This window comes from Thunnus albacares, chromosome 18 (genome assembly GCF_914725855.1).
Source record: "Thunnus albacares chromosome 18, fThuAlb1.1, whole genome shotgun sequence".
Classification (NCBI taxonomy): domain Eukaryota; kingdom Metazoa; phylum Chordata; class Actinopteri; order Scombriformes; family Scombridae; genus Thunnus; species Thunnus albacares.
The window spans coordinates 4667804-4811982 of NC_058123.1; the positions used below are offsets into that span (position 1 = coordinate 4667804).

Sequence of the window (144179 nt, forward strand, 5' to 3'; positions counted from 1 at the left end):
ACCACTTGCAAGATCTACAAAAACTGCCCACAGCTACTGAAGAGGCTATTGAAGCTTTTAAGGACTGTCTGGAAGAAGAAGCAGAAACCCTGGCTCTGGACACTCACTGAGGGTTGAATTGTCTCTAAAGAACTGAGTTCATCAGGACAACAGTTTCAAGAGATCTCCCTGCTAGACATTGAAGGGAAAATATTTTGCTCTATCAGTACTAAAAGACTAACATCTACTTACCAGTGAGTACGTTGACACAAGTGTCCAAAAAGGAGGAGTCCCGGGGTACTCTGGATGTCTCAAGCACACATCAGTTATCAGGCAGGTCATCAAAGAAGCAAAGAGAAACAAAAATACGCCCTCAGTCGTATGGTTCCTGCTATATGACTTCCCCTAGTGAAAGCAGTGGAGAGACTGTGCATTTGTGCAAAGATGGCTGGGTATTCCCCCAACTTTCAGCTCAGTCAACCTGTACAGCAAGACCTCCAAGCTCCGCTTACTAGTCTCATCAGTGGTGGAAGAATTCAAAGCCACTAAGGCAAGAGCAGTCAGCACACTACTACTGTCTGAGGATGAGAAAGTTAGAAACGCTAACAAGACCATCAAGTGTAGCAGGAAGTGGGAGTCTCAGGAAGTAGTGAAGAAAGCAGAAGCCTACTGGAAAATTCAGGAGATTGTTGGGGTGGTCTGTCAAGGATGGTTATGACTTGGAAACTACAATGCCAAGAGGTGGAACAAGACTAATGCCAAAGTAAAGACATGACTTGTGGTGCAGAGGGTCCAAGAGGCAGCAGAAGAAGACCACTGCATAAAAGCAGTAGGGCTCGCCTGCCAGGGACAGTGGATGCAGTGGGACCAGGCACTCGAACGATTGCTGTCCTGGAAGGAGCTCTGGAGTACCGACCAGGGCAAGTTGTTATTCCTCCTGTCTGCTAAGGCTGACCTTTTGGCCAAGGCCAATACAGGTGGAGGAACATCAAGGTCCTTACAGAAATTGCCAAATTGAAGGACCTGCATAGGGTCAAAGCCAACAAACACCAGGCATCATCACCTGAAATTGTCAATTTCCAAAGGGAAGGGGATAAGGCTCCTAGGATAAGAACCCGCTTTCCATTCTGCATCAAGCTTTTGACTGGGAGATACACATGGGCCATAAGAAGAGACTTGTCTTTCCAGAAGAGTGGCAGTAACCTCACTCCGACCAGACATGGTTCCTCTATCAAGGAGCACAAAAACCATCTTAGTAGTCAAACTCACAGTGCCCTGGGAGGCCAGGCTAGCCATCTCTCTCCAACTGAAAAAAGCCAAGTACTAGGATTTGATTGATGAGGCTCTTGTCAAAGGATGGAAAGCAGCCTTAATCCCCATTTAAGTTGGTTGCCGCTGCTTCTCAGCAACATCAGTGTGCTATGTCTTACAAAAGATAGGTTTGGAACCCAAACAACTGAAGAAAGCCTCAGGGGAGATAGCCATGGTAGCTGAGACTAGCTCAAGATGGTTGTGGTTGACGAGAGCCTGCAGTTGGACCACTTCTGCAGGTGAAGGCTAATTTAGTCTTTGCTGCCCCACTCAGGTGAGGCATACAGGCTACGGGGCAAAATGCTTGTGACTCTGACATACCTGCTGAAGATGCAGAAGGGTTCCCAACAATGTGAATGCTCTGACCACCCTGCCACCGAGGAATACCATGAAGAGGAGTAAGAAGATGTTCAGTTGCCTGTGTTTTGTCTCCTTGTATGTGTTTTCATAGGTTGCAGTGTGTTGAGCTCTTAAGGCCATCATATCTCCATCTCTACTCACCAAAAAAAGGATTTACAACTACTTTATAATTTTCTTTTTTGCTTTTATTTTTAAGCCTGGAGTGTGTAAATATATGTAAATTACACTGTGAAATGCATGGAAAAATACAACAGCAAAACTGGAATTTCAAAAGTATACAGCAATGTAGGAAAGCAAGGGTATTGTACGCTAATGCATTTAAGTTTTAAAAGATTCCTGACATCAGGAATGAGCCAAAATAAATGAATAAACCTAATAAAACTCAGTAACAGTCAACTACAAGGACAGCAGTTATTTGAAGAGGGGAGATCATGCTATCTTCATGCTATGAACAAGTTTAGAGTCTATTGACATTCTTTACAAATGAATACTGCAAAGATATTACTATTTTACTAATACAGTCAACAAGGTTTAAAACATGAATATGATTAAATGACCACATTGACAAGGAACTTAAAATAATAGTGATAAATGTAAAAGAAAATAAAAGAAATGTAACTGTAGGACTTTGTAGCATGTAAGAAACCTTTTAGGCCCATTCTCTTTTTTAAAAAAGAGCACAAATGAAGAGGATTTAAAATTAGCAAGTTTTGTGTACAAAATTACTAATATTATAAAACTGAAAAGACGTGATTTTCAGCTGACATGCTTTTGATTGTCAAGAAAGATAACAATATCCTAAATCTGCCATGAGCATATATTCAGATTTGGAATGTGTGTAAACTACATTTTTTTTGCTGTAACATGCAAATGTAATACAATAACAACTGCAACAACATAAACCTTTAGTTTAACAGATGAGTAAAGATATAAAAATATTGGAGTGAAGCCTGACATCATGTGAGTATCAACAACACCAAGAAACAAACCAGTCAGTAAGTATTAAGGTAGATAAAATATTTGAACTGTACTACAGCTGTCGAGGAAACCCAGCATGTTTTGACACACACACATACAAGTCCATCATACACAAAGCTGGATTACCAACCGGGCAAAACAGGCAAATGTCCCAGGATTCCAGACCACCAGGGTCCCCCAAAACCCCGGGTTCTCTGTGTGGCAGTTGGTTTGTGGTAATTTCATGCAATTTGGGAATATTGGAATATCAGCTGAAATGAATGTCTTAAGGTGCTTTACAACCTAATCTCACAATCTAGTTGTAAGACCTTCATTATTTCTGCTCATACTGTGCTTCAAGCCCCCAGAACAGTGCTGAGCTGAGCTGTGAGGTAATTTTGGTGTAGCAATTCTGACCACAGTCAGAATTGCAGGTGCAAGTGACACCAAAAACACTTTTCCACTCATATCATTATAAAAGAAACTCTAAAACAATTAACACACTTTCTGAGTGTTGCAAATACCCTGAAATAATGGTTTGTATTATCACAATTCAAGCCATTTGGTCTAAGTAGAATATCTTCATGCCATTTAAAATCTAGTTTTAAGACCTAATTATTTCAGTGTATACTGTGCTTCAAGTCTGGAGCTGCAAGTAAAACTCAACTGACAACTCACACTGACAGCTCACATCTGAACATTTATGTGCATCAAAACCCCCCAAAAGCCCTCTTTGAAAACCACAGAGAATGATCAGCTGTTCCTGCATTTCCCCTCAGCTCTACGATGTATTTTAACACCTTTGAGCTAAATGTTGTGGTTTTATAGCCTGCAACTTTACTTCTTGGTGGGGCAGCCTGCTGGCATACAAGTTTAAAGCTTTTTTTTTTTAAAGAGGTGTTTTGGGGAATTTTTTTTGCCTTTATTGGACAGCTGATAGTATATACGCAGACAGGAAATAAGGGAAGGGGGGGGGCATGACATGCAACAAAGGTTGCTAGCAGGAGTCGAACCAGGTTATGTGGCATGCACTGTAACCATTCAGCTACTAGAGTGCTCCACAAGTTTGAAGCTTTGACCTTTGAGCTGCAACGTATCCAGTTCCAATCTGGCTGGTGACCTTTGTTGCATCTCTAGCTCTTTCCCTTCATTCCTCATCTCAAGACAAAGATGGCATATGAATGCTAATGTCACTGGATGTGTGTATAGACAACATCAACTTCATAAGATAAAAATATGTTGGTGCTGTGTATACAGCTCAATTATGCTGCTCCCAAATAGCCATAAAACATGTAGGCCTACTCTATAGGCCCAAAGACATGGAGGCCTGAAGGATATTTTTGGCTCTCAGTGAGTATGTTTACATGCACATTGGTATCCTGTTTTTGAGTCTTAGCCTGGTATTTATATGGTGTTTACATGGAACTTGAGAAACATGGTTATTAATATTCCTGTATACATGATTCTAAGAGTATCCAGGTTTCTGATCATCTGTGTCCAGTTGGGTCTTGATTCCTCAACATCTCAGCCTAATTTCACTTTCAGAAACCTGGACCAGCTGTTTACATGCTACACCATGTTGGTTTCTATGGGAATAGTCCAGGTACAGTAGCTTATCCAGGTGTCTGAAACCAGGATATGATGTTTACATGTGCAACACATAACTTTTGGATACTCAAAACTCATTATCATAACCAGGATAATAGTGCGCATATTAACATACTCAGTGGGCAACTTTTATTGGAATGACTGGGGTGCCATCTTGGAATACAGCATTCACTTCTCTGAATACATCCTATGCAAATGCTGTGCTTACACGGTGCATATTCCTAAAATTAATTTGTGTTTAATCAAACCACCACACTGCAAACCCAGGGTTTTGTAATATTCCAGCATAGAAATGCATACAATGCACAGAGAGGGGAAGGAAGAGGTTAATAGAGGCCCAGCAGCTCATTTTTGTCCCCCAAGCAGGTTAATCCGGACATGATAATACAAATAAAGTAAAAGTTATCTGACAATGTTTATGTGCAAGACTACAGAGGCAGATTGTTTGGTATTTACAGTATGATAGCAGCAACTGGTTACTTTCTAGTTCCATGTTTAGAAGCTAACATGGTTGTCTCTACAGTCATAACTGTACGATTGTATGGCAAAGAGTTGTGTGTGTTATACAGTCCATTCTGTTTACTAAATCCTACACATCAGGTATTCATACAACAAGGCACGTTTTCTCCTGAGTTTCCTAAGCACAATAAACTGGTGGTGTTTTATGTAACAACCCCTGCTTTATTAGGAATGAATCTCAAGTTCGGTTAATGCGTGTTGATACTGGTAGCTGGAAATTATGTATATTGTGTCTGTGTGAATATGTTTGTGCATGAAAGTTAGAATTAGCCAGGTGGTACTCGAGGTTCGATCTTCAGTGAGAGTTCATAGAGGGTGTCTTCATCCATCACCAGCGTCTTATCCAGGAGGAACTGAGTCACCTGGAAAAAGGTAAAAAGGAGAAGACGGAGAAGATATTTTATGTTAATAGGTAAATTCTACTCAACTCATATTGCACAAATAATGTAATGGTAAAGGGAGTTGCGAGTCATTTTATTAGACACACCTTTGGTTGATGCTCTATCCTATAAGGTGCTTGCTGGAACTGACGAATCTCACGGATAATATGAGAAATCTGAGAAAGCAGGGACAGAGAGAGAAAGAGTTAATGCTGCCATTTTGGCCAGGTCTCTATCGTAAAACAGATAATGTCCTGGAATATTAAAGGTTATAAAAAGTTAATAGTCAACTTAGTCATTTTACCATTTGCTAAGCCCTGCTGCCCTTCGTTGCATATTTACAACCAAAAGTTTTAGTATTTTTGAAACACTGAGTTGTAAATTTCAGATGGTGGAAGGAAAAAGCAGCTTTTGATTTGGCAACAATGCACGAATCTGACGGTTGAAATGACAACTGTTGCAGGCAGATTTTATCGCTATAGCTTGCTAGCTAATTAAGCTAACTTTAGCTCCACTGAGTTGATTGAAAACACAGTCTCACACTGACTTTTTGATGCTTCCCGCAGACTTGTTCTAAAAGAAAAATCTTGTAAAAAGTCTTAAATATTCACCCGATGGCTACATGATATCATGCTAAAAACTGAGGCTAAAGCTACATGTCCCAGGCTAAAAGTTAGCATCCTTGCTAGTTGATGATCCATGTTGAAGACTGCGCTATTCTTGTATTTCCAGATAGAGCTAGTCAGTCCTAGCATTGTAAGTAAAAATGTAAGATTTTATATATATAAGTATATATATATATATATGTATATACTTATTCATACTTTCAAACCGTGTGCTTTCATTTTTAAGGTTACGAAAATTATTTTAGGGTGAGGACGAACCTGTGTGATTGGCAAATGTAATGGTATAACATTAGCTAGGGTTGCTGTATAAAGCGACTTATATTAGCCTAAACTTTGGTAGTATCTAGGGCAGGCTGCTGATCATGAACTTTTTTTAACCCCACAAACTAATGTAATGATAATTAGTTAATGATGTGATCCATGGAAGTAAAATTCTGTTACTAATGTAGGTTGTATATTTAGCCAGACACAGTAACACTTACACTGGAGCAGATAAACGCACTGTTAAATCCACTTCTTTGCTCATGTGTTTTTGGTTTTGGAAAAGATAAACAAAGACACCACCCTTAAAACTCTCAAAATAGAGTTTTAAAAGTCAAAATAAAGTAGAAGTACTCTAAAAAGTACTGCTCATTCTACAGCCCCATGCTTCCACATGTGGAGGAATCCAAACCTTGGCTTGCAGTGCTCTGTCATGGTTGTAAAGTTATGATTGGATATTCACTGTTCAGGGGAGGAGTTTAGCAAACAGTCAATTTAGGTCTAAATTAGGATTATAAAAGAACAGGAGCAGGGAAAGTGTATATCTTTACCATCCTCATCTTGGAGAAGTTGACCAGGCCCTCCTCAGTGAAGTTGGGTGTTCCTTCTTCAATGAAAGCCAGGTCAGTGAGGTACATGCCCAGGTACGGGACACATGGAGGGTTACAGCTACACACATATAAACACAGCGCATTACACATAATATTAGACTGATTTTAAGAAACTGCATTTACACATTTATCACTCTACTTTTTACTGGGAATCAGAAGTATTTACTTTTTCAGCGTCTCTCGGAGATTCTTGAACCTCCCCTCTGAGGACACCGTCTTCTGCAGCCTGTCCATGAGCGACTTTGTCTAGAAAACAAGAAAATCTTGAGTTTGGTGCACAGAGAAAGTTTTATTTTTAACAACCTTTTTTGTGAATGGATTCCAACCTGTTTGCAGACTTTGGCCCAGGTCTTCTTCAGCCTGTAGATGGCGCTGCGGTTGAGAGCGGAGGTGATCTCCAGCACTCCGTTATAGTTGTTGAGGCAGCGACAGATATCGGCCACTGCCAGCCACTTTTCTATGGAGCTGGCCCTGGAGCCCACGTCAGTGTGGGTCATGATCTGAGACGCCACCAGGTTACTCATCTGTGGTGAGAAGATCAGAGGGAGACTTCAGTGTTACAAAGACCACAAAAAGAGATTTTTCTCCTCATCAGCAAATACTCTACTCTCAGCTGCCAGTTTATTAGGTACACCTACATAAAAATAATGCAGTCTAACAATGTTAAGTTTTTGTTAAAACAGTTTTAGAGATGTTGATTCAAGAGTAACACTTCAAATCCCCCTATTTAGCATTTATAAGTGGTATATAAAGAGTTAATAAATGGTTTGTAACACACCATAATGTAATTGTAAGCAGATATAAGTGTTTATTAATGTATTAGTCAACAACTGTAACTCCTCCTGTGGACACTCAGAAGTGTTTGCTGCTGTATAACAGATAATAACTGACAACATAGTAAAATACAGTTGTTATAATATAAATAGGAGAAGTTATAATAGTTGTTTCAAATAGTCAAACACTTACTTACAACTAGTGTGTAATAAATCATTAATTAAATGCTTATATACTGCTTATAAAGGCTAAATAGGCGGATACAAAGTCTTACCACCAGGTAGAACTAACTGTATGTCCGTGTGATTTTATTTTTACAGTATGTGAAGTCTCATTATGTCAGACTTTTGAAAAAAACTACATATGTTAAAGCCCTTGTGTGTAAGATTTAAAACTTTGGTGACAACTACGGATATAAATCTCAAAAGAGACTGTATGACAATATCAATATTCATCATGATGTGATAACTTTTCCAAAATTCAATTTTGTTTAGTTTATAGGTAAAATAACCAGATAGAAATGTCTAAGCTTGGCTGATCCAGTTAATAAAAAAAAACAGAAATCAAGGTACTTTATCACATTGACACATGATGGGGAGTCTTACATCATTAAAGTGCTGGCTGGTTTTCATGATGTATGGAGTTCTCTCCGTCTTGTCGACCTTCATCCAGCCTTGACCAAGGAATTCCCTGCAGGATACGAAACATCACCCAGTACAGTCAGACTCACTGTTTGGCCACATTACACCTGCAATAACTTTTTGTCCGCTTGTTTTCAGCAGAAACAAAGTTGCGAATCGCCACCTTTTAACTTGATATATTGAACTTGTTAGCAAACAGTTGCTTATTTCCACTTCCAGCAGTTAAGGAGCAACATTATCATTTGTTTACCATTCAACACATGATTATAAAGATATTGATTATAGCTGCTCTCCCTTCCTGAGAAGATATCACTCGTTTCCTGGGTTTCTCTAGATTTCTCATGATATACGAAGTATAATTAAAAAAACACAAATGTAGATTTTCAATTAATCATTAAGTAATCATAATATCATATTTATTCTAGTTTTCTGGTATTATTCTTTCATATTAGTTTGAATATGTGGTAATATTTTTAGTAGAACAACCATATGTGTACAGTTTAAAGTTCAGGTGTGTTGTAAAATATGTATTTTTAGATAAAGTGAACAAAGCAGAGTACAAAATCTGTAAATGTAAACTGCCATTTTAACATGAAAAATAATTTGAAGAAATAACATCAGCTGAAGTTGTTGTATTACTGCAATAAAGGCAGGATAAAGGTCAGAATACACAGTCGTGCAGAAGCCTCTATGTATGATCTACTTCAAAGTGTGAACATGCGGGTGTACACAGACAACACAAGCACACACACGTTAAAATTCCCCAGAAGCTGCGGGCATTTCTCCCAGAAAAAAACAACAAATTTTGGCGAGAATTCCCGGGAAATACCAAGATCTCAAGTCCTGTTATTCAACCCTGGTCCACGTGTCATGACCTGCATGGTAGCGGTTCACACATTAACCTGATGTACGCCAAGTCTTTCATCTATTTAACTTCAGTAACTCGGTGTGTTCGCCATATTCACTGTGACGGAATATGTCACCTGATGCAACAGAATGGCTCGTTTATGTGTTTAATAAAGTTTTTTGGATGACAGATAAGCTACAATATATCAGACTGTGACATGTTACAGTTTTATTTCTACCAATTTGCTCTAACCAAATGGTTTATCTTGTAATAGAGTTAATATTATTTACCACATCATCTGTGGGTGCGGGTTTCATAGTCGATAAATAAATAACAATCAAATTAATTAAATGAAATGTTTATCTTTAAGCTGCTGTAGTGGAAATGATCTGAAAACACAAAACACTGCTGGGTTGAAGATTAAAAAATATTATTGTACAATAAAGAGACAGAACACACAAAGATTTGCATCAGTTCGTCTGAGCGAGCAGAAAGCAACCCTATCCTGTTATAGTTAGAGAAGAAACAGAGAAATGATCTGTGATTGGTCAATGAATATTATCTTATGGATTACAGCCAATGGCAGAGAGCCACATGTGCATGTACATTTACATGCACATGTATGTTAACTAAGAGCCACATCACCTTAAGACACAAATCAAGGAAGAGTCTCAAGCCATATGTGGCCTTTGACCCCCCCAACTGTCCTGTTTACTGCAAGACACAGAGATTTACCTTCTTGGGGATGAAACAGGGTAGAGAAGACCAGTGGGGCCTCTCAACAATAACAAAAGAACATGAGAAAATGTAATAATCTCACTTCTCAATTGTATATTAAAATGATAAACCAATCCTTTGGTCTTTCATTACTTTTACATTGCCTATTGTGTCTTTTATAATATGGTGTTTCATGTTAGATGAGCTTTACCACATTTACAGTATCATTAACGCAATTCTGCATTTATTAGTATTTGCACATTTGCATATACTGTTTATATTGTGAACATTACATTCTCTCCATTTTAAACTCTTAGCAGCTCTTCAATTTGTAATATATTTTACATATTTTTATTGTAAATTACTATTTTATATTATTTATTACTTGACTCATGGTAGTTGTATTCTGTCTTACCTTGTATTTTTTGTTATGCACCACAACACCACGAGGCAAATTCCTTGTATGTGTAAACCTATTTGGCAATAAACCAGACTCAGACTGGGTTTGATGTACTCACTCGTAGGGAATACTCCTGAAAACAATGTGATCCAGTAGTGTGATCTGTTCTGCCAGCTCCATGGCTGAGAGAGTCTCAAAACACTCCGCTTTAGGACTCTCCGCCTGGGAACACACAAACACACACATAATTTTAATTTTTTTCATTTTTATAAGTACGAAATGTAAAAAAACTATTTCAAATAACTACAATACCACGTAGACACTAAGTTAACGTCACATATTTGGAATCCAGCTATGACTGTAGATGTTTTAATGAGGGTTGTGACACTACGTTTAATTACAGCTTCATTAAGGGAGGAACTTCTTCATAACATGAACGTTATTCTTACCACGATGAAGTGTAGGAGGGGACAGCTTTTCTGTTCCGTAATCAGGAGATAAATTGTTTTAACAATGGCTTAAAAGGTTTACTCGCTGCAAATACTGTGTGTTTTATGAGTGAAATTTTTATAACTGAATTCCTTTTGTTAAGTTGTGTGTGGTAATAAACGTGTGGCAATACTAACCATTTGTAATATGTCTTCTATCTTCAGCTGAGCGTCGTCTTGTTCTTCTTGAGAAAGGGCACTAAAGAGCAAAACAGATACTGTCAAGTGTCCACAGTACTACTGTAGTACTCATAATGGTACTCATGAACACTATAAAAAAAAATAACATACTGCACATTGTATTTTGTATTTATGTATTTATTGGGACCATGTAAAGTGTTAAACATAAATGTTAATATTTGATGTACTGCACCAGAGTTAGCTTAAAGCTAATTTTCATTTGCAGTCCTTTACAATTAAAACATATAACAGCACAATAACAAACAGCAAAAATCACATCATACAAAATGCAAAACTACACACAACAGCACAACACATACACCCGCAATGTCAACTAGAAATTAATAATGTAAGTTTGTCAAATTAAAAGCAAGATTATTTGCGTTCATGAGAAGACCATAAGATGAAGTTTAGAGTCAGTGGTTTACAGAGTTGAGTAGTTTTTAGAACTATGTGTGGTTTCTGTTTAAATGTACATTTTTCTATAGACAGTATCTACAGTACCGGTCAAAAGTTTGGACACAACTTCCCATTCACTTCAATGAGAAAGTGTGTCCAAACTTTTAGTACTGTAGATATATTTTGTATGTTTAAATTTACATCTTTTTATTATGATTTATGTAAAATCAGAACAAAAATAATTTATTAGAAATGTAAAATTTAAACTTAAAACAACTTTAAAACAAAACCAGATTAAAACAGCTTCTAGATGATAAGATTGAATAATTAAAATTGGCTATATGTGATGATGAAATACTACAAACAATTAAAACAACTATTAAATTGACAAAATCTTTTCATAAAAGTCACCAAAAGATTGAATCTGTTTAAAATGGCTCCAAAAGTTTATATTGTTATTACTTTTGTTCCATTTACTTTACCAAACACTACAGAGAGATGAATGGATGGATGGATGGATGGATGGATGGATGGATGGATGGATGGATGGATGGATGGATGGATGGGTGGATGGATAGACAGATGGATGGATAGATGGATGGATGGATGGATGGATGGATGGATGGATGGATGGATGGATGGATGAGGTTTTAGAGTGACGACTGTACCTTAATATGTTCGATGTAGCTTTCCTCTCTTGAGGCATCAGGTCTGGATCTCGTAGCACCTCTTCCAAGAGTCCGATCACCCCCATCTTCAGCTCACTGTTCATGTCAAAGTCCTGATAGATAAACACATTTATTAACTATTAAAGCAAGACGAGTTTATTTATATATCACATTTCATACATGAGGGTAATTCAAGGTGCTTTACATAATGCATTCAAACATTAATAAAGAAAAACAGCATAAAACGTTAAAATGCACATTTAAAAGATTAAAATTGTAAAAGAAATACAAAAAAGTTAGAAGAGAGACATAAACACAGGAGAGGTAAAGATGTAAGATGGTTATAGAGGAGTAGTATAGAATACTATACTAATAAGTTTAGAATATAAAAGTCTTTAAACTGGATTTAAAGATGGTCAAAGTCAGAACAATCAGTCTAATATCGACTGGATGTTTGTAAATGTAACAGCTGAGTGACATTTATAGATTATGATTATAGTTTCACACTTACAGAAACACTGACCTGAGCAGAATATCTAAGATTGTCCTATAAAAGTCTATATTCAGAGATATCTTGCTTGATTTAATACTGATAATAATTACACATATTTTAAAATATTTTTGATCTACAATATAATTGACATGAAAAATATACAGAGTATATTTCTAAAGGTTTATAAAAAAAGTCCCATCCCCCAAACTCCTAATCATTTACAGTCACAGTGACTGTCGTGGACGTGGAAAGGACGCCCTCTAAAGGACATTTAAACCAGTTGGTGTATTTTTACTACAATTACATCATCTTGTAGACAAAAACAGAGGTAAAGAAATGACACACAAAGCTTGAAACAGTCTCTGTATACAAACCGATATCTGGTATTTATTAAGTTTATTTAAGGCATTAATAATAAAGAATATGAGATGACGCACCTGGACAAAATTCTTAGACATGAACTTACTTCTCATAATATTTATAAATTGACTGTGATTGCTTGTTTAAAACTGGAAGAGCTCAGTTTGTTTATATGTGAAAAGCTCATTGACCTTAATTTAGTGTTGCTGGCATCCTCTGTTTGGCAGCTTTTATCTTAATGAACTGAAGGTCTGAGGGCCAAAATGTTGTTAATATAGTGAGTACAAGTGATGGACGGTGTGCAGGATTCTTTGTTTTCTTATCCTGTATGTATAAAATATTTAATGGTAATTTACAGGCTGTAAATAAAACGTTACCAAAGTAAGATATGATAAAAATGTGTGTCAGTGGCCAGAAAACGAGACTGGAACTGTAGGATCAATAACAAGAACACAGTGAAGAGTAATACAACCAAAACTCAGTTTACTGTTTTTATAGATAGTTTTAGAGCTGCAACTAAAGATTATTTTCATTATCTGTCAATTATTTTCTCAATTAATCGATTAGTTGTTTGGTCTATAAAATGAAACGTGTCGATCACTGTTACCCAAAGACCAAGATAACATCCTCAAACATCTGGTTTTGTCCACAAACCAGATGTTCAGTTTATTGTCATAAAGAACTAAAGAAACCAGAAAATATTCACATTTCAGACGCTGGAATCAGAGAATTTGAGCTTTTTTTTTCTTAAATAAATGACTCAAAACTGTTAATCGTTGATCAAAATAGTTGGCGATTTATTTAATAGTTGACAACTAATCAATTAATCAACTAATCACTGCAGCTCTAGACAGTTTTCCGAAGCTTTTTTCATTTTTTAAAAGAAACAAAATCAATGTTTTTGTCAAACTAACTGCTGTTTATATTAAAGGTTATTTACCCACTGAGGGTAAATAACTGCTCATCACAATCACTGCTTTCACTGTCTGCAGACCCGCACTGACCCAGAACTGTGTTTATCAATATGACAAAAGACTTAACATTCATTTTTAAAGCAACAACATCCAGGTATAAAAATAGCATCTTATATAATCTTCAATGAAAACGATAGTCCTTCAGGATCCCCGGGGAGGATGTTGACCTTTCTGCATGTGGGAGAAAAGACACGCAGAGCAAAGAGCACCTCCATCAGGGGGGGAAAGAGTGACAGGAGAGGCGACACGGCGGGTGGTGACACAAAGACAGACACCGAGAGGTCTGCTTAACGAGTTTCCTGTCCAGGTTTGGGTCAGATGCAGACTTTCAGGGCTAACGAACATGCGTAAAAAGTTGAAGATAGTCTTGTATATCGAGTTGGAATTTCAGGGATTATGGAGCTTCAGGCAGGAAGACTATCTTTAACCATTCATTCCTCTACAATCTCTAACTGCCAACCACGACTTAGCTGTCAAACTTTAAATCTGTTCCCTTCTCTGTCGCTGTCAGTTGTCGTCACGACCCTCCTCCGCCCCCCGTCCACCTCCACGGCCACGAAGCTCGCTCCTCTCCTCTTCATTCCTGATCACCACCTCATCCGCTGCCTTCACCATCAAGATCTTAGACTCCATCTGGACTCCATCGCCTTCACCTCCCCCTCACTTTCATATCTGATATCATTCACGATGAGGTCTAATCGCCAAAGACTCTCACTTTCATCTCTCGTGCATGCTCAATAAATAACATTCACCTGATTGAAACGCAGGTAGTTGACTCACCTGGGAGTGCTTGGAAACCCAGTGTCGCAGCACATTGAGAACTCTGTTGGTAGCAGCTCTGCGGATGATGAATTCTTTGTCACAGGATTTCTCCGAATTACTAAAACCTAAAGCAGGAAAAAAAAAAAAAAAAAAGAAAGATTAATCCAGGCAGCACCTTTAACTCTATCATGGCCAGTTCTTTTTAAACTGTGCTGCATTAACGGGGGCTCTGCTTCCTGACTCACGCGTGAAATATTCAGAATCATAACACTGCAGCTGCTGATTCATCTGACTTTTGACAAACAAAACAAAGACTCTGGTGCTGAAAAATAATTGCTCAAACTATTAAGATGATAACAAACTCTTTACTGCAGAAGATTTCGTGTTATTCCTGCTCCTTAACTGCCTCTTAAGAGCATTTAATTGTTATGTGATTGTAGAAGTTACAACAAAACAACAGTTCCTCCCTCAAACGTGTGTCTTTTGACCTTCATGGCTTGCCGTGCTCACCCTGAGAGCTGCTGTGTCCCGCGGCAGCAGTGGCGATGGCGAACGCTGAAGCCGGAGACATCGTACAGCGAGAGTTCTCCCCTGACGTGACTGACAAGGAGGCAAAGACGTTAAAAAACAGTATGAAACACACATGCACATGTCTGCTCAGTATGTTACTGTATGTATAAAGTGTGTATCTGTGTGTGTGTGTGTGTGTGTGTGTGTGTGTGTGTTTGTACCTCCTGACTGTCTGTAGCGTAGATGCCTCGGCGTTGACGGTGAGCGACAGGGAGACATGTCGCCCGGCTCGCTGCTGGCCGGAGCTTCAGGAATAAACTTGTCCAGAGACACTGACTCCAGAACAGCTGATAGGCGGGAAAAAAAGTCACATATTAAACATTTAAATTGATTATATTGAAGATCTGAGAGCAGTTTTAAACATACAATAAACTTTAAAAAGACCTCGTTAGCTTTTGATTTGAATGTTTTCATTTAATCATTTACTTTATTATATTCATTCAATGTTTTATTCCATCTTTTCTATTTTATTTGTCATTGTCTTTTATCTGTTTTATCAGGTTTCTATTTTATTTTGTTTTAAATTCATTTTATTGGTTTTATTACATGTTGATCTTTTTTTTAATTTCTTTTATTTTGTTAGTCTCATCTTTGTACCACTTTTAATTGCACTAACCTGTACGAAAAGTGCTATACAAATAAAGTTTGATTGATTGTGTTAATTGATGCAGCCATCTGAGCACCAATACAGGACAACTGATGATATGATGTAACCAGACAAGTCGATATAAGTTCTGTTTCAGCCAAAACAAACTGAAAACAAACAGGACTGTATCAAATATATCACAGATAATCAAAAGGAACGTTTTCCTGCTGTTCTAGATGTCCTGATGTGCACACAGAGGATTCTGCTTTAATCTTATCGTGGAGTTAAATCTGTATAAACAGGAGTTGGTTAGTTATCTATCTTATTATTTATTTATTCAGGAAATCTTCTCTTTATGAAAGAGAGACCCGAGAACAGTTTACATAGACACAAGATCATAATAAACAAACATTATGAGAAATATCAGTTGCTAGAACTTTAAAGAGGGATACTGTTGCAGAGGAAATGCACCAATAACAAAACTTGTTGTGATATAATACAGCTCATAAACATCATTAAACACGATTAAACTTTCCTTCAAAGCAACCTGGTAGTCTCCTCCATTCATTAATGCCGACGTTCCCCCACTCTGAACTAGATTAACTGGTACAAAGTAGAGCTGCAACTAATTATTTTAAAAAAATATATACAGTATTTACATAATTTGGGGTATTTTATGCCTTTATTAGATAGAAACAGTAGAGAGAGATGACAGGAAACGAGACGGAGAGATGAGGTTTGATTGAACTGCAGATATCTGTCTTAACCAGTAGGATGATGGTTAACGATTAATCTGTTGATTAACTTCTTGGTTAATGGTCTATAAAACATCATAAAACAGTAAAACATTTCCGTCCCAGTTTCCCAGAGTCCAAAGTTACATCATCAAATGTCTTATTTTGTCCGACCGACAGTCCAAAACCAGCAAGCAGCAACTCCTCACACTGGAGGAGCTGGAGGGAGAAAATTTTGGCTTTTTTTTTTCTTAAAAAATGACTCAAAACAATTATTGGATTATCAAAATAGTTGCCAATTAATTATCTGTCGACAAATCGCTGCAGCTCTATAAAGTTGTTTAGCAGTTTGTTAGGGACCTGATTCAGGGCTTAGAAAGCACTCAGGCACCCTTATTTGTGCACGTTGGGCCTCATGAAAGAACATTTTCATAATGTTATGAGTTTTCCAAGTCGGATTCTGCAAACTTTCAACTCTTATTTGCACAAACTTATCGTAAATCGCTTGTTTCTGTGTTGGATTATATTGATTTTTATAGTTTTTCTATCCCATTAAATGAAGGGTGGACTAAATATGAGAAACACCTCTCAGTATGACCCAATCAGCCTCCATAATTACCATTAAATAAATCGCTGCATCTCTAAAACAGATCATCATGAAAGTAGGACTGTTGTATTTTACTGCATTAGTTTTATTAGTGCACCTAATAAACTAGCAAGTGACCTTTGAGTTAGCTTTCATGCCAGACAGTGTGTTGTTCATGTGTATCTTTGGGTCATGAGCTGCTGTGTTTTGGGTGTTATTGGACGACTCTCCATTTCCCCCTTTCAATCTATCATTTTTCCATCTCGGGAGGCATTTGAGCCGCCGTGCAAGAGCTCGATTTATCACCCTTCATTTTCTTTCTTTCTCTCCTCTCCAATTTGCTGTCAGAGAATTCCCGACCCCTGTGCTCTGCCGCTGTTTTCATAGTGAACAAGCTGTCAGCTGTAGCCAGATGGTGATCTAAGAGCACGATTATTCCTCCGTTGGGTAACTGTGACCCATTTATGTCTCTTGTTCCCTCGTTTATTTGGGTTGGCAGGCCACTATCACTTATGTGTCAGACTCAAGAGTAATATTAATGGAGTTATTATTATAACAAAGTTCAGGAACAAGACCACGCCTCTTTCTCTCACTAAATTCAATCACCTGTGCCTCACTAATTCAATCATCTGTGCATACCTATATAAGCGTGCCTGACCCCTTTCTCTCCCGTACGTCTCAGTTCTCACGGCCCCCCCAAACCCCATTCTTCTCCTCTCTACCCTCACAATGGGCGTCACAGTGCCTCACAGTGGTTAACACTTATGCCTCACAGCAAGAAGGTCCTGGGTTCGAACACTGGCCGTCTCAGGTCCTTTCTGTGTGGAGTTTACATGTTCTCCCCGTGTTTGCGTGGGTTTCCGCCGGGTACTCCGGTTTCCTCCCACCATCAAAGACATGCTCGTTAGGGTTAATACTTCCACATAAGTGATTCTTCTCATCCTATTCTAGGAACCACAGGGGGACGACGAAGCAGAAAGCTCATCGAGACATGCCCGCCCACCCTGAGTCTCGACCCCCGGGTTCCTAGACGCTCCGGCCTCTTCGTGATTCCATTTGGCCATCGACCCCCTTCATCCCTCTCCTCGACCCCCATCATCCCACCGTACACGACCCGGACCAACCCTCAGCTCCCATTCATCCCCCGGCAATCAACCCCTTCATCCCTCTCCTCGATCCAGCCCACCATACACTCTCCTCATCAATCCTGAACCCGCTCAACAGTCCAAATAAATCTACTTTTATAACGTTCAAATGGCGTGGTCTTTGTTAGTGAAGTAATAAATAAATCACATTCCTACTAGTAGTTGCTTTGCCGTTTTGCAGTAGATGGCACTAATGTTCAAAATTCAGTGTTACGTGAAAGAAAAGCTCTAAACTCTAAAGCATTTACCTGTTTTTAAACCATAATCGACAGTAAGGCGTGCGCCCACTCATGTGCTGATGTTCATACGGGACCGACTGAGTGTGAATCATATGCTTCTGCGTTCCAGCTACGTACCCCTGCGGATGCTGCGCCTCAGCTTCCCACAGAAGGCGTCGATGCGAGGCAGCTCTCCGCTGACGTCCTCCGCCGCAGCTGGACTGAGCTCCGGGGAGCTGGGACCGCGGCTGAGGTCCAGGGGGGCTTTGGTGGAGGTGGGAGGAGGCGACGACACCCCCGAGGCCTGGGGGAGGCTGGGAGAGCGTGTGGCGGTGGGCGGAGGGGAGGAAAAGCCAGATGGGGGCCTGGTTGAACCGGGAGGCGGAGAGGAGATGGAGGGACTGTGACTGGAGGTGGGGGAGTTGGCGGCGGAGGAGGAAGGGGTGGTGGAAAGGTCCAACGCTCCTGCTTTGGAACTGATCGGGGAGCTGAGGGAGAGCTTGCGGCAGTGGACCGGGGAGGAGGTGCGAGAGGGGATGGAGAGGGGAGGAGGAGAGGAAAACTTGCGGCACAGCCTCGGGGATTTGTTGTTCAAGGGGTCGGTTCCCCACGTGCTCCCCTGGTTGGTCGCGAAGAAGAGCTCCAGAGACCTGAGAGACAGAGGAAGAGTTGATGTGTAGCTCTGTCTCTGACAAATGTTGGTGCAAGTGAATCACCAGTCCGCCGGATCGGTATTTACTTGGACTGGTCGAGTGCGAGCTGCGTGATCTTCAGACTGTAGTCGGGACAGAGGGACATGATGGACAGACGATCACATGAATGTTGTTCGATCCTGGAACAGTGACAGGAAGAGGAGGAAGAGCGGTGGAGGAAGGGTAGAGGAGAGGAAGAGGATGACAGGAGGTGAATAATGAGACGAGAATGTGAGAATGGAAAGATGGCGGCCATGCATGAGTCTGTTACATGAAGAGTGAAGGAAGAAGATGGACGAACTTTAAACAAACGATGATTGATGAAGGTGGAAGGTGGAAGTAGCGACATGTACCTGACGGGTATGGAGGTGAACGGCTTCTTGTAGATGTCAGCCAGCTTGTCGATGACCACGGCGGCTGTGGTGAAGATCCTGTACGTGTGGAGGAAGGTGTTGAGGAAGTCTATGGAGAGGAAGCGCAGGTCTGTCAGACGTTCCAGCAGCCGCTCCACGCTGGCGTAGCGGATCTGCGGGACTTTGCAGGAGTTGAGCGTCTTGCTGAAGCAAATGTCGACGTCGTCTTTATGCAGTCGGGCGTCGGACCTTAAAGGAGGAAAATAACACCACGTTTATGTTTGTTCGCCGTATTCAGCTGACTCTTCAGACTCTCAGAAATCCTCCTTTTCTTACTTGATCATATGCGGCACAGAAACTTTGGAGTTCTCCTCAAACACGCTGGTCATCAGGCCGTTACATCGGATATTATCGATGCACTGAAACACAGAGACTTGATCAGAAAACTGTTTTATTTGACAGTTCAAAACCATCATCACCATCCAGTCAGGCTCACCTGGCTGATGTCGCTGGTCCAGGCGGCCTTCTCTTGGCGGGACGGAGCCAAGAGGACAACGGAGAAGGACTGACCATCAGGAGGCTCCACCACTATTTTAAACTCCAGATGGTTGAAGCCTTGACCCGCTGCGTTGTCTGAAAAAAATATGGATAACACATAAGTTCAAAAACAAAAGGTGAAGTCACAGAAATTGGATTTGACAAAAGAAAAAAAAGATACTCACAGTCTTCATCGCTGGCGTCGAGCTCTTCAATCAGAGTGCACTCTATCAGAGACAAAGCTCCTCCTTGCTGTTGGGAGAGAAAACAAAAAAAGGAGGCTTTGTTTTTTAGGTTGGATGTAACAGAGCTGAAATACCACCTCAAGAGGAAATAGTTTCAGTTTTTTAAAGGAAAAGGTTTTGTCTGTGTGGTATTTTTGGGAGGATTTGAATGACATCGTCTTTGTTTTAAGACAGGAATATTGTGAACTTACCCTTTAATTTTCCTTATGGCTTTATTCAGATATGACAGGACGTTTATAATAAGAGCTCATGTGATATTTGGGGTGATCATGCTGCATCACTGATGGATTTTAAAACTTATTTTGCTCTTGAAGCCTTAATTAATGACCTTCCTGCACATCAGGAATGTTTTTATAGACTGATTTGATACGAGAAGACTTTAATGTTTCATAATGATCCAGATCTCATAATTATGAGATCTTTTCTTGTAATTATGAGCTACTTTGAGAAAAGGTTTGTTTTTGTTTGTTGTATTATTTTAAAGATGTTCATTTCTGAACTGCTTATAAGGCGACTAACAATTGTTTTATGTCAGTTAGTGATTAGGATGGTTATTATTTCCATTATTTGTTGTGTCATAAATATCTGTAGTCAGGTGAGACTGACCTTCAGCAGGTGAAGCTTTCCTCCAGATGTTCGGGTACAGATGAGGAAGTGTTTGGTGAACAGAAAACACTGCCTCTCTCCTTCCTTCCTCAGTGAGAGGGAACCCAGACGGACCTTACTGAGCATGCCCCGCTCGCTGCTGGACGGCAGCTGGATGAGAGATCCTGATGATGATGATGATGATGGAGAGAGAGAGAGTCAGGAGTGAGTGAAAAGTAGGGATGCGGGTTTCCAAGAGCTGGTTTGTTTTGGATCCACTTCCTTGTTGGTAAGATACTTGTAACAAATCTCTTGTCTTTTCATTCTTTGGAAAACTATTTTAACTTTTTCTTTTTGTCCTTACTTCATTGTCGAGGAGCTGAAACCTGAGATTTTCAGTCTCTTACACTTCTGTAACGAGATGTAACAGTACAGCCTGTTCTCACTCCCAACTCGTCACATATCGACACTTGGTCAGGGCCCCTTGGTGTCACTTTTTAATGCACTGGGTAGTCTGATAGACTTCTGTTGAGCTCCCACAACGTCTGAAATAGACGTTATGAGACTGATGACGTCTATATAAGGTGTCAAATTTTACCCTGGTCACCAGAATAAAACGTTGGCATTGTATGTTTCTGCAAACCACAGATATATGTACATTTCAACATCTGTAATACGGAGTAGGGATGTGCAGAGGGCCCAGTATTTGTATTTGTATTTGTATTTGTATTTGTTGAGGCAGCAAAATGATTTGTGTTTGTATTCGAATAAAAGTGGAAAGAGGCTTAAAAAAATCCTGTTTTTGTTTTTATGACACTGTTAATTTTAGAAAATTAAAGTGTTACAATAAGTGTTCATGAATAAACTACCTTACGAAGGAGGTCCACACACCAGATCTCGAACTGGAGTCTCCCAGATCATAGACGACTGTGCTGACGACTGAGCTAAAACTTTACTCATTGACTCATTGCAGACAGACTTCTACCTATTTATACACCCATAACACAAAGACAGCACAGCGTGTAACATGTAGAAGAACTTCAAAGGTGATTATTGCTTCGCACTTTTCATTTATTGACTATTTTTTACAACCTAACTTTGTGGAAAGGAGAAGGGGAACAACAAGTTATGGAGAGTCTCTGGAGACTTACCCCTGATGTTTTTTTTTCTTCCCAAAAACAAATAATTTTTGAAATATTTGCATAAAACAAATATTCATATAAAACCCACTATTTGTGCTTTGCCGAATAATGTATTTGTATTCGGGCACACCCCTAATATGGAACATATTAACATTTCGACACTGCTGAAGTGACGTAAGTTACTTCACATGATATTTATATAAGCTGACTTACTTTCTTATTAGGAGGTGGGGGGGTCGGTGCGTAGCTTGTAATGATGTTGGCAGAAACTTGTAAATCAGCACAGAGAACAGTGCAAGACCACCTCGCCGTTTTTATTTGATTTTTTATTTTAACCCAAACCATTATCTTTTCCTAACCCTAACCAGACCTTTACCACCGTAAACACCATAAAATATAATTATTTTTTAACAGTGACCGTGATACTGCGCGTAGGAGAATGACGCTAAAGGGGGTCCTGACCAAACGTCGATATGTGAGTGAGAACGTGTTGAACAGTGAAGAACTTGAACTTATAGAGAGGTTAGGTTTCTCATTTTCAGCTGACTGTCAGTGTCTCTGGTTAAAATGACAAACATCAGCAGCAGCAGCAGATTAGATCAGTTGTAGCTAAATGACGTTAATTCTGTAACGATTCAAATAAAAAGTGAGTGTGTTGTGTGGTTGATGTGCTTTCTGCAGCTACTGTCTGTTATTAAAAGACTGTTTGAATGAAAAGACACGTCGCTCTGTAACACTGCTGTATGACCGCATGTAGACTGTGTGTTTTTGTAGTTTTACAGAACGGAGACATAAGAATCTCTCAGTTAAACTTTGATTCATATCAGATCGACCTTTGAATCTGATCAGATTCATAGTTCTTGATGAGGATCTTCAGTATTTGGAGGAAGTAGCAGGTGAAGCACAAAAGGTTACAGTTGTTCACTAACTGTGTCAGATACACTTAATTTCATACATTATGCATCCCAGCTCATATTCAGGTTATGAACATTAACTAACTAAGCCAAAAAAGGTGGTTAAACATCTTTCAGCTGTAGTTATTTTAGCCTTTTTACTTACAAACTTTTAAAGGTAAACCTAATAAGATTTGATAAAATGCCATCGAATAGCATCCACAGTGAAAACTGAAAACTAAACTGATTTGTCTTTGAGTAACTGAGAGCCAGATGTTGCAGAGGAAGCTCACCTTGTCTGACAAACGTCTGACTGGTGTCCAGCAGGATGTCGCAGCCTTCGACGATCATCCTCTCTATGGCCAGATTCTTCCTGATGTTCTCCGTGTCGCTCACTTCATCGTGCATCATCCTGACAACATGACCGCTCATCAGTATCATTAACATCATCCTTCATCTATCCTCCTCATGAAACTCAAACACACACTTACTTTGACAGCTCCTCCAGTTTAGATTTGGCAAACTCCAGGCTCTTGCGCTCCACATGCTCATGAGGTGTGTGTGCCAGCAGCTCGTGGAGAGTGATGATGTATCGTGGGATCTAAAATATCAACGAAACACACGAGAGATTGATGACACAGGTTTGTCTGAATATACTTCATACGTTGGTTATTTTTTTGTGTGTTTGTGGAAGCGTGCGTCCTACCTGGAACATGGGATAAGTGAGGAACGTCTCCAACATCCGGCCCTCGCAAGCGGCGTTGGACTCGTATTGTTTCAGCAGCTTGTCAAAGTCTCTGTTCTGCTTACAGTTTGCCAGCACCTGCAGGCTGTACTGGTGGTTACGCACAAACTCCTGGTATATGTTCAGCATAGGCAGCAGGATGTCAAACAGGTCCGCTGAGGGTGAAAAATAACAAAAAAACCCCACACACAAACCTTTAAAATACAGTTTTTAGACTGATTTCTTACTGTCCAGACAGTCTTTGACTTATGTCATTCTGGCATGAACTGCAACCAGAGAATTGCCTTTGATAATTAATCAACCACTGACTTGTTATGTTTATGTTTTACGTTAAAGTAATGTTGTCTTGGTGTGGTGACAAAACAAACAAAAACAGGTGTGGCCTCAGCATCATGTTAGCAGAGCAGCATCAGTCCTGAGTCTGTTTCTACACATGATGCATTCAGGCTCCATGTCTGAGTGTAGGTCATCTGCATTTACATGCATAAAACAGAAGATAATAGACTTGAAGTGTCCTGAAAGTAAGGTGCAAGTTTCAGCTGTATTGATTAAAGTAGAAACGTATCTGTTCTGTCAGATGTGCTTAAGACGACGAAGATGCTAAAAACAAGCGGCTGAAATGCTTTCTGTGTAAACATCATACAAACTCTGCAGGACTCACCCAGAACCAGCGTGGGCCAGTTGGCGATCCGAGCTTTAAGACCTTGATGGAAGATTTCATGTAGAAACATGATGGTCTCACTAGAAAAACAGAAACCGGCTTGAATGAGTTTTTCTTAAACCGGAAGATAAAATATCTGCGAGAAGTTTCCCTCCATCGTACCTGTTGAGGAAAATGCTGCTGACGTCATCGTGGCTGATGGGAGGTTTCTTGGAGCTGGCAGCCATGCGGAGCGGCCTGAGGAAACAGTTGACCAGGATGGAGAGCTGGTGGACGTACTCCGTCTCCGCTTCCACCATGTTGAAGACAATCTGGTTCCTCTTCCTCATGCTCTCGGCGTGAGGGGAACAGATGTAGTCCTGGACGATGATCTTCCACTTCCTCCGGCAAAGCCAGCCACGCATGAAACTCTGCACCTGCACGGCCGAAGCACCAGGTGTCTCTCTTTGCTCTTATTTCTTTTTATGTGTTGATAAGTGACACCGACAACTTACCTTTTTGATCTTTTTAATATCAGGGTCTTCCTCTTCCTGGTTGTTCTGGTAAGGCAGCATCCTCTCCTTGGCTTTGTTCAACACTACAATCTGACACAACAACAGCCTCCATGTGAAAATACTGAACTGGCACCGAGGATAAAATATTCATGAAACTACTTTAGAGGATCAAAACAACGAATATGTCGTTGCATGATAAGGAAGTAATGGTCCAGGAATCGCTGGAGCCCTGCTGCGCTTTCATTTAAGAGAAACATGCGCTCTTGACTCAAGTGTTTTCCCATCATGCCAGATGCATTTGCATGCTTTGATCTGCAGTGTGCTCCATCTGAGAACGCCTGTGCACATGCATGTGTGTGTGTGTGTGTGTGCGTGCATGGATTTATGTATGCATGCACACGCAGATGTGGATGCACTCATGCATACCTCAGCTTTAAGCCTCTCGATCTCAGTGTCCTGGTCCTCCAGCTGAGTGCGGAGCTGATTGGCTGCGATCTTCTCGGTCTCCATGATCTGGACCAGGTGGATGTATTTCTGCATCAGGATCTCACGCTCGATGATGATGTCGGAGTAACTAAAGGGAGGACAGAGGAGGGGATTATTGTGTTTGAAGAGTTATACTGTAATTAAACATATACAGACATGATTTAACTGACTGCAGCTGCAACAATTAGTCAACTGACAGAAAGTTAATTAACAGTTTTCAAGGTTCATTTTAAATGTTTGCACAATGAAATTCAGTTGTAGCTCCCAACATGCTACATACATAGATATTCACAAATATTTAAATATTTTAAATTAGAATAGAATAAAATAATCAATTTGGCAATAAAATAGAGCAAAGTCTATAAAAGTAGTACTAAAGAAGAGATTAAAAAGGAAAAACTATATTATATATACTATACAAGGAATATACAGTTACATACACCCAATAGTTTTTACAATATATGCAAAATACATGTTTTTTTTATTTTATTTTGATATTTGAGTCATCGTTTTAGTCATTTTTTGAAGCAAAAATGCCAAAAACTTGAAAGATTTGATGCTTTTCTTTGTCATATATGATAGTAAACAGAATAATTTGGGGTTTTTAACTGTTGGTCAGACTGAACAGAACATTTAAAGACGTCAATTCAGGCTTTTGGAAATTATAACAGACACTTTTCACTATTTTCTGATATTTTATGGAAAAAAACAATGGATTCAGAAAACAATCAGCAGGTTAAATCGACGATAAAAATAATTATAAGTTGCAGTCCTCGTCACAGACAGGACCGTCATGTCACCCTGCAAAAATAAACAAAGGTGGTTTTTTGATGTGCATCAGATTTTCTACTGAATGTTGAGATAAAAATAGGAAACGCAGCCTCGGTGAGGGAGAGAGGAGAGAAATAGAGGTCGAGTGGCGAGATCAAGTCTGTGATGTAACCAGTGTAGCAATACAGCACCAGTGTGACCTAAATGTGAACTGCTGCGAGCAGAACACATCCATGTGTGCGCACACACACACACACACACACACACACACACACACTCAAATATGGAATAACACGTGGTAGTTATGTCAAATGTGTATCAGCACAAAGAGCGAGCAGAGAGTAGAGAACAGTTTGTTGTTATTTAACACCTCAACTCATAACAACTACTGCATGTTACTGATAGTATATAAAACACTTAATTACATGGTAGAAAGTATTCCTGCTGTACTTAATAAAGTACAGAAATATCAACAGCTAAATGTACTTACAGTATGAAAAGTAAAAGTAGTGGTTTGGTCCCTCTGACTGATATATTATTATATATGACATCATTAGATTATTAATAGTGAAGCATCAGTGTTAGAGCAGCATGTTACTGTTGTAGCTGCTGGAGGTGGAGCTAGTTTACACTACTTTATATACAGTTAGCTAGTTTAGTCCAGTGGTTCCCAACCTAGGGGTCGGGCCCCTCCAAAGGGTCAGCAGAGAAATCTTAGGGGTCGTGAGATGATTAATGGGAGAGGAAAGAAGAAAAAACAAAGTTCTGATACACAAATCTGTTTTCAGTTTGTTTTGGGGGGAATATTGGATCATTTTATCTCTTTGGCATTTGAGGTGCCCCGACTTTGACACCTCTAGACCTGATGAAGAGCTAATATGGCTTTGAAATGTTGTACTTTTTCTGAACGTACAAAGAAAAATATACTTTTAAAGGGATTATGAGTCCTTGAGAAGCAGAAATGAAGGAGCCAAAACTAGACACTTGTTTTTACACTCACTGTCCAGTTTATTATTATATACATGTGAAATCTAATACGATCCAATACAACAGCTCTGATGGGTTTCTATTATTTTGTTCATTAGAAACACCTTTGATAATGTCCAGTTCAGCACCACTACGACCTAAATAATGAACATGAAGTAGAATTATCTCCTTTTTGACAATGTCAACAAAAACTGTAAATGTAAGAGCTTTATAAAAGTAGAATTCGTGGCAGAGCTGTTGCATTAGATTTGCACAGGTGTTCCTAATAAAGAGTGTAAAAACTTATCATATATTTTATTGTAAAATCCTGATCTGAAGAGTAACCAGTAACTTCAGCCGCCAGATAAATGTAGTGGAGTAAAAAAGTACAGTATGTGAGTAAATGTGCTTTGCAAATCAAACATTAAAAACAGCAGTGAAGTTAGTGTTAGTATTAGAGTCGCGTCCTGTCTCACCTGGCCTGCTGGATGTACTCCACCCACTCGTTGCAGTCTGACTCTTCCTCTGTCCGCAGCTCCAGAGGTTTCTGTCCATCGTGGCCAAAAATCACCAGGAAGTAGTGCTGCGTTAGAGAGAAAACAGACACAAAAACACCAGATAAATAAATGACTTCCTGCTCAGGTACGAGATGACCTGAGAAACTACTGCGAAAAACTATGATTCACAGGAAACTTGTCCTGCTCTTCTTCTTCTTCTTCTTCTTCTCTTGTTATTCCCAGTACAACACATCATGACATGAGGTCAGAATGAGCAGAACAGCTGCTGGTTTACAGTACAGAAGCCAACATTTGTGATTTGTCTGTTACATTCTCTCACTCCGGTTTATGAAATGAGGCTGTTACAGTAAATTCTACAAATATCAGGAAGCCTTTATGTTATTTATTAAATCTGTAATACTGTTGTTCAGAAGTTCTGCAGTAAATTCACATGTTATTGTAAAATATGTCAGTGGGATTCATCATCAAGTTCATGTCCATCCATCCGGTCACGGTTAAAATGTTTCAGTCTGAACCAGAGTGGTTGACCGACTTATGTTGCCAACACAAAATCAATAAGAACACCCATTTTCAGCGGACTTCATCTCTTCTCTTATATAATTCCAAATCAAAATATGGCAACAACTGAACAGAAATTAAATGAATAATCATATAAAACCAATGATATGTGTTTATCTGAATATCAGATTCAGATCCTGACATCCTGTGAAAGCTTCACGTCCTCATTGAGTGTCCTGAAGCTTCGGGGGTTACAGATGACCAGCTTGTCTTTACGGCACCGCGTCCCGCCGCTCTGTCAGAACGCATTAAGAGCTGCGAGCCGTCATCGTGTGGCAGCAGGTTAGATCCCCTCCAGCGTCGCCGCACCACCACCAATGATCTAATTAAGTAACTTACAGGAGCGGCTCTGCCAAGTCTGAGGTTGGTACCAACAGATATATATATATATATAACAGATGATGTTGAGAAATTCTACCACTTTTTAATAATAAAAGGTCAAAACATTTTCACAAAAACATTAAAAACTTTAATATTTCAAGACAGAAAAATGTTTGCTTATATCACTTATTAAATTAATAGCAATGTTGTGTTTTGCTGTGCATTAGATAAGATAATCTGCCTGCTTTTCCTTTTTATTCAAGAGTTTTTAGTTCAGAAATGACGTTACATCATCACATCTAAAAATAGCAGACAGAGAAAGTTAATATTTCTAAATTTGTATCTGATAGTCATAATATATATTTTTACTCTAACAGCTGCCAGTTATTTATTTATTATATACACTTGTACACTGTAAATTCCTGATCTGTCGTAGTTTTTCTGTATTTATCTTTATTTTTTGTTTATATCTTTATTGTTTATCTTGTTGTCTCATCTTAAGCATTTCATGGTGCAGATGTTATTCTGTATAAATGACAAATGAAGTAGAACTTGGAATATATTGTATTTCATTATATACAGAGTTCAAATATGTTTTATATTTGATTATGAGCTGTTTGTAATTCTTTGCAATCAAACTTTAAATCATAAGCTCTCATAACATCAGGGCGGCTGTGACTCAGGAGGTAGAGCGGGTCGTCCACTAATCGGAAGATCGGCGGTTCGATTCCCGGCTCCTCCAGTCTGCATGTTGATGTGTCCTTCAGCAAGACACTTAAACCCAAATTGCTCCTGATGGCTGTACCATCAGTGTGTGAATGTGTGTGAATGATTAGTTTCCTCTGATGGGCAGGTTGGGACCTTGCACGGCAGCCCCTGTACCCATTCAGAGTATGAATGTGTGTGAATGTGATTTATAGTGTAAAAGCGCTTTGAGTGGTCAGAAGACTAGAAAGGCGCTTTACAAGTACAGTCCATTTACCATCACATGACGAAAATACAGAAACTGTTGTGGTAAAGATGAGTTTTGATTTCATATATTTATGCTCAGTTTGTTTAACCCTTTGAACCTTCAGGTGCTTTCATTTATAATTTATTTCATTTATAGGCTTATTGAATTGCTCTTCCTGATGTTTCTTCCATTTCTTTTTACAGTTAAAGGTTTGTTTTAGGGAGTTTTTCCTTATTTATATCGAGGGTCTGAGGATAGAAGATGTTGTCTTACCCACCGAGACAAATTTGTGATTTGTGATATTTGACTGTACAAATAAAAATTGACTTGACTTGGATTTGAAGATGTCACCTTTGTGCTGAGGCGTACTGTGAGGGATGCTTTTATACACCAAATAGATAGACAGATAAATCAATTAATCGAGAAAATAATCATCATATTAGTAGTAAATAGTCATTAATTGCAGCTACAGACACAGATGTAGCTGCGGTTTGTTTTACTGGAGAATAAAAAAGTCATAAATTTGATTATTATGAATTAAGAACCATAGTTATATGTTTTTTTTCTGTGATTTAAAAGTGGTTTTACTGACGAGTATCTTTATCAGACTTCTGTAAAGGTTCTGGTGATTTTTACAGTACGTGTCTGTTTGTGCATTTTGGTTTAACAGAGTTACAGTTTTGAGATTAAGGCGTATAAATGTTGACCTAAATTATGAGGACAAAGGGTTAAGTCACATTTTAATCATCCATGCATCCATATTCTACACCCACTTATCCTGTTCAGGGACGTTTTAATTCAGAGTATACATAATTTAGAAAGTACATGGATGCATATGTAAATCATCCGCTTGTGTGTTCATGCATGAATACATTCCTTAGGCCTGTATACATCACGGTGAAAAATTTAATTACGACAGTCGTATGAATAAGAACGAATTTCCAAGTCATGTGTAGTGACAACAATCGGCTCATCTGAATGTGGCGGTTTCAGATTTCTCAGTGTGATCGTTGGTCTACATTTATTAGTTTTATAGTTAAATCCATCACTATTATAACCTGATTATAATCCTCTACTATAAAATATTTGTGACATCAGAGACAGACAGAGGAATCATTTCATTATATAATTATTTTATCACAAGAAATTGACGAGAGGTAAACAATGCAGACATGATAAGTATGACAAAGGGCTACCACAAACGTATATTAGTTCTTAACAAAAAACAAACTGATCTACCCGACTGCAGACTGATGAGAATAGAAAGGAAGATCAAAAATTAATCTGTGTGATCCGTCATATTCATATAAATACTGTATATACCTTCAGTCTCATCAGTGTCAAAACTAGCACTAATGGAAAGTTATTATTAACCTTGACTGAGCTCTGCTGCTCTACCTTGTGTGACATCACGTCCAATATCTCATTTTGATGTGGATATTAATAATAATAATAATAATAATAAGCTTTATTTATAGAGCACCTTTCATGACATAAAATGCAGCTCAAAGTGCTTTACAAAAGAAATGTAAAACAGAGATACAGATATATACATATGCACAAGCACATAGATACACACACACACACACACACCTATATATGCGTATATATATACATACATACATACATAAACATATACATACATATACACACACACATACACATAAACGGGATAAATATCAGTTAAGACATAGTAAAGGAGTAAAAGACAAATTCTAGAGATAAAATCATAGAGGTAAAACAAAATCAATTAAAGGTCATAGAAGGAGGTTTTGAGTTGCTTCTTAAAACAACCGAGGTCGCCTCTCTGATATGAGGAGGGAGCATGTTCCAAATCATCGGTGCATAACATGAAACAATATTGAAATAATGAAAGTTGCTTTACAAAAAGAAATCCACACGTCACTGCAGTTTACATATAGTAACATATTTTGGTGAAAATCCTGTTTCTACATTATTTTCCTAAACACTTCTGTGTCGCACTGCAAGTTGCTCTTTAAACACTGAGCTCAAACCGGAAAAGCTACTTTTAAAAAGTGTACTATTTACTATTTAAAGATCCCCTTCAGACAAGTTTTCAGATGTATAGAAATATGCTTTTTTGAATAATAATTTGTGTCTAATAAGATTTTCTACAAAAAAAAGTTCAATTACCTTATTAAAATCTTCAAAATGACATCTCCTCCTTCTACCTCATTAAAAATCCAGAATCTGTGAATATGTAAATATTATTTATTTCTAAAGTTTTCCAACTGGACACCAGATGTTTCCTCCTTCACTGTAAAGTTCATTCTCAGTGTTTTTTCACTGGAGGCTTCATGTTTCCACATCACACTTGTGTAAGTTGCAAAACTGGACCATGACCGGCTCCAAACTGGTTGTGATGTCACAAATCCTGCTCGTAGGTGCACGTGTTAAACTGAGATTTGAGGTGAAAACAGAGAAACTTTTCTCTTTCAGCAGATGAATATGAAACCAAACTCTGCACAGAGAAGAAGAACAAACATCCAACTGAAGGAACAAGAAGACAAACATGTTTTTGAGTGGAGGAGAACTTGGAAGATACATATAATGTAAATATACATAAACCTGCATTAGCTGAGTTTTTTGTCCACTTGTTTTCAGTGGAAACAAGTAGTGAACACAACTCTGACACATCATCAGCTTTAAATTGATATGTTGAACTTGTTAGCAAACAGTTGTTTATTTCCACATCCAGCAGTTACGGAGCAACATTATCATTCATGTGGAGTCGTGTTTCTGTCCACCTGGTGAATATAAGTCCAATATTCACACTCTTTTAGCTCTGTTTTTGTTCTCCATCAACCCCTGAGGGAAATATCTGACTCTTTAGCTGCTAAATGCTCCACTATGTTCACCAGCTAGTCTACAGCTAACTGTGTCTGTTTGCTGTTTGGTGCTGAGCAGGTAGTGTACAGTGGCTTTTTACAAATAATTTTCTGAAAACAGCTGCCTGCTAAAGTTGCAGCTGGACAGATAAACAATGAGCTGAAACTCACTATAAAGCTCCGTAAAGACGAGAGGAGCTGCAGAGTCACTGATAATTCTCTGTAGGTTGATCACTACGAGCCAACACATTACACACTGACAGATCAGACATTATCATAGAAAATGTCAATTATAACCACATTAATTAGCGAGTTAGCATAAGGAATCTCCAAATGATACATCTAGACCTATTTTCCGCTGATAATGAGAAACTTTTTCCTGCATTTTTGTAGTTTTTACTTATTGAATATATTCTTTCCTCTGATGCTGCCACAGGGAGAAAGTAGGCCTGTGTAGTAATGATGTAACGATAAGCGGGTGAGAGACACTTGCTAGCGTGTGGCGGCTACGGACCAGAGAGAGGCTTAAGGGCTTGTTTATGTGTGTGTGTGTGTGTGTGTGTGTGTGTGTGTGTGTGTGTGTGTTCGGGGGGAGGGAGGGTTTACATAACCATCAAGGCTTGTACAGCTCCTTGCATTGCTAATGCGGCTTCCCCCGGCCACAAGCCTGCTTTAAGCTGGAGGATAACAATGAGAGAGAGACAGACAGACAGACAGTCAGACAGACAGGGGGAGCTTTAAGCCCTGCCCCGTGCCCCGCACCCAGTATCACTATGTCCAGTCACAAAAATCAGTTCATCTGTTGTGCCGTGCACGGACACAAATACGCGAGCAGCCGGCTCTTAGTGCTGGAGACTCAGCGTCACTTACAGAACATGACTTGCAGGACGACGGTACTAAGTTTGAATTATTCACTTCATCTTTCTTTCACTCACAGAGCACAGACGACACAAACTGGGATTCAATACACTCAGGCAACATGGAAACACTCAAACTATGCAACAAAGATTTCATTTTTGGGTAACATTTAACTTTAAGACCCCTTATTTATCATTTATAAGCAGTTTATAAACATTTAATAAATGTTCATAACACACTAATGTAGTTATAAGCAGAAATAAGGACAGTTTATGTGTTTATCAATGTTCAGTATTTGTCAGTAATTAACTTCTCCTATTAAGACAAATTTTTATATCATTACAACTGTGTTTTATTGTATTGTCATTCATTATCTGTTTATACAGCAGCAAACACTTATGAGTGTCCACAAGAGGAATTATAGTCGTTGACAAATACATTAATACACACATATATCTGCTTACAACTACATAATTGTGTGTTATAAACCATTTATTAACTGTTTATATGCTGCTTAAAAATGCTAAATAGGGGGACTTGAAGTATTACCAATTACCAACAGTCTACACCACAGTGTATTTATATTTTGTTAATATTAAAATTATACTTTTATGGATTCTTCGCCACTTTTGCCTTCAGTAACATCACAGTAGTTTAAGTTAGTTTAAGCCAGTTTCCTTCTGTCTACATCTAGTTCACATTTCCTCTTGTTGTTTTCCAACATACACTTTACAGACGTTAGCAGGAAAGCTAACGTGGGTTGTTGCTCAGAGTCTGTGGCTCTTGTGTTGTGTAGCCGGATGCAATCAGGCTCAGTGTGACCTTCTGCTCTGCCGATGATAGAACCACATGTTATCGCTTTATGCAAAGATTTGATTTGCTGTGTTATAAATAAGGACTCCAGCTGCGTAAGCAGGTGATGGAACTGTATTTAATCAAAATAATGTAAAACTTTTAATTTTAAATATTAACTTCCCCCTTTTGCTTTCTGATTTTTTCCTCGAAGGACGAGAGATTTACAGAGCAGATATGTAGCTGTAATAGACCAAACAGGCAGTTTAATATCAGTCAGACTTTAACCCTCAAACAGCCCTTTCAAGGTCTGTCCCAATGTGAGGAGCAGGTAAAATGTTCTCCCAAGGCCTAAAACTCAAAGTGGTCCTCACAAAGATAGACATACAAGTACACACACACACACACACTCACAGAGAGCAACTGCAGGATTTAAAATATCCACACAGCAGCTTTGAGACATTTCCACAGCTAAAGCATCACTCCTGACACACAGCGTTGGTTATATCTGAAGAGAAATCAAGTAATTTAGCTTGTTGTTAGGTAGTCTTTTGTATTGCAGTCAGAGAAAGACAGATCCACTCACAGTACAGTAAAAGGAAAGCTACAAATAGCTCAGGTAGCAGTAATGTGTGGTGGAGAGTGTGTGTGTGTGTGTGTGTGAGGTGCAGTTGTGTTGACTTGGTATTCAGACAGTGTCTGCAGGCAAAAGGACCAGTGAGGATGCTATTCTTAGTTGAGCACAGCAGCATCCCAGAGCACCGCCACCCTTACATACAAACTCACAAACACAAACACAGACAGCGTGAACATGTTCAGACTCAAAAATGACAGAATCCTGCTTTAATATTTGTGAACATTTTGTTTTTAAATGCATTAAACGTAAAACTGAACTCTCCTCATTCTCTATTTATTTCTGTCACAGAGAAAAGAAGTCAAGCATGTCCGTGTGTTTATATAAAACTGTCTCAAAATCTAATTTAATCATCATAATCTTCGTCTTGTTCTTCATCACTGACCGGCTCCCCTTGTATACCAACACTTTCAAATAACGTCTCCATAAATCTCCTCTCACCTCATATCTCTGTGTTTCTACCTCATCTAACTTGCTGTATGTGCTACAGCACATAAGCCACTTCAACTCTCAACTCTCATCACCATGGAAACACATCAGTCAGGTGGTCCGGCTGCTGCATGGGTTGGTATCCTATAGTGGGCAGCACCATTAGCATAAAGAAACGGTGGGCAGAGGAAGAATAAATAAGTAAATCACCACAGATTTCACATCTGGCATGACAATTAAAAATAAATGCAGAAATACTAGTTTTGATGTACTTTTAACTGACCTATTGCTCTCCATACTTTACCCCAGAACAGGCTGATTATGGCAGAAATTAACAGGTGAAACATTATGGATTAGTAATTTGGAGAAAGCATTTATCTAAAGTTGCTCTGATCAATATTCTTGCATTAAAAATGTGTCAGACGACTACGACCCAATTCCAGTGTCCACCCTAAACCTTAAACACTGAACCTTCACTGACCAAAGTAGTGATCCAAAGCCTGATATATATTATTCCTCTGTGCTGTAGACCTCCGTTGTTGTCCAAAAACTATTTAAAAACACATCAGTGAGCCACACCGCTGCACTGGGTGACATGTTCCTTCATTATGAAGAGTTTGGTCACGTTAGTTTGTTTAGAAACGGCTCTAAAGACTAATAACAGCGATCACATTTTCACTCTCTGGAGAGTAGTTCCTTGTAGGATCAGATATTAGTCTAGATGACTGTTTGCCAACACATTTTGCCATATCAACTGTGCAAGGTGAATTTATGGGCTTGTTATGCTGATCTCTAAATATCTGCAAATTGATTATAAAATAATTACTGGAACTATAACCTTAACTGCACTTAATTTGTGCACAGCAGTCTTGCATACTGTGTATGTCATACGATGCTACAGATAACTGCATTTGAGCATATTTAAACAGCAATTAAGCAACTGTCAGTGCCATAGCAACTAAATAAACAGGAAAAGACAGACCAATTATGTTTTAAGGCATCAAGGTAAGCAAAGTGTAGATTTGTGTACAATTAGTTCTTCTTGTAATCTACAAATTGCTCTCGGAAACAACCAGCTCAGCGTGATACAGGTGTAATAATAATCGCAGGCCTGTCCCTTCATTACTTACATGCGCTTAGCTAGCGAGCCTAGCTTACAAATGTTTCTAGTTCATTAAGCAGTAATCACAGCGGTAATTCACTGTTGTTCATATTTAATAGTCTGTTCACCTCATCTGAGACTAATCCAGTTTAGGGGGATGTTACAAATATTGTGTTCACTGGGTAAACACAACTGTTGTTACTGACTGAATTGAGAACAACAAAATAACTTCTCTAAAGTTATGACCTCTACGATTTCTATGACATGTGTGTGCACTGGTTTGTTAGTTAGTTTGGATATTTATTGTGATTGTCCAGCCCACACAGACTTATAGAGAGTCAAAGTAAAACCAGAATGTACCAGAATAAGAAAACCTCATTCAAAATCCTATTGAGATTTGTAGTAGTCTAAAAAACTAAAAATACACCTTTCTGAGCAGTTTGTCGTGTTTTCACTCTGTATGTTTGGACAGGGATGATCCTTTTACAGAAAACAATCTAATACTGTTTATTCTGGATTTCTGTTTGTTTGAGGCCTTTGATAAACAGCATTTCCCACAAACCCCAGACGTTCACGGGTTAAATGTCACAGCTCGACAGACACGCCGAGGCCATGAGAGAGTCGAGGGGTCACAGTTAGTTCAGAAATGTGTGTAATAGAGCTGCAATGATCAACAGAAAATGAATCAGCAACTATCTTAATAAATGATTCATCATTTTAGACATTTTTTAAGCAAAAATATGAAATATTTGCTGATTTCAGCTTCACAAATGTGATGATTTAATGCTTTTCTTTGTCATATATGACAGTAAACTGAATATATTTGGGTTTTGAACTGTTGGTCGGACAAAAAAAGATATTTGAAGATGTTGCCTTTGACTCTGCATAATATATAATAAAACATAATTTTTCACTTTTTAAAAAAATATATTTTATAGACCAATTAATCAGGAAATAATCGGCAGATTAATCAATACAGAAAATAGTCGTTAATTTCAGCCTTTGTCTGTAATAACAGCAGGACAGAGAGGAGCAGACAACAGAGATTACAGCTAAAAAAAAGTTTAAAAAATGACTTCAGAAGAAAGTGTTGGTGAATTTTATTTTATGAATATGGACAAAACCAAGTTATGATGATGTAATTATCGACGCTGCTCTGCTGATAAATTTTAATGGAAGCTGTAGTTTTTTCTGCACACATTAAGTAATTGTTGTTTAACTTTGTTAAAATCACAAAGGTTTCGACTTCTGATGGGAACAGCTGTTGTGGAGCCAAGTTGTCCTTGAATACGGAACGTAAACTCCAGGAAAACACTTCTTTTTTTTTTTTAAGCAAGACAGATGAAATAAACACTGAATGAGAGATTGCACTGAGTTAAACAAAGTACTGGAACAGCGGCTAGACAGGAAATGACGTCATGACTTCAGCTCTTTATATATACATGCAAAATGAGGCACATTTAGAGACTACCTGCTGTTATTTTCCACATTGAAAACGGGAAACAAGGACCACTGACGGCCCGGAAAGTGGTGAGCTCATCCAATTAGATGTCTTCTTATCATACAGTAAACTGTCTGTCCCTTGCAAAAATACTTTTAGCCATGCAAAACAACACCGAGACAAGTAAAACAGTGAGCTGGAAGTTCAGAACTACCTCACTGGACCATGAAGAGTATAAAACTACACACAAACAAGCCTCCTGTTCCATGTTAGGACTGATGAACAAAGATGTACATTCAGTATATCGACTTTATTTCATTTAATGAATAATATTCTTCTGACCACACTCAGTCAGCATCAGATACAGATGATTGAATAAATCACGTGGCCACCAGAGTGCTGAGAGCGGACATCAAAACATCTGAGTTATCAATCGTCCGATTGTGCTTTCATGTTCTCTGATGTTTTGTCTGACTTTAATGTCGCTCCGATTTAAAACCGCTGCCTTACATTTAAAGGCACAGAGTGGCTTTCATAAAGCAGGGATCAAACAATGACTGTTTGTGTCATGAATCTTGTTACTTTCAGTCTGGATGTTAGATGTGTTTCGTCACAGACTGCTGCGTCTCCAACAAACAGGAACTACCGTGCAGCTCAAAATGTGTCACATAGAGCTGCAATGATTAGTTGATTGACTGAATAGAAGATCGAGAGAAAACTACTACAATCGTATAAAATTATTAAACGCTATTTTGATAATTGATTAATGGTCATTTTTCAAGTAAAAATGCCAAACATTGAACTGTTGCAGCTTCTCAAACAGGACAATTTGGTGCTTTTCCTGGTTTTACATTATCGTAAATTGATATCTTTGGACTGGTTTTGGACTGAGATTTAATTATTACCTTCTAGAAAACTGTGATGGGTGTTTTCTTGATTTTTTTTATGTTTTAGACAAACATTAGAAAAGGTAATTGGCAGATTAAACAATAATGAAAATAATTGTAAGTTGCAGCCTTTCTGTCACATATGATTTTTGCCTCTGTCTGGTCCAGACCTTGATAACTTACTTAAAGCGACTTTTGTTTTTGTTTTTTGGTCAATCAAAGTGATTTGCTGATTTTAGCATTTTGCACAAGTGCAAAATAAGTCTTGTGAAGCTGCTAGCATGGTTGTAGACCTTTATTGGGGATTCAAACAAAAAAAGAGAAATGTAAGGGGCTTTATTGGTGGCGAAATGTTGCTTCATGATCCATTAATCAGATGTGAAAACCGAGCGGCAACCTCCAGGGCTGTAAAATGAAGCCAATGCGGAAGTGCCAAAAACTGCAGTTCCTTGAATGGCCACTTGAGGCTCCAAAAGTGAGTCAATCCCCATAGACCCCCATGTTAAAATGCCCAACTTTAAAGCAGAAATAAACATGTTTACAGCCTGGTACAAAAAACAGTTTTGGTCTCTGTAGCTAATTTCCACTTTCATGACAACTGTACGGGAGGTGAATTTTTTTACAACTCACCCGTTTAAATTTTATTAAGCCGTAAAGTTATGCATAATGAAGGACATGGCTGCTTTGAGTGACAGGTCCGCCAGCCGCTAGATGGCTTGTTTCAGCCGTTCGGCCCGCCTCTTTGCCCATTTTTGATTGGCTGGGAGTTAGGCGGCGTCACGCACTGCCAAGATGGCGATGGCCAGAGCGCCTCGCTTTGAGCTTCAGAACCGCCCTTCAGAAACCAACGGGTGACGTCACGGTAACTACGTCCATATTTTTATACAGTCTATGGTCAAAATGCTAAACAGCAGTTTATAACACTCAAAGACAGTATTTACAATAAAAGTTGTCAAGGCAGCCATTATTTTATCTTTCCTTGTGACGATCGTGAGGTAAACGGTAGAAATACTTCCTTCATATTACAAAGTAATCCACCAGGAATGTGCGCTTGCAGATATGTAACTGGCCACCACAGCAGCTTGCTGGAGGATGTCATGGCGCCCTACGCTGGCACCACACCATTGGACTGCCCCCATTCAAATAAATGAGGGCTGTGTTTTTCCCACACAGGACTGATGTCAGTCTGAACTTTTGTTAATTGACTGCTTTTGATTGTCTAGTCTGGTTTCCCAGCAGTGATGAGTAAACAGAAGCCACAGTGCAGGCAGGCAGGCAGGCCCCCCCCCCATGGCTCTAATGCCAGCCTGTCACACTGCAGCACGAATCTCAGCTTATCAGCATCGTCCTGTTTCACTGTCTCTGATTGACTGTGTGTGTGAAGAACACTCAGAAACAGACTTTGATGGTGAAGAACAGACGATTGGCTGAATGTTCTGGCCTCAGTCCATCAAACTGTTATCATGTGAAGTAGAAACAGCTGGTTTCAGGTTTCTGTTTGTCCGTCTCTTCCCTTTCTCTCTTAATCCTTTCAAAGATGGTGTATTGGTTTAGCAAAGATATGAAGCTAGAAGAACTACTGCACAGATGCATTATTCTAAAACAAGCAGGTTATATAGCAATGAAACCTGTAATAATGATACTTCTGAGATGATTAGTCACAGAAAATATAGGAAGTAATTCATCAACATTTGCTGTTTTCTGCTTCGCAATTGTAAGAATTTACTGCTTTTCTCTGTTTCATATCGTTGTGAATTGAATGTTTGGGGTTTTGGACTGTTGGTCAGACAAAACAAGCAATTTCAGGGAGTCAGCTTTATCTTTTTTCACTATTTTTTGACATTTGATAGCCCAAACATTTATTCATCTGAAAAATATTTTTTAAAAACCTTCTCTCATACACTCTCCTTATCTTTATTGCTAAAACACACAAGCACTTCTTTCCTAAAATGTGCTCCACAATGCAACGATCTCATCCTATCAAGTCATTTTCTTTTCTGTAATTCAGCTTTTAAAGTTTGATTTTCTTAAAACAAGTGAAATATATATTGAATACTTCTTTCATGTACTTTCATTCAAGTCAAGTTTCACTTTTTTGCCATTTTTTTTCCTGCCTTCCTTTCTTATTTCACAGTACAGTTTAAAATATTGTTATTGGATTATTTTTCACTTGTTTTAAGAAATTGAGGTTGACTTTTTTGCAGTGAATAAAAAACATGAACCAACTGAAATCTTGTCAGCTTCCTGAAGGTAAAGAAAACACTTATAAGAAAAATGATTCATGCATTCTTTATAGCATTATAACAGGAAACCACCCAACATCTGAAACTAACACCTCGCCATCGCCACATCAAAACATTTTACAGTCAAGTGAACTGTTTGTCATTTCTTTGAACCTCCAAACTAGAGTGTGGACAAACAGGTCTGTGCAAGCAAAAGTGTCAAAGTGTAAATAACAGATTATGGGGGAGGGTGTATCCTCCTCTGCATCCTGCTACTAACACTATTGTGTATGACAACAGGATGAACAACACAGGTGAGGTGATCGGCAAACATCCAATGACACAAAACACATTCTGTGGTATGTGAGGAAAATATGTTTTTAGTGATTACACAATAAAACATATGCAGCAACTTGAAAGGAATGTTGCTACTTAATAGTAAAATTACAGATGTTATTATTTTGTTTGTTTAAAGGTTGCCCTCCTGGTACTTTCCATGTACAAGCACAATAAAGGAAAAGTCTATTATCTGCAGACAATGTGAGTGTTTCTCTGTGGAGCCAGCTGTTGGTTGTAAGGACACTGCAAAAGCAATGGAAATTACTGAGGTGGGGAGGGGAGCAAGGCTATACCCAGTGTTACCAATACTTCCAAATAAAAACAACACACAAAATTATAAAGCCTAAATAATTTACACCATTTTTTTTGCATTTTTTGTATTCTAATAAAAGTGGAAAGACAGTTAAAATATCCTGTTTTTGTTTTTTTTACGCTTTTAATTTTAGAAAATTAAAGTGTTACAATAAGTGTTAATGAAGCGTGTGTCAGCAGCTCAGCTTTATCTCTTGATAACACTCCCAACTCTGGGAGTGATATCCAATTTAGGAAATGTGCGTCATGTAGCAGGTGGATGTGACCCCTCTCGTTGAGACCTGCTGATAGACGTCACAGCGGAGCAGAGGAGAGACACTGAGATAGCAACTATAACTGACCTGCACGCTGGTATTTAACATGTTTGTTTTTTCTTCCCAAAAACAAATAATTTTTAAAATATTTGTATGAAACAAATATTTGTACAAAAAAAAGACTATTTGTGCTTTGCCGATAAACGTATATGTGTTCCTACTTTCTATTGACTTTGTATGTATTTGTACTGCGTCCAAAGTTTGCCTGTAACGTCTGAACTAACGCACACATTACTCTTCACTGTGCTGTCAGTTTTCTATAATGATGCAGAATATAGTGAAGGTGTTCATCACGATCTTTGCTGGACATTCACTAACAAGATCCACATGTACTATGTTTCAAAGACAGTCACACTGGTCCCATTAGCCCCTAGACTGAAACTCCTCTGCATGTGCCATCTGTTTGATGTAAGTTTTTTTATAAAACTCTGCTTATAGTATCTGCTTCATCAGGACTGTGTGGGTGTGATCTGCAACCCAACGACTCTCATTACATTTAGATTCAAATGTTGCTAAAATAGAATAAATAAAGATTGGTGTTAACAGGTATGTGATATCTGCTTTACTCTTCAAACAAGCACAAAGAAAACAATGTTCAATTCTGATTATTTAGTCAGATCTGTTCTTTTTGTGTTGATGGTTAATATTCATGTTAGTAATTGACATGTATGTGGTTCTGGTGTGAACACTGCTGAGGTCCTGACCTACCACTCATGCACAGATTTAACCTAAACGTGAGCCACATGCATATAAAAACAACAACAACAACGTCATTTGCGCAGTTAACAGTTAAATCATAAACATGGATGACATGGCTTTGCTAGCGTTCATGTCAGGGATTATTTGTCGTGGATGTCGGCAAACAATACAGATGATGAGGATGAGAGTGAGAAGGCGACAAAAGGTAAAAGCCTGTGAGGTGGCAACACTGACTGATGATGACAGTATAACAAAACTGACTACACCCCTGTACAATACCACTAAAATGTTAAATGATTCATCATCTTATAATAAGTGTAGTACTTTAAGGGTGATGTGTAGGGTATTTGATTTTATTCATAATTAAAATCAAACAGGTTGTATAGACATAATTTAAAATACAGGCCTCAAACTACAACCTCAATGAGACAAATGTGATTAGACCTGTGACCTCCAATTCAGACTAATTGCCTGAACAAGGTTATAAAAGAACTTGCGAACAACACAACTTTGTCGGTTTTGGCCTGAGTCTGTCACAGCGCCACATGAATAAGTAAGAAACCAGATTATTAGACTTTATAAAGATGGAAGAGGGCACAAGATCATCAAAACACAGCTGCAGCAGTGGTTAGGAGGTACAGGAGGAACCACGCTACTAATAACAGAAGGTGTAGCAGCCATCCTCGAAAAATGACATTATTTACACAACCTTGCATTGAAAAACAGATGGGAAAGTGCTTCTGACTCGGCACATTAATACTGACAGAAAGAAAAAGAAAAGCGAGAGAAATTAAAGCTTATCTGCAAACATGGAGCATTGCATTTTTGTTTTTGATAGGAGGGATTCTGTCAAAATTTAGCAACAGCAATCTCCTCCACAAGTGGATTCTCACAACATCGAGGCGTGTGAGCGGATGATTTGTTACCACATTAAAGCTGTGAACACACTGTGACGCGCGTCTCTACAGTCATGACTGGGTCACGGAGTCACAGGCAGCGTGTGAGCAGCGTCCAACAAGGCGTGACAGATTAACCTGAGTATTAATGAGAAGATGAGCTTAATCCAGCTCGTATCTATCCATCCATAAAGGATCTGTTAACGACACGTGTAGAAGAAATACAAGTTTATAAAATAACTCGTCTACATTACGCCAGCTGCTGACGGGAGGAAACACATCTTTATACCCCGCAGCGGCGAGAACAGGAATATGGGTCATTTAAAATTAGCATGAGCTTTCACAGAACAAATATTTTCATAAGGATTCATTTTGTTTATAATTATATTATCAGTAATGGTCGGCTTCTTCTTATGTCTACCTCATTAGATGGGTAATGTCAGTCTGGGAAATTACAACCATAAAAGAGAAGTTTGCAGCCGCAAGGCAAATATTTATGTTAATGTCATCTAATGCAAAATATGGAAGCGCATCAGAGAAGGGGAATTTTATTAGTTAATTTAAACAAAATGAGTTCTTGCATGCATGATGAGCATCACATTCAGCATGTTTAGTTGATTTATCGATTAGTCTAAAATTATTTTGATCATCGAATAATCGTTTTAGTCATTGAAAAAAAAAAGAAATGCCAAATATTTCTTGGTTCCAGCTTCTCAGATGTGAGGATTTTATAGTTTTCTTTGTCTTTTGTGATGGTAAACTAAATATCTTTGGGTTTTGGACTGTTGGTCGGACATTGAAACATCAACTTTTCACTATATTCTGACATTTTATAGACAAAACAACTAATCGATTAATCTAAAAAGAAATATTAAGCAGGTTAATGGATAATGAAAACAATCATTAGTTGCAGCCCTAAAGGAAAGTATAGTCAGCTATAAACTAACAAACCCTCCAAGACCAAAAACATAAAATGAATGATGAAGACCATGGCATGCTGTTTAAAGCTCCTACAAAGCTAGTAAGTGTTCAGAGTCAATTAAAGGACCAGTGTGTAGGATTTGTGTGCCCAGTGTGCCCTTATGTAAAGCCCCTCTCTAGAGCCAGTGTTTGGTTTGTCCGTTCTGGGCTACTGTAGAAACATGGCGGTACAACATAGTGGGCCTGCTCCCTCTGTGGATATAAAGGGCTCATTCTAAAGTAACGAAAAGAACAATTCTTATTTTCAGGTGATTATACACTAATGAAAATGTACTTGTGAATGTTATATTCCATTTCTGCCAAGTCTGTTCCACTAGAAGCCACTAAATTCTACACACTGGACCTTTAATTGATTGGTCCATACACTGAAAATCAATCAGCAATTATTCTGATAATCGTTTAAGTCATTCTTAAGCAAAAGTACCAAAAATTCACTGGTTTTAGCTTCTCACATTTGAATATTTTCTGATTTTCTTAGAAGTTTTCTTTTTTTTTAACACTTAACATACAAACATTTCAAATAATCACAGTACACATAGTCTTTTGTTTTCATACATCACACACGTTATTATTGACAGCTTGTTGCCTAATTTGAGTGCATTTTGGTTAACATTCTGTCTTTAATATTTCTTGCTTGTGTTAAATCCTGATTTGTCTTTTGTTTCATGGATCCGACGAGTCGGCACCAGTAAAGATGGCCTCTTATACTGTAGCAGGCAGGAAGTGGAAGAGGCCAACCTGGCGTGCCAGAGGGGAGTCTGCCTCTCAGGATCCAGTTAACTTCAGTTATTTTAGGACTTCAAGTTTATTTTTCTTGCTTTTAATAGTTAGTTGGGTTGTAAATAGTTTCTTGATTTAAATCTTTGTTGAGATTAAGGTTAATTTGTGTTATAGAGATAATTGTTTATTCCTGCCCCCCCTTGTGTGTCTGTGTAGACTAGCCTGTGTGTATATAAACCTCCTTTATGTGTCATTTGTCAGGTCTGTTATGTTGAGTTCACGTTAGGTTGCTGTTTGTTTAGTTGACCTCAAGTTGAGTTAAAGGGTCCTAGTTTTTTATTGGAAAAAATAATTTGTCAAGTTGAAATTAAGTTGTAAATAATAATAATAATTTTTGCTTTATACACCTTGTGTTCTTGAGTTTTACTGCTTGACAAGTAAACTGCTTTTTTTTTTTAGTTTTGAAGACGTGAACCTTCGCTGTTTGAACTTCTGATGGACATTTTTAACCATTTTTTGACATTTTAAAAACAATCAAGACAGAGAAAATAACCTGCAGATCATGTAGAAAGTCAAGATGAAACGTTCTTGCTCATGAGAGGACGTACTGAAAAGTAAAACATCCAAAACTAGAAATATTCTGTTGAAATGACAATTTAATTTTCTGTATTACAACCTTTTTATAAACAAGCTTCTCCATCACCTGGACTTAAGACATTAAAGCACAAGAGAACAAAGACGTTGTCTAATCTTTAGTATTATGTAAGTGTCGAGTCCAGACTCAGGTCAGGTTAAATATATGATCTATGTTTGACCTCCAGTTATGATTATTGTAAAGCAAATAACGATCGAGGTATAAAAACCTGATGTTTTGTTCTGAGTGTTTATGCTTTTTCTTTTAAAAGATACTGTGTAGGGCTGCAACTAACAGTTATTTCCATTATCTATCAATCTAATGATTATTTTCCTGACTAAACATTTAACTGTAAAATGTCAGAAAGTAGCAAAAAAAAAAGAACCCTCTTAAATTTCCCACAAAGTCCAGGCTGACATTGAGAAATTGCTTGTTTTTTTCCAACCAACAGTCCAAAACCCCAAAATATAAAGTTTACTATCATAAAGGACAAAGACAAGTAGCAAATGTTCATATTTGAGAAGCTGGAATCTGTTATTATTTGGCATTTTTATCTAAATTGTTGCCAATTAATCTTTTTGTTCATTGTTTACTCAACAAATCCACCCTGATTCTGTCATTCTTCAGTTTTTATTCCTTCCAAATCTCCTACTGGTTCTATCGAGGAGGAATTAAACAGTGAATCAGCTGTTTGGCTGGAAGAAAAAAAACATTTTAGGGCTTCATGAACTGAAAAACTTTCACAAATATGAATGTCACTACAAAAGAGTCAATTAACACTAATAATTTTTTCTAATGGCTGTTCAAAAGTGTTTGAGTCTAGACTGACGTCTTCAAATGAATCGTTTTGTCCGACTAAGAGTCCAAACTTAAAGATTTTCAATTTATAATGATAGAAAACAACAAATCCTCCCACTGGTGAAGATGCTGCAACCAGAGAGTGACATGATTTAAACTATTAATTAATTATCTAAATCAGTAGTTCTCAAAATTTTTCACTTCAAAGACCCTAAACTGACACAAATTAGACCACAGACCCCCATCTGATAAGATTTCTGCCTTTAGATGTTTTATTACAGAAAATGTATAAATCATTGTCATTGTGTTACTTATAGATGAATTATAGTGAAAATAAATGATTCCCCTTTTTGCTGGGGACCCCCTGAATCCCCCTCAGGAACCCCTAAGGGTCCCCGGACCCCACTTTGAGAACCACTGATCTAAATAGTTGTGGACTGTAGAGCTTTGTTGTTGTATTACACAGTCTGAATGTGTGTATTAGTTTAGATATATGCAGATGTGTTTGGTGTGAAAGAGGTGTGTATGTGCGCTTCCTGTGTGTGTGTGTGTGTGTGTGTGTGTGTGTGTGTGTATTATAATCATGTGTGTATTCTGTTGTTTGTTCTTTATTGTGATTTAAAAATTGCTAATACATTTTATATCAATCAATTAACTGTTTCAGATCTGGTTTGAATATAAATTAATAAATCAAAAGGTGGAAAAAATTGTTGTTTCATTTATCAAAAAGGCGCTAAAATGACATTTCTACTGGTTTTATAAAACTAAAATGTGAGTAAACATTACATCTGACTGGTTTTCTGCTGCTCTGCATCTCCCAGTACAGTAAAGCGGGACGCACCTGCTGTTTCTCCATCGGCTCCTTGCTGATGGCGGAGACTTTGGGCGCCGGTGCCCGCTCGCACGTGCATCCCTCCAGGAGGTAGATACCGGAGGGCCTCGCGCTCTGGTCGTTCTCGAAGTAGAAGAGCACGTTCTGGTAGAGCGCGAAGTACTTCTCGGCCCAGCGGCTGTTCTCCGTGGTCTTCTTGCTCAGGAAGCCCCGCTTGGTTCCTTCTTTACGCGCAACCACCGACAGATACAGAGCGTGGCCCTCATTGTACCGCACGCTCTTCTGCATTTTATGTCCACACTGAATGTGATTTTGTTTTTGTTTTTTTTATTGTAGTGCCAACTTCAAACAGTAACTCCGAGGCATCACATCACATCTTCTGTAATTCAGTCACTGCCGGTGTTTCTAGCAGAAAGGCGCCACAGAGAAAGCGGTTAATATCCCCCGTTTGCAGGAAAAGGTAATCCAGGCTTACCATGGTATAAAAAGTTGGAGTGTCCGCGGCGCATCACACTCACCGGCTCGCATAGATTGAGGCTTTTAATGTGGGCTGTGCATCCAAGCAGAGCCGCAGAAAACAACCGCGCTTCACGACGTTTCCATCCTCCAAACTTTGGCGCGGAGTTAACCAGGCGGCGCTGCGTTTTTTTTTTTTGTTTGTTTTTTTTTTCTGAAAATGAGAGCGCGTGTCGTTGCGCCAGAGACTGTAGAAACAAAAATAGATTCAGGGAACAGACGGTGAAAACAGAATCACGACGGAGATCAGCGGTAATCGGCTTTGACACCAACTTAAAGAGACAGGTCGCCGCGCGCTGCTGCTGCTGCTGCTGCTGCTGCTGTTGTCTGCCCGCTGCGCCTCGCTGGAGCGCACGAGCCAGTCGAGAAACGCCCCTCAGAGAGCGCAGGTGTTCAGGAGCGCGTGAATGAAAGTTTAACGTGTCACAAGCGGGCAGGTGTGTGTGTGTGTGTGTGTGTGTGTGTGTGTGTGTGTGTGTGTGTGTGTGTGTGTGTGTGTGTGTGTGTGTGTTGTAGTCTTGCTAACCTGCATTTCAGCTCCAAGAATTTAACCCTCATGTTTTATTGATATCAGCTTCAAGTAGTGGAAAGTAATGAAGTACTTTTCCTAAAGTATTATAGTTAAATACACTGTGCAGGTACTTTTACTTTACTTGAGTATTTCCATTTTGCTTTATACTTTAACTCCACTACATTTCAGAAGGATATACTGTACTTTTTACTCCACTACATCAATGTAATAGCTAGTTGTTTTGATTTTACCTACAAAACATTAATAAAATATATGATGCATTATAATAGATTAAAGGCCAGACAGATGTTTTCAGTTATGTGGCTGATTTCATGGGATGAAATTGTGCAAAACTCTGCAGAATCTTATATCTGAGCTGCATCGTGTCTTTGCACGACTGACACTATTTTCTCATTTATTTCCTCACATTGAATCTTTGTACATTATGACCACTGCAGGATCTGCTGTGTAGTTTTGTGCACTTTTCACTGAGGATGTTTGCCATGTGTGCACTACTATGTCTTGGACCTCTGCTTTTTCATGGCCCAGTTCCATTCAGAAGGAAGCCCGAACCATCACGTATAATATTAGAGTCATGAATATTGCTGTTCTGACATGTCAGAACGTCTGCTGTGAAAAGGTCTAAATGTTTCTATGTCTTGTTTGTTTTTATTGTTTATGTTAAATTGTGTGCACACACTGCAAACCAGTTTCCCTCTGTGATAATAATGAAGTAAATCTAAGTCAAGAAAAAATACTTTTTATGTTGTTGCGCAAGATAATAAGTCATGTGCACAAATTATTATCCTTTTGGGCATAAGATAAAAAATATACCAGTATATATCATCTTTCAGGAGCCGAGAGCTCCATAACTTAACACTCTGAAAGGGGCCGTTTTGCACAATAAGTAATTTAACTTTTGATACTTCAAGTAAATTTTGTTGGTAATACTTACAGTATGCACTTTTACTCAAGTAGAATTTTGGATGCATGCATGTAAGAGAATATTTTTGCTACTTCAACTCACTTTTACACTTTTTTTTTTTTTTTTTTTACACTTTTACACTTTTATTTACCATCTTATGTTACATCAGTGTTTTTTTCTTTTTTTCTACATGCTTTTATGTTCTTGTCATGTAATTTTTGTTGTAAAGCACAAGAGCTGCATTTCTTGTATGAAAGGTGCTATACAAAAGTTATTCTTCTTCTTACTATTATTATTATTACTTATCTCTATTATTATCTCCACTGTTTTCTTTATTTCTTCTTTGTGCACTTGGTTTTTAAAAATTAGAACATTTCACACACAAAAAAGGAGAAAATGACTCCAAACTGAATTCTGGAGACTCTTTTGTCAACAACTATACTGAATATGACACCACAGTTAAATATATTAAACACAAGAAAACTAAATAAAACAATCTTCTTGTGTGTACGTCTCACTCTCTAAGTACACAAACACTTAAAAGTTGGACAAAAGCAGAAGTTTCTATTTTTATAAAATTAGTGAAACGTTTCAGAGGATGGGTGTTTGTTTTGAAACTGTCATCCAGCCTGAAAGCACAAACAGATGTTGTGCTGCTTTAGTAGACAGAGTGAGTGTGTGTGCGTGTGCATAAATGCATGGAGACAGATGTTACTAGTGTGTGTCCCAGAGTGTGTCTCAGTGTGTATGTGTGTGTGTGTGTGCATATATTTGAGTGTTTTTTAAGCCGCCACAGAGTTTGCCTTCCACTTTTGGTGGTGCACACATACTGTACATGATGTGTGGTAGTGGTTTGGAGGTTACTAAACCCAGAGAGACCTCTTACAACCTCCTCCAGCCCACAGTCGCGGGGTCAAGACAAGGTCAGATTGTGGTCAGAGGCAGAAACACGCAACACTTTAGCAGCTTCTGGACATCATGTAACAGATAACACATGTATCACACTCAGATGAACACCATCAAAGACACAATGTCACACACAGACGATGACAGTGTAATCTGTTAGGCAGCTTAGTATCAGTTTACTGTGATGAAGTCTAACCCGGCTGCACTCTGCAGTGACCTGTTGAGGTTTTATTTGATAGTGTGATAATGCGACAAAGACACACGCTGCATTAAACACACACACACACACACACACACACACACACACACTTTCACTTCAATCCAGAGTGCATCTTTTCCTCGTGTGGCAGATCCGCCGCCACCCACATCAGCAGGGCTGACTGAGAATTATCAAACCCACGCTGGTGCACATCTCTGCCCGCTGGGATGTTAAAACAGGACTGCCTGCTGGTGAGGGACCACACGCCAACGCCTAACCCACCACCTTGATACTGAAACTCTTCTGCACAAACACACACACAGATGCAAATGAGGCTCGCTGTGGGAAAGAAATGGCACAACAGAAATATACAGCTCTGACCCAAGAGGAAGGTGAAAAAGTTCTGTGCTGATTCCAATTTTCCAGCAACATAAAGATTATTTTTTGTACTTTTATTGCAAGAATGCTTACATATGATAGTATTCATACTGGTGATTATACTTTTTTGTGGAAAAAAAACATATCAGACACACATTATTGTTCCAAGCAGAGTATTTTTACATGTCTTCTACCTGTCTGGAGGGGATCTTTAACCATATTGTAGTTGCCGTGCTCTTATATAGTAGAATATTGTCATTGAACGCAATTCAACACTCTGCAGAATTGTCTTATATCGACAGCAACAGCAGAAATGAGATGCAAGGAGAAAACATAAAAGCGCAAAATAAGAATAATAGAGTCTAAAAGTTTCTGAAAGGGAATTTGCAAGAGCTGGTAAAAAATGGTAAATGGGCTGCATTTATGTAGCACCTTTCTAGTCCACTCAAAGCACTTTAGCATGTCAACGTGCACTCGTTCACGCATAAAAGAAACCATGAGTTTTACTTTGCAGGTAAACAGGCTACTGTAAAGTCTTGGTGAGTCGATCCATTAACTGCTGCAGTAGATTAACCTCATCCTGTCGCGTCCTATCAGTTCCAAAGCATTAAAGGCCATATCTGACCCCCCCCCCCACCCCACCCCACCCCTCCACCACTCCTGCATTCACAGGCCAACAGCGGCAGCAATGCTGACAAATGAAAAAGTCTCATTGCAGCTTAATATCAGCAGTGGAAGCTGCACGGGGAGGGAGGAGAGACAGAAACAATCCCTACGAGGTTAAACGGAGGAGGGCAAGGACACGTTGCATCACAGCCGGGCATCGGACGCACACTCTGCTCAGTTTCAAATGATTTTCAGGCTGAAGGTGACCACGACTCTGTTTGAGATTTTCTAGGGCTTACAAAGCAGCACTCTCTCACCACCAACTGTCATCATCGTGCACCGTTCACTGCAGCTGCTTATTCTCAGAGCTCTGCAGGAGGAGTCCTACTTTTTTTTTTTACTTGTACTCCACCTAATATCAGAGTAAAAGACCAATAAAACTAAACACATCAGGTCAGTTTTCAGTCAGGTGGTTCGTACCTACAGAGAATTATCAGCTCCACTCAGCTTTAAGGAGCTTTATATAACTTAGTCCCTCCAGGAAATCGTGATCTTATGATCGCAGTAATGGATGCAGATTCAACAAATCTCTGCAATATTTGCGGGAATTTGCAATTTTACAAAATTCCTGCAATTTCTCTGCATTAAACAGTCCCTGAAGTCACAATAATTAACATGAGAGCTTGCAATTGTACTAAATTACCAAAACTTTACTGCATGAAATGGCCAAATCAACAGAGTTGGTGCTAGATTGGATCAGTCCCTCCAGCTGATCCAACCTAATATCTACCAATCAACAGACCACTTGTGATTTGGACCAATTGTCGCATTCATAGAGTCACATTTCATGTCATGGTAACTTACATCATCACAGCGCACAGGAAGTGATTACATATGACTCTTCATTGGTAGTAGTTTTTAGAAAATTAGCATTATTTTCCTTTGCTTGCAATTTTTCCAAATTCCCGCACTTTTTCCAGAAAAATAGCACATAAAACATCGCAAATTGTTTCGCAATTCTTGAGAAAAGCAAAATCAAGCATTTTTGGCCGCAATAGTCACAAAAAAACTGCAAAATCCTGGAGGGACTATTTATAAGTTTCAGTTTATTGTTCAGCTGAACCAAAACAGCAAAGTTACAGACCGTAAAAACCAAAACGATGAGCTAAAAGTTGCTTAAAAGCTCCGTAGAGCTGAAAGGAACTGCAGCGATGGTGATAATCCTCTGTGTGAGTGACTCCTTTCACGTTACACATCATCATTTACTCCAATATATAAAACGATCAATTACTGCAGCTTTAAAGACAAATAGCTTGAAATGTTCCATATAGTAGCTTTAAGTGATGTTCACATTAGTATATTTGTAAAGTTGATTATGAGATACAACAATACAATACGACAATAATTGAATATATAAAACTGAAAAGGGAGAAAAGGTTACAATAAAAAAGCCAAAAATAATAAATAAAAACTAAAGAGACAGGGTTTTGAGGGAAGACTGAGTGTGTGTAAAAACAGGACTATGAGTAAAAAAAACAGTTTTATCACCAAACAGTCAGATAGGTGGGGACATACAGGGACATAAGGGGCTTTTATACGAGCGCTCTCATCTGTAGATATAGCCAGCAGAGGATTACGGAGGATTAATATTACTGTGCGACTGCCACTATGACTGCTACACAAAAAAACAAAAACAAAAAAAAAAACTGATCCTGTTTTGTTCATGCACTATTATGACAACAGAACATAACTCAATATCTCTGGTATTGTGCACAATTTAGATCATAATTATTTATAAGGGCTGGTTAACACATTAGATTCACTTCTTCTGCATCTTTTATGTGATGTGATTGTGTGTTGTGTTATTTCGGGAGAGAAGAAGAACGCCTCAGTCCTTTAGTGGTCTGCAAAAATATAGTTTTGTGATTTATCTGGGCCATTTTTGTACCACAGAAGAGTAATTTATCTCTGACTGAGCAACGTTCTTTTTGTCTTTCTGTGTTGCAAAAATAGAAGTCCTGTAATATCTGTCAAAACAGCAACAGCATGAAAAAAAACCTCCATTACATCCACTAACAAAGGGAGAATGTACTTTTCCTACCACTGCCCACCTCAAGGTCAAGTTCAAGTTCAGGTTTATTTAACTTAAGGTGTAGATTAGTGCTTAAGGTGACCTGAGTTAGTTAAAAAGGTGAAGTCCTGTCCAGGGATGTCTGACAAAAAGGCAGCAGGCTCAAGATAATCAACATATTAGCAAATGAGAGCATAAAGATCCCAAATGCAAGAGGACACAACAACAATTCTGAAGCTAATATGAAGCTTCAGCGTCCAAATGAGTCAAATCAAGTAGATATCTTTCAACGTTACAGTCTTTTTAGTGTCAAAGTTCCTCTTTTTGTTACTATAATCACACGGCAGCTTTGCCCTGATGTGAAGAGGTTCCTGACAGATGTCATTTATTGCATCATCAGTGTTAAACGTGCAGATTTCTTATTGTCCAACCTAGAGCTGCAACTAACTTTTAAATCAGACAATTATTTTCTCGATTAATCGTTATGTCTATCTAAATTTCCCAGAGTTAAAGGTGACGTCTTCAAATATCTTTTTTTGTTCATACAACAGTCCCAAAATAAACAGTTTACTATCATGTTTGACAAAGAAAAGTATTAAATTATCACATTTGAGAAGTTCAAACCAGCAGATATTTGATATTTTAGATTAAAAAAAACAATTATTCAATTATAAAAACAGCTGATGATTAACTTCTGTCAGTCTATTGATCAACTAATCATTGAAGCTCTATTCCAGCCACATGTTTACTTGGGAAACAACTTGAGAATATCCAGCAAAGGCAAATACAAACTATGCTGCATAACATCTTATGAACAGGAAAATACAGAGAAAAGGACTGTTATAATTTAGAAAACTGGCTCAAAGAATTTACAGACTTCAGGGCTGCAACTAATGATTATTTTGAATAATATACTTTCTTTTTTTTATTACTAAAGAAACCAGAAAATATTCACATTTGAGAAGCTGGAATCAGAGGATTTGGAAATTTTATTCTTAAAAATGACTCAAATTGATTATCAAAATAATTTGATAATTAATTTAATAGTTGGCAACTAAGGCAAGTTTATTTGTATATAGCACATTTCAACAACAAGGCAATTCAAAGTGCTTTACATAAACCATAAAAGGCATCAACATAGAATATAAAAGCAACACAAGTAAGAAGACATTTCAATACAATTTAAAAAGTCTTAAATTTGGAACTAAAATAAGCTAAAAAAAAGAATAAGACAGATAAAACAGGAGAGTGTAAGATATTAACCCTTACATTTGATTTAATAACAGGCAGCGGCGGCAAACAGAAAAGTCTTCAGCTGTGATTTAAAAGAACTGAGATTTGCAGCAGACCTGCAGTTTTCTGGGAAGTAATCGATTAATCGACTGATCGTTGCAGCTCTAATGGTCTTATTAGCAATGGAGCAGCATCCCCCAATAAAATCACACCGGACAAAGCAAACTGTGGTCACATGTAAAGACAAATATTACAAAAAAAACCCCTGATTTGATTCAGGAAAAAGGATATTATGGACATAAAAGCCCCACCTCCCATTGGAAAAGTCTTTTCTCAGGCAAAGCAGAGTGTCAGCTTTAGAGCTGACAGTTATTTCTAAAAAATCTCGAAATAAAAAACTCAAAAGTGTGTTTTCTCCCTGAGAGGGCAATCAAGCAGGTGCCTGGTTAGTCATGATGGCTAAACATACAGTCCCGTGGGTGTCTCCTGTTTCCAGCTGAGAGTACTTCTTGCTCACAGTGATGATTTCCATCAGAGCAGGGCAGAGAAAGTGCAGATAATGGCTGCTTGTTTTGCTGTCGTATATCACATTCAAGGTTCAGACATTGTATAGTGTTGAACCGGGAAGCAGTGCTGTGTTTTTTTATACCGCAGAGGTTTCTTTACTGGAAGAAAAAAAACATACATATACATTATTAACTGTGTGTGTTACTCATTTGATGATGTTGCAAACAAGAAACAAGGAAAGCAACATCTGCCACAAAGCCTTGAATATGAAACAAAAGGAAACCTTGATAAGAGGATGTAACACTGATGACTCTCTTCTGACTCCACTTCACCCACAAATGAAATCTGCATCCACTTGTTCTAGTTTCTGTATTAAACCAAGACCATGATTTCCTCCTAAACTTAAAGGACAAAATGTCAATTTTTCTGTCTTAAAACAACAGTCAGGAGCCCAAATGAACATTGAAACCTGTTTTTCTTGCTGTAATCATTCCTCCTGTTCATACTGACCATTAGAAGATCCCTTCATAATGCACTTACAATGGAAGTGATGGGAGACAAAATCCACAGTCCTCCTTCTGTGTGAAAATGTTTAAAAGTTTATCTGAAGCTAATATGAAGCTTCAGCGTCCAAATGAGTCAAATCAAGTAGATATCTTTCAACGTTACAGTCTTTTTAGTGCCAAAGACCCTCTTTGTGTTACTATACTTCCACCTGCAGCTCAACAGGGAAACACTGTCCGAGGAAACACAAAGAGGAAATTTGATGCTATAAAGACTGTAAATGTGTCAGATATCCACTTGATATGACTAACTCAGACTGCTGAAGCCTCATATAAGCTTCACATCTACCTTTAAATGTATTTTTGAATGATTACAGCAAGGAAAACCTCTTTCACTGTTCATGCGGACACCTGACAGACTTGAAAAACTGTGAACACGTCCTTTAACCAAGAGCTGCCAGTGTCTAAACATAACTATAATAAAGTTTAATAATGCTGTAGTTGCGACCAACAGATATCACACTGCAAGATGGTATATTTTGGTGAAAAAAACAAAAAGAAATACATTTTAATTTAACATTTTACTCACAGATTCAGTAACATTTTTGCAACTTGCAAAGCATTACATTTCCTGCTAAATGTATTTGCTGTTGCATTTTAGTGATATTTGAACGTAATCTTTTGGATCATTTGTGTGTAACCATAAAAACTTTGTTACTGAAGTTTCTTTGAGAAATTTACAATTTAGCACAACAAGCCAGCAAAGAACTATAAACAGAATCACATTCCTGCACATGCTCAGTGGCGTCTTCCTTACACAGAACTACTCTCCTGGGACTGAAAACCTGATCGCTGTTATTAGTGTTTGGAGCCGTTTCTGAACAAACTAACGTGTCCAAACTCTTCATGATGAAGGAACATGTCACCCAGTGCAGCTACGGAGGTCTACGGCACATGAGATTTGTTGACGATGAGAAAAATATAGAAAATCACCCACTACAGAGCCTTCTGGTCCGGGGTTGTGCATATCCTATACCAGTTTGTTTCCAGTCAAGATACTTTCTGTTGCTTCTCTATAAAAGTTCACAAGAACTTGGGAAGGTGGATATATGTATGTGACAGCTCCTCTGTGATGCTGATGTCCAGGAATCTAAAATAAAAAAAAAAAATTAGTAATAAAAAAATTGGCAGACGCTGACATCTTGTGGTGAAACTCTGAACTGCACCGTGACTTCACAGTGTTTCTATGGCTACAGCTGTACCAAGGTCTGGACAATTAACAGCCGGGTTGGTAATAGTCTGGGCAGAGGATACAAAGAAGATATTAAAAAAAAAAAAAACCTGCAGCAGAGCAGTTTGTTTATCATCATGCTATTACAGTCCAGTATTTCCTCCTGCAGTGTAATTAAGACTCTTTAAAAGTCATTTTTCATGTTCAGCACATTCACAGCATCTAATATTTGCTGCATTAAGAGCAACAATCTTCATTATTACCTTCATGTTCCTTCTTTGGCTCCTGTTTTATATGTTTTGATAAGTCTAATCTATGATTAATCAGTCATAAAAGCGTCCTCACATCCACCTCATTTTAATTACAGCACATGATCTTATTCACACACAGGTGCACACACACACTCCCACACAGACACAAAGAACAGTTCCTCTAGCACAATCACAACATGTGCCGTCATTCAGCCTCCTTGATGGTTGTCATGGAGATGTCATTGATAAGGTGGACAAAAAAAAATAATTTTCCTCCCCCCCCCCCCCCCCCCCCCTTACACGTAGCTAAAGAGAAGTCCTGCCAGGCAGTTTCACAATTAAATAGCTCTTTGCTGAATCAGATCTCCTTTAATGGAAAGACAAATCAGACACGCTGTGGCGCTGGGTTGCTATAGTGCTTCACCTTGCGCGTTCATCTCTGTCAACCTTTCCTGTTCTCAGTCTCTGTAACTCTCCAGAGCTGCTGCTGCTGCTGATGCTGCTGCTGATGCTGCTGCGGTGGTGGATTAACCATTTCTTAGAGCTTAAACCCTAACGACAGGCCTGTATCACTCTCTCTCTCTCTCTCATCACATAGTTAGTCTGAGGAGCAGACACAATCAGAAAAAAAAAAAAACCTTGACTGCAGCCACTATTTCCTCTGACTTATTGTCACACACACACACACATACACACACACACACACACACACACACACACACACACATATATATACATCCGCTCAGCACTGCCTGGTCACAAAGGACATCAGTCGCAGCGTTGCTACAGGAGAGTAAATGTCTGCAAGAGAGGACTAATCCTGGCTGAAGGCTGGTGAGTAGTAGAGAAAATTTACACTAGAAAAATTACAAACACAAACTTTGCAACTTAATTTTTGTCTTATTGTTAAAGAATCTGAAGAATGTACAGAAGATTTGTAGAGGTTGAAAATACATTTATCTATGTTACATAATGCAGTATTTCATAATTTCTGACTAAAGTAAAGGTATGCCGTCCCTTAATGTGTTCATCATATGCTTCGAGAGACATGCACACACACACATGCAATCATGTTAGTGGGCTCTTCTAGAAGATGAGTGTTCAGGTGAAGTGGAGTTTTCTGTAAAGCTGTTATCAGCCTGCAGGCAGAACATTAACAACAAAACATAATAAGCACATAGTGTTTGACTTTCAGCTTCAATCTGAGGCTGTTTGCATCCGCATCAGGTGAACATTGTCGTATTTGTAGCCTCTTTTTCTACACACATGATCCCCCAGTTTTAGGGGACCAAATATACAGTAATTGGATGATTGGCTGCATGCTGATATATATATTTTTTTGGGCTCTTTGCGTCATGCACAAAAGAACAGAAAATTCTAGAGATGTCTAGGTGTGACATTTGCAGCGGAGATATTGTTGTTTCCCAACATGACGACCAAAGTGTGTATAAAAAAATTTTAAAAAATCTGAATAAATCAACCAGAACCAAAATATCAGGAGTGTTGAACTCATCGCTGGAGAGTCAATTGTACTCAAGTACAATTTGGGGTTTTTGCCTTCTAGTTTTTTACTTTTATTCTACATTTACCATAACATAATACTAATTCTAGCTATAATTTGATGGTGTTTACATCTACATGAGATTATACGTGCAGGAATGTTTGACCTTTTTATACATAGTTCCACAAATTTCAGGTGACTAATCATAATTGCAAAAATCTAAATAAACCTATAATGAGCATTTAAAATATGATGTTTTGTTATACAGTAAATGAAACCACACAATGTTATACAATAAAATAGCTAAAATTAGCTCAAACAACAACTTTACATGTTAATACAACAGTAATGATGATCCAGTAGTGTAATATTATAACATCGTAACTCTGACAGAGTTGTTATTTTTAAACTTTAAGTACATTTTGTACTTGAGTTTTGAATGCAGGACATTTACTCATAATGTCAATACATTACGTATTAGAGTATTATTACAGAATCCTAATGCTACTTTATGATAATAAATATTATATATACAGCAAAGTTACAAGGTGCTTTACATGGTTAAAGCTCCAATTAGGCAGTAAAACCAGACAATTAAAGTAAAATAAAATAACACAGAATAAAATACTCCTAGTATAAGTATTTTGCTTAAGTTAAGGTGTTTGTATTAGTGTTAAAAATTGAAAATGCACGGTTGAGTTCAGTAATTGTGGGGGACTCGGTAGACCACAGAGGAGAGAAGAATAACTGGAATTATGATGTTTACAGCTGTTTAGATGTGTCAACAGGCGTCTGCAGCCACGCCAGCAGCTCTGTGAGGCGCAGCGGTCGTAAAACTGAGGCTGATGGGATTGTTATGAGTTATGAGAATGAAAATGCGTTTTATTTTCTACAATCCGGTTTTATTATGATCTTAGAGTGAAGCTTTTCATCCCGTTCTGGTTGACATGACTGGTGAATGTAGTTTTACAAGGTGTTTGACTTCGCTGCTCACCGTCAACATACGAGTGTTTAACTTAAAGTCCTCCTTCAGTCAAAAATATGTTTTTTCTTCTTGTTCCTACAGTTGAATGTTTGAGCTTCTCTGTGTTTGTTTTCACATTCATCTGCTGAAGGAGAAAAGTTTCTCTGAGCTCATTGAAAGTCCAGTTTTAAGGGGCCTACGAGCAGGATTTATGACATCACAACTAGTTTGGAAGCCAATCGTGGTCCAATATTCAATTTACACATAGTGTGATGTGGAAACTTGAAGCACAAACACCAAGAATTGACTTTACAGTGAAGGAGGAGACATCTGGTGTCACATTTTGTGTTGAATTTTTACCGAGGAAGAAGGAGCAGATGCCATTTTAAGAAGATAATTGAACTTTTTTTGTGGAAAAAACATATCAGACACCAATGATTACTCAAAGTGCAGCATTTTATACACATCTTAAAACATGTCTGGAAAGATCTTTGAGCTAAAATCAATATAATATGTGTGTTTGACACATATGTATACACTACAATGTATTGGCTTGTTCTGCTCTTCTTGCCTCTGTAATGTAAGAAGTGTCGGGGCACCTTTGGATGTTTGACACCAGCATAAGAGAAATATTCATTTGGTGAAATATTGACCTGATGATGCTGTTAGATGAACATCAAACTTATTACAGTTTATCCTGAGGGGGAGACAGATGTGTAAATCGAATTTAATGGCAATCAATTCAACAGCTGTCAGTTAATTTCACTCAAAACCACAAATGTCAACTTGCTGGTGGTGCTAGAAGAAAAAGTCAGGGGATCACCAAAGTCAATAGGATTCATCTTTTGGGGATCGTGAATGTCTGCACAAAATTTCTCATCAATCCATCCAATAGTTGTTGAGATATTCCAGTCTGCACCAAAGTGGCAGACTGACCAACTGTTAATAAAGCCAGGCTGCTAGTGTATGATGGTTCAGAGAGTCACCAAGAACTCTGGTAAACCTAAGAGCAAAAATGCTATTTAACAGCAAGAAACCTGTTGATTTCTGGAACAAAGCGTTTTAATGAGAATGACTCGTGCAGTAGAGATGGAAAGATGAAAGCGTCGACCAATAAAAGGAACAGCATGACTGAATGCTTACCACCTCCACCTCGTCTGTCAAACGCGGTGCAGGTGGCGTTTTGTGTCTTGGATATATGTGTATGGCTGCCAGCAGGACGAGCTCAGAGCGTTCACTGATTATGCACTGCGTCTGCCGGTGCTTATATACAAGCCAGAGACAATGATCCTGAAAGTACAGCTAAAGCGGTCAAGTGGCCAAACAATGGAATGAGTCACATGACTCCAGCTGAGCTTGTGTTTCCCTTCTGAAGACCAAACTGAAGGCAAAAAGCATTAAAACAGGCAAGAAGTGAAGATGGACACACAGCTATGACCTGCAGGGAGGAGATCACATGACCGCTAATCTAGAGTCCTTACCACCATATAGACTGATGGTACTTGACCTATTTTTCGTGAACGCCCACTTAAATCAGGTTGAACACACACACACACACACACAGAGACAGTTGAGTGGCAATTATTGACAAATAAACAAAAACCTGAATTGTAAAGATCACATAAACACTGAAGAGTCCCTTTGAAATGTATTTTATCAACCTCAAACATAAGTTAATACATAATATAAGTAATACTCATTAAGAATAAACATGAATATGAAAAAGTGAAAACGAGCACCAAGTTAGCGTTACATTTTGAACAAATGTAACATTTAAAATAACTAATCAATTCCTGCCAGCATTAATATCACCCAGTGGAGAGTCTCCAGTGTGTCGGCACATTAGTGGGAGTACTGGTTCCTGATGATCTGCTGTAAATTTCTTTATGGATGGATGAAGGTGTGTTCATTTGAGCCTGAGTGCACCTGAAGCTAATCAGATTACTGAAGTGAAGATAATCCACAATATATCACGTTTTCTTCATCTGCGCCATTATTTTCCCAGATATAAAACTGTTTAACACACATCTGTCAGCTCCCACCATTAACAACCAAACACCCCCTGATGTTCCCTGAACACCCAACGACACTAACTATGAGTTTGCTGATGTGGAGTTATACATTCTTATAGTTAAAAATGTAATGTAGTTACATTTGTTGTGTTTTTTTCAACACTGGCATTGAGCTGCGTCCTCTTTATTATGACATTTTTCTGAACAGACGTTCTAATTAGTGTTTTTCTGGGCGACGGATCCACATGTTGAATAGTTTGATAGAAAATTCTGTTTGTAAAACTTTGATACAGAAATTAGAAAGTAATGCAGAAGGATCCTTAAATGTTTTCAAAATCAGATAAACTTTACGTCTTATTTGCATGAATATTGATAATGAGTGTGTCATATTTTAGAGGGAGGTTCAAGTAGTTTGTGTCTCATTGTTTTAACATGTTTTGGGAGATTTTTTCAATCTAAATTTGTCAAAAACTAAACAGAAGTGAAAGATCGAGCCTTACTGTGTTTTTTCTCTTTGCTGTAGAGTTTTACACAGTTGTGTTTTGTTGTTCTTCTTACTTTATGTTACAGTACAACTAGGTTAGCTAACAAGGCTAATGAAAATGCTATTCTTACCCTAACCATCTCACTCCTCATGCCTGAACCTAACCAACCTAACCAATGAAGGCAACAAGTACTAGCCAATCAGAGGCAGGGTAGGGCGGGTTTCGACAGCCTTCGACTGTCTCCGTCGGACACCAGATCCTCTCCTTGCAGGTTGTAGTTGTCCATCAAGAGTCTCCTGTGGCAGAGCATCACTAAATAAAGACAACAAGACTCTGCTGATGTCTGTGGTTCATAAACATTAACAAATCAATAACTAGAAAGTATCTTAAAGGGCTACTTCACCTATTTTACACATGAAAATTGTTTTCCTCATCGTTAGTAGTACTCAGCCTGTGGAAACAGTTGTATGTCTTGTAGGTGAGAAAATAAACCTGGTGTTGTCATAGTAACGTCATCAGGGGTTATCTCAGCTCATGCTTTGAGACTTCAAATTTTCGATGGAAACCCAGGTTACAAACTGGAGGTGTGGAATTTGAAAGACGTGGGTGGTTACCAGGCAGGAAAGGCCTAATTAAAAGCAGCTATTGAAATAAATATCAGGAGTTTTTGGCATCTGCTGCATCAGTTTTGAACATCCTTTTTAAAGTCTGTCTGTCACAAGTCCAATACTAAATCACTGTTGTGTGTGTGTGTGTTTTAAATATGACTTTTATTTTCCGCGTATTTTCATTTTTGCAATCATAAAACTGATGCGACAATAAAAACGGCTTCATGGTTGATCTGAAGTGGATGTAAACACCATCAAATCATAGCTGAAAATCATTAGATGACATTATTCCTTATTGTCAACAAATCCCATGAAATGTAGCAGCTGATTACTCAATAGTCTCCTACTTCCTTACTTACCTGCCGCACTTTCCTCCAAGTCTATTGGCTCCAACTGAAGACGTGTCTATTTAGTTGCATTTTTTAAAAAAGGTTCAGTTATTTCCTAAAACAGCTGGGCACTGTAGTTTTTAGCAAACATTACTCAAACATGAATAAATAGTAAATTTGTTGGGGACTATTTTCAGCAGCGCATTAATACACAATTAGAATACTAGTATTTCTTTTAGCAGCAGTACAGTGTTTGTGGAATTGAATCAAAATAAACTACAGCGAGTGTTTGCTTATGATAAACAAGGAACATGTCACTCAGTGCAGCGTTGTGGCTCAATGACATGTTTTTAATAGATTTTGGACAACAATGGAGCGCTATGGCACAGAGGAATAAGATTTTAGGAGGACAAATTCATTGCAGTTTTTCATCTTTTTATGGAAGTTAAAAGTTAAAAAATAAATCATAGATATATATATAATAGGTATATAATAAATAAATAATAGAATATATTTAATAGATATATAATAAATAATAGAAGATCAGACTCATAATTGAACCTCATTGTTTCCCATTTAAATAAAAATGTGCTGGAGTGCAAGTCGTTAGTTAAAAACATAAAGCAGTGTATTGATTTATTACTATGTGGAAACTGAAGCATTGCTATTAGCAACACATGCTATAAATACATGCTGAATGATGCAGGACGCTGTCCATTAAGTATTATTTCAGTTTCACAGTGAACAATGAGAGACACACACACACACATATGAACCAATATATATATATATATATATACAGGCATGATGCATTTAAACATGTATAATCAAACATATTGTTCAAACTTATTTTAAAAACAGTTATCTGGTCAATTTATGCAATGTTTGACTGATATTAGCACCAATTGGACACTGATTAATGTCAACAACTTGTTGTTATATTGTATTTTTCTATTTACCTGCCATTGTTTACACACAAACACATGCAAATCCCTTTGCATTTCGAAAATTTTAAAAACTGTTGAGAAAAATGTGTTTTTTCAGAACTTAATTGAGACAAAGATACAGTAACTCTTGCTGTGTGTCATTGATTGTTATTACAGTTCGCTTTATGCTGTGTATGTATGGGCACCACACAAAAGCAAAACAGGTGCAGGGTGACTGTTTCTGCTTTGCATACCATCTAAATTGCAAATATGATCCCATGCAATATAAAAAGTAATTTCTTTCCATAGTATAGCTGTAAAATCTAGTTATGTTTCGGTTTCACGGGTCTGTGACTCATGCAGGAAAATGTTGTGTTACTGTCTGAGACATTGTTAACCGCCACCTCATCCGGTCTAATCGAGAGAAGCAAGGACAAACGGTACAAAAGCTGATAGAAAGTGGTTGCCTCCACTGGTGCAGCGGAGGACAAGCGCATGAAAAGGAACTGTTGAATGGATCCAGTCTGCAAACAGAAAAACCAAGAGTTTTACATCTCCTGCTTCTCCAAACCCATAAACTATTTGTTTCACATAAGTAGTTTTATTGGTAAAGAAAATGGAATATATTTATATATATATATATATATATATATATATAAGACCACAGCAGTTTGTAAATATTTAAGGAACATTTAGCTACCACTAAGGACACTGAGGTCATAATTTGGGGATTTTAACAAACATAAAGAGTGTTTCTACATTTAAAACACCCTCTTTTTTGTCTGATTTATGTATTTTTTTCACCAGGAATGAGTAGTTCTCCGCATGAACTGGACTCCTAGCAACATGGAGAGGGCTTTAAAACATCATTCAGACGCCTATTTTGGGAAATAAACTTTTAACACTTATTTTACAGGTTAACTTGTGGCCGAAGAGTTGGAAAAGTGTGAGGAGCTGCTGGTTCTCTGTTCTGTATTCCCATTTTAAATTCTTCTTTGAATTATATTCTCAATTTTACTTAACATAGAAACACAGGATTCTTCTGGATAATTTAACAACCCTATAGGTTTATGTTATGGACGCTTTTTTTAGGTATTTCAACTTTGTTTCTGACTAACTGTATGAACATCTCAAAGTGTTGGCTAAAAGACAAAAACAATCTCAAGGACAAAGAACAGCAACACACTGAATAGATGCTTCCAAAAAGACGTTTTATTGAGTACAAATACAACCTTCTGACTTTACGTCTTCAACGTTTTTGTCCGTCATTTTGGTGAACACCTAAAAATAATAAAATACCTATGAGCCTTGGATGTTTCTTGGCTAAATGCACCCTGGGAGTCGTAGTTAAATTCTACCAAAGAACCAGATATTGCCTGGAACTTTTACCAGGGGCAACTGAAAAAGCTCTATTTGTGCATAATTCTCTGTTTTGTTATTATCCCCAGAAACCTGTCCAACTAGACCTCCAAAACCACCAGTCAGGACCAAAAGGGATGGAGGGAGAGGGCTGTAATCCTGGGGTAGCCATGGATTCAGGTAACCCCTTGCTAAAAGCGGTCTTCCTCCGTCGCCTGCGACTGACGCGGCTGCTCCTGGAGGGAGGGGCTTACATCAACGAGAGCGATAGCCAAGGCCAGACACCCCTGATGGTGGCCTGCAGGACCCAGCATACCGACGCCCAGAGTGCCAGCCGGGTCAAACTCGTCCAGTTTCTTCTCGAGAAAGGAGCGGACCCGAACATCCAGGATAAGGAGGGTCGCTCCGCGCTGATGCACGCCTGCCGGGAGCAAGCCAGCCCCGAGGTGGTGTCTCTACTCCTGGATAGCGGAGCGGACATCGGCCTGGAGGATCAGTCTGGGACGTCAGCGCTGGTCTACGCAGTCATGGCTGGAGACTGGAAGGTTCTGAAGCTTTTGATGGACACATGCAAGGCCAAGGGGAAGGAGGTGATCATCATAACGACTGACAAGTTCCCATGTGGGAAACTGCAAGCCAAACAGTACCTCAGCATGCCTCCCCTCGGTCCTCTTGATCAAACGGACAAAATGACATCAGCAGCTCCTGCATCTCCCTCTGAAATTCAGCTCATCACCTCCCCCCAGTACACCTCCTCCTCCTCCTTATGTCCCCCACAGCCGGTCTTCTCTTTTAAAGAAGCCCAGTCCTGCGGCGTAAGCTCCCATCCATGTTCACCTTCACGATTTCGAGAGTTCAGCCAAGCGGCAGCGAACAGACTGCAGCAGCCCCTCCTGAGGTTGAACTCTGAGCCGTGGCTAAAGATCCCGGCTTCCCTGCTCACCCAGCATCCTCATGCAGCCTCAGATAACCGCCAAACCGAGGACTTCTCTCTCAGAATTCCCAAACCGGATGCGGACAACAACACACATTCAAAAGCTGACAACTTCAAATGGTATGAAGCAAGATTGGGACGCGATAAAGGAGTAGAAGGAAATGGAAAGATTGAATGTGCCAACCACAGGGGACAAAAGATATCCTTACCAGGTCTCCTATCGTCCCACTCGGCCTCCCATCCTAATCTTCATTCTGAAACCCTTGGAACAGATTCAGTCACCTCCTCTTCCTCCCTTTCTGGTGGCAAGAACCTCGGCACTCCGCTTCATAGCATGGCCTCGTCGAGCCTTAATAGCATCATCCAGAGGCGTAAACTGGGTACGGACATCTACGGCTCTGACCCCCAGCTAGCTGCAGGGATCCCAAATCTCCCTGAGGAGTCCCAGCACCAGAAAGCAAGAGACCTAACAGAGGGCAAGAAGCTGGCCCCCTTACGCTGCTCTAGCACGCTGGGCTCCAGGGAGTCGCTGTCAACATCGGGCCCGACCAGGAGATTGCTCTCTGGGCTCGAGCGCAGAGGGTCTGGTGCCTTCTTGTTAGACCACAACTCCCAGACCAGGCCTAGATCTCTGCCGCCTCTGACCCTCAACTCCTCCAACGCTCCCATCATCAACGTTTACAACCTCAGCTCCAGTGGTGGAAGCGGTTTCCATGAGAAGGAGTCTGGTCTAAAAACTTTCCTTCCCACCGCTCCTCCCGGGCACCCGAAAGAGATGACGAGGAGGATGCTGCTGAGGAGACACTCGATGCAGACCGAACAGTTCAAAACAACGGCTTGAAATTCAGCCTGGAAGATCGATGTGTTTTAACGTTAAATGTGTTGTTATGTTCATGTGATGTAGTGTCTTTGTAATGAAACTCCGAAATGATGGAAACCAAAGAGGATAAATAAAGAAAAACAAAAGATCCTAATCAATGTAACGACATACATGTTGAAGTTAGCTCCCTCTGCTTCACTGTGCTGTGTGTCGTCACCGTGCACGTTGCTTCAGTGTGCAGTTTTAATATGCAACACTTCCTTAAAGTTGCATTTTAAATTTATGGCCACTTGGGAGTTGAAAACACATCTGACACTTATGTTGTTATGGTGAATATGTTAGCAAAAATACTGCCTATTTCCACATCCAGCAGTCACAGAGCAACATTAGCCTTCATTTGGAGTCGAGTTTCTGGTCATTTGACAGATGTTAAGCTAAATATTCACTCTCCTTTCTGCTCTGTTTTGCTCTCTACGGACTCCTGAGTAAAATATCTGAAAATATCTTTAGCTGCAAGATGTTTTCTTCACCAGCTAGTTGCTAACTTTGTCTGTCTGCTGTTTAGTGCTGGACTAATAGTATACTGTGGGTTCATCAGAGCTTTTCCAGGTTGATAAAAGTGGAATTTGCAGGTTCAAAACCAAAACAATAAGCTAAAAGAGGCAAAAAAAACACATGGAGCTAAGTGCACCTGCAGATTCAGTTGATAATTCTCTGTTGATATTCATTAAGAGCTTTCAGGTTACACACTGTCATTTGATCCATTGTTAGTGTGAAAATGTAAATATAATAATAACATTTAAAGAAAAAAGCCATATATCTGCTCAGCTGAGTCCAATAATAAGTCTTGTTTCAGCTTTGTTTTGGTCTCCACCAGCTCCTGAGAAAATACCTGACTCTCTTCATCAGCTCGTCGTTAACTGTGTCCGTCTCATTTGTGGGTTCAAAATCAAAACAGTGAGCTCAAAGAGGCTAAAAAAGCTGCACAGAGTTAAGAGGAACAGCATAGTTTGATTAGGTAATAGATAATTTTCTTTGGATTGTTAATATAAAAAAATATTGATTACTGCGGCTTGAAAGTCACTGTGTAGAATCTGAAAATGCCAGACAGACATTTTACACAACAGATCGAACCAGAACCAGAACTCAGTGGAAGAAGACAACAAACACTGCCTCATTCTTTCATTGTGATTAAATGATGGTAATTATGACTTCCGCATCTCATAATTACAGGAAAACCAGTATTTTGATAGCGGTAACAAACAGGATGGTACCGTAATATTTAGATTTAATTTTGAAAGCTTGGATGTATTTCAGATGCACGAATGTCTCCTTGACACTCTGGTTTAACTGCTTCTGAAGGAACAGAGAGACTTGGAGAAGGTTAGACTGCTTTCCTCCTGAAAAATAAGAAGGACTTAAGATACCTGTGCAATGTTGACATGCTAAAAATGATAATAATACCATCCATATTACTCAGTGACATTAATATCTCCCATATTATTGGCGCTCAACAAGGAAAACAAGGAAGAAATAAAGCAAATTAAATCAGACAGCGCCATCATGCCTCTGTCTCTTCAAACAGCGACAGCCTGAACATTTTCTCATAATTATGGGAAAACTCCTTTAATTATGAGATTGTTTTCTTGTTATTATGAAATAGTAATTCATAATTAATGAGATAGGGAAGTCATAGTTACAAGATAAGGCCTCCAATTTTTTTTTCCTCTGGTGAATGCAACGCAAAACATGGATGATCACAACATATAGCGGCTTTAAATCAAGAGAGGCTGCTGTATTCGTATTTGCTATTCGGTCGAGGAGTATTTAACACTTTAAATGACAGCTATAAAATAAAAAAGCATCTGTCTCTGAGATTATGTGATTGTGTTTTTAAGGAGAGCAGAAGTAGAAAATTTTCACTGTGTACGAACAGAGAGAGAAAAAAAGTGTTTAATAAATGAATTTATTATGATGTAAAATGTATCACAAATCACTGTAAAAGTACATCACTATGCATTAAATATGCATAATCATATGAACGTGTTCTGTTCTATCATCCATACAAAATAAAAAACACACCCTTATACACATACACATGTGAATTTACTTCTTCAAACTGCTAAAAACATTAAGAACGTCAGTGTTTCCCACATATTTACATGTTTGCATTACTGTTAAAAAAAGAGGATTAAAACACTGTAAAAAGAAGAGCATGTCATGATGAGTTATTATAAACAAGAGCCATTAAAAATTAACTGGGGTTATGTATTAATTTGCATTTAACTCTTATCACATTAGGCAAAATAAATACATATTATTTAAAAGTATTTATGGCAGGTGACACTCACAGCACAAACGGTGGCTTAATGCAAGACAGAACAGTTGTTTTCTGTGCTTCCTAAGTACAAAACAACCTTTACAAAGTTTCACCAGCTCAGATGGACCGCGGTGACGTCGCAACCGGCGTCCTCGACACGACGCTCCTCGCTCTGAGAAGCAGACTGAGGACGACAGCAGAGCCAAAAAAACCCGATTGAGTCCTTTCTGTCTCATCTCGGACAGGCGTGTGTGATCCTCACAGAGTCGCTCAGGCTCTGCGGTCGTAATCGCTGACCATCTTCTTGATGTGGTTCAGTTTTCCCTTCAGGTATTTACACCTGCGCTTCTTCATCTGATAATCTGCAGACTGTGGGGAGAAGATGGGAGATTCATGAGAAAAAGAAATAGAATAGAGAATAAAGAATAAGATGCTATTATGGACTTTGCTCTGAAGATCTCTTTAGATCTGTTTATCGATCTCACGTACCCGTTTCATGTCCTTTATCCTTCTGTACTCATCCAAAGCGTCCTGTTAAAAGAGAAAAAAAGAATTTGTTAGTCATACATTTCAAATTGAAACAGAAAATCTCTTAAGATTAATGTCAAGGACACACATGCTTTTTTGTCGTCTTTCTTAAACCTATATTAAGTGATTTTTTGCCACTCGGGGGACAGTTGAAACAAGCTGTACACACAACATTGACTTATCACCTTATTAAATGTAATGTATATGTAGCAAACAGATGTAGTATAATTATTTGTTTGGAGTCATGTTTGTGTTCATCGATGAACACAAACATTTTTAGCTCAGTTTTTGGTCTCCACAAACTCCTGAGAAAAATATCTGTCTCTCGTCTTTAGCGAGATGTTCCACTTTCTTCACCAGCTAGTCGCTAACTGTGTATTTAGCTGCAAAATGCTTCACTATGTTCACCAGCTAGTCACTAACTTTATCTGCTGAACAGGTGGAGTACAGTGAGTTTATCATTGAAAACAGCTGCCTGTTGCTGCAGTGAGCACAAAAAACATTAAAGCTGCAGGCCATAAAGGCAAAATAAGTGATTAAGAAACATGCAAAAACACTCTGTAGAGCTGAAAGGATTAACAGAGCTGGGTGATAATTCTCTGTAATCACTCTTCATGTTACACAGAGTCATTTGATCCATTATTAAAATAAAAAATATTGATTAAAGCAGCTTTAATGTCACGAGTTTTAAAGCAAATTATATTTCTGGTGTTGATTCCTACACTATAAATGCTTCAAACAGCAACAAATTGATTGAAATTGATGATAAATTATGTGGTTTTAAATCATTAAATAATATAAATAGGTGAGTAAATAAATATCAAACTGTTTTTCTATAAGCTCTCACCAGATACTGTGGGCTGCCCTCCTGCAGCTCGTCCAGCTCTCTGTCGACTTCTGCCAGATTCTTATTGATGGCGTCCAGCTCCGCCTGCATGTCTTTGTACTCCTGGTGGTCGCGGTCAAATTCACGCTTGTAGTCGTTGCGTTCCTGCTCGTTGGCGATCGGAGGAAATTCACTAAAAAGGTAGAAAGGACGAGGAAAGAGAGGGAATATTTTAAATTACAGCTACGATAAGTCAAAGCACGCTGGCGTAGAGGAGTCCAACTTCTACAAAATGTCTCATTCGTACCTGTAAAAGTCGCTGTCGTCGTCCAGCTCGTCTCCAGACGAGGCGTAGTCGGTGTCGTAGTCCTGTCCATCAGCTCGACGCGGCCGACCAGCGCGTCTCTTTTTGGGCCTTCCAGCCGAGCTGGCGGCTAAATCAGAGTTACTGCTGTAGGGAACCCCGTTCTGCAGAGGCAGGTTCTCTTCCGCTGTAGGCCTGCAGGACAAAGGACAGTTACAGGATTTATATTATTAGACTATACAGAAAAAACTCTAATAACAACAATAATAATAATAATCATAATAATAATACAAAACAGAAAAACAGAACATAAAAGTGCTTTCACAGCTTAGCTATGCATGTTTTACCATTTGAAGATGCTCTTACATCCATGAAAAACATGACTGCACAAAGGAAAAATACTGTAATATCCACTAAACTGTGTGTGACAGTTTTAACTTTAATCTCTCTTCTCTTCAGTAACTTCACAATGTCGAAAGAGGAAGTAAAATAAAAGGTCATTCTGATCTGATGATGATCTGCCGATCCATCCGATGAGCGTTCAACTATGACTTCCTGTTTCTCTCACATGTTTACCTCTTTGTAGTTTCCTTATCAGCACAAATAGATTTCACATAGTTTCGGTGTTGCAGGGAAATAGCACACATGAATCTTAAAAAACACTCATGCATGTTTGTTTTTCGACTGTCCTACTTTCAGAGGAATCCATCACACAGACTGGTTCACATTTTTGCATAATAACAAGTTCCAGCAAGCTTTTCGACAGCAGACGTCTGAGGCAAACCAGTTTTAAGTGTTTCCTATAGCTCTATACATACTAGTATTTATACTATACATGGTTTATATGCTTAGTAACATGTTGTATAAACAGGAAGACGTGCCAGCAGATGAAAATTAATTTGGAAAGCCAATTCCAATTAGACGTAAAATGAAGAAAATCTGAATTCATCCAAATATTAATACTTTTGTTTGCTTTTTGACAGCTTTTTTTTTTTTTTTTTTTTTTACAGCCCAAAATCACACATGTACAGATTTAATTTCCCTCCTCAAAATTCAAGATTTTTAAAAAGGAGGATCCTCAAAGATGCCAGTTTACACACAAAATTTACTTAATTATCATCAATGTTCCAATGTAAACACACTCAAACCCTCGTTAGAATTTGTATATTATGAAGCATCTCTGTGGTCTAAAGTTCCATTTGGATGGGATCGACATTACAGAGAGAGGTGGGGAGTGAAATATTCTCTCCGTGCTCTTCTGCAATTACACTCATCATTCCTGACGGGACTTTAACCATCAGAAAATTGCAGGATACGGTCTGTAATCGACATGAACATTCAGCAGGACAAAGCCAAAAGAGAAAAGCCTCCCTACGGGGGGCGCCGGAGAGTTCAAGGCGAGGCAAACTCTCTTTGTGACTCTTTCTTTGTGTCACGAGTCAATTCTGAACACACAGACATGATGTCCATCAGCAATAAACCTCCATATATCCACTTAGATATCAGAGGAAAATAGAGACTTCAGAACATGCCTGAAAATCAACATGTTTAATCCAGTAATAGTTGTCTGTACAACAGCTGCTAGTAGCTAATTCAGCAGACATTTAATGGTGTCAATTTGCCAAATAAAGACTAAAAACAGGGCTCAAATGAGAGCAGCAGTATCTTCCTGTAGCTGACATTAAAAAGGCTGATTTGATGAGCTTTTATGGAGTCTTGCTCACCTTCTGTCATCACACTGGTTCCCAAATAGGCCTATATGTTGGTGTTAGCATGTTTCCATCCATCAGATTAATAAAATATTTTTGTACGAGAAGGACTTGCAGCTCTTCCTGCAGGTGATGTTAAAATGTTGTCTGAACGGGGCTTAAAAACACCTACATCACAATCACAACATCCTCACTTTGATTACAACTGAGAACATCTGTTTTAAGTTACCTTCTTTGCTTTCCCCACATATTTCCAGTTTCTCTCTACTGTGAAACGTCAAATAAAAGAAAATAAACCTTTAAAATCTGCTCATTGTGCTCAAACCGCTGCATTAACCTGTCTCTCTGTGCTGCCATCTGCAGCGTGCAGTACATTAAAACATCACACACACACACCCTCAGTTATCAGTGCAGCTGTTTATCTCTGTCAGTATTACTCACTGTGGGGTGTAGCTGTACGGAGGTTTGTCATAGTTTGTGCTTTCGTCATCCAGGTGACTCCTGGAGCCTCTCAGCTTATCGGGGTAGTCCGCCATCGGGAGCTCCTCCGGGGGGACGGACACATTGTTCACCTTCAGGAAAGAGTCACAAACATTTTAACAATACACCAAAAAAAACATATTTAGTAATGTTATAGCATTAAGGTACAATATCTAATGTTTGCTGCACCACAAGAGTAATATGAATTTACAGGGTTTCTGCAGTGTTCACCAAATTAAAATTTAAGACTTTTAAAAGACCATAAAGACACATTCAAACCAGTCAAACAATGATGGAAAACCAGTAAGGAAAATAAGGCCTACAGTTATATAAGGGCATGAACTTACTGACATTTCTATCATGTTTGTCAGCACTTCCCAGCTGTATATAACAAAAATTCATGCTAATACAATTAAATCAATTAACGCAACCTAGAGCCAGATAAGTGGTGATAACTGATGGATGGATTAACCAATGAAAAAACATTTGTTTATGCTAAAACTCTTCTTTTATCCACAGTGAGCTGATGAGCTACTGTAGCTGCAGTAGTGATGCAGGTCTGATGGTCACTGCAGCACAATCAACTGTTGCACAAGTTTCATTGTATATTATAGATATAGAACATCTCCCAACAGCCTGCAAACACATGCAAAAACAACTCACAGCTAATGTTACTATCTACAGCAGGAAATTTAAGGTTTAAGGTCTTTTTGGAGGGAAATGAACTCAACGCTTCTGCAAATCATCTACGGTAAAAAGAAAAGTAAACTGTATTATCAGCGATAACCTTTTATGTTTATTACTATTCCTCTCATTTAACGTCTGCCTTTCTCAAACAAAACACACTGGATCTCTGCCAACTCCAGTATGATACGCCTGCATGGACTTGTCCTCTGAAAGTATGTGTCATTATTGAGTTACACCCTGCTGCACACCCCCCAAAACACCAGTCTGCATGTATTTGCTGCAGGTCTCCACAGTCAGCACTTTCAGACAAACATTCCCACAAGCTACGGTGAAATATCTCTGGTTTCCAGTATCATGTTGCTGCTGCGGTGTTGTGTGTCCGCTAACTGGTGGACCTGAGGGTTTTGAGTTCTGGTCGGACCTGTTCTTCCGCTGCGGTAAACTAAACTGTGAGGAATCGGCTCAGCTGAATGTCACCATGACTTACAACCTGTTAACAAAATGACTCACCTACTCATCCCTACTTACTATGAGCATGTCAAGTGTGAGAGTTGTTGCAAAACACTTCTGAAAATAGCTCCGGAAAGAAGGATGATTCATGATGAGATGTAAACACTGAATTTTTTAACGCTTGACAGTTCAGGTTTGGAATTCTTCCTTCCATACGACATTATCAGCTGAAACTGACTGAAACTGTCACCTGTGAACAAACCACACCTTGAAACTGAGCATGCTAGAAAGAAAGAAGTGATCTGCACGTCCCCCTCCCCCTCCGAAAAACAGGTGATTGCCACCAAACAGGTCGAACCACTTCAACTGATACACAAAGTGCTGCTGTGCTTCAACAGAGACCAGATATTAGATCAGCTATGAGAGCTTCTTTTGATTTTCACCTCTGGAAGGTTTAGAGCTGAAATGATTTGTTGCTTTTGCGCAGACAGTGTGGGGTCTTTTTCTTTATGCATCAAGGCAGTTTCTCTTATTCAGGACTTATTTTACTGTGATGTTTTTACTGTTTCCACTTTGTTGTCGTGACGTTTCTCTACCTTTGTCTGTGACTGAGCCGTGTCAGTCACAGACAAGAGGAATTTCTGTTGCTATGTGACACAATAAAGTTTTATTTAATCTTGAATCTTACTAGAAAAAGCACCAGGATGCTGCATAAAACTCAGCAAAGTTGAAAGAAACTAAGAGCTGAAACTAGTAGTTGATTAACTGATTATTTGATCAACAGAAAAATAAGCGATTAACCATTTAAGTCAATTATCAAGCAAAAAGCAAACTTCAAATTGTTAGGATTTGCTGCTTTTTTCCTTTTTATATCATTGTAACCTGAATATATTTGCTGGTTTTGTCCAACCAACAGTCCAAAGCTCAATGTCACCTTGCTTTTGAAGACTACAGACGACTGATAAATTGAGGAAAATAATCTGGTAATCCATAACGAAAACGCTCAGGTTAAATAATTCAACATCTAACACTCACCCACGCCTCTACGTCCTGAGGAGGCCCCATCTCGTCGATGACCTTCACTTTCTTCCACAAAATGTTGCTCTTGCCGTAGTTTCGGATCTTCTGGCGGGTCTTCAGAGCGAAGACGAGCATGATGATGAGAGCCACGGTAACCAGGAAGCCGCACACCACGGCGATGGCCTGGAACGAGAGATAAACCACTGAGTTAAAACGTTTCTGAGTTACTTTCAGAGCCATTTCACTCATTTTCTGATCTTTATATTTGGCTGATTGATCAGTGTGATTGTTTTATTGTTTCTGGGGATCAAAATAAAGGATAAAGAATACAGAATAAATCCTCCTGTGCTGACGCAGGTATGAGAACATTAAAAAAATGGACGTCAAATCTGTGTGTTCACCTCTTGTGGCTCCACGACGCAGTAGTGGTAGAGGTACTGATTGACGAACACTCCTGAGGGCTGCGGTTGTTGGTACTGGGCGCAAAGGCCGGCGATCTGGCTGCCGTAGACCGAACCGGAGGACTGGGCCATGGGGTTCACTGCCACCAGGTAGACTATGGAAGCTATTAGCATTAGCAGCGCTAGGATGGCGCAGATGATGATCACTGCCAGGTAGAACTTCCTGCTCTCTGATAGGCTCTGGTGAGACACGATGATGATGAAGATGACCAGGCCAGTGATAAAGGTGATGGCTGCCATGGCGATGATAAACCCTTTGCCCGCCCGGGGGTCATTGTAGTTCCCTCCTAGTCCTCCGTAACCGTAGTTGTTTCCGGCTCCATATCCACCGCCGCCAAAGCTGCCATACCCGCCGCCGCCATACCCGCCGCCGCCATAGCTTCCCCCGTAGCCTCCGCCGTACCCTAAACCCCCAAAACCACCCAAGGCTCCCTGAGTGTCCCACGCCAAAGTGGAGGCAACACAGGCAAATATGGCCAAACACAGCACGATGACGATGATGGACATGATTTTGAGGATGCCCGGTGGGGATGTCCAGCGGTAGAAATGCTGGAACTCATCATCGGGGTAGTAAGAGTATGCCGGCTGGGGAGGGGCGTTACTGTGAACACAGAAAAAAAAACATTTATTGTAAAAGTGTAAATTCAATCTGAGTGCAGTTTGGAAGCAAAGAAAGGCTGTAAGGATATGAATCTTATAAGCAATCCTGTTGAATTTATAGAAGGAACGCTACGAGTCCTTCAAGAGCAAATTTAAAAAGAAAAGCATTTTACTCATAAATTTTTTTTCAAAAACTTGATTTTCAGGTTCTTTTTATGGTTCAACCTCAGCAGAGCTACAACAAACATTCATTTTCATTATCGATTAATGTGTTGATTATTTTCTCAATTAGCTGATTAGTTGTTTGGTCTAGAAAATGAAGTTGAATCAGAAAATGGTGAAAAATGTTGATCACTGTTTCCAAGAGCTAAAAATCACGTCATAAAATGTCTTGTTTTGTCCACAACCCAAAGATATTCAGTTTACTGTCATAAAAGACTAAAGAAACCAGAAAAAAAATGTACATTTAAGAAGCTGGAACCAGAGAATTATAGCATTTTTTCTTTAAAAAAAAATGACTTAACATGACCAATACCAAAACTCAGCAACCTGTCCAATATTAAAAAAAACAACAATTTTTAAGTTGCTCAGAATCAGTTGGTTATTTTTGAATCAAAAAATCCAGGTCAAGTTTTTAAAAAAAAATCAAGTTGCTCAAATTGGATTGGTGACATTTAGACACCAAAATTTATTATAACTTGAACATCTGGGCTACCAAGGATCAATCACATGTCAGCACTTTCGGGTTACGTTCTGTCATGATCACATGATCCAAGAGAGAAAAAAATTCAGATGAGCAACTAAAAAATTTCAATCAAATTACAGATCTGACCTCCGGGAAATTTCAGAAAGAGGAATTCAAACCACATAAATGGTTTTCATACCAAGATAAGCTGTATATCATTTTAAACATTAAGTCTTCAGTAATGGTTAAATTGTGGCCTTTCTTTACTTCCATACAACGATGTGTTCATACACAGTGTGTGAATAGATTGAAGTTAAGGAGGATAAACAGAACAGATCATTTATATTCATCAAAAGAGACTCACTATCCATCCGACTCGTAGGGAGGTGGACTCCCGTTGGGCCTCGAGGACATCTCTGCTGGATCCTTTGAGGTGCTGATCTGTGAAGACGAATCTACAAGAAGATTTCTATTGTTAGAACACATTTACTTCAACATTTTCTCAATTTCCTTAAACATGATGTTGATTAATTGATTATATAATATCAGAAAATAGTGAAAAATGGCCGTCAAAATACCCTAAAGCCCAAGGCAGTATCATCAAATTGCTTGTTTTGTCTGAACAATACTCCAGAATTTAAAATATTTAGTTTAATTATGACATAAAACTATAAAAAGGCAGCAGTTCTTCACATATAAGAAGCTGGTACTAGGAAAGATTTGGCATATATGACTCAAACGATTAGTGGATTATCAAAACAGTTGCATTAATCACCAAATCAATTAACTGACTAATTATTTCAGCTCTATTTTGAAATCATACTTAAACTATAATGACGTATTATGTAAGTTTTAACCGCCATTTCAATGTATGAAACTACTGGAAGCAGTTTCCGTCATATTAACACAACACTTGACATTTTCCTTTATCGTTTTCTACAACACTATAACTTAGGAGATAAGTTGTTTTAAAGCGGTATCTAACAACAAACCTTTATTCTGGCCAAAGGTAACAAGTTATTTTAAATTTAAAAACCATAAAGTCAAAGAAGCTTCCGGTGTTAATCTCTCAAACACTCACCTGTTGCTCGGTGTGTCTGCTCCTCTCTGCCTCACTTCAACTGTGTCGACTGAAACTGCTGCTGCCGCTGCTGATAAACAACAACCCGGGCCACACCTTGAGGATGTCGGCTCTCGGTCAATAAAGCCCCGCCCCCCTCTTTACCTTACAGGTGTCACGTTACCTAACAACACCGGAAGTCCTCCATGCACGAGGAAATACCTGGAAATACGTCAGTTGATGTAAAGAGGCAGACACAACAGTCTCAGGGTTGGTTGTGTCTGATGTAGCTGAAGCACAACCAGATGTTTTATTTCGGTTCAAATACAGAGAAGCAGCAGCATTAATTAAATAATTAAGACAATTAAAAGATAAATAATAATAATAATATATGATAAGTTATATTGTGCAAAGAATTCATAGAAATTATTGAACTAAATGTGTTTTTACATCTTAGAGGGACCTATTATTACATTTTATGGAGTCCTGAAACTGACAAAATGTAGTAAAATGTTATCAGACATAAAAAAATATAACTGAATACATCAATAATTAATATTTTAAGCTAAATTATTGAAATTGAGTGAAACAAGAAAGATAAATCTTCATGGTTTTCTTTGATCCTCCAGTCAGTTGATGCAGAAAAAGCAAAAAGCGGTTTAGTTTTTTCTTTTCCACCAATCAGTTGATAAATTAGAATTAAATCTTAATTAATTTTACTCTTATATTTAATTATTTCATTCAATTTCCCATTTTTGGTCCAGGGTCAAATACCAAATAATGTTATTTCATCAGCTGCTTGTTGGTAAAGAAAAAACTAAAAAGCTTTTTGCTTTTTTTTTTTTTTTTTTTTTTACCAACAGATGAGAGGTTAAAGAAAAAGTATAAAGCTTTATATTTTTGTATATATTTATGTGTGGTTATGGTTATATATACACACAAATACACACACACACACACACACACATATATATATATATATATATATATATATATATATATATATATATATATATATATATGTAGGAGAAGAAGCTTGTTCCTTTTTTACCAGCTAATTGGAGGTTTAAAGGGGGTTAAGGTTTTCTATATGTCTACATTTTAATTATTCAGCTAAATATATATATATATTTTAATTATCATATTCATAGTTTTATTTGTGATTTGTCTTATAGCTGCTTACTACATTTTGTCAGTTTTGGGCTTCCATACCTGACATTATCAGACAGACAAACTAATAATAAGAAGAAGAGGTTCACCAGGAGCCCGCTTCAGAAAGCGGGTTTCGTGAAAACTGAGTTTTTTCACCCTGAAATGAGGGAAATTCTGGGTTTTCAGTTTCTGAAAGAGAGCTAAATTAAACTTGGAGTCAGTTACCATGGTAACCTAACCTGCTTGTGTTGGCAGGTTTTCCTTCAACAAACCCAAAGTTTCTCTTTGTCTCCTTCCTCTTACAGAACCAGCCAACTGTTTCATTTCTTCATTTATTCAGTCCGGAGGTTTACTATCTGTCAGAATCTAAATCCTGATTGGATATTAGTTTAGTTCCTCAAGGACTTTCTAAAGTTACTGCTTTTATGTGCATCAGTCGTTTCTTTGAACAGCAGTTTTTTTTTTTCTCTCACATTCAGATATTAAACAGCGTGAATTCATCCTCAGCTCAGAATAACTTCTCTTATAACTAGAAAAGCTCCTGCACTGAAATCTTTATTGCACATAATGTGTAATCTCAGTTTAAATCTAGAATATCTGTATGAAGCTTTAGACACATGGGATCAATGAATAATTATCTCTGTCAGTCATGATGTGATTGGTCGCACTGATGGAATATAATTCCTATAATATTGTAGATTATATGTTAATATGCTGAGTGAGCAGGATCGTGGTGCAGCTGCAGAATGTAGTTTGAAAGTGAGATTTTTTTAAATAGAAGCATAATCTTAATGTGTTTTAACAGCATTCAGTGTTTAAATTTACTACATTTGTTGAAGTAGCTGAAATAAAGTCACTGAATGCTGTTGAACTGAGATACAAATAGACGTCTAACAATTTAAAATCTGCTGTATTTTAACCACGACGCCTTTTCAAGTGCAAATCACCAAACACATTATTACTGGATCAGACTGTGCGCTTACAGTCACGTCTCTGTGTCTTTGATCTATATATGTTTTAAATCTTTTACTATATTTCTCATCTCCAGTTGCTGCTTCCTGTGTTTTATTCGTCAGATTGAAGCTAAACAAATATATTTAAATTGTAACGTTGCTGCAGCCTGATACACAGTCAGATTCCACTTTATCATCATTGAGGTAAATGTACGTCTGCTAAATGATCAATTAATGGTGTTGTGTTACTTAACTTATTGATACTTTTCCTGCTCTGGCTCTTTAAAAAAAAAAGATAAATGTGCATTAATATCTCTACATCCACTGGATTAAAACAGAGGCTCTGACTTTTATTTACATGTTGCCATGGTGACTCTGGCTTTTTTCATTCATCACGCACGCACTTAACTCAAGAGTGAACACACTCAGAGTTGATTGAACTCTGATCAGCTGTTCTGAAAGCAAAAACTCTGAGTTTTTCCCATCTCGGGGTTCATCACTCAGAGTTTAGGGCTGCAACTTTTTTTGGATTGATAGATTTATTTTGTTTAAGAAAACGGTGAGTAATGCCCGTCACAAGTTCCAAAAACCTTAAGTGATGTCTTCAAATTGTGTGTTTTGACAACAATTTTACTGTCATATGAGACAATGAAACGCAACAAATCATCACAACTGAGGCAGAAACAAACTGAAAAGTAACTTAATTGACAAGTTGCAAATTAGTTTTCTTTCGGTTAATTAATCAACTTCTAGTTTCAGCTCTAATTTAGGGTTTGTTGTTTTTTTCTCTTATATTATAATCAATTCAGTATAATCAATTATTTTGCAGAGTCTCACATATCACTCTGGTGTCTTTCTTCCTGTTTCCAGTAAAAGAAACTGTGCCCGGGTGTTTATGAATAAAGGAAGCGAACCCCAGACCGCCAGACAGTGGGTAAGCAGAAATGTATTCTGAAAAAAGAAAGCACCAATTGATCACTTAAATTATGAAAGAATATGGACATTTACAGCAACATATTTACAACTTAACATATAAAACAAGAGAAATCCAGTTCTTGTGATGTATTCCCATTAAATCAGGACGTTTTACAGTGGTATAGAGGACATACAGAGGCACTTAGTGATATTTAAGTGAACATTAAGTACAAATTGTTTAATCTATGAAATGGTTGAACAAAGTCCCAAGTGTTCAAAATACATACAACACAACATTTTACTAATTCTGCTATAGGACATACACAATTCCATTTGTCAAACAGTTACATATTAAAAAAAAACAAAAAACAGACACATTGTGCAATTAAAACAATCAAAAAAAGTTTAAGAAACAGTTTAAGAATCCAGTTGGATGACGATCTGTCACAACAAGCAGTGTTTTTTTTTTTTTAAAGGACCAGAGTGTAACATTTAGTGACATCTAGTGGTGACGTTGCAGATTGCAACCAAATGAATACTCACCCCCTTCCCCCTCCCCTCCAACTCCCTTTCCAAGCGTGTACAAGAACCTACGGTGGCTGCGAAACTCTCAAAAAAATGCAAAAGCCCCTCTCTAGAGCCAGTGTTTGGTTTGTCTGTTCTGGGCTACCGTAGAAACATGGCGGTGCAACATGGCGGCCTCCATGGAAGACGACCTGCTCCCTCTGTAGATATAAAGGGCTCATTCTAAGGTAAACAAAACACATCAATTCTTATTTATACACTAATAAAAACATACTTATGAATTTTATATTCCCATTTCTGCCAAGTCCGTTCCATTAGATGCCACTAAATTCAACACACTGCACCTTTATCAGGCAGCGAATTTGTAAAACTAACAATAAACACAAAGACTAACAAGAACAGTAGTTAGGCGCCAGTTTACAGAAGGTAAACCTTGACAGACATAAAGCAGCATCTCTCATTTTTTCCTCTATATGCTTCTTCTATCTCCTCTAAACTGACAGACGGATCGGATACCAGTGTCATTTATAAAAATAATTAAGTGTTGTGTTTCAGCTACAATTACAGTCACAGTATCACACATATATTGAGCTCTTTGGACCATTTTAAGTGTAGAAACATTCAACCCTTTAACTTGTGGGCTTTAATAAACGCAGACATGCAAAAACTTGCTGATAAAACGTTTGTTGGACAGATTTTTAAAGCGAGCTGGATTTCCCTGTGATGCTCCTTAGTGTTGACTGGTGTTCAACTCTCCAGTTAAAATGTCTTTTTTTTTTTTCACACCACCAGCTGTCAACAGTAGTTCTGTATTTGTGTCCAGCGGGTTGACGCCACAGAGGTTTAGCTGTATCCGTCGTTCCACTCCATGACTTTATCGTATTCTTGGATCTTCTGTTTGATGTGCGACAGTTTGCTCTTCAGGTACTCGCAGCGCTCCTTCTTCTCGAGGAATGTAACGTCCTGAGACAGTAAAAACCAGAGACACAGACGGGAATTAAAAATATAATAACAAACCAACCAAACCAGTCACTTTAATGATCATTAACTGTGTCATTTCAACTGTTTAGGAGCAGTTACTTAGGTGATTTCTATATTTTTTATTATCGACAATAATGAATTGATCAACTAACACATATTGTCTGTGAATCCAACGCCTGATGTATCTTATTCCTCTGTGCCGTAGACCTCCGTTGTCGTCTAAAAACTATTAAAAACCCGTTAATGAGCCACATCGCTGCACTGGGTGACGTGTTCCTTCATTATGAAGATTAAGGTCATGCTAGTTTGTTTAGAAACAGCTATAGACTAAGATTCAGCCATGCTAGCAGCTCTGTGAGGTTGTATTTAGGCACAACAGTGTTTTGGGCTAAATGCTAAACTTAGCATGCTACCATGCTAACAATGAAAATGTTAGCACGCTGATTTTTAGCAGGTTTAATTTGTACAATTTCCACCATCTTAGTTTAGCTTGTTAGCTTAGTAACATTTGCTAATTTGCACTAAACACAGCTGAGGCTGATGGGAATGCTAATGGCGCTACATGGAAACCAAAGACATTACACAACAATCCATCCAATGGTTGTTGAGACATTTCTCAATGGCTCTATAAGAAGAGTCAATTGGATAACCAAAGTCTGTAGGATTTATTATCAGGGGAACATGAATGTCTGGACAAAATTTTGTGCCAATCCAACCAGTAGATGTTGAGATATTTCACTGATTATCTAGTGACCTGCTGTTGGCACTAGACGGAAACTCAGAGGATCACCAAAGTCATTAGGACTAGGTTTTGGTCTCTTCATAACATAAAATATTAAATAACACAACACATTATCCTTTAATCTATTACATAATTAAGGTTCTATGTGGAAGATATCTTTACTAACAGTGTGTAACGTCTGCGGAGATAAAACTGAACCTCTACTCTCTGGAGGAAAAGCAGAATATCAGCCGAGTCTCGATAATATAAACTAACACAAGCAGCAGAAAAAGCCACTGCTATAGACAGTATATACAAAACATTGACAAGACAATGGACTCACATTTTTCTTCCTCTGGTAGTCCTGAAGGATTCTGTTAATGCGATCAGCCTCCTACAAAAAAAAAGATTGAAACACATCACGACTCTTTCACAAGTATGAAAATCAGATGCGATGATGATGATGATGATGTCGAACAGGCCTTCTCGATGGTGCTGAGAAGGAATTTGAGGGTGGAGGGGAACAGGAAGTGCAAAACAGAGGAGTTTGCAGGATGGGGAAATGAGGCACATTTAAACAACAAAAACACTGGGTGAAATATTTCAGATACGCAATCAGTCCGTTCCAAAACGCTTCCTCTGTGCTCACATAGAACCAAACACTGATGAAATCTGTCCAGTCGTAGTTTACTGCAGAGCAGCCATGACGCCCACAGTCAGACTGACGGGGAGATAACTTCCATAAATCAATGCAGAGTCCAATGTGTATTTGTGTGGTTGTTGGGGGGGGGGTGTGGTTGCACAGAGTACACATGAGGACTGGGTGGGATTAAGAGGAGCTCTTTAAAGCCCTTTAAAAGCAGCGCTGTGCTACAAATGATGTATGACAGAGAGGAGAGTCTGACCAGCTTTTCCAAAATTGCAACCAAACTAACCTCCAAGAATAATTGCGACATTTAATGACATTTAATCAATAATTCTACTCATGATTCTGCTCTCCTTCATGTTATTCCTCACAGATTATCTCCAAACCTTTATAACAGACGTGTGGAACCACTCACCATCTGGCTGGTCGGGTGCTGCGGCAGACCACGCATCATGGCGTCCATCTCGTCGAACCTCTTGAGGGTAGCCTGCACCTCGGAGTGGAGCTCTTTATACTCCGCGTACTGGTCGTTAAACACGGCTCGGTACTGATCCCGCTCCTCATCAGACCGGATCGTCGGGTATTTACTGCAGGACGGAGAGAAGTAGAGAAACACACTTCACTAATATTATAAGAGCAAACTACATGTGCTGCATACATGTCAGGTGATGCTAACGATACAGTGGCTAATTAAAATAACAAATCAGTAACAGACAGATATGGTCATAATATATCGTAATGTAAATAACAATTATATTCATTATCGTTCTATAAAAGCCTGACATGATGTCCTAAAATGTCTTGTTTTGTCCAACAACCCAAAGATATTCAGTTTACTGTCACAGAAGAAGAAAGAAACCAGAAAATATTCACATTTGAGAAGCTGAAATAAGAGCAATTTGACATTTTTTCTTAAAAAAATGACTCAAATCGATTATCAAAATGATTTTTTTGTTGATTGACTAATTGATTAATAGCTGCAGCTCTATCTCTATGTAAGAATTACATACTGTATCTTGATCTGCAACGATTTGGATAATTTATCAATTGTTTGTGAAAATGTGGAAGCAAAAATATCAAAAAGTGACTGTTACAGCTCCTCAAATGTAAATCTTGATGACAAATTGGACAAAACAATCAATCTGAATATTTTAACTTGCTGTTTGGGCATTTTTCACTATTTTAGACCAAACAATTAATTAACAATTAATAAAAAACAATCTGCAGATTTATCAATAATAAAAGCAGTTGCAGCCCTACAGTACATTGTGTTTACTTTTCTTGGCTGTTAGATATAGAGCATATTGTATATCTAGCAGCACTTACGCAATGTAGTCGGGCACAATAACAGGTTTGGGAATGTGTCCTGAGGGGATCCCGCCCTGCACAACCTTCGGAGGTCCTGCTTTCGGTGCAGGTGCAGCCTGGATGGGAACCACTGAGGAGCCCTGAACCTGTTCTGGAGCTTTGGGTGCAGCCATCTGTAGAGACACAACGACAGATTATTGGACTCCCTCATAAAATAAGAAATATATCCTGAGAGTGTGCGTTATGTTTTTACACATCACATCACAGAACACTTACCAACGATTGTACAGCTCGCATCTCGGAGGGCTCGATCTGTGTCAACTAAAACATACAGAAATATCATCCCATTAACATGCAGCTTATAAAAGAAAATCCAGCATTTCCTGTCTTTATGCTAAGCTAAGCTAAGCTAAGCTAGCAGTCTTCTGGCTCCTGCTTCATTTTAAATGACAAAGTGGTTGCAATCTTCTGATTTAACTCAAAGACCAAAATACACATAAATAAAAGGACCGAAACAGAGCACGAGTGCGTTGTGAGCATCTTGCAGATAAGATTACAGACTCCACCGCAGCTGTAAGCCTGTGCACACATTACATGGTTTGCTGTTGCATTATACAGTCTGTAAGTGTGAACATGTTTGTAGCAACAGCCAATTTTCTAACCATCAAAGTTAGACGGATACTGTTGAAAATAATCCGTCGAGATTAAAAAGGAATTCCTGCAGGAATGTAAGGAATCACAGGATCTTACCTCCTGGCCGTACCTCTCCCGGTATCTGCGTGCCGCTTCATGTCTCCACAGCTTGAGACACACGATGGCTCCGATCAGATAAACAACCATGGTGACGAACAGAAAGATGATGGCGGCGGTCTGGCCCGCCTCGGTGCGGCAGAACGCCCCGTTAATGCCGTTGTTGAAGACGGGATAGGAGCAGAGGCCTCCGCGAGTCGTGTCTCGCACATAAACGATACCTGGTAAACAAAAAGAAAACATGAGGAAGTTCAAGTGGGGATTAAAGCGAGTGAGATTAAAGGTTCAGTTCACTCAAAATACAAAAAAACAAATTGTCTCACTTGTATTTGGTGGAATCTAATCATCAGTTTTGGTTTTATTTGTCCTGGTTTTGAGACTTATTCTCAAAACCTGGATCTTAGAGATGTATCCTGCACATTTCCAGCTCTGTATTTATATTCTGGGGCTCTACTGGAATATCTTTGCATGATTTCCAGTTTAAAAACTCCTCATTTATCTTATACTGGTGCTTTATTCAGCCCCTCAGTTCAGCACCGGAGTAGGGTTGCAGTTATCAGATCGGTGTCTGACTACAGCTTAGTGAAACTAAAAACTGGGACCCGAAACGGAGACGATTCGCCGTCGTGGAGGAAATCCAGGAAGAATCACAGGAAGCTCTGGACAAGTTACAGAAGATGACACTAAATGTTTCCAGGAATGGGAACAGCAACGGGACGAGTGTGTCACAACTTGATGAGAACACTTGATGAGGGGGTTAGAGAGATATTACTGACAGATTTTTAACAATATAGCACTGGAGTAATCATAAATCTCTTCTAGACTTTTGAGACAAAGTTAGAAAACTTAAACACGTCAAAATAATTCCAATTTTCACAGAAAATTAATTATCTTAAATCATCATATTTTGTACAGTATAAAAGATTTAGATTTCTTTCTCTATCTACTAGAATACAGGCACATATATTATTATCTGCAACAGATGTTAGCATAAACGTGGTGTCAGTAAGTTGCAGAAAAGACCTCAAAACTGGATCAAAATGATGTTTTATCATGTATAATTGTGTTAATAGGAATAAAACATCACGTCTTAATGGCCCAGATGCACGGATCAATATTATTGATACTATGTGAGAAAATGTGCTGAACTTTTGACTCATCATCATGGCGGATGTGTCCAGCCGTAGCTATGGTTACCAACCTGCTGCCATGTACAGCACCGCCAGCGCCAGGTTTAAGGTAAACTCGGTCAGAGGCCACCAGGACGAGTCCAGCAGGATGGTGCGGTAGTACATGGTCATCCCCAGAACCAACAAAATCACAGTCACCAGCCAGGCCAGCCCCGCCACCACCAGCACAAACGGGGTCTTGGGGCCGGAGTAGTAGCTCGCTCCCGTTACGCCACCGTATATACCTCCTCCGTACGCTCCTCCTCCGGGAGACGAGTATCCAAACATGTTGAACCACTCGTTGTCCTTGTGGATGTAAGCGCAGACGCAGGCGAACACAGCCGCTCCCAGCAGGAGCTCCACACAACCCAGAATCCTCAGCAGCCCCGCCCAGGACTTCATGAAGGCGTAGCGCTGTTGGTACTCCTCCACTCGCTCGTTGTAGGTCAGACCTGTGTGGTAGGTGCGCCCTGACTCGGACTCGTGGGCGTCCCGAGCTCCCAGAAGCTCCTTGCGGGAGTTGTAGCTGCTGCCTGAGCCCCCATATGGATCCCGGTATGATCCGGGAACGGACGGAGAGTGCGGAGGAGAGCAGCGCACCCCGTCAGAGGTGCTGTTGTTGTTGTTATAAGACGAGGCAGGCATGGACCACGCCTTCTTACTGCTGCGGTTGCTCACTCTGAAGAAGTTCTTCCAGGAGTCCGGGATGAAACGGTGGACCGGTTTGATGTCGATGGCGGGGTCGGCGTTGTCCTCGCTGCCGCTGGGGTCGAACTCGGGCCCCACGGGAGGTTGGTCGGGCAGAGGAGGAGGAGGGAGCGGGTCGGCGCTCTGAGCCAGACGAGCCGACGTTTGCTCTCTCAGCGAGGGAGGATGCAGATCGTACGAGTCTGATCGTGATAAGGTTTCCCGGGGAACCTGGTCATAGTGGGGCGCCTGGCGGACACGCTCAGTGCGTCCGTAAAAGCCTCCTCCATTGGACATGAGGATGGTGATGGTCCCTGAGAGCACACACACACACACACACACACACACACACACACACACACACACACACACACACACACACAAAATATTCATTCAGTGTTATAATAAATAAAAGGATTACTAGAGCTGTAGTGATTAGTTGATCAACAGAAAATTAATTGGCAACTATTTTGATAATCAATTATCATTTCTCAAGCAAAAATACCAGAAATTTAACGGTTCCAACTTCACAAATATGATGATTTGTGTAGACTTCCTGGTGTTGGGTTGAGTTGCTGACTATTAATCGTGTTGTAAGACGACCCGTCAGCTGTCTCCGTTCACTCTGCAGGTGGTTCGTTAGTGTAACCTGGAACACCTGAGGGGTCGCGGCGTGTTCCCTGGTTATTTAATCTCTCTCTCTCTCTCTCTCTCTCTCTCTCTCTCTCTCTCTCTCCTCTCTCTCTCTCTCTCTCTCTCTCTCTCTCTCTCTCTCTCTCTCTCTCTCTCTCTCTCTCTCTCTCTCTCTCTCTCTCTCTCTCTCTCTCTCTCTCTCTCTCTCCCTCCCTCCCTCCCTCCCTCCCTCCCTCCCTCTCTGCAGCTGCTGCAGGTCGTCTCTCTCTCACAGGCGCCTGTTTGTTTTGGTTATGCTGCTTTAGTTCTTTGCTTTGCCTTCACGCACCTTACAACACACACACACATTCTCCACTCATGCATCACAAACACTACTGATACCACTGATTTCCACATTCCACATACTGTAAATATTCATTAACTCTTTAATTTGAGTTCAATTATATTAAAAAACAAAACAAAACATCAATATTTGAGAAGCTGGAACCAGAGAATGTTTTGCATTTTTACTTCATAAATGATTTTCAGCACTTAATCTATTATCAGAATTGTTTAGAGCTGCAACTAACGATTATTTTCAGTATTAATGAGTCTGTGGATTATTTTCTTGATTCATCGATTTGTCATTTGGTCCATAAAATGTCAGAAAATGGTGAAAAATGTCGCTTTGTTTCCCAAAACTCAAGGTGACGTCGACAAATGTCCTAAAAATATTCAGTTTACTGTCATAGAAGACGAAAGAAAGTAGAAAATATTCACATTTAAGAAGCTGGAACAAAAGAATTTTAATAGATTATCAAAATAGTTGGAGATTGGAGGTCATATTATGATCAATTTAAATCATTAACAAAGGACTAAATAGGCAAAAAGAAAGGAAATATAAGAAGGAAAGAAGCCAGAAGATAAAAACAAGTCACAAGCAGAAAAATCCACTGAAACATTCAATAATATCATTCATGCAACGTCATTTAAATTCATAAACAAGTCCTAACAAACAAAGCTGAGCCTCAGAGCCCGAGGTCACCGGAGAAAAGACCCTTCAGCCCTCATGAGTTGCAGATGTTATCCCAGCATCCTCCATGCAAGCCGAGTCAAGAATGCATTTTTGTGCTGCAACCAAATACGGACCCGAACAAATCTCCCCCCCCCCCCCGTCACTGTAATAACGACTCGCGTCTCGTATCCGGGAGTCTTTAAACTTACCAACACAAAAATACATTCTTGACAACCAATCAGCCCTTTAAAAAAAAAAGCCCCATTTCTTTATGTTCTTGAGAGGTAAAAAAAAAAAAAAAGAACTGTGCTTGAATACCTCTTTCACACGCAGTCACTCAACACGACTTACATTGGCTTGCAGGTCAGAATGCAAACCTTGTTTAAACACACAGTGAGCCGAGGAATCACCTGCAAACACAAAGACATGAAGGATAATAAACACTGACGTATTAATTACTTGTTTTTTTCTGACTAAAAGCTAAAAATATTAAACTGCTGCTTCCAAGATCAAGAATGAACTTTAAAAATCAACTTTTAAGCCAAAATGAACCTTAAAACTTCACTGAAATACATGAAAATTTGAGTATTTACACTTTTATGACACCCAGACATATTCAATCTGCTGATCAATATCAATTAATCTGTTGATTTTCTTGATTAATTGATGAAACATTCTGTGGTTCCAGCAGCTCCTTTAACGTGAGGATTTACTTTAATTTTCTTTGTCATATGAGAAAGTAATAAAAAATATTCATAAAGTTCATTCATGCAGCATCATTCAGACGAATCCTTTCACCTCTGATTGATCTGCTCATCAGCTGCGATCAATAACTGAGCCTCAAGCTTTAAGGAAAAAGTCAAACAGTGAATCTGATCTCTTCAAACAACAACAGGACAGTTTGATTCTCTGAGCTGGAATGTGACTGAGTATATTTACTCCACTCTGTACTGCACTTAAGTACAATTTTGAGATACTTATCCTTTACTTGAGTAATTTCCGTTTTCCGCTACTTAACATTTATGTGAAAGCTTCAGTTACTTCGCCAATAATAAATCTAAACTTAATACATGATGATGTTTTATTCTAGATGAGGCTTCCCACTTTCACTAGCTGCAACATTAGTAATGCTTAGACAATAATATATAAGATATAATGGATTAATCCACTGATTATTTTAAGAATTAATCTGTAAAATGTCTTTAAATAATGAAAAACAGATGTTCTAATGTCTTAAAGCCCGATGTGATGTTTTCAAATGTCTTGAAAGAAGAATCAGAAACAGTATTAATGTCAAGTAGGCTTTGCCATGATGGTGCATAACTGTCAAAAAATAGAAGATAAGAGAAAACACAAGCACCACAACAGAAAGACGTGAATTTTCTAAGTGAAAAAAGCTGTTGAATTAATGATATTGACTGACTGGGAATGAGCAAAACCTCACAGTATGAAACACTATAAACAGTACATGAACATGTGATGTGCAAATGTAAAATTACAAGTAATTAATGTGACGTGTTGTTGTTCAGTGTGATCAGCTGTGCAGATGATGACAGAACGAAGCTGGAATCAGACCGTTCAGACTTTTATTCTTAACAACTGACTCAAAGCGATTAATCGATAATCAGAGTAGTTGGCGATTAATTGGCTGTCAAACGACTAATTAATTAATCAACTACTTGATGCAGCTCTAAAAATTATAATCCTATAATACAATATATATTATTCGGAAATTCTGCAAACTTTCACTCTTGGTACTTAGAGTATATTTTGATGCTGATACTTATGTACTTTTACTTAAGAAAGTGCAGGACTTTTACTAGTTAAGTAGTATTTCTACACTGTGGCACTGCTACTTTTACTTAAGTTAAACATTTAAATACTTCTTAGCGGTGGAACAAGTATTCAGATCCTTTACTTTTTCTCTAATCTTTGATTTTTTGGTGAAATATTGGATCATTTGAACATTTATTGAAATGAAAGCATGTGAGAAGTTTATTTGGTGGAGCTGTTAACAACTCATAGACATGTGAAATGTGACCCCGACTACACACTGCTTTTTGTAAGACGTCTTTAACAATGTGTTGTATTTTAAAAGCTTGTTATATTATCCATTGTGTCAAATCTTCATCTGAAAAAGCAACTAAAGCTGTTAAATAAATGTAGTGGAGTAGAAAGTACAATATTTCCCTCTGAAATGTAGAAAGTAGCATCACATGGAAATACTCAAGTAACGTACAAATACCTCAAAATTGTACTTAAGTAAATGTACTTAGTTACTTTCTTTGTGTCAGACTGATAACTGTAGTTAAATCTGTATTATATGATCAGTCGCTGCTCCTGATATCAGGAAACTGTTGCTCCAAAACAGAAACACCTCGGCTGTAATATAACGACATGAAGCTACTTATATACAGTTTCCACCCTTTATTTATAACAATAATAATGTGTGTGTATATATATATATGTGTGTGTGTGTGTGTATGTGTATGTGTGTGTGTGTGTGTGTGTGTAGTAAATGAGGCCTAATAACGTGAAGTGAACTTAAAACCAACCTGTGAACGGTTCAGCTGGCTCTCAGCCAGCGGGCTCGGTCAATGTAAAAAGACAGGAAAACACTTTCATTTGACTCCGTTTGAAGTCACGGTCGTGTTTAAAGTTATTTAGTAAATGTATTATTGATTATAGCTTTCTAACATGTCGCTCTGAACGTTGTTGTTTTTTTAATTTTTAGACAGATAAAGAAAAAGCGGCGGTTGAGGAAGGTAAACTTCACTCGTTCCTCCTGCCCTGTGAAGCTAACCTACCGTTGTGTTTACCTCTCGACATAAAAAAGTTCACATTTCAAATGATAAACCGTTCCTAATCAATACCCTACTGAAGAGCACTAATCGATCCTTCTTGTTGGAGGATGTTAAGACGGTCTGTAGCTCTCCTACCTTGTTTGCTTCCCTTCCTTCTCCTCTTCTTCTTTCTCCCATTTCAGTAACGTTAAACCACAGGTTTCCCTCGGTCCGCACCACGTGACCTGCCCATCCCTGTGACGTCACGCAGACTGTGGAAAGAAGCTTTGAGCTGCTCACCTGAGCAACAGACGGATACTGATACTGTGACTGTGACTGATACACTCAGTGATGAGGAAGCAAAAACATTATTGACTTCCACCTTCTGCCAACATATGATAATAATGACAGGCTGATACATAAATACACTGACAGGCAGTGCTGGAAGAAGTATTCACATCCTTTACTGCAGTAAAAGTACTAATACAGCAATGTAAAAATACTCCATTATAAGTAAAACTACTGCATGAAAAATCCTACTTAAGTACATAAGTATTATGAGCTTGATGTAGTTAAAGTATTGCAGTAAAAGTACATAAGTATTATGAGCTTGATGTAGTTAAAGTATTGCAATAAAAGTACATAAGTATTATGAGCTTGATGTAGTTCAAGTATTGCAATAAAAGTACATAAGTATTATGAGCTTGATGTAGTTAAAGTATTGCAATAAAAGTACATAAGTATTATGAGCTTGATGTAGTTAAAGTATTGCAATAAAAGTACATAAGTATTATGAGCTTGATGTAGTTCAAGTATTGCAATAAAAGTACATAAGTATTATGAGCTTGATGTAGTTCAAGTATTGCAGTAAAAGTACATAAGTATTATGAGCTTGATGTAGTTAAAGTATTGCAGTAAAAGTATATAAGTATTATGAGCTTGATGTAGTTCAAGTATTGCAGTAAAAGTACATAAGTATTATGAGCTTGATGTAGTTCAAGTATTGCAGTAAAAGTACATAAGTATTATGAGCTTGATGTATAAAGTAGCATCAAATGACAGTGCAAGTACCTAAAATTGTACTTGAGTAAATTAACTTATGTTACTGTCCACCTCTGACCTACATTTCCACTTCCTTTAGTTGGATGTTGTCCTCTTCTCTGTACAGAGTTTGCTTTCACATCACAACTAGTTTGGAGCCAATCGTGGTCCAGCATGCAAATTACACAAGTGTGATGTGTAAACTTGAAGCGTCCAGTCCACAAACACTGAGAATGAACTTTACAGTGAAGGAGGAGACATCTGGTGTCCAGCTGTTACACTTTAGAAATGAAAAATAATTAAATATTCAGAGATTCTGGATGTTTTTTTTTTTTTTTAAATGAGGAAGGACTACATGTCAATTTAAGGATTTCTAACTAGTTAACTTCACTTTTATGTTGAAAAGACATACAGGAAACAGTGTTTTTATATGTCTTAAAACATGTGTGGAAGGTATAACAATGGAGACATTGTTAAGTATTGTGCTGCATGAATCATTCAGAGCTTTTTATATACAGTTTATGGTTTAGAGTCAAGTGAGATAAGATTGATGAGAGTTATAACGTGTACGAGTTGAACTATGGTCATTATTAATAAAGAGCTGAGTAAGCAACACTAATGCTTTAACCGCCCATTCTGTATAGTGACAGAGGAGACAACAGAGGTAAACACAAGATCTTTAAGACATTAAACTGGCAAAACTCATATAATGGTTGTAATCTAGAGGGGATTTCAGACAGAAGCAATAATCTAACGAGAGAAAATGACATCATGGATCACCTGCAGGAACACCTTAAATGTTATGACCTATAAACCTGCAGCTGGAGTCTGGCAAACTGCCTCAAAGCCAGCACACAAAGACTGAACTGAACTCTGATCCCCTAATTTAGGACATTCAGGAAGTCCACACATTTCCCTCTAACTCCTCTTCTCCCTCCACTGCATCCTTAATTTATATTATTTCCATATTATATTTATTTTAACTCTTCTTACACGTTGTTTCGACCGGTTGTCACGTCAGTAAACTAGGTCATGCTTTTATTTGAACTTTGACCCTTATACGTTTTTTATTTCCTTGTTTTATGATGTTTGCACTATATCTCGTTTTCATAATGTTATCTCAAGGCGTTGCAGTGTTTTAATAGTGATTATCTTTGCTTCATTTATTTTGTTTTTATTGCCTAGTGAAGCAGTGCAATATAGATTAAGTTTATTAATATGAATATTAATTTGTGGAGGGAAGAGAAGAAGCAGTATTCTCTATTTTGTACTGTATATTTTCTATTTCATTGTCTTAATATTCCACATTTTGTTTATTGTTACATTAGTTTTGTTGTCTTGTGATGTTTGTCACTTCTCGTCACATCACTGTACATCCTGTGATGTGCATGATGTGTAAAAAAAAAAAAAAGCTCCTTATTAGAGCTCAGATCAGCAAAGATGAATGTTAACACTATATTTTGCATATTTTAAAGCTCAGGTGAAATAAAACATGTTTATTTTTTAGCATAAATGTCTCAGTTGTGGAAAATAATTCAGTATATTTACTGAAATACTCTGCTTAAATATAATTTTGAGGCATTTTACTTGAGTATTTCCATTTTCTACTACTTTGTACACAATATTTCAGTACTTGGTACTCCACTTCATTTACCTGGAGAGGTTTTTTTATGACTTGCATTTTTAATTTTTACAGTATAACATCAGTGTCGTACAGCAGAAAAGAGATTTCAAACCAGAACAGCCAAGACAAACAGACACAAGACGGGTCGACCTGAATATAAAGTGGTTTTCTTAGAATTAAGGCAAAAGTGGAGGAAATAGAAAAAAATGATAATAAAAATAAAAATACAAAATACAATTAAAGAAATAATAATACAAAAGTGTATCTCTGACATGGAAATGAATATCATTAGCATGCTTCCACTTTATCATTTTATTAACACATTTATAAAAGAAATATACTGTGCACTCCCCACATGAGGAAACATTTTTATGACACGTCAGACTTATATTTTATATTTTATATTCTTTCATATGCAGCAGCTCCAGTCGTCTTTCACATCCTGACAATGATTTAATACCTTTTATTGTCTTGTGTTTTTATTGTGTTTATGTTGTTTTTGTGTTTCATGCTGCCTCTGACAGACAGACGGGTTCCTCTGGTGGGACAACAAAGATCTGAACTGATTTACCGTCCAATCATTAGACGTAACATTTTTGTAAAAAAAAAAGTATGATAATAAGTTTAAAAACTGTGTCTGAAATGTCTGCTGAGCACTAGATGGCACTCTGAGGTTACAGTAGAACTGATGCTGATGTGATAAAGAGAGAAAACAGGTGAGTGTACAGAAGAGGAGCTTCAAGGTGAGCAGCATTAGATAATACACAGTTAAAACTCTGATACGCTATAAAGACTTTAAGACAATAAAGACCATCAGTGGTGGTTGTTGTCCAGTAATGAAGCAACATCTGTGTCATTCTCAGATCAAGTGCAATAAGTTACTTTATTCCCAGAATGTGCAAAATAATAAGTCTGTGCAATATGTGTACAGAAGGATCCAAAGATCTTTTAGTAGTAGAGAAAAGTACTCATCCTTTACCTACATGAAACTATTAACACCACTCTATAACACACTGGTACTGTTTGACTGTTGGAGAGACTATTTATCAATCACCATCTGTGGCTCAGTGACCCTCCTCTTCCTCTCAACTCGGACCTGCTGTTGTCCTGAGAGCTGCACCGCAGAGCCCATGTGTTTCTCTCTTCTGCTGGAGGTTTGGCAGTGTATGTATGTATGTAACTTCATTTTCTGATTATATGTTTCCTTTTAAACAATTTTGGCACTTTTGGTTAAATAGTTTGTGATGCATCTCTGTGAAAACTTCAGCATTTGACCGTCTGCAGACCTGTTCAGACCTGGTAGGTTAATATGAAGCAGTTTTAGATTATTTTTTGTAACGTCGGTGCTTTTAACCTTCATGACTTTGATGAGTTTACCTGAACAGTATCAGCACATCCTTTTAGATTTCGTTAATGGCATAAAAATGTAGGAAATTGTTCATTTTGAATGATTCTTCCGGTAAAGCTTTGTTATGTCAGATTAAATAAGTTTTATGTGACTAAATAACCACCAAACATGATGGAAACATCATTTCTACTAATATAATGGCCGCAATTTCATTCTTTTAGAAGGAAATGCTGAGTGATTGTTGTAGCTTGCAAACACTGGATATAAAATGTGCTGTTTTGCTGCAATTTTTTAGCATAATCTCCTAAAGTAATGTGTAGTTTAAACAGTCTTATCAGTCTTGAACACCTCAAGAGGTAAACCCCTGATTTTTGAAAGAATATCAGGCTGTCTATTAGCATTAAGTTAAAATGACTAAATTAAAATAGTAAATTCTTTGTTTCAAGTAGTTTATAATGACAGAAATCTTGTCACTTTCACAGTGTAACTTACTGTAAACATTAATCATTAGCCTAATTATCTTTTTAAAATGACACGTTATGGTAGAGATCATAGATGTACTTTTTACAAGTTAGCTGTAATGTTTGTATCCCTGAACCACTGAGATAAGAAACACTTTTCTATTATTTGATTGATTCTTCTGTGGATCGTCTGTCTGGAGGCAGTTTGGGAATAATCCATCTCATCATCACTGCACTCTGCTGTTTAGAAACTGTACTGACATGGAGCCACAATTACAATTACAGGTCTAAACGATGTCAAAAGTGTTTCAAATTTTCTGAGCAGATTCATTCATGTACATGAAGGAGACAGAATATTAGAAACACTTGTCATTAGAGAGCAGTAGAACATCTACAACCTCAAAACTGACCACAGAGAAGAACCAGCTGCTCTCTGAACCAGCGTCAACAAAAAGCTTCAGTTCATATTGCATGAAGAGCTGTTGGATTGGATCATATTAGACTGTACAGATTTAATCACATTATTTCCCAAGTGGCTGCTCTTATGTCTATTAAGTTCAGTCTGCTTAGAAAGCCAGAAGACCACGTTTAATTACTGGAGTGAACAGTATACACATTTAAAAATTAGCTGCTATTATAGCTGCCAGAAAGTCTCCTTTATTCTAACAACAAATGATGGATTGTGGTTGGAAATACTTCTATAATGGAGTATTTTTTTAAAATATTTATTTATTTATTAGTTTATTTGTCATGGATGATGCAAAAAAAAACATTGTAACAGGTTAAAATAACATGAAACAGATGTATTTGCATATAGGATTTATAGCCAAGGCTAATTTGTGACCCCTGTCCCTAATTAAAACATATCACTACCAGAAATACATGAATTAAATAAAGCTCATAATAAATAAATAGTGACATTCTCAATAACAACAGTATTTACATCACATAACAATCAATTTACATGTGTAAATGTATGGTTTTAAGTAAAGGATCTGAATATTCATTGATGAAACAACATTACTGGATCAGTCTCTCAGTCAGACTCTCTAACTGGGATTTACTGGCTAAAAGCCAGTAAAGTTTGCACCTCTTAGATTGCCGAAACATGTTTTTTTTTTCTGTTTCTGTTTTGTTGACCTACTGAGATAAGATGATTCTGTATCGACGTTTCGCAAAACAGATGCTTCTCTTGTTTATCAGCAGAAATATTCAAAATTCAGCAGAGTCATAAGTGAGATAAAACTCTATCTGTGGCAGAGCAGATGGGACTCAGAGCAGAAATATTCTACATTTGTGCCAGAAAACAATAGAAAGTTACACAATTAAAATCACTTTTACTCAGTTTGTGTCAATATAGCACCAAGACAGTACTGGATTAACGTCACACAGGAAGACACTCAAGTGTTTATTTTAACCCAGTTTTAGTTTTATTTTTTATTTTACTGTTGGGTTATTTACCCAATTAAAGCTTGTTATAATCTACATGTTGCTGTTTGTTAATGACTTCTAATAAATTGTGTATCCTTTAAATGTCACATGCACATCGTTTGTACAAGAAACGACACATTTGTGACAATTTTTTAGTTAAAACTCGAGCTTGTCGTGTGTAATATTGGGTCAAAATAACAGATTGCTGCTGGGTAAAGTTAACCTGATGTTGTACTGGTGCTATAGTGGCCCAAACTGGGTACAATTTCGACACAGAGATTTTTAGAGTGTAATTAAAATTAGCAAGAATTAGAGTCAAGTCTAATCAGTTGTATATATATATAAAAAACCCAAAATCACAAGTTTGCCTCAGAGGTCTTTACAATCTGTCCCGTATACGACCATGTATTCTAAAACTGTCAATTTGGATAAGAAAACAAAATAATCTTAAATGCAGTAACCATTGCTGCTAAATTTGGGAGATTTGCTTTGATATAAAACAGTTTTTATCAGCAATATTGGAGGTGAAATTTTATTTTAATCCACTAGTTTGTATTTATCAAGTGAGGTGTCTGCAGATTATTCTTTTTTCATTAATTGTATTGAAGGGAAGTTTATTTGTATAGCACATTTCAACAACAAGGCAATTCAAAGTGCTTTACATAGAACATAAAAGGCATTAAAACAGAATATAAAAGCAACACAAGTAAAAAGACATATAAAAACAAGTAAAAAGTGTTACATTTGGAAATAAAAAGAAGCTAAAAGGGTAAAATATTAACCCTTAATGTGGTTTAGTGAAAGGCAAACAGAAAAGTCTTCAGCTGCGATTTAAAAGAAATGAGAGTCGCAGCAGATCTACAGCTTTCTGGGAGTTTGTTCCAGATATGTGGAGCATAAAAACTGAACGCTGCTTCACCATGTTTAGTTTTTACTCTGGGGACAGAAAGCAGACCTGATCCCAGACCACCTAAGAGGTCTGGATGGTTCATAATGTAGCAGCAGATCAGTTTAGAAACGTAAAGACTGGAAATTGTTCCCTTTTTTGTGATCTTCTATTGTTTAATTGGATGGGTGTACTTGGTAGAGATGAACTGTATTCAGAGATCAATATATGATGCAGGATTATGATGAGTTCATGTATTTAATTTAAGCTGATCAGATATGAAGACAAAGGTTGAGCTTGTTTGTTTTATATGTGTGATTGTCTAGTTTTGTTTTGCTTGGTTATTAGGATTCCATATATTATAAGTGTAGATTGTATATATATGGAAAATCTAAAAAAAAAAAAGGAAAGTAACCTCAAAACACACTGAGGTCGTGGATTCCTTCTCCAATAGAGAGCTGAGTTTCGTATGATTCATCGTCTTTGTATCTGTATTTTCTCCGTGATGTTTCTGTTGATGGTGAAACTGTAAGTGTGCCACTGCAGATAGAGCCGGGCAGGGTGGAGTACTCGATCTTGTCTATTTTTACCACCTTTGTCTCCCTGATAGCAGCCCTGAAAGTCCGTTAAAGTATTTTTAGACACATTAGCGGCCCCACGATGGTGATTCACTCAGTTGGTCAGTTCACCACCAGACTGAAATATCTCAACAACCATTTGATAGATTGCAATGAAGTTTTGTACAGATGTTCATGTTCCCCAGAGGATAAATCCTACTGACTTTTCCTTCAGTGCCACCATGAGGTTGACTTTGATTTAGAGGGAAATTACCATTATTAGCAGAGCGTGCACACATTCATGGTCTTTGTAAACGTTGATCTTCTGATTCTACAGAAATTCCATCATCAGGTCAAATGTTTTCAGTTTGTCCGGTGGTGGAAGAAATGCTCAGATTCTTTACTTAAGTAAAAGTACCAATACAACAATGTTAAAATACTCCATTACAAGTAAAAGTCCTGCTATTCAGAAAGTCCAAACTATCAGCTAAACATACTTAAAGTATCAAAAGTAAACTTAAAAATGTTCCCTTTGTCTGATATATTTTACTGCTGTAGCTGGTTGAAGTTGGAGCTACTTTTAACTAGCCTACTTTATATAATATATATGTTTTTACTTGTAATATTTTAAAAAAAAACATAACTATATTCTTTAATATACAGTTGGTTAGTTTGAAGAGATGATTAATGGGTAAACATATAAAAACAAAGTTCTGCTACACAAATTTTTATTTTTTTGGGGGACATTTCTCCAGTTTTTGTTTTTTGGGGGGATATTGGATCATTTTTATTTTATTTGGTTTTCTTTACAATGAGCATTACATCCTCACAGACCTGCTGCTGTGTCTGCAGACTTTAAGACTTTAAGACTTAAGATTTAAAAGCCTGCAACTGTTCCTGCTGAATGTTACACAATCTTTATAAAAAAAGACCAAATAACCAAGTGAAATCTGTCCTTCATTGGTAATCATTTGCACATGTAAAGGAAGAGATGAAAACTATTCTTAATGCAATTGTTGTGATTGTCTGTGTGACTTTTGCACTGACTCTAAACACACTTTTAGGTTTTTTATTTTGGAGGGTTGCACTTCCAAATTTTGATGACATGTAGCTTTTCTTCCCTTTGAGTTTATTGAAGCTTATTGAAGGTAATTTTGGACAAAAGCATCAAATGAACGTTATGTTAAAGTGCCTCCTGCACATTTAGATCTAACATAAGCAGTTATTGTGAAACGCTGCATTAAATGATATTTCTCTGTCTATCTTCACAGTTTACCAGCTGTCTAACCATCAGAGTCTTTGAAATGAAGCAGCCGAATTACACCAAACAGCTTCTGTTGCAGCTGAACCAGCAACGATCCAGAGGATACTTGTGTGACGTGATCATCGTGGTGGGAAACGCTCTCTTCAGGGCTCACAAGAACATCCTGGCAGCCTGCAGCAGCTACTTTAACCCCCTGCTGCTGCGAGACAATGTGATCGCCCTGGACACACAGATGGTAAAGGCCCCGGTGTTCAGACAGGTGAGAAACCCAACAAATACCCAATAAATCCATTATAAGCCATTTATAAGACTAACTGTGGGAAATTCTCCCCCAGCATCAAACGTTCTTTGTCCCATGTTCCTCACTTTCTAATAAATCATCAGGACTGCAGTTATAAATGTTAGTGAGTCATTAGAAATGAGTGAGTCGTCAGCAAAACTGTGTCAGTTACCTGCTTTTTATAAATGTTAATAAATCACGAATGAACAGTTCTTGTGATAATCCATCAAGCCTGCAGTTGTAAATGTTAATAATAAGTTGTTGATAAATGGATTCAGGTCCAGATGTCCTGCAGCTGTTTTCCAGAAGTGTCCATTGGAGGGTCTTGTAGGGGTGTGCTCAAATACAAATATGTTTTTTGGCAAAGCACAAATAGTGGGGTTTTTACGAATATTTGTTTCATACAAATATTTTAAAAATTATTTGTTTTCGGGGGGAAAAAAACAAATCAAATAGCAGCGTGCAGGTCGGTTACATCACTATCTCAGTGTCTCTCCTCTGCTCTGTTGGTACGTCTGTCAACAGGTCTCAACGAGGGGAGTCACATCCACCTGCTACATGATGCACATTTCCTTATTTGGACATCACTCCCGGTGTCGGGGGTGTTCCCCAGAGATAAAGCTGAACTACTGACACACGCTTCATGAACACTTATCGTAACACTTTAATTTTCTAAGATTAAAAGCCTAATAAAAACAAAAACAGGATTTTTAAGCCTCTTTACACTTTTATTCGAATACAAATACAGATGCAAATACAAATACCAGGCTCTCTGCACATTCCTAGGGTCTTCCTCATGAACTAAAGAGCTAAAAAGACAAAGAAAGTTGATGCTATAGAGGAGGATTTTCCACAACATGGCAACCCAAAAGTTATTCTTATTAGTGGCCATTAATGAAGCCATTTTCCATGCTCATAAATCCCTTTAAAAGTCGACTCATCAGACTTCTTTTCCACTTCTGTCAGGTGTTAGACTTCATCTACACAGGCCAGCTTCCCTCCTCTCACCATGTCAGTGATCAAGGTGTGTCTGCCCTCCTCAGAGCCGCTTCCTACCTACAGCTGTCAGGCTTGGCAACTCTCTGCCGCAGGAAACTTAAACCCCGCAGGCCGAGCAACCCGCCGTCCTCCACCACTTCTTCCTTAACTCCCAACAGCCAACCACAAGTCACCCACAGCTACCACTCAGGGTCCACAGAGGACAGAAAGAGTCATAAACAGATGCAGGTTGAGCTCCAGAGGAAGGATCTGTCAGAGGGGGAGCTTTTAACAACGAGATGTGCGTCTCCTGAGTTAGTTGAGATGAATGACAGTGTTGAAACGAGGCTGAGACTGGAGCTGATCAGAGGGAGTCCATCATCCAGCAGCCTGCAGCAGAGCCCCCCACCCTCCAGCAGCAACAGCACCTCATCTGATGATAACACTGAGCAGTGGTACCCAACGCTGACCACTGATTCCCAGCAAATGGCAGCATACAAGAGATCCAGCAGGTACGACTGTTTGGAAGGAAGCATTGGAGCAAAAAGACAGGAAGTGGAAGGTGGAGAGCTGGAGCTGGAGGACCACGCCGAGGTTAGAGAGGAAGATTTGGCCTTAAATAATGAGCTGGATGGAAACACGCAGGCGAGCTACATCTACCATCAACCACAGCCTGGGTTTGCTTTGCAGGGCAGCTTGTACATGTGCATCCCTTGCGGGGAAGGTTTCCCGAGCTCAGAGCAGCTTATCGCTCACGTAGAGTCGCACACCGCTGAACAGCTAGTGGAGGACGCAGAGGAGGGAATTCTCATTAAAGTGGATGTCCAGGATCCGGAGAGGTTTACGGACATGAGGCCGAGCTGTCACGTGTGCTCGGTCTGCAGTCAGAGCTACGTGGACGCCGCTTTGCTGAGGCAGCACGAGAGGAGCCACAGGTCGTTCTCCTGCGACCTCTGCGGGAAGATGTTCACCCAGCGCGGCACCATGACGCGTCACATGCGCAGCCATCTCGGGCTCAAGCCCTTCGCGTGCGACGAGTGTGGCATGCGCTTCACGCGGCAGTACCGCAAAATGGAGCACATGAGGATTCACACGAGAGAGAAACCGTACGAGTTTGGTGGAAAGTAACCAAGTATATTTACTTACTGTCCTATGCTACTTTATTCTTCCACTCCACTACATTTCAGAGGGAAATATTGTACTTTCTACTCCACTACATTTATTTGACAGTTTTAGTTACTTTTCAGATGAATATTTGACACAATGGATAATATAACAAGCTTTTAAAATATAACACATTGTTAAAGATGAAACCAGTGGTTTCCAACCTTTTTGGCTTTTGACGTCTTACAAAAAGCAGTGTGTAGTCGGGGTCACATTTCACATGTCTATGAGTTGTTAACAGCTCCACCAAATAGTGATTTTTCCCTCTAAACTTCTCACATGCTTTCATTTCAATAAATGTTCAAATGATCCAATATTTCAGCAAAAATCAAAGATTAGAGAAAAAGTCCAAAAAACTGAAAACAGATTTGTGTATCAGAACTTTGTTTTTTCTTCTTTCCTCTCCCATTAATCATCTCACCACCCCTCAGATTTATCTGCTGACCCTTTGGAGGGGCCCGACCCCTAGGCTGGGAACCACTGGACTAAACTAGCTAACTGTATATAAAGTAGTGTAAACTAGCTCCACCTCCAGCAGCTACAACAGTAACATGCTGCTCTAACACTGATGCTTCACTATTAATAATCTAATGATGTCATATATAATAATATATCAGTCAGAGGGACCAAACCACTACTTTTACTGCAATACTTTAACTACATCAAGCTCATAATACTTATGTACTTTTACTGTAGGAGGATTTTTCCTGCAGGACTTTTACTTGTAATGGAGTATTTTTATATTTGCTGTATTGATACTCTTACTTAAGTAAAGGATCTGAATACTTCTTCCACCGCTGTCTGCTACCTCATGTTTCAGATATAATATAAACCAAACTTTCATACTTAATAATAGTATAGTAGCTGCTGTATAATAGTTGTATAACTGTCATGCAAAACATGACGTGCATGCTTGTGCACATCATCATCTTTTTTCAAGTTAATTCAAAGAAAGCTGAATCTCCTCCTTCTGACTGTTTTCAATGTGTTAATAGAAACGTGTGACAGGAATTTAAATATATTTTTTAAATGTATTCTCATATTTGTAACTATTTATTTAATGTTATGAGATATTTTGGTTTTTATGTTACAGAATATCAGTAAATATATTTCAAATTTTCAAAGACTCTGAGTGTGAAGCTTCATTCTTGACCTCGGAAACAGTTTGACAAAGAAATCTTAACCGAAGCTGAACAGAAAACTGCTAAAGACAACGTTGAGGCTCTGAGAAAAGCTAGTAAGTGGACCTTGAGTTAAGATTTTCTTTGTCAAACTTTGGCCCACAAAAAATGAATTAATAAATAAATCAGTCAGACAACAAATATTATTTATATAACAGGGCTGAAGGACAAACCTATTTCTTAAGAGGGAATATTTAATTTAAAAAAAAACAGCATTTGGCAAAAAAAACAGCCAGTTTAACAGACAAATTAAACCATCTTTGAAGGGCAGAATAAGAGATTTATTATTGAAATGTTCTGTTAGTGATTATTCAGAAAAAATGTCCGTATAAATGTTTAAAATTTTAGAAAAATAGGGAGTATTTCTAATATGATATGGGATGTATATGCACAGAAAAGGACATGTAGTTAAACATAACTAAGAACCATCATTATTATTATTAAAATCAGGTTAATTTGTGGTAACTGGTTGTTCTGCAAAGTTTTGCTTTGATAAAAAACAGTACAAAGTGAAAGCAGGTTAGTGTGTTAGGAGGTACAAACTCTTCTTTTCCTCCCAGTCTGCCCAGTCAGGAGCTGCTTTAAACCTTTAGATGCTTTGTGAAAGCAGCTCAGCGAGGAGAAACAGGAGACACGGAGGGTTCGGTCTGCCAGCCGTTGGGGGTTTTCCTTTGTGCACTAGTCAGAGTTTCACTCCCACAACCGTCTTGGCCTTTTGTGTTCCCGGCATAAATTTTCAGTCTTTGTCGGTCGTCTTTCTTGGTTGAGAAAAGCAGCAGCGAGGGATTGTTTACTTCCTCCTATTGTCAAGTGTTTACAGATAATCTTATTTTTATCCTTCTTTATGTGTATGTTTGTTCGTATGTTTGTTCAGATTTTTACTAATAATCATAATCAGCGAAGCCTCCCATCACCCTAAACGTGACGGCCCCCTTTTGCTGTGAAGTGCTGCGAGGGCCCCGTCCATGCTGTGTCAGAGGTCAAAGTTCAACACACCGCATTCTTGTTTTTTCTCTGTCATCAAAAAGCTGCCAGACTGAGACAACATCAGTGGAAATTCCTGTTATAATTTGCACCTTTTTAGGTTTCAGCTGCTCAGGTTGCTCAGTAACTCTGTTGCTGATTTATTCTGAGGAAGCAAATAATCTCCTAAAAATGTCCAGCAAACAACTGCAGGTCATTGTTGTGTTGAAACAAAAGCATCAAAAGCAATGAATCTTTATCTGTTTCATTACTTTGGAAGGAACAGGAAAAAACTTTAATATGAGTAAATTATGAAACTAAAAGCTGCATAATTTTATCATATTTGAAGCAACTATATTTGGACAGTTACACATATTTTGTTCTTAAATTTGAAAGTGCAGAGTCTCAGCTTGAATTTGAGCAGGTTTCCATCGATATAGAAAGAACCGTGTGGGAGGTATCGCCCTTTCAACACATAGTGTCCAAAGTTTAGGGATTCAAAAGTAATAAGACACTTGGAGATTAAATATTTCTTGGGCAGCTGTGTGTCATTTCAACGTTTTTTCATAAACAAAAGAGCTCAGGCATGGCTCAGAGTCGATAGTTGCCATTTAAAGGCTGGAAAAGAGCAAAAATCTATCAGAGGTATCAAAGGTCGTTGTTACGCCTGGCTCGTTCAGGCCATAACAAAAGGAGGGGCGTCCACAGAGTAACAGATAATTAAGTAAGTAATTTATTAAAGATATAAAAACATAAAGTGTGAGGTCAGTGATCAGTGGTGTGGTGCAGGTACTGAATGCTATGAAACCTGTAGGCGCTAAAATTATATCTGACATTAACAAAGGCTAAACAAACAAACCAAGATGGGTGCCAGTAATAATAAAAATAACAATTAAAGCTGTAAGCAGCGTTGGTCGGAACCTCGCACTCTGGCCCGTCGGGATCAGATCATTTTGCTTTTTAAAAATGAGGGATATTTATTACGAGTGTGGTGTGCTTTTATTTTGAAAGTTTGATTGACATGTGTACTGTCAGGTGTGTAGAGACAATAAGTAACTGCAGCTGGACACAGAAAAATACTCATATGTTTGAATGGAGAGTGTGAGCGAACCCACATCTTTTTGAACATTTACTGTTTCCACATAGTTTTAGATACAAACTTCATTTGAACTTTAAATGAGTCACGAGACTTTGACCTACAAATCTTGAATTTACATGTTTTTTCTATCTTTTACTGTTTTTGAGATATTAGAGTGTGAGTTTTAAAGTCTTTTCTTGCTCCTCCTGTGATTTTATAATGAGTGTGTATTGCGGAATGTTTCACAGCACTGAGGGAGTGACATCACCAGGAGCAGTTGGAGAGGAGGATTTTAGAGTACGCTTCTTGTGAAATATCCTTATAAATCCCATAACTTTGGCCAAATCTTACATTGAAAAATCATATTTTTGTAGGATATTTTGTTGCGAATCCATTGATACAGGTTTGAAAGTGGTCAGAAACAAATAGGTGAAGCCAAGTCTTCAATTAGATGAGAGGAGCCAAACAACAGAACAGCCTGAAAGAGGGAAGAAGAGGCGGCCAAAACGAGCTCAGTCGTCGTCACATAGTCGATTCGCCAAGATCCACAGTTGGGTAGAATCTAAAAAAGCATTGATCACTGACTGCAACTGATCCTCCACAAAGTATTAAATATGATCTTGTTTGATTTCATGTACGATTACGTTTGAACCCCTAAACTTTGGGCGCTATGTCTTAAAAGTTCTTTCTATATTGATAGAAACCTACTCAAATTAACGCCAAGGTTTAGCATTTTAATGTAATATCCATTATTTTATTTTGAAGAACAAAAAACATGTAACTGCCCAAGTACTTCCTGTCTGGACTCTGTATGATAAAACTAAAAGCTTCACTTTAAAACTAAAATCTGTCATATTTGAAGCAACTATAATGTATAAGTAGAAGTAAAGGAAGGAAGTAAAATGTAAAATACATGAAAATGGCACTCATCACCATATTTCCTGCATAGAATCTAGAAGCAAAATAACAACCGAGACCCAAAAGACTTTTAATTTGGAATAACTGAGCAGTAAATTATTATTGTTACTTTAAAGTCTCATCTGACAAATGTTTTGAATCTTCTGCTTAAGTTATATTAGCAAAAACAGCCCAAAAGCCCATATTTGACAAAGTTATGATGAACTGTATAAGTAAAATTAATGGATGGTTTTTGTTGTAAAGGGAAAAAAATGAAAACAGTAGTCATGGCGAAGAAAGCTGGAAGCAAAATAAGAAGTGAGACCCAATAAAAAAACATTTTGAGCAGTAAATCAAACCACTGAAAAAGTTTCACCCGACATGTTTTGAATCCTCTGCTTCAGTTTTATCAGTTAAAAACAACCAAAGAAAGTAAAACATATCCGACACTGATGAAATGTACACATATAGCATTTTAATCTGGAAATAAGAAGTTTTAACACATTTTTCAGAATAAAAGACATGATCTTCATCATCTGAACTGGCAATGATGTTGCCACAAACTGAGCAAATACAAACAAACAAACAAAAACCAACACACACACACACACATTTATATATATATATTACATTTTAACCAACACTTCTGGTTCACAGATAACAGATGGACGTAAAGGGATGATCTACAGATTTAAAATAACCGTCAATTCAATAAAAATGTTAAAATGGCTTCGTCAAGAATTGATCACAGCGATACAAAGCCCCTTTGAGTCTCTTTCCATAAATCGTTAAACACTTCAGGTTCAACCCTTCAGTTATGTAACAACAGCTGCAACACAAGGATCAGGATGGAAGGAATTATACAGTAGCGACCCTCATCTGTTGAACACGACACACACACACACACAAATACAGTTATCAATATTCATGAATATATTGCATAAGGTTAACGGGGGGTTCTTTCATTGTCAAGTATTACTACAGTTGTGTTTCTACCAAGGGTAGGAGAAATGGCTTTTTTAAGGTAAACTCATCTGCATCGTTAAAGATCATCCAACAAAACCCAAACCCGAGAACTCAAACAGCACAAAGAGGAATGTTTCCAAACAGTTAGACGTATTGTAAAGGGTATGCACACATGAAGAACGCCCTCGATTCTGACGTATTTTATCAGGCGAGGGCCAAATATGTATCTCTATTTCTATTTGAAGCATGCAGGTTGTTGATGTAGAGCAGCTTTAATGAGCTCCTGCTGTATTTTTCCCACTACAGGAACTTAACAAACCTGTAATTTTAACGTGTTAGACATTGACACAAGTTCTATTTCTGCTTGTTTCTACTGTTTCCAGTTACCCTCAAACAGCTTGTTTGCAACACAGCAAGCGCAGCAGTTAAATCAAGTAAAATCCTGCAAGAAAGTGTGTTTCAACATACTGGTGATAATCTGATTCCCAGTATCAGATATGCCTGTTTTTGCTGCCTTGTGTAAACTAGATTGTTTTTTGGGAGCACGCTACTAGATTAAAAAACATTTTTCAAGTAATGTTCAGGTAGTGTTGGTATTTTCAAACACAGTAGTGAGATTTTTTTTTTCCACTAAGTTGAGGGTCAGTACATCGCTGTATTTTATATTTTATATTCTCTTAAAGATAAAATAGAGTTAACCTCAGTTCGTGCTTCTCATGTGTTACATGTATGTTTATATTCAGGTCATGGAGGTTAAACACATGATTTTATGAAAAATAAATACTCAGCACTGTCCTGAAGGTATTTACAAAGACTAAAATATTCCATCAGCTGCACGATAAAAAAAAAAAAAAAAGATGTTCGAACTGTTTCTCACGTTGCATCACTTATTTGTCCAAATCCAAATAAAGACGTAGCAGGAAAAAAACATGTTCTTGCTCAATTTTTACATGAAGTTAAAGTATTGATGTAGCAATTTCACACAAATAATGTGTTCATATTTTGCATGTGTGTTAAAAAAAAAAGCAAGATGTGTCATTTCCAGCTGCTTGAATAAGAAAGCCAATGTTAAAGTGCTATAAACCTGCATTCTCTCTACTGGCCAGCAGGGGGCGACTCCACTGGCTCCAAAAACAAGTCAGATCGTATAGAAGTCTACGAGAAAATGACCCTACTTCTCACTTGATTTATTACCTCAGTAAACTGTTCCCTAATGAGTTTATGGTCTCAATCTCTAGTTTAAAGTCTTCTTCAATACAGCATGATGTTTATTTAGTAAATTATGGTCCCATTTACAGTAAAATAGATGATAAAGCAGTGTATGCTTTAGGGGGTGTTAGTTGGACCCTGTGGAGCTCCTCACCAGCTCCCTGCTCTCGTCCAAATATGGTCACCTCTCATCACTTCTGGCTCCAAAAACACAAGATGGCGACGGTCAAAATGCTAAACTCGAGGATCAAAACATGAGTCCACAAACTAACGGGTGCCGTCACGACGGCTATGTCCATTAATCTCATAGCAGACTGAGTATTTTTTCATCCAGATGGTTAAAAGAGTCTTTGAGGATTCTGGAAATACCTTCAGAACTGTGTTATTTAACATTGTTGTTAAATGACCTTCTAAGTTTTTCTTCTAGGTATTACTACAGGTTTATTGTTCAGATGCTTCGCTCTGTGACTTGAGTGTCTTTGCACACCAAGTCTGTCTTTTTTTCATCCCAAATTGTCGCATGTTAAAAAATAAATACAACGTCACATTGTGTCAATCATGTTTACACACCGACTCCGAAAGTTTCGTCCGTCATTAAAGTTTTAGGAGCAGGTTTGATTTTCTGCGTTTTTTTTTTTTTGCATCCGTCAAAAGCCAAAAAGAGTTGTTTGACCAGTCAGAGCCACCGTACACGCAAAACAACACAGCCTTGAAAAAAACGGACTTGGTGTGCAAAGACCTTAACTGTAATACATGAGAGGCACAAACTGGGGCGATACTGGTGCTGCTTATTCCATACTTGTCGGTCCCACAATGACGACATTTAGTTGTCTTTTTAAAAAAAAAAAAAAAAAATCACATAAACAAAACAAACAATTCTAAAAACAAAGTGGAAACACGAGACGGAAACTTACAGATTCTTAAATGAAGCTCCAGATTACAAATTGTTAACATCCCATAGTGTAAAAAAACAAACAAACAAACAAACAAACAAACAAAAAAACGCCTCCATATAACTAATTTAAGCTAACAGCTGACATGAAGCGATGTGACGTAATGACCGGCTTTGAGAAGCATTAAAAGTAGCACAGTTAAAAGATTTTAAAACCGTCTGATAAATATGATTTTTTTTTTCGCGTTTAGCTCTACAAGTTCCACATAAATCACAGAAAGACCTGTGACGCTGATGTGATTCTACAGTACGACGACTTCTACAGCAAATACTACAGCATGATTACGATTGATTACCTTTTACGTTTCTAAACACTACTGTTAGGTTAGATTGATTCCTGCATTGATTTCTGATCAATCTGACTATGCTGGTTCTTGTTCTACTACAGTAAATCAAAAAAAAAATACTGAAATTTTTACCGATCGGTTGTTTTAATCTCTGATTTTCTGATATATAATCTCTGTTTAAGCTTGCGATCATAGGCAGGTGCAATGAAACACTGTGATCTATAAAGTGCATAAAAGTGAATAAACAGCATAGTAACAAAATGATAACAATGGTAGTAACAGCTGCCTCCACAAACACTGTAAATATGGCTCCCTTTATGGCCATCCTCCTTGAGGGTGACGGTGTTGTTTTAGTGTTTGCTGAGTAACAAATAACAGCATCAAGAAGAAAAATACCTAAAGGGTGATTCAAATACCTCTTCTGGTAAAAGTCACACATTATTATTGTTCTTTACTCTCAAATTAACTAAAGAATTGCTTCGAAACTTCTGATGCAACGTTACAAAATCTTATGCTGAATAAAATTGGAGATCAAAGTTAAAGATATTAAACTCATGGAAGGTGCTTTCCTCCACCTTATTAAAATCACCCAGAAGAAGAAGAGGAAGGTTTTGCATTGCTTGCGTAGAGACGTCTGCGTTTGCGGACGTACAGTAGAAGAAGCCCGGCAGGAGATCCTCAGTAAGGAATTTGGTTCTGGTAATACTGCAGCATGTCGTACGTTTTGCTCCTGTTGAAAACGAGAGATTAAAAATCTGTTTAGTGAGAAGGTTAAAATATGTGTTTCAGCAACATGGAAGCGCTTCGACTCTGTAATTTTGTCTGTTGACTTCCTGTCTGCACCAGAAGTAAGGAGATGTTGATACATTTAAACACCGACAGTGGCAGAATTACAGTATTAGTATTACTAGATCTCAGTGCTGACCACAACATATTAGTAGACAGACTGGAAAACTGGTTGGGACTTTCTGGCACAGTCCTAAACTGGTTTGAATCCTACTTAAAGGACAGGAACTACTTTGTGTCTATAGGTAATTACACATCTGAGCGGACAAAAATGACATGCGGAGTTCCCCAAGGCTCCATTCTGGGGCCTCTCCTGTTCAACACCTACATGCTCCCACTGGCTCAGATTATGAGAAACAACAAAATATGCTACCATAGTTATGCAGATGACACACAAATTTACATAACCGTATCACCGGGGGACTATGGTCCAATACAAGCACTAATTGTTTTTATATGTCTTTTTACTTGTGTTGCTTTTATATTCTCTTTTAATGCTCTATGTAAAGCACTTTGAATTGCCTTGTTGTTGAAATGTGCCATACAAATAAACTTGCCTTGCGTACATCAACATCAGCTGTTTGTGATTAGCTTGCGCCCACATTTTAACAAATATCTGACTAGTTTTATAAAATAATAACACAAGAGACTTTCTTCTACAGCAGTAGAAGACAAACACAGTTATGCTAACTGGTAGGAATGTGTTTTATTATGTGCTTATAACAATATAATATAATAACAGAAGTTGTGTAATCATCCAAAACACAAAGAGCAACCTCATTAGATTATTTACACTATTACACACAGTCCAGTTTCTTATGACGTGGGCTTATTATTGTGTAATAAGCTAATTATTCAAAATTATATAATCAATAAAATATACAATCACCAGGCACTTTATTAGGAACAGCTGTGTAATCTAATGTAATCCAATATAACATCTCTGCTGTAAATTCTACTTTTAAGAAGTTTATACATTTTCAGTTTTTGTTGACATTGTCAGAAAGGTTCTACTATAATTCTACTTTATGTTTATTATTGGGGTCATAGTTGGTGTTGGTCGTTTACTGGAGTTCATTATATTTAACAGTGTTCCTAATACAACAACATTGTTCTCATAGCTAATACCCCTGTATGGACACATCTGTATTTTTTATGCATGTATTCTTGTTTTTTTTACTCTCATCTTTTTTTTCTTCTTTACATTTGAACTTTTATATTCTAACCTAAAGCCTCCTGTGGACAGGTGTTGTAATTTAATGTTTCGCTAACTAAACACTGAACACAGTACATCTGGTGCCTGTGTGTAACTGTATGTTGCAGTTCTGATGCTATTGTGATGTTCATGTCAAATAAATAAACTAAACTAAACATTTTGTCAAACACATTAACATACATGACAGGAGGCAAAATATTAGGAGGGAACAGTGAAGAGAAATCGAATCTTTTCTTACCTGCTACTGAGGAAACAGCTCTGAATGACTTTGATGATAAACGCTGCTGCTTCTTTCTCGCTCATCTGAGGATTAAACCGTCCTCTGATTAAAGAGAAAAAAAGATACACATTAATGTTTATTTTTTTTGGCCACTCGGGGGCAGAAAAACACGATGTAAACACAACACTGACATGTTATTAGAGGCGACAGAACGTTAGCATTCATTTAGAGTCATGACTCTCCTTTCAGCTTTGTTTTGGTCTCCGACTAACTCCTGAATAAAACATCTGGTTCTTCAGCTGCTAGATGTTTGATTTTTTTTCCACCAGCTAGTCGTTAACGTTGTCTGCTGGCCAGTGAGACTGAACAAAACAGCAAAGTTGTGGCACATGAAACCAAAACAATAAGCTGAAAGACACTAAAACAGTAATACTGATTAGAACAACTTTAAAAACACTTATACAACAAGATTTTAGAGTATTGCCTCTCCTAAAAGACCCATACAATGGTTTGAATAGTTATTAAGAGCAATCAGAAAAGATTAACACCAAAGATGAGCATTAAAGTTAATTTTTTGATCTTGAAAACAGTAATTTGACCCAAAAAACTGAACTCAAGGTGCACTTACTCAGCTTTTTCCAGAGTTTTAAAGCTAGCGAGTGCAGCTTCTTTTAAGGATTTTGTCAAATTAACACCAAAGATTAAAATAAAATAAAAAAGAGGTCATTTTTTAAATTCAACACTAATATCTACAATAAGAAATGTTTATGACACAATTATAAGGTTTAATTGATAAGCAAATGTGCTTTTCAATTTATTTTATTTTTCCAGGTCAATAAAACTTAAAATACAGCAGAAATAATGAACAGCATAATAAAGACAAATCTGTATCTATGTCATCTCTTCAGGTAAATATTAAAAAGGATAATTTTAATAAAATATCCCGTATGTACGCTGGAAACACTTTCACAACACGTCTGGCTCTGTCCGCTACAGTCATATTCACTCTTTACTTGTTATATTTACAACATAATTCAGTATATAGGAAATCCTGCTGTTGAACTTACTTGAGGAGTTTAATGGTTTGTCCTCTGAAGCACGGTAGTCCAGTATCCAACATGAGGGTCACCAAAGAAACCACTGCATCCATGTAGGGTCTGTATGATGAGAGAAGACACAAACAACAAGAATTTGTTATAAGTTGCACAGAAAAAGATGCCAATTTTAGCCAAAACATAAAAATGATCTTTGTCTCACTCATTCTACTCAGAGAACCAGGGCGATTAAAGTAACCTGGAGCTACAAACCCTACGGAGAAACCATCTTGAAGCATCTCTCCAAGAACTACTACAGCCCTTTATTTTTGCTATTTCTTACCGTACGGCCAGATATCCTCTGACACACATCTCCATGAACCATTTGAAAGGCGTTGCTTCGATCTTGCCTCCCATGATCATGACCATCTCATCTGTCAGCTTGATGTCTGGCTCCCAGCCCAGGTTACCGCCGGGAGAGCTCTCAAACATGAAGCCAAAGTCTGGAGAAAAACAAACAATCATCATCACTGCTGCTCTGTACAAAAAAAACTGTTCTCAAACGTCCAGTATGAGGCGGACAAAGGTTTCCAGTGAATGAATATGAGGAATAATGAACTATGAGTCTAACACAATGACTGAGGCCATGTCGTCTACAGACTGTATCATACCTATGTGGATGAGGTGGCCCTTGCTGTCCAGCATGATGTTGCCGTTGTGTCGATCTTTGATCTGCAGCAGGAACAGCAGCAGGCTGTAGGCGGCCATACTGCGGATGAAGTTATACCGAGCCTGTGGAAGGAGAACGGGACGTTAACAACGCCTTGGTGATGGACTGAAACTCTACTTTGTTCAGATTATACAATCACACACATTTACAGCTCAGTCAGCTCGCTGATGCGTCTCTTCTATAATCTTTCCATCAGTAATCTTTGACAGTAAGAGATCAAACCTGTATTCATTGTTTCTTTTTTGGCCACTTGGTGGTGTGGTGGAAATCTACTGAACATGTACGAAACGCTGAATCACTGTAAGGTCACCATGTGAGGTCAACTGTACAACCTTTGTCACACTAAAAGAGATGCCTGAAGAACCACTTCTGAAGATTAGAAGAGACCCTGTTATACTCGTCTCTTGATATCTAAGACAACAGAGACTGAAGAGAGAGTTTTGTGTGTCAAACATGTTATCCAACTGTTGCCCAGCAGACACAGAGAAACATCAGCATTCATTTGGAGTCGTGTATCAGTCAATCTAACAACTTAAAGTCTAATATTCAGTCTCCTTGAGCTCTGCTTTGGTCTTGTTAAAGAGGGCTCTATAGCTTTATAGCGCCCCCTCGTCTTTGACCCCCAAGAAGAATGAACTCTAGTCCAGGACTTTATTAAAAGTCCTGACTAAATGTACTTTATGCCTGAGTTATTGGTTTTACATGTTTCATTACTATTATTCTCATTCCAGTTAAATAAAATGGGTTTTTTTCACACTTAAGTAAACTTTTAGTGTATTTTTAGTAAACTCTTATAACCTCTGTCGTATCCTCTGAGTGATTTTGTTGAACTTTATTAACCCTGAAGAGAAGAGGATGTGTTTAAACCAGTTACAGCCTGACCTGTGTGTGTATATGAGTTAACTTACAGGACTTTCTGGGACTTTCCAGATAGTTCATGTCCATATATCAGTTTTCATATCCTGTTATCACCGACCTCACAGCAGTATAAATCAGCTCGTGTTGCATGTGTGTATATATAAAGATATGAAGACAAATAGCTCGCTACAGTTCGGGGAAGGATGCTTGGACTTAGATCATTTTGTATTTGGTTTTGGACTTTGAATAGCACTTATAATACTCAAATACACTGTCCCAATCAATAAATCAAATCAACAGCTAACCATGCTAATGCTAAGGAAGCTGTGTATTTACTCCAGTTTGGGGGAAAATGTGCATATTTGGAACATATTAAACATACACGAGTGACACCGTTCACATTACACGCAGTAATCTGGCTCATTGTTGATATAAAAATATTGATTAGAGCGGCTTTAAAGCCTGACGGACAAAAGGTTAAACCTCCAAACCTTCTGGAAGGCGAGAGTGGATTCATCGCCGTACTGGTTACGGAAGTAGTCGTACATCCCAAAGTCCGTCTGCCTGCCGAGTTGGTCCCTGGACTTACAGTCTGGGATGCACTCGATCACGCCGCACTGAGGAAATAAAGACGAGTCAATTAACACCTGATTATGAAAATAACATTTAATGTTTAGAGCTTTCATTGCTTTCAGTTATTCAGTTCAGTTCAAGTTGAACTTTTTTGGAAATTGAAATAAATGTGAACCAAAGTACCCATTATGAACATCTGTTGTATTGCAGAGACTTCCTGGATCAGTTTTAACCTACTATACAGTCAGTTTTATAATGCAAGGATGTTTATGATGGAAAATCTGGGTATTTACACCCTTTACATCACTTCCAAAAATAAGTTTTACATGATGTTTAGACTGAGGTGCATCTGTGTGTAGCGTTGTTGTCATGTTCATATATCTCTGCTTTTCTGCTTTGATACCAATGAGCCTGACTTGGGCTTGAACTGTTTTACTTTTTCTAAATGAAATTAAGTTTATTAACAAGAAAGATGTGTATGTTTTGCAGACTGATTGCGTGTTTCTATCTCAATAGTCAAACTGGTGACTAAGATGTAATCATAACTAATAAGAAACGATGGCCAAAACTGCAAAAATAAGATCCAGACGGTGATGTAGATAAAGGAATACTGGATTTGGAGTTCGTAATGGGACGTTAAGTCTTACCCCTGGTGCAGTGGCCACCACTCTGTAGGGGAAGACAAACAGATCCAGACCCACCAGCTGGAAGATGTTCTTAAAAAGCCCGATGATCTGCAGAGCGAGCATATCCTGGAGAGGAGAGAAAGCGTGCGAGAGAATCGCAGGAAGAGAGATTTAGTTTCTTCCGCCGACGCATCCCAGTAACTGAGTTCAGTGAGTGAAAGGAAAGCGCACCTGTCTACAGTCGTCTCCCACTTTGAAGATGGCAGCCTGCCAGCAAACCCTGCGCGATCCGTCTGGATTCTCCTCTCCGTCCTCCATAGAGTCCGAGGGGCAGCGGAGACCCTCCCTCTCCAGCTCGCTCACCCCGCAGCGCTTCACCTTGAACTTGGCCAGATAGGGAGCCTTAGCAGCGCTGCGAAGACAGAGAACACACTCCCGTGAGATAAACGTAGAGAGGACAGACAGGTACGAGATCAACGCCTTTAGTAGCGATTCATCAGGTCGTCACCTCTGCATCGGTGTTCCAGACTTGTAGTCGATGTCCAGGACGATGGCTTCAGGGTTACTCGGTAGGTAACAGCCTAGAAAAGAAGAGACAGACCTCAGTTCAGCCTCTGTCTCAAACAGGCGGTTTTTAGCTCCAATCTCTTTAAGTCCCGCCCCCCACTCCGAAGATCCCACTCCAGTGCCGCCGCTCCGCATACGCAAAATTAAGGTTGATAAAAATGTCATGATAATTATTATTATTATTACATTTTAACACAAATTGAAAAAATATATAAATTAGTTATGGACAGGCCCACAGGCAAATTAGATGTTTTTATCTAATATATAAAAAGAGCAACCCCCCCCCCCTTCCTCGAAATGGTACAACCTTCCAAGCCCTCGTCTGTTCGCTTTGGAGTTTGCTTTGGTTCGCTTATAGCCGACTACCTGCCTCTCGCCTGAAGTTTGTCATATTAACCTGCTTCATCAAGCTGTTTTTGAATGAGGCCATAAGTGGAGCGACCGTGGGGGCAGAAGGCCCACGCTCAGTAGGGGGCCGCTGGGGACGTAGAGCACGACCCCGCGGGTGCAGCAGGAATGGGAGAACTTAACTCTCTCAGCTTCCTCTATTCATTCTCTATGGTAGCTCTTATCACTATGGGTGTAATACCCCCTCGTACCACAATGTGGGAGGGGGGCGCTGTCCGTATTTCTGCTTGTTAATTCTGCGTTAATTCAACGTTTATGACAAACTTTGCTGAAAACTTTATCTGAAATATGAGATATTCGCGTCTTTTTATGTTTATGGTGAATGAAACTTGCCAGACAAAGTTTCAGCCTTTATTTGACTTCACTCAAGTTTTGGAAATTTGACCGTGTTTAACGTAGACGTCCGGCATCATAACAGTATTAAAATAATTCTTAAAAAAAAAAAAAAAAAAATCACAAAAAGCATGATATGTCCCCTTTAAATCCATACTGACATGCTCATGTGGACGCCGACATTGATTTTGGTCGATGTGATTGATCCTCCTGTACATACTGGCGGATATAACCTGGAGGTGTACGTTACCTGGCTGGACTCTGATATCCGACAGAGCTTTCAGACACGCCCTCTTCCTCTCCTCTCCCTTTGGAACTGGCCTGGAAAATAAAAATTACATCAGTGTTTATATATCACACATCCTTTGTTTTCTTGCAGAGCCGGCATGTGACTGATTTACTTGATAATGGCGGAGACGTTGGTGATCTTGTTGAAGAAGTCGAACTCTCGCTGGTAGAAGTCTTTGGCCGGACCCGACAGAGATCCTGTGATCTCCTCGACCATCTGCTCCAAAAGCTCCCCGATGTCAGCTACACGGAAAGATTAATGAGCAACGAGTGTGATTACATCGACTTAATTAGATATAATTAGGCCTGATAAGGGTTTTCCCATCAGGCAGAACGATGTAATTACACATAAATAGGAAAAGATCACAGAAACCACTGCTGCTCTTGTTCACATTAGAAGCGTTAGAGTTTATTCTGATGTAGCGTCTCTACTCACGGTCTTTCTGGTGTCCCTCCTCGTCCAGGTAGATGTTGGTCTTCATGTTCCAGATGAACTGGTGGGCGAGAAGCTGAGACTTCTGGGCCGCCCACAGGATGTACTCTCTCACATAACCCATCTGAGCAGGACAGAGAGTCACAGTTCAATATCACTGCTGTTAAATGTCCATAAAACCAGTAGAAAGTTATTAAAGATGTGCTGGACTTGATTCACTGGCCTCAGGTTTACTCGTTAATGATTTAGTCTAAAAAATTTAGAAAATAGTGAAAACTGTCCCAGAGTCCCAGATGACGTCTTCAAATGTTAGAAACTCTTCACCTCCTACTGTTAAATGACGATTAATCAATTATCAAAATAATCAGAAAAAAGTCATTTTCTGTTTTGCCTCATCTGTTAATCCTTTACTACTGAGCATTATGGCGTTACGCAGTTATGTAACAAAAACGTAGTCGCAGATTGTGAAAGAGAAGATTTTACTCTCAAAGCAAACAATTCTGACTTCATTCATGACTTTTTTGTCAAAATATTACAACTTTATTGAAAAATTATAACTTTTTTATTGAAATATTAGGATTCTCCAAAAAAATATGACTTTTTTCTTAGAATATTAAGACTTTCTAAAAAAAAAAAAAAAAGGACTTTGACTTGTAAGTGTGACTTTTTTCTTGAAATATTGTAAATTAATTCTCAAAATAAAAATAAATACAGTCTAATGAACCTCTTGATAAGAAGGAGGGACAACAGGGACCAGTACTACTACTGGAACTATGCTATTAGTTTGGTTAATGGGTAAAACCTTCTTTTTAGAAACAGTATTATTATTGTTATTTCTTTTAACAATGATAATAATAATAATACCTTTTTACCTTCTAATTTTTTATACTGTCTTATATGTTTTTATATATTTATTTTATTTTATATATGTCATGTTAATGTAATATATTGGTTATGTTTGATCTTTACTTGTTTTTAAGCACATTGAGTTTACTCCTGCCGTATGAAATGTGTTATATAAATAAATTTGACTTTGTACTCAGTAAGTTGTAAAAACCAAAAGATCTCACAGCTTATCACAGATCACAGTGTGTGCTCTGTTCTTCATCTCTGCAGGTGGTATAAAGTCTCAGTGTTTACCTTATCGTAACGGAGAGCCTGCACAATCTGAGGAATGTAAAACAAGATGGCGTCCTGAGAAGAGAAAACAAAAAACAAACGTATTGATAAGAAAGTTGTTGCAGCGCAGAGGAAACACAGAGAGAAGCTCCGCCGGCGTGTGACTCACCGGAGGAAAGGAGCGTAGCACCTTCACCCCGTACTGAGCCGTCAGAGGATGAGGAGGATACATGCTGCTGAAGTAGGACAGACCGGTGGGCGGGTCCGCCGGAGCCCAACACAGGATATGACTCAACTCAGGAGAATCGGCGTCGATGGTGTGCCACGTCACCAGGAACTGAAAGAAAATATTAACATTCGTTCACACAAATAAAAAGACAAGATATCTAAAGTTCATTAGCTGAAGTGATCTCACCTTCACAGCTTCAGGTACATCACTGACCGCTCCGGGGTCCAGTCTGACCAGTCTGGTCACCTCGGCAACGATGGCGTCGTTCTTAAACCTGGCAACAAGGAATTAAAAACAAATCATCAGTAACAGTTTAGCCATGCCGTTTGAGTAATCTATTATTTTTGTGATCTCCTATTTTAATCATGTAGTTAAAACTTCTTTTAAGACTTTTCCGAGGACTCCTCTGATTGGTTTAGAGCTGTGTGTGTGTGTGTGTGTGTGTGTGTGTGTGTGTGTGTGTGTGTGTGTGTGTGTGTGTGTGTGTCCACTACGCTGCCTCAGCTGGATTCATCCTCCTGAGAAACAGTGAACTGAAGCTGTTTCACTGAACCGGTTCTCAACCGGCTGTTACCCTGGCGACCTGAGGATAACCATCATCACCGAGGACACAGGAGGAAAACCATCTACCATACTTCTGTCTCAGAGTTGATGCGAGAGCTATTAATAAAAATTGAATTCATTTGTTCTGTCGGCAATAACTAAATTTAATTTACCTGTTCATTCATGCATCCATCCATCCGTTCATTTTAGTGTTTATATATGTATATATGCTGAGTGTTTCCCATTCATCCCCTTTCCTGAGTAGATTAATAAATATTTTGATTTATAGCCAAGTTTCTTTATCAGAGATGGCTGATGTAAGAGGTTTACTGTCTGATCCTGTCATTAGAAAACTAAATAAACATAAAATAAATGAAAGAGTGAAGACCTGGTTGGTAACTGCATGGCCAGGTAAGGTGCGATACTCCAGGCCAGGTTGACGTTGTCCTTCCACTGCTTCTCGGTCAGACTGATGTATTTGGACCTCCAGTTGGCGATGCTGGTTTCCACCGACTGCTCTGTGGCGATGGCCAGTTCCTGAGTGGAGAGGGGGTTGTACCACGTCGTCAACCGTTCGATCTCGCTGGCCTTGGAGGGGAGGGGGGGACGAAGACAGAGGAGTAAAAAGAGAGGATGAAGAACTGCTGATAACAGGCTGGCAAAAGCAGAAACTGGAGATTCTTTTCTCAGTACTCACCAGTAAGGCCAGCAAGAGAGTCCTGCGTTTCATGTAGTATTTGTGAAGCTGCGTCCCTCTGTTACTCTTCTTGGATGTGCCTGCAGGTGGAGACAGTAAAACCACTGAGTCAGGAGAAGTCTCAGGTCTTCTGCTTGTGTTTTAGTGGAGTCTCAGTGTAAGAACAGTGCACAGAAAAGTCCAGATTTTATCATGGATGCTTTGGGAGCTGAGTATCCCAGCATGCAACAGTTATAATTTTCATTCTACAACTGTTATTGTGTCACCAAATAAAGTTTGGATTTTCTTTTTTGCAGGTAAGAAATGAACCATTTAGATTAAGAAAATGATGGCTATTTATCATGTTCAACGTTTTTGGAGATGTGAAGACGAGACGTTATTTAGCAGTGACACTGATGTATTCATAAGAGTTTTAAACATGAGATATAATCATCTTTGTAAGATAAACTTTGGTCTCAGAGTCAAAATCTAATATTTGTTGCTGCAAAATTGGTTCGTCTGAGAGTAGAGTTAAAGGACAGTTAATGTTGTACAATAGTGCTGCCTGTGTGTATGCACCAAAATTAATAAAAATATATAAATGAAAACGAACAGAGATAATATAGTGTATGATATTAAATTCTGTATACTGTGGATATACATTACAGTGAAGATAACTGACTGCATCTCATGTTCAACACTGTTGAAAGCTCAGAAAAATGTAATTAAATCTACATTAACAGATTTTTTGTGGCCACTTGAAGGCAACTGACATGAGCTGTAAACAAACCATTAACTTATCATCAAATTAAAAAATCAACACGAATCAGCTGTGAGTCTAGTTTACATTATTCATTTTTAATTGACATTGTGGGTGTATGTGATGTGCTGTTGTGTTGTATTTTGTATGGTGTGTTCTGTGTGTTTTGGTTTTTTGGGTTTTTTTTTTTGCTTTGTATTGTTTGTTGTTGTGCTGTTGTATGTTTTGATTGTGGGGGACTACGGATGCGTATTAGCTTCGAGCTAACTCCGGTGCAGTGTGTCTTTAATGTTTAAAACTGCACACTGTCCCAGTCAATAAATCTAATTAATTAATTAATTTTAAGTTGATATGTTGAGCTTGTTAGTTCCGTATTTCCACTTCCTGCAGTTACGGAGCAACGTCATCATTCATTTGGGGGGGTTTATACTCACTCTGCTCACTCAGGCTCTTTAGCTGTTAAACGCTTCAATGTGTGCACCAGTTATTCTCTAACTTTGTCTATCTGTCGTTTGGCGCTAGGGGAGAAAAGGTACAGTGGGTTATCAGAGCTTTATCACTGCAAACAGCTGCCTGCTGCTGCTGCTGGAAGCAACGCAGATGAGAGCTGTGAGAGTGAAGCAAAACAGTAAAGTTGCAAGAAAACCAGAAAACCAAAGAAATGAGCTTAAAGATACTAAAAAGATCTGCGGAGCCTCTTTTTCTCTGGATGTTAGCGCTACCTGATTTCTTGGATGCGGTGGACATGCCACTGGACAGCGGGTAGGTGTTGATCCATCCCTGGCTGCTCTGCTGGGAGCGGGAGCTGGAGTCCATGTTGCTCCTGAGGTCGGCGGCGTTCATCACCGACAGACTGTTCAAGGACGGGTCCTGATTATCTGTTATACACACACGAATAGAGTCAGTACGACCGAGACACGAGCGCAGATAAACCGCAGCATCTCTCCCTCTGATGGCCTGTAACTTTGTGCCAAAATAAAAAGGTGTTTTCATGTGGTGGATTCTAACAAGCTAGAAACAAAGACGTCCTTAACGGTCGTTCTTACAACCTCTAAACAGTGAAAAACATCAATAATGTGATCGATGATGAGGGAGTTTCTGAAAAGCGAGATGAGCTGTATCAGTTAGTCCTCTGCTGTCGTGATGATCATGCATTTTGAAAGCAGGGAAATCCAGTTGGATTTACATGTAGGTAGATGTTGCCTTGAACCACTGATACTGGGTCAGATATTATTTTTGCGCAGGGGGGAGGGGTGGGGGGGGTCTGGAGGTAGATGAATCTGATCCAGGATCTGCGGTTAGAGGTCTACCTGAAGTGGTTCGATGTGTATGACAGTGAGTCTTTTCTCTGGGTCGTCGGGAATGAGGAGGAGAGGATTTTCTGGGGTGGAAGAAAGAACATTTTTCACTTTGTAGTTTCTTCTTCTGATACCAAATCGATCAATCGAGGAGAGAGGGGGCTGACGGGTGGGCTGACATGATGAATTATCATGCATCTTAACGCGGCTGACAAATTTTTCAGCTTTTTTTTCCTCACAGCTGCTTAACATAAAGAGTAAGAACAGATTTTTATAGGAATAGGAGTAATATAATGAGAAGAAAGCAGAGTAGGAAATGCAGAGTGTACAACTGAGAGAGTTAACAGGACCAAGAGAAGAAAATTGAGGAAAAAAAGCTATAAAACATAAAAAAAAATCTAGATAAATTTCATTGATAGATACCAGGATCTATCAGCAGCATATGAGGATAAAAAAAAGCGTCAAATTTGACAGGCGTAAAAGCATGCCCCTGCTGCGGTGAAGTCCGAGCTCCACCGCTTTAGGCTTACTTAAGATAGATATCGGAGAAGTGCTGGACACGATAAGCGATCCAAATATCCCGGCAGAGAGCGTGCTCGGGGCCGGGGTAGTACCAAGCTCACCGGGTGGGACCAAGTGGCACGCTGCCAGGTACTTCTTGTCGGACAGGATGCTGGCGTAGAAACGGATGATGATGCTGATGTCCTCCCGCAGTCGCTTGTCACCTTGGGTGGGAAACTTTGGAGACACGCTGGAGACGGAAGCAGAAAATCAAAAAAAGCGGAGAGTGTTCTTAATGTTTTTATAAACTCTTTGTGATATTCAGTTATCCTTTTTAAGCCAATAAATGTTTGAATGGGAAAAACGTATATATATATGTGTGTTTATATAGAAGGGATTTGACTAGTTCATTCAAGTATTTCAATTACAGATTTATATTTTATCATCAACATTTCTTTGTTCAATCTTCAGTTTTTTATTTTATTTATTTATTTCACAAATAACTAGACACAAAAAAAAAACATGTATTAAAGAAATCTACTGTAAAATCTAAAATTGAAAAATGTTATGAATGAAAAATGAACAAAGAATCTTAAATGTGAGGATTTGCTGTTCTTCTCTGTCTCTTTCTATCACTGTGCATTTAGTCTCTTCTTTAATCTCTGGGTTTTGAACAAAGAAATACATTTGAGCAATGTGACCTTGAGCTCTGGTGGGCAGCAAGTTTTAGTGGATTTCGCAGTATTTTCTGACATTTTATAAACATTTTATAAACTAAAATATTACTAGATGAATTGGAAAAAACAGCAGACGGATTAAATCGATTGATCGAGTGAAAATAAGTGTTTGTTGCAGCCCTTGAACGTGTGCACGGTAGCGTGTGTGTGTAGCTACCTGAAGTAATCGAAGGCTGTAGAATAGATCTTCTCTCTGAGCACGTTTCTTACAGTTGAGTTGGTGACGACATCAGAGTGGAGCAGAGCCAGACCGAGAGTCAGCAGCCTAAAGCACAGAGAAATATGATTACTATAAAGACATCTGTCTCTCAAACTTCAACACATGGTGATACATATGCTACTATATGATATCAGCTGATGCACAAAGATAAGTACCATAAAACACACCATACATTTTCTTTAGGCTTTGTGTGAGTGTTTATGTACCTGAAGCGAGGTCCGATGGCAGCGACGTGGCGGTTGAGGCTACTCTTTGCCCCGCCGACGTTGAGAGACAGCGAGCGTTGTAGCAAACTGCCAAAGATCTCCACTTGATCCGCGCTGGAATACTTAGCGATCTCAAACCTCTGGACTAGAAACTAGAGGAAGAGGGGGAAGAAAGAGGAGGAAATAAGACACGTTGAAGGAGAGACGACTGATTAGAAAATGTAGTGACGACCCGAGCGAAATGTCTTCTGTCTGACCTCGATCCATATGTGGTGAGGGGTAACATCTGGAGGGCAGGGGACGGGCTGACTCTCCTCTGATGCGGCCAGAGGATCCGCCTCCACCTGAGCGTCTGAGAACAAACCCATCTTCAGCTCCACGGTCATCTGCCACGCTCCCGCCATCTCTCGCATAAACTAGGCAGACACACACAGAGGAGGTTGATAAATTCACTGTCAGATGACAACACAAAAAAAAAAAAAACCTGAAAATGATAAAACACGTCTTTGTACCGGTACTTCCATCCCAGTACGTGCTGCCAGCAGCCACTCCCAGCAAGCGATGGCGGTTTCCATGCCGTGCTCGGTGAACATCTTGAGAGGAGACCAGCAGAGGTGGTGCAGGAGCTGAGGATCGCAGTCTAGAGGACGAGTCAAGAAAAAAAAGGATGTTAGCAGTGAGACAACGAACACAGAGCACACTGTACATTTGGCGTTGTCGAAGTAAACGTCAAACCTTTGGTGCTGATGAGCAGGGCGGCCAGTTTGAACATGGCCTCAGTGAAGGCCTCGGGCTGTGCAGAGTCCAGAGCGTCTCCCATCTGCTTGATCATCAGCCGGTTCAGATCGGACTGTCCGCGGACTGCCTGGGCGAAGTGGATCATACCCGATACCTAAAGACGAAAGAGAAGAGATATGAGCCGAAGGAGTGCAGCATAAAAAATGATCCACTAAGCAGCGTTCAAGTCCACTGGATCAGCCTGGATCGAGTTGTTTGCCAACATTTTTGTGTTTTACAAGCATATAGAATAAACGTTCGGAGCTCATTTAGATGTGGTAACAGATGCTTGTGGAGAAGCCTTTAACTTTCTCTGTGTTCACTCATTATAAATGACAATATAGCAGCTGTTGCCATTAATCTGGATTTAAATTTACTTTGTCAAACAATAACACAATCATAAAGTAATTATTTGGTCAGCACTGCAGCTTGGGTTAAAAGGTAATATTTATCAGCCACGATCAAATCCCTATTTCATAATCTCTCCGTTGTCTGACAACAGAAACAGAAAAATAAGTAAATGAGAACTAAATTGTGAATTCAGCTGTATCAAGACACAAGTGTAGGTGATGACAGAGAGCGACAGAACGGAAATGTGACTTAGGCCGTAATAATTGGTAAGATCAGGTGGTTTTACCTCTCCGGCGTATCTGTTTCTGAGGTTGAGGGAGGCCATGAAGTTAGAGTAGTCCTTCTTCACACAGGCTGGTCTCTCAGTCAGCTGAGTGGACTAAAGGTGAAAGTGAAGAGATAAAGTATTAAATAAAATATATGAATTGTATTTGATTATGTGGAAAGAATGTAAAATGTCTGAAACTTGGACTGAAAATTTTTTATTACTTCATTTACTTTATTACTTCTATACTTATTACTTTATTTTGTACATTGTTTTGTCCTGTATGTATATATTCTGTCTATTGGCACAGTGTACAATAAACCCTGTATAAACACTGTACACTTTAAACTGAGCAGACAATTTCTAGTTGCAATTTTAAGGACACTGGATTAAACCGTGCCACATGTGGAGTCCCACAAGGCTCCAGTCTTGAACCCTTGTTTTTTCTCATTATAATTAATTTTAGCCTGGTTCCAGACCTCTAAATCACTGCCCATGTCACAGATAATTTTAGCGATTCAAATACATTTAAATAAGTGAAACTCAAAGTGAATTCAGTCTGATTATCAGACTAAAATAATCTGTCTCTGTCACTCCAAACTATTAAATAACCATCAGTTTGTGACCCACCCCCAGTGTGGTGCTCTGTCTGTTGTAACCAGCGAAGTGCAGGATGCTTTCTGTGGCCATGGCCAGGCCTGTGTGCTGGGACAGACCCGACACCCAGTTCTGATGTTTGTTCAGATACTCCTGAAAAAGACCACATACAGTATAGTGGTTAAAACAACGTTCAAGACCACATTGTAAACTTTATCTATCATTATGTGTCCTCTATGTGTGGATATTTTGTATTTTACAGAATTTAATGTTCTAAGATGTTTTAAAAATAAAGAATATGTTACCTGCAGGTGGGATTTGGTCACAGATGGAGCCCATTTCATCGCCTCCTTAAGGATTTCCCCACAGCGAGCAGCAAAATCCTTCACTATGCTCTACAATCACAGACACAAAAAGTCCTGCATGTGTTTCATGTTTTAAAAGCAGACACTTCTCTCCAGTTTATTTCACACATTTTTATTATTATTTATTAATTATTATACATACAGTGGAGTAAAAACTGATTAAAACAACATTACCTCTCTGGCTTCATATGTGTCTGGAACAGTGATTCTGTACGGCGTGTCTGGGATGTCGTAATAAGGTTGATCTTTATGAATATCCTGCAATAAAGCATAAACATCACTATTAATGTCATGGTACACACAAGTGTAAAGACATCCTGAAAGAATAGACGCTCATCACTTACTGCGCTCAGCGAGAGCGAGAGCGTCTGCAGGATGTCTAACATCGTCTTCAGCACACGGCCGCTCCACAGCAAGTGAGGGAAACTGAGGAGGGAGAGAATAATGTTGACGCTGTCGGGTATGAACTTGCATTTTAAACAGCATATTAATGAGTCTGTGTGATATTCTGAGTAAATGAACATGTGTATCAATGCGCTCTCACGTTTCAGCCAAGCCAGACAGATATTTGTCAGCCACTCTGCGGATCCTCTTGTGGATGTGGTTGAAGTTGACCAACAGGAACTGAGCGTGGCGTTCCAGCTCCTCCTCGTGGGCTTTGGTTTTCGCCTGAAAATATTACATTTTATTAAAGGTTTATTGGTTATTGGGGTTTGTGACTAACAATTATTTTCATTATCGCTTCATTTGCGGATTATTTTCTGGATTAAACTATCGATCATTCAGTCTATGAAATATCAGAAAGTCATAAAATGTCTTGTTTTGTCCGACCAAAAGTCTGAAACCCAAACCTCAACGATAGATTATCAAATATGATCAAAATAGCTCCAGATTAATGTTCTGTTTGTTAATTGTTTCAACTGTAATTAAGACACATCAGAGGATATTTACTAAGCAAATTACCATCCGGAGGTCACATTTTTTTTAATTTAGCAGAGGTATTTAACTAAGACTACAGGTGTAAATGAGCCCTGGTTTGCTTAAAACATGTTTGAGCATTTCTGGAAAGCAATGGAGCACAAAAGACAGTTTTTTTTTCTGCTGCAACTTGGAATATTAAGAAGAAAAGACCCCTTTGAAAGGGTAAGCATGTACTATATTCATTTATTTAGCTATACTGTATGTGAAAAATAGTTTATTAGCCAATTTACTGGCTGTTTCAATAACATCTCATTGGACTGGAGCTGCTGTGAGTCATTAAAAGTTAATAAAAAATGCATGTAGGGAAACAGAAAGGTAAGAATGTGTGAAAAATATCAGACTGCTGCTTATACAATACACCTATTATACTATATTCCTTCATGCTGTCACTAAAAGGTTTCGATTGTCTGAACTGTTTCTCTCTCTCACTGGTTTGAGTCTCTCTCTGTGTTTGTCCAGTAAGAAAAAGGTGTGGCAGCTTTTACACTTTCCTATTTTGACTGTTTAGCACCTAAAAATAAGCTGCAAATTCTTCATAAATATCCCTACTGTGTAATTTAACACTAGGCGACGGTCAGAATAGACTGTAAACAGGATATGAATTCTTACTTTTTCAGCCATCATTTGCAGGAAGACCTCAAAAACCTTGTCGCTGACAGCAATCACACACTGCATCATGCCTGGAGAGAACAAATTAAATATGAATACGTATAATAAAACAGTAACTGAACATGTTTTTTGTCCCTTGCTTACCGGATTTATCCTTCTGTATTGCTCTGTCTTCAAAGTATCGAAACATGACCTGAAAACGATCCGAGTCCTGAGAACGCAGCATCCTAACAGATGTCGAGAAAACATAATAGAACAAAAGGTTACGCTTATGATCATTGATTATAGTCAAGCAGATATAAGTCAATATACTGTGCTCATACCTCATGTATTCTAATCTGTAAACAGACAGCAAGTATGTAGACATGGCGAAGTCCAGTTTGTTGATGAGAGCAGCCACTTCAGGAGGAGGATCCAGCAGGTTGATGATGGTGCTACGCAGATCATTCAGCTCCGCCTGAAATTCAACAGACGACCATAAACTAGTGTCGGAAGGTAAACTGTATGTGTGTGTGTGTGTGTGTGTGTATCTCATACCGCAGTGACGGTGTCATTCTTCAGCGCAGAGTTGTACTGCAGCTCTGAGCGTAACGGTTCTCCGCTGGGAAACGTGAGCAGCGGCGATTTGGTCGCGATCTCGCAAACTCCTTCGTGCCATTCTTCAGGCCACAGACCTGAAGGTTTCAGAACAGAAACAAATCATGATGTTTGACCTGTTTTCAAAAGGCATCGGTTCATTTAATATTCCTGTAGATTAATAATTCACAGAGTAAACTCTCTACCTGAGCCTTCCACAGCAAATCCCATGACAACAGAGTAGAGCCAGAAGTCCCTGAAGAGCTTCTGCAGACGTGGTTTTGCTTCTTTGATCGGTGGCAACCGCTTAGTCAGCTAGAAGAAGAAGAGAGAGAATAGATCTCTCTAGTTATTAAATGATCTAGTTGCAGACAGATGCTGAAGAAGAGAACCAGACAAAAAGTTAATTGACTACTAAAGAAGGTAAAGAAATCACTGTGATGAAATGTGATGTTGATGACATCACTTACCACTGCAATAACTGGAATGAGGACACCGAGGTTTCCAGCGCTGCTTGATGCCTGACGAGACAGTAGAGGAGAGTAGTTGTACTTTCTGATGATTCAGAACCTATCGGGGTAGAGGCTGCTACAACTGGTGTTCAGCTTCATCCACAGAATAAGGAAATATTGGGTGACTCTAGTATTAATAGTCAGATGTGTATTAGTGCGACTGAGCTGAGAGCAGGAGTGAATTACAGAGAGAGAGAGGGAGCGATGGTCGAAAGAATTAACAAATGGCCGATCGATGATGTGAGAACAAAGCAGTGAGAGAGAAATAAAACTAATTTGCTAATTGTTTCATCTCGGAACTTCCACTTCTGTTCATTAAACACAAATCAAACATTATAGTTGCTCAGCAGTAAATACAAAGAACAACAGGACGACTCTGTATCGTTTTCCTTTGTGTGTTTAACTGCTTCTTAAACACCATCGTTAAGTTATCAGTCATGGGTCTAATCCAGGGGTCAGCGACCTTCAGCGTACAAAGAACCATTTGAGCCCATTTCCCACCAAATAAAACCCACCCGGAGCCGCAAAATCTGACGATTACGCGACTTACAGTGAATATCTAATTAGAAATACATATTTCGCATAAACAAAAACATACAAATGTATTGTGTTTTCTCAATAAAACAATCAGTGGTTTAAGTTAAAATATTCATTCATTCAGCATGAACACCTTTTTTGATATTTTAAAAAGGAAAACATATTTTTGCTAATTAGTTTGTCAGCTACGTTATGGACGACCTGTACGCCGTTACAGACTGACTAAATGCTTTACTTTAGATAACACACATTTTTAGGAGTTCTAGTGTGTATTCTGCCATATCTACAATTGATTTTAATATTTTAATTTAATATTTTGCGGATATAATATTGATATGCTCAGCACTGTCATTGAGGTCAGGAGTATTTTTACTAAATCTGCCTCACAGGTCATTAAGATATGTTATGCAAAACTCCGACCTGTGTGGATGAACGATGTACCTCAAAGGATAACAGGTGAACCAATAAATAAATCTGTCCATGAAGCATTAAAAGTTCTATTTCCATCAGAAATCTTTCTTTTTTTGGATTTTTCCATCGTTAGCTTACCGAGGGTACACCGCTCAAAAAATGCACTTGCCTGTTGCCCGGCAACGGCCCGGCAGGTGACGTATATTTCGATCGACAAAATATTAAAATTATTTTTATATCACAACTATCACCTAACTCTCCAAAATAACAACTATTACATTGAGATAAACTAACTAAATTAAATAAAATAAATTAAAATGAAATAGCCATTATTTATTGATATTCTTCAGATGTGGTGAAACACAAACAGTGATGTAAAAAAAAAAAAGAGACTTTTGGTTTCTGTGTTTAGCTGCTTTGGGTCACGTTCCTGTAGAGTTTCTGATCTCTAGTAGCTCTATAGAGCTGTTTTATTTATGAGCGGGTTTTGTTTTTGTCTTGTGCTGAGTCCTGCCTATGATCTCACACTATTCCAATGATCTAAATGTGACTGTAACACACTAAGAAATGCAGCAACGTGCCAACAAAAGCAGAGAAGAAGAAGCGTGCAAGCTAGTGAACATGGATGTCAACAATGTGGATTTTAAAATACTTAAAAATACTTATGAGGAAGGAAACACATTCAACATGTTTGTTAGACTTCAAAGATACACACATTGTGTTTTGGTGAGTAACACTGAATAGAAACATAAGTGTTGTTTGTTAGCAACAAAACTCCACAGACCTTCAAACTCACATGAGTCATTTTAAAACTCTGGAAAATGATCATGGCAGTAACCATTCGCTGCTCCATCTCAAAGCTGCTGTATGAGACACTGTAACTGGAATAAGTGCTTGCATGTATTTGATTGGCCGGCCCAGTGGCCTCGTTGCTGCTGTATTTATTTATGCATGTGTGTCATACCTTCAGAGTCGGTCCTTTGTCCGAGGCTCTCTCGCTGGCTCTCTTCCCCTCTAAACCCAGCTGGACGAAAAGCTCGAGCAGGTTGACCAGCAGCTCGTCCACCATATGCTCAGCCTGAAGGTTCGCCGCTATATTGCCCAGAGCGTTTATCACAGCCAGGGAGCAGTGTCTACACAGAGAGGAGGGAACACTGGTTTAACTACATGCTCATGACAAACTGTAAATGACGCTCGGCTACTTTCACATGTACCCAACGACCCTAATAAAGTGTAATTGTGTCATTAAAGCTGGTGGTCACCTATATCCATGGTCCTTGTAGTCTTTGGTAGAGTAGACCATGGAGCTGGCCTTTACACTGATCTGCTGGAACAAATTCCACACTTCCTGGTAGATGTATTGCTGATGTGAAAGAGAAAGAAAATTATGAAGTTAGATTTGTTCCAGATCTTGCAAACTTACAGATAATAGAGATATAAAAGCTTACGTTTCCTGTGATGACCATGCAGCCGAGCTGATCTATGATGAGGACGTCCAGCTGGGAGGGAGGCTGGCAGAACTTCTGCTGTAGGATCTGCAGGATGGGCTCCATGACTCTGGGAGTGTCCCGTAAGGCCACGGCGATGTTACCCAAAGCCCTGATGGTGTGATCCGGGATCAAGTGGGCGTCCCTGAGGAAGAGAAAGGAGCACATGTAAGTACTCTTTTACTTTTTTTTTTTTTTTAAATTTAGAGTGTTTAATTTAAGCGCTCGACTTACTTATCGTTTTCCTGATAGATGTAGAGACGGTTAGACAGGCTGGCGAGAAAAGCCTCTACGATGACGTTATCCATGGTCAGTCCTGCTTTCAGACACCTGAGGACAAGAAGGAGGAGAGTAAAGCTCGTGTTGACGTTAGCGTGTGTGTGAATATGCTGCACAAGTGCGTATGCGGATGAACTCACCTGCAGATGTTATCGATGGAGATGTCCCGCAGCTGTTCGTACATGGACGGCTGTGACTTCTTGCTCTGAGTGCTGAGGGTCGACTGGGAATGTTCGTTGGTCACGTGGATCTTTATCTCGCCGCCGCCTTGGAGAACGAGAGAGGAGCTTCAGGATTTGATAGCAAAACGTTGAAGTGGATGTTGTGTGATGGTGTCGTGCTTTTTACCTGATGTGTACTGGCTGTGGTATTTGTACAGCTTCACCAAGACAGGAGAGGGAACCACCAGGAAGTCTCGGAGTGACATGGTGACGGAGTGAGCCACCACGGGGAAGCGCTCGCACAGACGACCTAAACCCTGAAGACACACACACACACACACACACACGTCTTCATTTATACAGCTGTGCTATGTAAGCTGCTGAGATGTTTAACATCCTTAAATGAGCTCAGAGTTAATAACCACGACAACAGATCACAGGAGAGGTTGGCTTTAAAGGTTCTTCATACAAACTCTGAACTGGGACAGACTGGTTTCCTTTACTACACACCTCACTACTGGAATGAACTCCAACACTGCCTGTCTTTAAGTTAGAGAAACTCATTGATGTGAATGAACCATCTTATTGTGATCCTGTAACTTGTTCTCAGGTCTCTCTTGCAAAGAGATCTTGATCTCACTGAGATCTCCTGAATAAATAAAGCTTAACACAAAAATAAAGTATAGATTTGTGTGCATGCAGTGACTATTATGGCCATTCACGCTTTATAAAAACATCTTATCCCCACTGAATCAGGCAGAATTAAAATAGCAGCTTTTCTTTGGTTTTACACAATTATAACACAGTCTACATGTACAAAACGATAAATAACACATTTTAAAATGTAAAACGGTAGAAGTAGACCTTCACATTAAATATTAAGAGAAAATGTGAAAATTGGACAATGCTTAATGAGCTCACAAACTTTATGTAGTTTGTGACTGAACCTACATTAATAAGGTATAAGTACCTGCTGTAATTATCAACACATAAATGAACAGATGTGGCTTAAAACTATTTGCTGAACATATTTGCTGCAATAGTCACGTGTCCCATCTTGATCATAAAAAATATAAATGTAATACAACTTTTTTCATAAACAGCAGACCAATAACATTTAAAATGACTCAGTTCCACTGAAGTGTCCCAGTGATCCGCAGTGGTAAACACAACACCTGGTATCTGGAAGTGATATCTATCTAAATGGAAATCATTAAAGAGGATGAGAAGCAAAGTAAGAATAAGGTTGTTGTTTGTTTTTTTTTAACTGTTACCTGTAAGCAGCAGATGAGGAGGGGCATGTGAGCGATGATAACTTTACTGGATGTCTTGGACTGCAGCTTCTCTGACAGTTTAGTGCAAAGATTCTCTGCTCCTGGTGAGGAAATAAAGAGAGAAAAGTTGAGAAATTCTGACATAAAATTAGACAGGTGACATTTATTTTCATGATGTGGACAAAAACAGGGAGGACAGGAAATAGTGTGGGATGTGAGTGTCCTCCACTCACTGCAGCCCGGCAGCATCCCTCGTTCTCTGTGGTCTGTATTATTTCACCATACAGTTATAAAAAAAGAATATAATAAACAATATATTTCCTGAATGAGAGCTCAACCCCCTCCTCTCTCTCTCTCTCTCTCTCAAACTGGCTGCACGTAGGAGAGCATCGCGGTTTCATGAGTCAATCAGATTAAACTGTGCAAAGTGAATGTGTCTCGCCCACTTCCACAGAGAAACGGATGAATTAAAAATGTGTAAAACAATCATTGTGTTTAAGAAAATGTTCAAAAATAATGTAGAAGAAAAGGGTCTGAAGCTGTACTTTGTGTTTATGGACGTTACATTGTTTAGTGAAAGAGTTTTATCTTTTGTTTGAAGTTTTTTCTACTTATATATTGATTTATTTTTCATTAATGCTGACAGCCTAAACCTTTACAGTCTTATTTAAGAGGATTTGTTGACTGTTTTTGTTTAATGTGCTTTTTGGTGTATTCCAGTTTTTTTTCTTTATGTGTTGCAGACTGAAATAAAGCTTGATGATGAAAAGAAGATAGAGTGGGAGGAGAAAACTGTTCTGACAGCACAGTGAGACAGATAACCTCTTGTCTGAGTGAACTCACCCTGCTCCTCGGTAACGGCCCACACCATGAGGTCGACGCAGGCGGCGTTGGCCTGACAGCGCAGTTTGAGCGGGCTCAGCTCGCTCTGCAGATACTCCACGTCATGCAGGATCCTCTGCAGCTCCGACTGGCTGCTGCTGAACTGCTCCAACACAAAGTCATGAACCTCCTTCACAAAGTCCGTCTGAAGGTCTGGTGAGCACAGAAAACACAGATATTAGAGGCTTGATCACTGAATAAATTAAAGAAAGAAGGGAACGGAGGATTCCTTACCTTTCAAGTTGTACAGGGTGTCTCTTAGCATTTTAAATATGGCTACATACAGAGGATCACTGAAGGTTTTGTAGTAGAGATGAAGACCAGGATTCAACTGGGAAGAAAGCAACAGAAACATAACAATGAACCAGTGGTGTAAAAAGAAAAGAACAGACAAACATCTGTGTGTAACTGAGAGTCATACCTCTATAAGTTCTGCCAACGTTTCATCCAGCGATTTTAAAAACGATTCAGACACAAATTGTTCAACCTGTCGAAGAGAAACAAGCAAATTAATTTTCCATTTTCGCTACGTCACACGCCCATCACATGTATGTATCTGCTGTCGATGCCGACCATGTGGAGGAGCTGTCTGAGCATGTCGAGAGGGACGTGAAAATCTCCGGAGCTGCTTCCGGTGAAAAGAGGCGAGACGGAGAAGCTGGAGCTGATGGTGGAGAAGTAATAATCCGGGTCCACTGCGCTGCCGTCAGGGAGGTATGAACCTGATGAAGAGGAGGGGGAGGAAGAGGAGAGGCGGATTAGTTCAAAAAGTCACGACAGGCTCAACTGCTTCTGTTAAAGTGGATCTCCACCAATTTTACACATCAGTGAGTGTTTCCAGGTTTTGAGGGAGAAACAACTGTGTATGTGACAAAATAGTATAAAGCCTTGTGTGTCTCCAGAGAGAGATGTGTGAAATCTGATAGTGACAAGTGAGGTAGAAACGTTACATCAATGTTTTTTCTTTTTTTTCTACATGCTTTTATGTCCTTGTCATGTAATTTTTGTTGTAAAGCACTTTGAGCTGCATTTCTTGTATGGAAGGTGCGATACAAATAAAGTTATTATTATTATTATTGTAGGTTGGGGATTAAGATTATAAATCTCCAACCGAACTCTCAGCAAATGAGTTGCATTGTGGGTAATGTAGGCGCCAGATTTTGTCAAGGAAAAGGAATGTGTGGAATAAAACATACAGAATCTCTGGTTCTATTTTTTTTTTTTTTTTTAAAGTGTCCGTCATGAGTGCAACAATGTTATAGGAGTAAAATGCTGAATCGGTGGAATATTTACCTTCAAAGTACTGTGCAGAGGGATCAGCAGGTGAGCTGGGGGTCAGACCTGCTCTCTCTGGACTGGCCTACGAACACAGAAATGTGTGTGAAATTATACAGCTGCGCACTTTCTCATGTGTTAGGTTTAACTTTTCACTTCCTTTGCTTTTGTCAAACTATAAATACCTGTTGTGACACGCTGGACATGGAGGAGCCTTTACGTCTCAGAGTGTCCGACTGACACACCGTGAGCAAAGAGCTCGGCAGGATGGAACGGAAATCGTTGAAGGAGCGCCGGCGCACCGCGTCGCTGTCGTCGCCCGTGGACAGCAAGGGAGCGACCGGTCGAGGGAACAGCTTGGACAGTAACGGCTCGTCGGTGTTGCTGTATCGGCCGAACGCTCTGGCCACACCGAGCAGGGTCGGCACTGTGTATCTACACAGGTACTCTGTATTAAAAAAGGGAGAGAGAAGGTAGAGCAGATGAGAATATGAATATTAGGGAGTAACATGCAGAGGAAACAAGAGGTGTGTCATGTCGGTACCTTTATCATGATCCTCTGGATTCTTGCAGATATCTTGCAGGACCTGCATGATGTCCATGATCGCCTCCAGGATCTGACAAATATATGTTACATCATCACAACATTTTCAGCGGTAAGATGATATTTAAAAGGGGCCATATCATGCACATATATGTCTATATTCTGGGGCTCTACTGGAATATCTTTGCATGATTTACAGTTAAAAACTCCTTATTTATCTTATACTGGCTCTTTACTCAGACCCTCAGTTCAGCCTCTGTCTGAAACAGGCCGTTTTAGCTCCTGTCTCTTTAAGGCCCGCCTCCTGAACCTACTCTGTTCTGATTGGCCAGTTTCAGGAAGCTTCCTCCGCCTCCGGAGGCTACGTAAACAAACTATGGTAGCAGGATTTCACTTCTTTTTCTTGTTCTTTACTCAAAATATAAACTTCTAAAATACATCCACACATGTCGGAGCCTGAATCCGATACGAAATATGAGAGTTAACAACCTTAGCAACAAAGACTAAGGAACGGACGGCTGTTTGTGGGATGATGTCAGTTCGATGGGGAAGCAGAAGTAACTTGTTTAACATCCGACATCATAACAGTATAAAAATAACAGAAAATCACAAAACACATGATATGTCCCCTTCATAAAGATCACACATACTATAGCTACAAACACAAAGACACACACACACACACACACACACACACACACACACACACACACACACACACACACACACACACACACACAAAGACACACACACACCTGTCCTCGTAAAGTCTCATCGCTTTGGGCAACATCTGAGAGAAGTGTTACCAGACTAAAGCTGAAGTTCTCTGCAACAGGAAGAGCCTCTGCAAGACGGGAAGTTCACCAAACATTAACAAACAGTGGCATAAATGCAATGGCATTCATAATTGAAGCACACAGAACAGCAGACAAGTATAAGAGTGAACATTATATGATATATGTAACATTAATAAAAACATGATAATAGAACTGCGGATGTATCTTTACCTCGTCCTTTGCGCTCTGAGCTTTCTTCAATCCACTGAACTTTAGGAAGCCCTTTAAGCAATCCGAGAAGGTAGGGGACGATAGCATCTTTGTGCTGCGACAGAAATATTCCATAGCGTTTGTTATATAAAAGGAGGGTTATATAACTGTTATATCAACATCCTGTAAATTCACAGCCATAAAGCAGAGAGGTAAGTAGGTTCACCTGCAGGTTGGACTCTACTAGAAAGATGCCCAGTGCAATGACAGCATCTCTCCTCCTCTCATCCAGCTGGAAAACTCCTCTGAAGTCCACAGGGCACATGCATTGTAACTTCTGGACCTGCAGGAGAACAAAACATAGTTCATAGGTACTGCAGCTTTAATTAAAATGTGCTAAAGCCTCTCGACTTCAGTGAGCCATTTGGATCTTATTCATCTTTTTTTTTTTTAAGGTATATAATTAACCTGCCCGCAAGGCTAAAGAGACATTTTTAATGTCTGGTTCCATTAGCGTTAATGATTTTTGGTCCTAAATGTGTTTCAGGAACCGAGCCAAAATCCTGCCTCCAGCATTAATTAGCCTAATGCTAAAGGGGCAGATTAATGATCCCAGAGGGGTTAGCAACCATTTAAACACAGACGGCGAAACAACTAGTGTCTACATGTTAGTTTTAAACTGTTATCACATCCGCTACGTACAAAAAATCATTAACACTGGAGTTCAAAAAGCTAAAGATCATCTCAGAAACCCTGCTAATGGTAAAAAAAACATTTTAATAAAAAGGTTGGAATTGAACCAGGTGTCACATTCGGGTTTTTTAAGCCGATATAATACAATATAACAGCATGTTCTAAAGTACCGGAGGCTGTTCTGACCCACTGACAGAAGGTTATTGTGCAAACAGCGAGGCTTATGTGCTGAAGCAGGGCCCCCGGAGGTTTGAAGTTTCCCACTCAAGAGTTCAGAAATCCGGAGGTCAGTGCTTCTCAGATGCTTCTCGCTTCACTTCCTGTGCTGTTTTTCTTAAAAAAAAATCTTCCCCCGAACATTGAAAGTCCTCACACAGACAGAGAAAAGCAGTCAAACACACAAAATAACTAGATCTGTCTCTCCTGCAGTTTTTCATTATTTCTACCGCAGCTCTTCTCATGGTAACATATTTTCTGTCTCAGTCATGGTCACCGCTTCCTCGTTTTGAATCTCAGTGGGTGTATTTTCTAAATCAGTTCAAGCTCTGCCTGCTCTGTAGGGAGTTCAAACTTTTATTTCTCATTTATTATTGATTGCTCCTGCTGGGCTCAAAAGTAACAACTAGTTCAGTTATTTTCTCGTATAACCAATTAATCACTTGGTCTATTAAAGCTCTTACAATAGTGAAACATGCCAATCATAATGTCTCAGAGACAACAGTTCGAAATCCAAAGATATTCAATATATTATCATATATGACAGAGAAAAGCAGCAAATCCTTCAAATGGAGAAGCTTGAATCAGCAAATGTTTCAGCAATTCTTCTGAAATTACTTAAAAGATCAATCAATTAGAGAAATAAACCTGCTCTTGCTTTGGAAACAGGTGGCCACCATGATACAGTAACAGAAGGAGTGAAGAATTGTGACACTTCATGTGTAAAACATAACTACATTATGTGGGAATGTAGTGGTGGCTGGTTGACTGATCTATATTCATGTCTATAAGATTAAATAAGATATACTTTTCTACTTCTGTGGACAATAACTGTGTACTCTGTTCTAAAACTGAAAACAGTAATGCACCAGAACATCATGTCTAAATGTCAAATACTAATAATAGCAATGACAGGTTTGTTTAAGCCGAAGCTTATTACGCCTCCTGTTCTCAAAATGCTAAATAAACAAACAAGCTACATGAATCAAACAATAAGTAAAGAAGTAGCAATGCATAAACATGCATATAGACTGGACACATAATGATAATACTACTAATATATACTACTACTACTAATAATAATAGTAGTACAATAATACTAAACTTTATTTCTATGGCACAATTCATGTAGAAACGCAACACAAAGTGTTTCACATAAAAGCAAATAATCATAACATTTACATTTATCATTTGTGTGATAAAGTTGAATTTAAAAGACAGGATAATACAACATTTAGATAAACAAACTCTAGGAAAAAACAACATTGATGTGTCTCATATATTAACATATAAGAACTGTAACCGCTCCCTTATTTCCTTCCTCCTTCATTGTATCTGGGTTGTTATTAATGTTCTGTTTTTTCCTTTTTCTTTTCTTCTTGTCATTTCTATTATGTTCTGATTGAATGTCAAGTTCATACCTTCAGTGTACAAAAACATCCTTTGGCAACTATTTAGATAATTCAATAGCAAATTTCTGGCATTTTTGCATTAAAAAATGATAAAAATGGTTGTTTTCAACTTTGCAAATGTGATGATTTAATGCTTTTTTTTGTCATGCATGATAGTACACTGAATATATTTGGGTTTTTGGACTGTTAATCAGATAAAACAAGATATCTGAAGACGACACTCTCGGCAGTGCTCTCTGGAGGACTTTTTGCAGACATGTTTGTCACCATCAGTATATCTGTGCTGAGCTGTTATCAGCAGACGGATCACAGAAAAGCCTCAAATCATCACATCCGAGAAGCTGCAGCCAGTAAATGTTTAGTGTTTATTGATTAATAAACATCTAAAACAATTGACAACGTTTTCATGCTTGTAATTTCATTCACAAAAGCATTATTGGCTTAATCATACAACTTTTTTGTTGTATGAATACCGGTTAGTTGCATTTCCCCATATTTCTACACGCTAGATGTGGAAAGATAATTGGGCAACTATACAACGCCCTCTGACTAGCAGATCTTTGGCTTAGCTTTAAAAGACAAAGACTGGTAATTTCGATTCTGGTTTATTGATTCATAACTAGATTGCTTACTACAGAATAAATATTATGAAGAAAATCTCAGTTATCCAACTTCTGTTTCTGTGACAATGGATAGAAAACATTCATGAGCTTCCTGTGCCTTCATTTGACAGCCAAGCAGGTAACAAGTTATTGATAACCGCAAAAAAATGGTACAAATTTGGGATGTGGTGGCAGTTTTTTCTTACATTTGCATATCTGTTGATATAAACGTGAGGGAAGAGCAACTACAGGTTAATAACAGCTAACAGACGTTAGCCATTAGCCAGCTTTGAAGTCAGTTGGACGTCGTGTCACGTAACCTACACCTTTAAATCACAAATTTGACACAATAAATCACATACTGGCACACTTATAGACATTTTTACTGTTTTTTTAGATTCATAACACAGACCACACCATGAGGGAAGCGAAGTTAAGTCCGGGCCTGAGCTAAGTTAATGTCAAAGACTCTTTGACAGGTACTAGCTTGTCGGTAGCCGTGTAGCTATTATAACGTTACCTTGTCTATCGGTGCCTGCCGGTGAGCCGCCAGAGACCGGGCCAAAGATAACACGGTGTTGAAGTAAAATCCTCTGCTTCCTCCTCCATTGAGAGACATGTTTAAAGCAGACGCCTTAATACTGCTGCACAAACACAAACATCTTCTTCAAAAAAAGACCCGAAGTCCGCACTGACAACTACGGCAAGCGCAGCGTCCAAACAGCGCAGAGCAAGGTCACAGCAGACAAACCCTATAATCCCTTTTAAAGGGTAGGTTCACAATTCTTCAGGTGTGTCTTAAAATAACAGTCACGTGTCCATGTGAACAGTGAAAGAGGTTTTTACTCGCTGTAATCATTCTTCCTGTTCATACTGGATATTAAAGATCTTTCAAATGTGCTTTCAATGTAAGTGATGGAGGACAAAATCCACAGTGTGTCCACACAGTCATTTTGTGCAAAAATGCATTTGCAAAAGTTGATGTGAAGCTTATATGAGGCTTCAGCAGTCTGAGTTAGTCACATCAAGTGGACATCTGCCACATTTACAGTCTTTTTAGCATCAAATTCCCTCTTTGTGTTTCCTCTGACAGTGTTTCCCTGTTGAGCTGCGGTGGAAGTATAGTAACAAAAAGAGGGACTTCTGCACTAAAATATCTTCTTGATTTGACTCATTTGGACGGCTGAAGCTTCATATTATCTTCAGATAAACTTTTAAACACATATTTGCACATGAGGACTGTGGATTTTGTCCCCCATCACTTACATTGTACAGAAATATTGGTACTTTTCCACATTTTTTTTAAATAAACTAAATTTTCTCTATATTAAGTTGAAACTGAGAGAAGTATATGGTAGCCATCATTCTTTATTTCACATTGAATATAACTGAAATTAACAACTTAACATATTATTTAATACAGCAAAACAAATGAAAATTGCATGGCCAAAAATATCGGTACCCTTAACTTAATATTTTATAGCACAGCCTTTGGAGGCAATAACTGCAGTCAAGTGCTTTCTGTAACTCTGAATAGGGTTTCTACACTTCTCCACTGGTAGTTCGGTCAACTCTTCTGAAGCAAACTGCTCCAGTTCTCTCAGGTTTGATGGGTGCTGTTTCCCAACTGCAGGTTTCAGCTCTTTCCATAGATGTTGGATTCAGATCAGGACTCATAGCAGCCACTTCAAAACAGTCCAATGTTTTCTTCTCATCCACTCTTGGGTGCTTTTTGATGTATGTTTAGGGTCATTATCCTGCTGGAAGACTTGCAACTAAGACACAGCTTTCTGACACTGGGCTGTATGTTTCGCTCCTAAATGCCTTGATAGTCTTCTGATTTCATTGTGCTGCACAGATTCAAGGTGCCTGAGGCAGCAAAGCAACCCCAAAACATCACTGAGCCTCCTCCATGTTTCACAGTTGTCATAGTGTTCTTTTAAGGCTTCATTTTTTCCTCTGTAAATATAGGGTTGGTGTGATTTACCAAACAGCTCTAATTCTGTTTCATCTGTCCAAACCACTTTCTTCCAGAAGGACTGTAGCTTGTCAACATGCATTTTGGCAAAGTCCAGTCTGGCTTTATGTGTCTCCCTCTTAGAAGTTTTTTTTTTCCTGGGTCTTCTACCATGGAGCCCATTTTCATTCAGACAGCAACGGATGATGCAACTTGAAACTATTGTACCTTGAACTTGAAGATCAGCTTGGATCTGTATTGATGTTTTCTTTGGCTCTTTCTCAACCACTCAAGCAATCCCTCTTTTCAATCTCAGGCCAATTTTCCTCTTGCGACCACGTCCAGAGATGTTGGCTACAGTTCAATGAGTCTAAAACTTCTTAATAATATTGGCAACAGTGATCACAGGAACATCAAGTTCTTTGGAAATGGTCTTGTAACCTTTATGCTGACCATTACATTGTTTCTAATGTCTTCAGACTCTCTAGTTTTCCTTGTTTTCCATGTTCAATGTGATGCACACAGTGGCACAAAACAGCAGAGTAATTTTCTCCTTTTAAACTGGCTGCATGAGTGATTATAAGATTTAAAACACCCGTGATACTAATTAAAACATAATAGTCTGCTTAAAGTATCACTACAAATCAATTATTTCTTACAACTTCGAAAGGGTACCAATAATTTTGTCCAGGATATTTTGTAGAATAAGCAGGAATTCAGTTATTTTCACAACTTTTTTGTTTTGTTGCACTGTAAACCAAACATAGACATGCACTGATTGTAAAATGTCTTTTAATTTCAACACTGTTCATGGTGAACAGTGCATTATGTTAATAAAATACAGGGGTATCAATAATTTCAGCCATGTATGTAAGTGCATTATGAAGGGATCTTCTAATGGTCAGTATGAACAGGAGGAATAATTACAGCAAGAAAAACAGGTTTCAATGTTCATTTGGGCTCCTGACTGTTGTTTTTACATTTACTCAAGTACTGCACTTAAGTACAATTTTAAGGCACTTGACCTGAATGGTAAAAATGAGACCTGGATGATATTTGAAATGAATACGACAACGTTAACGGTCCGATCCAATGTTTATTTGTGAGCATACATATTAGAACTCGTTAGACTGAAGGCACAATACTGGATTTTAACTACTGGGGAAATTTCATCTGTTAAAGGAAAGCTTCACAATTTTCAAGTCTGTCTTAAAAACAATAGTCAGGAGGCCATATGAAGAGAGAAACCGTTTTTTCTTGCTGTAAGCATTCCTCCTGTTCATACTGATCATTGAAAAATCTGTTCCTAATGCGCTTACAATGTGAGAGATGACTAACATCCAAAGTCCTCGTTTTATGCAAAAAGATATTCAAAACTTTATCTTCGTTCCAGTTGTTTTAGTACAAAGATATCGACTTGATTTGACTAATTTGAGTGGCTGAAGTCTCAAACTACCTTCAGATAAAGTTTAGAATATCTTTTTGCACAAAACGAGGACTGTGGATTTTTTTGTCTGCCATCACTTACATTGTAAACGCATTTGAAGGGATCTTCTAAAGGTCAGTAT

General features: G+C 38.6%; 7 protein-coding genes across 14 annotated transcripts in view; 2 read left to right on the plus strand and 5 right to left on the minus strand.

Moving 5' to 3' along the window:
- Window positions 1-4611: 4611 nt before the first annotated feature.
- rasgrf2a (Ras protein-specific guanine nucleotide-releasing factor 2a) lies at window positions 4612-47771 on the minus strand. Its single transcript, XM_044333469.1, has 29 exons — window positions 47331-47771; window positions 46822-47217; window positions 27201-27307; window positions 24928-25075; window positions 24502-24591; window positions 24170-24423; window positions 24008-24087; window positions 23308-23501; window positions 23093-23202; window positions 22895-23013; window positions 20588-20751; window positions 19922-19988; window positions 19696-19832; window positions 19536-19618; window positions 19200-19448; window positions 18894-18986; window positions 18293-18804; window positions 15047-15172; window positions 14826-14915; window positions 14334-14440; window positions 11727-11839; window positions 10618-10678; window positions 10110-10213; window positions 7992-8076; window positions 6939-7136; window positions 6779-6858; window positions 6553-6670; window positions 5222-5290; window positions 4612-5096 (listed from the first exon to the last, which is right to left on the minus strand). Exons 2-29 carry the CDS (start codon window positions 47098-47100, stop codon window positions 5001-5003), a joined length of 3933 nt encoding a protein of 1310 aa, XP_044189404.1. The 5' UTR covers window positions 47101-47217; window positions 47331-47771; the 3' UTR covers window positions 4612-5000.
- A 17115-nt stretch (window positions 47772-64886) lies between these two features.
- On the plus strand, window positions 64887-67261 carry ankrd34ba (ankyrin repeat domain 34Ba). The gene has a single exon (XM_044333494.1). The coding sequence runs from the start codon at window positions 64971-64973 to the stop codon at window positions 66606-66608; it is 1638 nt and encodes a 545-aa protein (XP_044189429.1). The 5' UTR covers window positions 64887-64970; the 3' UTR covers window positions 66609-67261.
- Window positions 67262-68537: 1276 nt separating this feature from the next.
- On the minus strand, window positions 68538-77858 carry oclna (occludin a). Its single transcript, XM_044333496.1, has 9 exons — window positions 77739-77858; window positions 77022-77112; window positions 75313-75973; window positions 74927-75094; window positions 72716-72846; window positions 70569-70760; window positions 70283-70454; window positions 69397-69438; window positions 68538-69276 (listed from the first exon to the last, which is right to left on the minus strand). The coding sequence occupies exons 2-9, from the start codon at window positions 77069-77071 to the stop codon at window positions 69178-69180; spliced, it is 1515 nt and encodes a 504-aa protein (XP_044189431.1). The 5' UTR covers window positions 77072-77112; window positions 77739-77858; the 3' UTR covers window positions 68538-69177.
- Window positions 77859-82079: 4221 nt separating this feature from the next.
- On the minus strand, window positions 82080-92180 carry marveld2a (MARVEL domain containing 2a). 7 transcript variants are annotated; one of them, XM_044333486.1, is made up of 9 exons: window positions 92091-92180; window positions 89503-89561; window positions 86870-87838; window positions 85669-85889; window positions 85195-85239; window positions 84937-85091; window positions 84026-84197; window positions 83308-83358; window positions 82080-82225 (listed from the first exon to the last, which is right to left on the minus strand). In XM_044333486.1, the coding sequence occupies exons 3-9, from the start codon at window positions 87819-87821 to the stop codon at window positions 82106-82108; spliced, it is 1716 nt and encodes a 571-aa protein (XP_044189421.1). In that variant the 5' UTR covers window positions 87822-87838; window positions 89503-89561; window positions 92091-92180; the 3' UTR covers window positions 82080-82105. The 7 variants fall into 7 exon arrangements, with proteins under 7 accessions (XP_044189421.1, XP_044189423.1, XP_044189426.1 ...); XM_044333488.1 differs by having other exon boundaries at window positions 89470-89561; XM_044333491.1 differs by lacking the exon at window positions 89503-89561 and having other exon boundaries at window positions 92091-92176.
- Window positions 92181-100586: 8406 nt separating this feature from the next.
- Window positions 100587-102932, plus strand: hic2 (hypermethylated in cancer 2). The gene is made up of 2 exons (XM_044334530.1): window positions 100587-100805; window positions 101793-102932. Exons 1-2 carry the CDS (start codon window positions 100587-100589, stop codon window positions 102930-102932), a joined length of 1359 nt encoding a protein of 452 aa, XP_044190465.1.
- Window positions 102933-108686: 5754 nt separating this feature from the next.
- Window positions 108687-141366, minus strand: pi4kaa (phosphatidylinositol 4-kinase, catalytic, alpha a). 2 transcript variants are annotated; one of them, XM_044333462.1, is made up of 54 exons: window positions 141175-141366; window positions 137958-138074; window positions 137753-137846; window positions 137501-137589; window positions 136746-136818; window positions 136387-136649; window positions 136220-136286; window positions 135500-135648; window positions 135348-135413; window positions 135161-135257; window positions 134888-135079; window positions 134045-134145; window positions 132958-133087; window positions 132750-132876; window positions 132565-132660; window positions 132292-132475; window positions 132106-132206; window positions 131808-131976; window positions 129854-129904; window positions 129590-129698; window positions 129345-129481; window positions 129131-129264; window positions 128952-129034; window positions 128808-128878; window positions 127762-127886; window positions 127562-127643; window positions 127392-127475; window positions 127158-127247; window positions 126886-127005; window positions 126277-126369; window positions 125598-125754; window positions 125375-125502; window positions 125120-125278; window positions 124863-125014; window positions 124594-124701; window positions 123822-123949; window positions 122623-122778; window positions 121162-121241; window positions 120853-121052; window positions 120108-120195; window positions 119862-120029; window positions 119714-119767; window positions 118577-118697; window positions 118254-118383; window positions 118103-118173; window positions 117053-117125; window positions 116776-116956; window positions 116566-116670; window positions 115837-115962; window positions 114429-114549; window positions 114101-114260; window positions 113791-113880; window positions 112742-112825; window positions 108687-111231 (listed from the first exon to the last, which is right to left on the minus strand). In XM_044333462.1, the coding sequence occupies exons 1-54, from the start codon at window positions 141271-141273 to the stop codon at window positions 111180-111182; spliced, it is 6285 nt and encodes a 2094-aa protein (XP_044189397.1). In that variant the 5' UTR covers window positions 141274-141366; the 3' UTR covers window positions 108687-111179. The 2 variants fall into 2 exon arrangements, with proteins under 2 accessions (XP_044189397.1, XP_044189395.1); XM_044333460.1 differs by having other exon boundaries at window positions 123729-123949.
- Window positions 141367-143996: 2630 nt separating this feature from the next.
- The window catches only part of slc25a1b (slc25a1 solute carrier family 25 member 1b), a 14535-nt gene continuing 14352 nt past the window's right edge, over window positions 143997-144179 (minus strand). Inside the window, exon 9 of the mRNA XM_044333509.1 lies at window positions 143997-144179. This exon is cut by the window's right edge and continues 1748 nt beyond it. The gene's annotated coding sequence lies outside the window, so the exon portion shown is untranslated.

Coding starts and splice junctions, on each gene's coding strand:
- rasgrf2a (XM_044333469.1), bottom strand. CDS start 47,100: ATGCAGAAGAGCGTGCGGTACAATGAGGGCCACGCTCTGTATCTGTCG. Junction 24,088..24,169: donor AGCAGCATTTTCCTCAACAG/GTACGATGGAGG, acceptor CTGTTTTTCTAG/TGAGACCATCATGTTTCTAC. Junction 8,077..10,109: donor TTCAGGAGTATTCCCTACGA/GTGAGTACATCA, acceptor CGTATCCTGCAG/GGAATTCCTTGGTCAAGGCT.
- ankrd34ba (XM_044333494.1), top strand. CDS start 64,971: ATGGAGGGAGAGGGCTGTAATCCTGGGGTAGCCATGGATTCAGGTAAC.
- oclna (XM_044333496.1), bottom strand. CDS start 77,071: ATGTCCTCGAGGCCCAACGGGAGTCCACCTCCCTACGAGTCGGATGGA. Junction 72,847..74,926: donor CTCAGGACGTAGAGGCGTGG/GTGAGTGTTAGA, acceptor TCTTTCCTGAAG/GTGAACAATGTGTCCGTCCC. Junction 69,439..70,282: donor AGGGCAGCCCACAGTATCTG/GTGAGAGCTTAT, acceptor CTCTTTTAACAG/GACGCTTTGGATGAGTACAG.
- marveld2a (XM_044333486.1), bottom strand. CDS start 87,821: ATGTCCAATGGAGGAGGCTTTTACGGACGCACTGAGCGTGTCCGCCAG. Junction 85,890..86,869: donor GGTGCTGTACATGGCAGCAG/GTTGGTAACCAT, acceptor TTTGTTTACCAG/GTATCGTTTATGTGCGAGAC. Junction 85,092..85,194: donor TGCGAGCTGTACAATCGTTG/GTAAGTGTTCTG, acceptor GTGTCTCTACAG/ATGGCTGCACCCAAAGCTCC.
- hic2 (XM_044334530.1), top strand. CDS start 100,587: ATGAAGCAGCCGAATTACACCAAACAGCTTCTGTTGCAGCTGAACCAG. Junction 100,806..101,792: donor AGGCCCCGGTGTTCAGACAG/GTGAGAAACCCA, acceptor CACTTCTGTCAG/GTGTTAGACTTCATCTACAC.
- pi4kaa (XM_044333460.1), bottom strand. CDS start 141,273: ATGTCTCTCAATGGAGGAGGAAGCAGAGGATTTTACTTCAACACCGTG. Junction 135,414..135,499: donor TCAGACAGCTCCTCCACATG/GTCGGCATCGAC, acceptor TCTCTTCGACAG/GTTGAACAATTTGTGTCTGA. Junction 111,232..112,741: donor AGCTGTTTCCTCAGTAGCAG/GTAAGAAAAGAT, acceptor CGTTTTCAACAG/GAGCAAAACGTACGACATGC.